The sequence below is a fragment of the Leucopleurus acutus genome (assembly GCF_964270905.1).
Source record: "Leucopleurus acutus genome assembly, chromosome: 6".
Lineage (NCBI taxonomy): Eukaryota > Metazoa > Chordata > Mammalia > Artiodactyla > Delphinidae > Leucopleurus > Leucopleurus acutus.
The window spans coordinates 83,975,424-84,092,825 of record NC_139149.1 but is presented as its reverse complement, the minus strand read 5'-3'; the positions used below and the strand labels follow the sequence as shown (position 1 = coordinate 84,092,825).

General features: G+C 41.0%; 2 protein-coding genes across 2 annotated transcripts; both read right to left on the bottom strand.

The window, feature by feature from the left end:
* Positions 1 to 7,317: 7,317 nt before the first annotated feature.
* Positions 7,318 to 78,010, bottom strand: AOX1 (aldehyde oxidase 1). The gene is made up of 35 exons (XM_082841374.1): positions 77,788 to 78,010; positions 71,602 to 71,659; positions 68,825 to 68,921; positions 67,206 to 67,314; positions 65,563 to 65,689; positions 63,379 to 63,440; positions 62,315 to 62,404; positions 61,586 to 61,666; positions 60,614 to 60,758; positions 59,818 to 59,910; positions 58,816 to 58,967; positions 58,532 to 58,625; positions 57,089 to 57,198; positions 55,880 to 56,064; positions 54,751 to 54,913; positions 52,588 to 52,680; positions 47,737 to 47,906; positions 47,261 to 47,387; positions 44,936 to 45,058; positions 41,527 to 41,623; positions 38,666 to 38,790; positions 36,481 to 36,614; positions 35,349 to 35,436; positions 30,852 to 30,938; positions 29,821 to 30,012; positions 27,314 to 27,541; positions 22,072 to 22,167; positions 19,884 to 20,012; positions 19,120 to 19,194; positions 17,648 to 17,700; positions 16,307 to 16,421; positions 12,453 to 12,518; positions 10,092 to 10,280; positions 9,292 to 9,459; positions 7,318 to 8,331 (listed from the first exon to the last, which is right to left on the bottom strand). Exons 1-35 carry the CDS (start codon positions 77,830 to 77,832, stop codon positions 8,281 to 8,283), a joined length of 4,017 nt encoding a protein of 1,338 aa, XP_082697500.1. The 5' UTR covers positions 77,833 to 78,010; the 3' UTR covers positions 7,318 to 8,280.
* A 10,263-nt stretch (positions 78,011 to 88,273) lies between these two features.
* On the bottom strand, positions 88,274 to 111,251 carry SGO2 (shugoshin 2; the record flags this gene model as incomplete). The annotated part of the gene is made up of 9 exons (XM_082841150.1): positions 111,190 to 111,251; positions 108,436 to 108,570; positions 106,135 to 106,310; positions 105,124 to 105,201; positions 104,339 to 104,424; positions 94,758 to 94,966; positions 91,283 to 93,076; positions 89,888 to 90,991; positions 88,274 to 88,428 (listed from the first exon to the last, which is right to left on the bottom strand). Exons 2-9 carry the CDS (start codon positions 108,566 to 108,568, stop codon positions 88,274 to 88,276), a joined length of 3,735 nt encoding a protein of 1,244 aa, XP_082697276.1. The 5' UTR covers positions 108,569 to 108,570; positions 111,190 to 111,251.
* Between the last annotated feature and the right edge of the window lie 6,151 nt (positions 111,252 to 117,402).

Here is a 117,402-nt window from a genome sequence, read left to right as displayed (position 1 = left end):
TTAAATTGGATTGTTTTTTTTTTTTTTGATATTGAGCTCCATGAGCTGTTTGTATATTTTGGAGATTAATCCTTTGTCTGTTGTTTCATTTGCAAATATTTTCTCCCATTCTGAGGGTTGTCTTTTTGTCTTGTTTATGGTTTCGTTTGCTGTGCAAAAGCTTTTAAGTTTAATTAAGTCCCATTTGTTTATTTTTGTTTTTATTTCTGTTACTCTAGAAGGTGGGTCAAAAAAGATCTTGCTGTGGTTTATGTCAAAGAATGTTCTTCCTTTGTTTTCCTCTAAGAGTTTTATAGTGTCTGGTCTTACATTTAAGTCTTTAATCCATCTGGAGTTTATTTTTGTGTATGGTGTTAGGTAATGTTCTAATTTCATTATAAAGATATATTTTTAAAAAAAAGAAGCTTACATGACATCTCCTAGTCAAGGCCTATCCCTGTGAATGCAGATCAGCCTTACTAAGCTACTGATTAGAAGAGGGAGGAGGTGTTAGAGTCAGCTAAGCTAGGGCTGGTGTAAGTTGGCACAGTTGCCTTATTTAATATTATTTAATTGCTAAATAAACTGATTCAGTGAATCAGCCCCACAGTAAAATGATGTAACAAGCAATAAATCTGGTTTAAAAAAAATGTTTGCAATGAAGCATGATAGGAAGAAACAGTTCTAAACTTTGCAAGAGAGATTGCAAAGTTTCCAGAGTTTCTTATTAGCTTTGATTTCCCAAACAAACAAAACGATACAGTGTTTTCTCAGGTGGAATAATAAATTTACTTCAGGATCTGAATTACTCTCAATGACCCCTGTGGAGGAAATGATTCTATAGATTGAGGCAGTTTACCTGTAGCCCGTTATTTCTGAATAATAACAATCATTCGAACTATGCTTGTTGATCTTGTTTGCCTGAGTTGATCAAACATCACTCTTTGCAATTATAAAATTACGTAACACTGTATTATATTTGGCTTTATTTTGGCCAAATGTTTGCCTTTGTGTCAGAGGATAACCAACAAGGATTTGCATTCTAACACAACACAGGTTTCAGGAAAATAATAAAAGATTATGAAATACTGAATATTATAAACTTTTTAAATTCTTGAGTTCACAGAGTTGAGTAAAATGGTTTTAACTCTCAATACTACCTAAAAAACATACTCCTGTTTTTCACTCATATTTGCAAAGTTAAGAAAACAAGACCTTGGCAGTAGTAATCAAATAGCATTATTTCAGCACCCACGGGAAAACATTTGCACAACTCACTGCCACTTCCCGTTGGTGAAGGGATTCTAGAAGGCTTGCTACCACCTGAGGAGAGGAAACTTGGTCCAGGGGAAGCAGCACAAACTCTGGGAGCAGAAAGATGAGAAGCAATGTCCCTCTGATGCCTATTAGCTGAGTGATCTGGGGCACATTACATAGCTGCCCTGAGCCTCCATTTCTGTACATGTGGAGTGGGCGCACATGGGACCATTATGCTCAGTTTCAACCTCAACTGCCTCTTCCTCTCTGCCAGTGGGACTGAGAACAACGATGCTGGGTTGTCCTTCAGGCCCAGCGTTAAAGACAGTGAAAAGCAAAGTGCACATTCCATTCGTGGATTGTGTCTTAGTTAAATCTCAAGAACTCAAAACAAAAGTGGGACCAGAAAATTATTTTGCCCTTTGTCCTAATTTAAGGACAAAGGTCTGATTTAAGCCCACTTAAAGAAGTAACAGATTAAAATGTAAACTAACTGTAAAATTTATCCCTAGCTTTCCGGGATGACTTCTCTTCTAGTCTTGCTGGTCATAAGTTTTATAATTAGTTGCAAATGATCTGAAGATTTTACACTTCTAATTTGTGTGTGTCGGGGGAGGGTGGTTTGGGGCAGAGGGGAGGAAGGAAGTGGGGAGGAAGAGAGAGATGGGGAAGATGGTCATAAAGAGAAATCGATGTCTAACACTTAGATGAATACGACCTAATTTGGCATGCAATTACCAAATGTAGTCTGAAGACATCAATATAATCAAGTGCTTTTCATCTAGTAGTCCTAATGCATTTTACAAGTAGATTCCACCCCTCCTCCCAGAGACCTACAGATTGATAGAGTGCCATGGTCACTGAGTCAATCACCAGTTCACACGCTGGTCACCTGAACCTAATACCTTCTTGCTACCATGGTTTCTTTCTCTACATAAATTTAGAAACTACAGTGTGATAAACTTACCTTCCTTCCATTCACAAAGAAAACAAGTTCATCTGACTCCTTAGAATGAGACATTACTCCAGAATAATTGGCTGAATGTTGTGGAGTTGCCCCTAAAGCACCTGCTGTTGTGTCCACCTGAGCCAGGGGCCGGGATGCTCCCACGGGAGGGTGACCAGCAGGACAGAGGGCAGCCCCGAGGGGTGATTCTGGTCTGCTCTCTGTCTGCGTTCCTGCCCTCAAATCCTGTTTGCCTGCGCTCTCAGTCGTCTTATTTCCCTACCTCCCTCTGATACCCTCACTTTCCTCCTCCCTTAGGCCAATTTGAAAGGTCAATCTCAATCTAGTTCTTACACAATGTACACTTTTCCCTGCCCTGGGGGCGACCCACCGGAATAAAATTCCTTCTTACAGCCAGCAACAAGAACCTTCTTTAATCTGAAATGGAACTAAATCATGTAGATATAATGCGTTCAGGTGTGTTTTTAGGTGTTAATTTTTTTTTTTTTTTTTTTTTTTTTTTTCGGTACGCGGGCCTCTCACTGTTGTGGCCTCTCCCGTTGCGGAGCACAGGCTCCGGACGCACAGGCTCCGGACGCACAGGCTCAGCGGCCATGGCTCACGGGCCCAGCCGCTCCGCGGCATGTGGGATCTTCCCAGACCGGGGCACGAACCTGTGTCCCCTGCATCGGCAGGCGGACTCTCAACCACTGCGTCACCAGGGTTTTAAATTATGAAGCTAATGCTTATTTTTTAAAAATCAAAACCACAAAATTGTATAAAGTAAAAGCGAAAATTCTCCTTCCCAATTTTCACTTTTCAGAGTTAACTCTTACCAGATTCCTCTGTATCCATACAGAATTTTCCCATGCGTATATGAAATATATGTACATACATGAATCTAGAAAGTGAAATCAAACTATTCATATTACTTCGAAATTTGCTTTTCTCAAGTTACTTAGGTGCTTTGTGCCTCAACTGCCTCACCTGTGAAATGGACAAAATAGTAGTATCTCTCTGGGGATTGCTGTGAGGATTCAATCAGCTAATAGGTGTGCTTAGAACAGCACCTGGCACCTAGTAAGTTCTCAATAAATGTTAACTATTTTTATTATTGTCATAATTTATTAAACTGTCCTAAGTTTACATTGTTTTCCATTTTTCACTATTACAAGAAGGCTTTATCTTTGCACATTTGAGCAAGTATATCTGCTGCACAAATTCTGAGAACTGGAATTCCTGGGTTGGAGGGTGTGCATGCTACTGGGTCCAACTAAACTGGCTTCCAAAATGTGCAGTAATACAATGAAACGTGTATGAGATAGTGTCTGTTTCCCCATATCCTTCGCCAGCACCGAGTACCATCCACACTTGGCATTTTTCAAATATCTGGGGGGAATTTCGGTTCATAATTGGCATTCCTTCTGTTATTGTGAGATATTCCATCTTGCTATAGATTTAGTGAATATTTTAATTTATTTTTCTGTCCTCTATTTTCTCCTATTAGGTTTTTGACTTTCTTACTAATTTGAAGAATTTTCTTACATACAAGGGATATTAACCATAATCTGCTGTAAATGTCCAGGTATTTTATGCCGGTTTGTTAACTGTCCACTGGAGACATCACATATAGCCCTTTAACTGCGAGTATCCTGCATCTGGGAGGGTGGCGTTCCATCCCCACAAGCCTTCCAGATGGCATGTCAGTTGTACCCTCTCTAGGTCATTCCATTGCCCAGGCGCTTCTGAGTGGTACAGATGTGATATGACCATTGGATCCCATATCTCACACTTACCCCACCCTGCTGCAAAGCAGGTGACAGTATTTGCTGTAAATTGTTCTGAGGTGATGTTATGTGGGATCTTACGAGAGCAGATTTAATACTAAGTAAGCCCTTAGGTAGTGGTGATGGCTGAGGTCCTGGAGGCAGGCACAGCAAACCTTCACCCAAGATATGCGTCTCTTCCTGTTAAAATAAATCACAGCTCCTTCCAGGGTGGAAGTGTTCAATGCTGTCAGCTTGCCGCCAAGTGGCGAATTGGCCTCCTGGAAGGATGCTGCCAAACTGGGGACTAGCTTTAGTCTGTACTGGGGGCCGTTGGACATTCAGCAGCAGCTACATGGATGCCCAGGGCCCACCCCTGCCCCCCTGGCCCTTCCCACATCCATTGTGTCAGCAGTGGAGTGACCAGGGACAGAGGTGGCTAATGTCAAATGCCATTTTGTCTACTTTGCCTCTTTCATGGTGGGTGTTTTCTGCTAGAACTGGAATTCCTGGGTCGAAGGGTATGTACACTGCTGGGTCCAACTAAATCACCTTCCAAAATGTGTGCGGTAGCACAACCAGTCAAGTATGAGATTGTCGCTACTACACATGAGTCCACGGGCCACTTGGGCCACTCAGCTTTCCACGCAAAATGGATGACCAGGTGCGCCATCCAAAGCTCTGCCCATCAGGAGAATCTGCCCTCACCACCTCTGAGTGGGGCTGTAGTGAAGACACCACCCATACCTGGCTTGTACACACATACTGAGCCCACCCATTTGTGAACCAAGCTGACTTTTCCTTTTCCATCGGTTTGTCCTAAAGGACCTCTCACTCCACCGTGTAGCCACAGGGATGATTTGCGGGAGACATGCTGATGCAACAGTAGTGGTTAACGGGGTCTGGGTTACCTGCAGCTTGCTTGTTCTTTCAATTCCTTGTGTTTGATTTTGGATGTGCCACTTCTGGCTTACCTTATTGCTTCTGGGCTTGCTTAATTGCATTTTAACAAGATCCTCAAGTTATTTGCGTGCATTTTAAAATGAGAGAAGCACTACGTAGTATCAGACAGACAAAAGGATAGGTCAAAGTGATAGTGTCTTCCAGGCAGAGGACACAGGCAAAGGTTCCAAAGTGAGAAACAGAACGGGAAGTGCTCACGGTAAAAGAGGGTGGGGTGTGAGATAATGCTGGAGAGGTGGGCAGGAGCCAGAGCACTGAGGGCACACACGCCACCTTAGGGACTTGGAACAGTATTCTGGGGGGATGAATAGGAAGCCATGGCAGGATTTGAGGCAAGATCGTAACATGATCATATTGTGTGTGTGTGTGTGTGTGTGTGTGTGTGTGTGTGTGTCCATACTTCTACACGTAACTTTGGCTTTAATCTGGAGAATGGTTTGGAAGGGAAGCAAAATGAACACAGGGCAAAGATGGGGAGACTACTGCAATAGTCAAGTTAGAAATAATGATGGCTTGGGACAACACGGGAACAAAGAGAGTGAGAGGCAGATGTAAGACGTTTCTCTGAGGTGGGGTTAACAGGACTTGCGCACCTGGATGACGGAGCATCTCGGATCACTCCCCCCTTCCCCCCAACCTCAGGCTTCGGCTCAGCGTCTTGTGGATGGCTGCACTGACAAGAAGATCTGTTTGGGACCCATTAAGATGGAGGTGCCTTTGAGACATCCAAGTGGCAGTGACAGGCAAGTTGGGTTTTCAGAGCTGGACTTTGAGTGAGAGAAGCCCAGGCTGCAGGCAGAGAAGCCACAGGAGTGAAGGCACCCGCCAGGGACAGGGAGTGAGATGAGGACCCACGGCTCCCTGGGAAATCCCAGCATTTATAGACGTGGGCTGGAGGAGGGGTTGGCAAAGGGACAAAAAGAGAGGGGGAGAAAGCAGAAGAAACAGAAACCCTGGGGAAGCCGAGCTGTGAGGATCCTAAGAATGTGCCCTCCTCTGATCTGTGTCACCACAGCATCCAGGGTGAGACTTTAAAATGGGTCAGTTCGTGTTACTTCTCTGCTCTGCCTTTCACTCAGATTAAAAGCCCACGTCCTCACAGTGGTCTCAAGGCTCTGCTTGTCTGCCCCTCCCCGGGCCTGTTCCGGGCTCACAAGCGCCATTTCTGTCCACAGAGAGGCAGGCACACTCCCCCGGCGCGGACTTTGCCCCCAGATGCTCTGACGTGCTCTTCCTCCAGGTACCTTCTTGGCTCAGACCCTCACCATCCTCATCCCCAGACCTACCAGCTGCAACCAGCTCCAGGCCTCCCTCACTCTCCGTCGCCTTAACCTGCTCTACTTGCATTGTTCCCTCAGCACTCGGCTCCTTCGATCACACTTTGTAATTCAATTATATTTGTTATTTTCTGTCTGTCTCCCCTGACTAGATTATAATCTTCACAAGGGCAGGCATCTTTGTTGACTTGGTTTACTGTTATGTCCTAAGTGACTAGAACAGCGCCTGGCACATAGTAGGTGCTCTATAATCATTTGTGATATGAATGAGAAAGTCTGCTCTTTAAAGGGTTTTAACGTAACCATGTGTAACCGTAATAAGAATGACCTTAGACTTTAGTCCTAGGTCACTGAAGAAGTTTTGCCGTCTTACCTGGCTCTGGGACAAGAGTCAAGAGTTGCAAGTGTGACAGGGAGAAGATATTATACTCTAGTCTCTAGTCCTTTATACATCAGTGCCGATGTTTGGAGTTTTTCAGTGATTCTGTCTTGCTGCTTGGTCCACTTTGAGGTTTCCTGTCACTAAAGGCCACTGGGATATATTTCTTATGAATCTCACAACTTCTCACTCTTTTCCTTGTTTTCTGTTTCTCACATACCATAAAATTCACTCTTTTAAAGTGTGTGTAATTCAGTGGTTTTTAGTATATACACAGGTTGTTCACCCATCATCACTATCCAATTCCAGAACATTGCCATCAGCCTGAAAAGGAACCCTGTACCCATTGGCCATCACCGTCCCATTCCCTTTTCCCCTCAGGGCCTGGCAACCATTAATCTACTTTGTCTCTATGAATTTGCCTATTCTGGACATTTCATAGATGGAATCATACTATTAACATGTGTTCTTTTGTGCCTGGCTACTTTCACTCGGATAATGTTGTCAAGGTTCATCCACGCTGTAGCATGTACCAGTATTTCACTCATGGTATGGCTCAATAATATTCCCTTATATGGACATAACACATGTATCAGTTTATAGAGTTGGGCTGTTTCTGGTTTGGGCTATTATAAATAATGCTATGAACCTTTGTGTACAAGTTTTTGTGTGAACATACGTTTTCAATTCTCTTGGGTATATATGTAAGAGTGGTCATATGATAACTACGTGTTTAACTTTCTGAGGAACTGCCAAGCTGTTTTCCAGAGGACCTGCACCATTTTCATTCTCCCCAGCAATGGATAAAGGTTCCAGTTGCTCCACATTCTTGCCAGCACTTACTATTGTCCATCATTTTGATTACAGCTGCCCTAGTGGGTGTGAAATGATACCTCATTGTGGTTTTGATTTGCATTTTCTTCATGACTAATGAGTTTGAGCATCTTTTCATGTGCTTATTGGCCACCTGGATGTCTTTGGAGAAATGTCTATTTAATTCCTTTGCCCATTTAAAACTTGGGTTATTTATCTTTTTATTGTTGAGTTGTAAGAGTTTTAAAATATATTCTGCACAGTAGATCTTTATCAGACATACGATTTGCAAATATTTCCAATATTTTCTCCTGTTCTGTGGTTTGTCTTTTCAATTTCTCATAGTGTCTTTTGAAGCACAAAACTTTTTAGTTTTGATTAAGTGCAATTTATCTGGTTTTTTCTTTGGTCCTACAGACTCTTTAGACATAGTGCCTAGATCCATTCTGACAAGAAAAAGAGGGTGATAGCAGATGGGGACAAATGAGAAAATGACAACTTTACAGTTCATACTAATAAAGTTACTTAGAAAACCACCTTTCACTAGACAGTATAATTTCTGTTGGTGAATACAAGCCAACTATGAATTACATATAAACCATCATCTTCCATTCCATTCAGCTGGATGGATTTAAGGGACAGAATAATAAAGAATACCATTCTAGAGGAAACCAGTTAGCATTTATGCCATTTAAAATATGATTTCTAAATTGCTTAAGCATATCTATCAAATTCCAAATGGGACATTTAAAATCAGCATCCTATAAAAGCAATACTCTGTGAAATGATTTCTGAACTGTGAAAATTTGTCTTTCAGACCCATCATCCTAGAGCATTGAGACTGGATAGATTGCTTTGTTGGAAGAGCCACCCCATCTTCGCCAGAGGTTTGTATTTGATTCATATGGGTACACTCCAAGGAACATAGGATCCAGGTTCATCTCTTGGAATCTGGAATAAAAGGACAAGTTTGGATGTTTGCAACTTGGAAAATGTTTGTGATGTGTGACAAATAGCAGACTATAAAATAGGATAAAAACCACCCAGAGGGTGACCAGGACAACGAGAGGTCTGGCCATGACAGTATGAGAAACGTGGAGGAATCCAGGAGGAGACCAAGGGTCAGGCGAGGCAGGACAGCTATGAGAGTCATCTCGTGCTTGAAGAGGGACAAAGGAAAGGTGGAATCAGCCTCTGTGCTTCTCCAGAGTGAAGCGGCGATTCGTGGGGTTTAGGAAGAGCTATACGGGGTACCGTGAAGAGCCCCCATGAGAGGAGGTATAGGACGGGGCTCTCCCCTCAGTATGAGGAATAACTTGTTTACAGTCAGAGGAGTCGCTGTCAATGGCATGACCTGCTCCCACAATGAAAAAGCCCACTGGGAACGCCCAAGGAGAGCTGAGATGTTTGCTCAGCCGGAGGGGGGCGGGGCGGGAGGGGGTTGGCTTGCAGGAGGGATTCCTGCTGCTGGGGGTTGGGAAAGGGCCCGTCCTACTTTGTGGTTCAAATGAGGAATGGCACATACTCCCGGTGGTTTGGAAGGAAGTTTAGTCTGTCCTCTAAACTTCCTTCCGAGGAAGTTAGATTGTGGAGGTGGCCCAGATTCTCGGCCTGGGATTCTTGGGTTCAGGGCACAGTTCCTGAACTTTATCCCTGACTAATGTGTCCTGGGAAGGGAACAAAACTAATAAGGAGGAATATACAATTGATGAGTGAGGAAATGAAGAATGAACCTTTCTTTTTTAGTGGCGTAGAACTGAGCCCCACCGCAGGCAGGCTGCTCTCCTGCTCAGATGTCTTCAGGATTCCTGTCACCTCTTCTTCCGTGGAAAACCACCACGGTGGGTTAATGAAACTTAACCACAAGGACAGGGGAAAAAAACAATTCAGACTTGCATGAGCAGAACATACCATTTTTGTGAACTTGTCTTCACAGGCCATTCTAATCTTCTCTGGGGTCAGCGGACTATTGAGCTTCAACGGTCCAAACAGCCCTCTCTCCAGTCGTGCTGCACTTACCGCGTCCCGGATGGCGAAAAACACCGAACACCCCAGGAATATCCCAGACTCTCCCAGACCCTGGAAGGGAAACAAGTCAACTAGATTATGACTCTCTCTTTCTCTCTCTGTATATATATACCTATGTATGTGTATTATGTATATGTGCATCTATAGGTACATATGTGCATGGACGGGTACACAAAATATTAAATATTACATGTACAACTTTTTCCTTTAAAAAGCTAATTCACTATTTTGACCCAGTATTCCCATTCTTAGGATCCCAGCCTAAGGAAATGATCCCAAATGGAGAAAGCAGATATAGGCATTAAGATGATTATTGGCATGAAGATGAAAAATCAGACAACCTGATGGTAATAGTAGTTTGTGTTAGTCTCCACGATTTGGAGTATTTTTTAAAAATTGTATAATGTTGTTAAATTACTTTAAAATTAAAATGTTTTGGGAATTCCCTGGTGGTCCAGTGTTTAGTACTCCATGTTCCACTGCGGGGGGCACAGGTTCAGTCCCTGGTTGGGGAACTGAGATCCTGTAAGCCGCATGGTGGCCAAACAAAAAAAAATGTTTAATAGGGCTTTTTTCCCCTACAATCCTGGCAAAACCCCCAAACAACCAAGAGATGAATGTAGCCCCTCCCTCCTGGCACAGATATCACGTAAACATGCATTTATTCATAGAGCACAGCTTACCTTAGACGAATACAGGGTATTTGAGTTTTGAGACGGAGGCAACAAAGAAACGTGCAACTCCGTGGGGACGTCACAGATGGCAGGGATCTTATATTGGTTTGGGCCCCGAGTGTACAGGACCCCCTGAGGAGAATAATTCAGTTCCTCTATTGTATAAAGTCCCACGCCTTGAATAAATGCACCTTCAATCTGAGGCAAAAAATAAATAAATAAAAATAAAAATGTCCATATATGAGAAAAGACAGTCAACAGTAACATTTCACCTTCTTGCTGTTAGTCTGAATCTTAAAAATGCAGTTGAAGGGGGTTTTCAGCATGTCTTGGAGTAGGTCTCCAAATGTTTACTTACAAGTTCACCTCGAAGCATGTCTGAACATCTTAGTGAACGCTAAGTTCACTCAAAGAACTTGAGTTCGAATCTCAGCCTGGCATTAAAATTGCAGCTCTGGAAGAACCCTCAGGGAGCCCGTAGCCCAAATGCCCTGACTTTTTCTGCCTACAAGGCAGATGAAACGCTCTCTGACTGGTTGGCCACAGACCCCAGCACCCCAGGAAAGACTCTCGGGGCTCCGGAACCTTAGCAGCTCCTCACTTACGAGCCTGCTGGCCTCACATCTCTGGACTCAGTTTCCTCGCTTGTAACATGAAGGGTTCGAACCGTGTGCTTGCTTAGCTTCCTTTACAGCTTTAAAATGCTCCGGTTCTGGGCTTCCCTGGTGGTGCAGTGGTTGAGAGTCCGCCTGCCGATGCAGGGGACACGGGTTCGTGCCCCGGTCCGGGAAGATCCCACATGCCGCGGAGCGGCTGAGCCAGTGAGCCATGGCCGCTGAGCCTGCGCGTCCGGAGCCTGTGCTCCGCAACGGGAGAGGCCACGACAGTGAGAGGCCCGCGTACGGTAAAAAAAAAAAAAAAAAAAATGCTCCGGTTCTTAGATGTCAGCACGTGGACAAAATTACCTTTCCACATAGACTTTTTTTTTTTTGCGGTATGCGGGCCTCTCACTGTCGTGGCCTCTCCCCTTGCGGAGCACAGGCTCCGGACGCGCAGGCTCAGCGGCCATGGCTCACGGGCCCAGCTGCTCCGCGGCACGTGGGATCTTCTTGGACCGGGGCACGAACCCGTGTCCCCTGTATCGACAGGCGGACTCTCAACCACTGCGCCACCAGGGAAGCCCCACACAGACTTCTGATTTCTGAGTCTCTTCTTCCTTTCTTTCCTTCCTGTGGCCCTTTTTTCTCCACCCATCTCCATCCTCACTTCTATCTATTAGCAGCGATGTTCTTCTCTACCACGACGTTAGAGGAAGCTTCCTAACACTCCAGACTGCTCCCCGGGCCAAGTCCCCTCCCCCTGCTAAGTGAGGTGCCTGTCTTTGGAGGCTTCCACCAGCCCGGCCCTCTTCTGCTCCCTACCTCCAGCCTCACATCCTGCTCCTGGGACATGGGTGAGCGCTGCCACCAGCCTCTCCTCACTGCCAGCCATGAACACAAGGTGTGCAGAATCTTAGCTCTTTCTTTAGGTTGATTTGCTCCACTCTCCTCCCACCCGGAACACCTCTTCCCGATCATTCTTTGACTACCTGGTCCACACCACTTCCTCCCGGAAGCCTGCTTTGACTTCTCCAACCCATACATTCTTCCCATTCTCCAGTCAATGTCCTAATTGGAGAGTCCCTCAGACTATACGCTCCATTGCAAGTAGGGAGCTGAATGGCCCACTGGGGTTGAGGCAGGTAAAGAAAGTGAGTGAAGCTTCCAGAGAGCATGTGGCTCTCTAAAGAAGCAGCCAATCAACTTTTCCTCGTGGAAATGTAGCGCCGGTGTTGGCAAATTTTCTGTGTTTCCAAGAGGTGCTAGCCACTTGAAAATTCATGTAAAATAGCTTGTGATTTTTCAATCTTGTTAATTATTACAAATTTAAATGTTAAAATGTCTGTGGGCAAAATAGGCTACCCATCAACAGCTGCTGCTGTAACTATTTGACGTTTGTTATCTCAACCCAACATTAAACTCCCTGAAGCCAGAGCCCATCATCTCCCCAGGATTCAGCACTAAGCACTGCATTCTACTTCCAGCCCACAGGTATGGGGCTCACTTTTCACCTCTAGGCTTAGTCCTGCTCATTCAAGCTCCCCAGTCACAGACTGTATGTTTCTTCAAAATCTACCTGAAACACCTTTGTCCCCTTCCCTTTTTTAAACACTAAGAGATTTGAGTTCCGTGGCTGTCCTGAACGGAAACATTCTGAATAAAGGGATAGAATAAGAAGACGATGAACAAGCCAACGGGATGTGTTCCTGGCAGATCCCCCAGAAGTTTTGACTTTTACAAATGGGGAGTCAGGAAAGTCAGTTCCACATACCTGGCCTACGTCAAGGGCCGGATTTATACTGCAGCCAACATCCATGACAATGTCTGTTCTGATGTTCTAGTAATTAAAAAAAAAAAGTAAAAACGTTTAGTTTAATGAATACAACTTGGGGAGACAAAGTCGAGAAGCAGTTCCTGTCAGGATGGCATTGGAAAAGAACCTATCTTTGGGCCACATTATATTTCAGGAGAAAGAAGCAACAAAGTTTACTATGTATAACTTTCAAAGTTATATAAATACTCAACCAGCTTAATCAGTGATAATTTTTTTTCTTGGAAAAAATAGGAGAGAAAAATATTTACTTGACTTTGATTCCAGCTGAGTGATGTAACATACTCAGTTTAATCCACTACAACAAATAGAACATATGCCACAGAAAACAGGAAATGTCTATGGCCCTCCTGATCCTTGTTGCAAAACTCTGTGGCTACCACACAACCCCACATTCAGAGTCCAACTGGCTGGGTGATAGTCACTGAATCAAGAGCTCAGGGCACATCAGCAAGAAATCTGTTATATGCTATTTTACATTTTTCATTTTTAGAGCAGAGATTAAATCTAACATTACCACCTTGGTGACCAAAAGTTCTCCGATAACCTACAAATGAGGAGAAGGACAGCAGGCCCAGCCAGGCTGGTGGTGACACCTTTGCTCCCCAGCAGGTCTGTACCTTCTTTTCTGTGACGTATGGTCTTTGTCATGACAGATTCTACTTATAATTATGAATGCAACAAAGGAAACCCAAGAATTTCCTTATTTGATCTGGGACTTTCATCTAGCATTTTTCTTAAGTAAATTAGATAGTGATCTAGAATGTTTTACTATGATAAAACTTCAGGTACCCACCCCTCTTGTTTAACAACAAAGTGAAATGTCAATTTCTCTTCCACGCCAGTTAGCAAGGCTGGTGGCCTCTTCTAGGAGACCAGTGGCCTCAACTGGAGGCGAGCAGGGGCGCTCTCAACTCTGCAGTGTTAGTGAAGGTTTTGCTTTCAAGGCTGTGGGCTGACTGCTGTCTGCACTGTCATCTGATAGGGCTGTTCTAGGCGGTGGCAGCAGACTCCACGCTGGCCCCCACCTCCCCGTATTCACGTCCTCATGCAGCCCGCTCCCGCACTCTACCAGGGGTGGCTTGTGTGGTCAGTAGGATATGGCAGGAGTAATAGTTCATCACTCCGAGACTAGGCTGACTCTGGCTTCTGTCTTGGGTTTTATCTTAATCACCCATACTCTCTCTCTCTCCTTTTCCTTTGGACCAATCCCTCACGGGGAACCAGCTTTCACGTCCCAAGGACACTGAAACATCCTATGGAGAGGTCCATGTGGTGAGGAACGGAGACCTCTGGCCAACAGCCAGTGAGAAACTGAAGCTTCCTGCCAACAACCACGCAATGCAGCTTGGAATCGGATTCTCCAGCTGCCACTGAGCCTTGAGATGACTGCAACCCTTGGAGGTAGTCAACAGCTTGGCGGTAACCACATGAGGAAACCCAAGCCAGAATCACCCCAATAAGCTACTCCCAGGTTCCTGACCCTCAGAAATGGTATCAGCTAATAAATGTCTGTTAAAGCAATTCCATCAATATGAAGAGAATTTCTGAAAAACAGGCCACAGGGAGGTCCCTTAGTGGGATGTCACATTATGGCCTTTTGCCTTGGGGTGATACCTAACCTGAGCCTCAGATCTAGCTTTTATGAAGACATCTGATAAGGCTGTCTCATGCATCTCTTAGGATTGTTCAGTTAGGCTTCCCTGGTGGCACAGTGGTTAAGAATCCGCCTGCCAATGCAGAGGACACGGGTTTGAGCCCTGGTCCAGGAAGATCTCACATGCTGCCAAGCAACTAAGCCCGTGCACCATAACTACTGAGCCTGCGCTCTAGAGCCCGCGAGCCACAACTACTGAGGCCGCATGCCACAACTACTGAAGCCCTTGCACCTAGAGCCCGTGCTCTGCAACGAGAAGTCTCTGCCATGAGAAGGCTGCGCACTGCAATGAAAGAGTAGCCCCCGCTCGCTGCAACTAGAGAAAGCCCGTGCACAGCAACAAAGACCCAACGCAGCCAAAAATAAATAAACAAATTTATATAAAAAAAGATTGTTCAATAAATTATAAGAGCACACCTTAACATTTAACACCAAGGCTAATTATTACCCTGTTCTTAGATCTTAACAAGACCAAGGCATATGCAAGACACAAGGAAACCCAAATGATTACGTTTTCACCAACATTTTCTTCGAGGGAGGGGGGATGTAGAAATCAGTTAGCATGAGAGGACTTTCTACTGAACTCCCTAACACAGGACAGCTACTGTAGCATGAAAAGCATGCTTAGAGAGATCACTGTCTTGCCCCAGTCCAAGTTTCCCCAAAAGTAATCTGGTTTGAATCAGAATCCTGACAAGCTAGATACTTGAATGGGCAGATTCAATAAAGGTGTAGGTTCAATAAGGGTGTATATACTTTCAAAGATTAGGCTGACTACAGTTTAAAAACATACAGGCTGGAGACATATTAAATGAAAGCTTATATTTGATCATAATCCAAGATGCAGTCACAAAGGATGTTTGGAAATATCAAGAACCAGAGCTTGCCTCTGGGTAGCTTTTGGGCAGATTATCACATGACAGTTGTGAGGGTATCACAGTCCCATTTAATCCATCGATGATCATTTACTGTTATTGATAGTGGCAAGGGACTTCATTTACCCTCAAAGGCCCAGCTACAAGAGGAGAAACTCTGAGTCCTTGAAGCAGGAGCGTGTGTGTGTGTGTGTGTGTGTGAGAATCTATCTGAGCATCTCCTCATAGCATTTCTTTTTTTTTTTTTTTTTTCTGCGGTACGCGGGCCTCTCACTGTTGTGGCCTCTCCCGTTGCGGAGCACAGGCTCCGGACGTGCAGGCTCAGCGGCCATGGCTCACGGGCCCAGCCGCTCTGCGGCATGTGGGATCTTCCCGGACCCGGGCACGAACCCGTGTCCTCTGCATCGGCAGGCGGACTCTCAACCACTGCGCCACCAGGGAAGCCCCATAGCATTTCTTAAAAGCATAAGGATGCTCTTAAACTATCTAAAATGCAGGACCTAGCTGGACAAGAGATATCAAAAGCTGGCCACTAGCTCCCCTGGGCTGGCCCTTGGTGCTTGCTGGCAGATTGTGGATGCTTATGAAATCCTTCAAGAACGCCATATGGGGCTTCCCTGGTGGCGCAGGGGTTGAGAATCTGCCTGCTAATGCAGGGGACATGGGTTCGAGCCCTGGTCTGGGAGGATCCCACATGCCGCGGAGCAACTGAGCCCGTGCGCCACAACTACTAAGCCTGCGCGTCTGGAGCCTGTGCTCCGCAACAAGAGAGACCGTGATAGTGAGAGGCCCGTGCACCGCGATGAAGAGTGGCCCCCGCTTGCCACAACTAGAGAAAGCCCTAGCACAGAAACGAAGACGCAACACAGCAAAAATAAATAAATTAATTAATAAACTCCTATCCCCAACATCTTCTTAAAAAGAAAGAAAAGGATGCCATATGATGGCATTTCATGGAAGAGGAAGCCCCCTGTAGGCTGTGTTTCTACATCGAAGCCCCCTGTAGGCTGTGTTTCTTCCTTGAAGTGATTTTTTTTTCCTGATTCCATTTGAAAGAGCAGGGGAAGTAAAGAAGAGAGGCTGCCAGTTGTTTTCCACATAAAACACCGAGGCGATTGCTGAGCTTCTATCTTCCTTGGTAAAACAGACAAATTATCCTTAGGCCGATTACATGGTGCCTCTCTGGTGCTCAGACAGATGGAATATGTGGAAAATAGATGTATCTAGAGTTCAACTTGAAGACCTTCCCAACTGGTACTGACCTTATGAGCACCTGTCAGACAGTCTATCTCAACCTCGGAACAGGCAGCTCCATAAACAAAGTATTCGAAAGGACGGCCTTCGCCTGTCTCCCAGTTCATGTTCGACTCATAACCCCTGGAGGAAATAGAATTCTTGAGGAGCGTTGTTAAGTGATCAAGGCCCCTAACTGCAGACCACAATGATTAAACAGACCCGTTAAGAGCTGTGCTCAATTTGTATGCACAGCAAACCAGAGGAGTGCACCTGTACAATGATGTGTAGCACATAATACATGCAATAAGTCTGCTGAATAAATAAATATTTACTTCTTTCTTATTAAACTTGCTTTGCCTGATAAAAACATGAAGCCACTCCCTACCACTGACTCCTTATGCTTGGAAGTTACCTGCTGACTGTCTGGATATTCATCCTATTGCTTTGGCTAATATTGGGTCATGTAATCCTATCGTCATCAGATTTGGGGGATTCCACCTGGATTTTACACCAAACACTACATCAGAGGTGCACGCTTGCCAGTTCACCCGTCTGCTGGCTCTAGGATTCAGCCTTCCGTGCGAGGGATCAGGCCCCTGGGCTCTCATTCTGTGCCACTACTCTGGTCGCTCCATCAGGCACCATGGCCTGCTCTGTTCCTAACTGTTCTTTAGGAACACCAAACAAATGCCATGATAGAGGAGAAGCATAGGCCAGCAGCTTGCCAGTACTTTCTACCCTTCTCTCCTCTGCTCCGCCCAGTCTGGAGGGGCTTATTCCTGAGAGCCAATTCCTGATAGCCCGGGACTCCCATGACAAGTGACAAAGAGACAAAATCAGGTATGACTCTCTATATCACTCTATTCTCTGATGGCTTCCACTCTCCATTAAAATAACTCGATAAATTGACAGATTCTTTTCCAAAGTGTCTGAGTTCTAGTTGTGCCACATCTTGACAACACACAGTTATTGTCAAGTTCTTATATTTTGCCAATCTAGAAGGTGTGAAATGGTATTTATCTTATTATGGGTTTAATTTGCATCCCTTTTCCTTCATTTCCTAACTTAAGGGACACACTGAGTTTTCAACAAAAGGTCAACCACTGTTGTGGGTTCCAAGCACTAACCCCCAGGTTAGTACTTCCCAGTATGATTTGAATCATCGATTCAGCTGTATTTTATTTCTGTGTCTATTTTTTCCCAGGCTTTCTGGAAATTTGGATTAAGTAGCACCTAAATGTTCTTTATAACAGTGGGTTAACACAAGGTACAAAATCGTTTTTTGCCAAAATGGCAAACAGAAGTGAAACTTCCCCTCAAGATACCGCTGCCATTTTCCATAGCATGCGATTGAAAGGACTATTTACCTGAAGTATCCAGTAGCTGAAAGACTAATGCTTTCATCAAAAGCAGCCTGTGCCTGGAAAAGAAGAATACAACGTGATGCAATAAAGATGTTTAAAGTAAGAATCACTCGAGACTTCAATATTAATTTTACTCTGTGTTAAATAAAGTGATCAGTAGTAATAACTAGGAAGGACCAAGTTTAATTTATTCCTTTCAGCATTTTCCATCTCTATAGGCATTTATGGTTCACTGCTTGTAGGAATAGCATTTGTTCAATGCATATCATCATAATAAACGACTCCCATGGTATGTTACACTTATAGATTGGACTACTGGGGGCAACACATGTTCTGCTTATGAAGAATTTCACTCAGTCACCTGGAAAGACTTAGCCTATTAACACAGAACATTTCAGGAAAAAATGGGTGGTCAGACATTTAATTTTAATATCATGTATCCATAACAGACTTAGGAGAGGGGTACGATCTTACTAAATTGTACCATTTACACCAAAAGGCTTCTCCTGACTCTGCAGTGTACACAGTTGACTAAGACACAAAATGATGCCCCCAAGTCTGAGAAAGAAATATGTGAGAAGTGCAACCATTACAGAGGAAAGTGGGCTGAATGGCAGCGTTTTTTGATGGTGGAGGACTGACTCTCTTGCACTACATCTCTCTCCATCTTTCTCCAACCAGACTCTCCCAGGAAGCACTGGGCAAAGGGCAGAAATAAATATGCCCAGAAAGGATTGAGAGCTCCTATAAATATGAATTATAGAATGAATCCTAACTCTATGGAATAGCAGGAACCATTTCTAAGTAAGACTCTCCAATGTTATTTCGTCCACACCAGTGCTTTAATATGACTTGACATCCTAGAACTGTCAGCCTTCAGTGGGTATCCATTCCACACCACCTGGTACTTTAGAACCTGTTACTCTGAAAAGTTTCCTAGTTGACTTTAGAATGTGTGTCTTCTCATCCAATTAGATTTTAGGTGGATGAAAGGAAGCAGTTGAATATTTCCATTCCATTTAGTACCTACTACTTGCTGAATATATACCCAAATGGCTTGGTTTCCTCTGTCTAAAGAGCGCTTATATGATTTTTACTTTTATAAAAGGATTCTAGCGTTATCTTCCAATTTTAGGAACAGGGGACCCCCCAAAAAAGAACAAATAGATGGACTGCTATTATCTAGAAAATACCTAGATTCCTTAGGAAGAAACATTAATTAATTCTTGATTAAAACAAGAGTTCTGGACACAAGAACCATCTTTTCTCTAATAGAGAACTGTCCCAGATGTAGGAGTTCCTCCATCATGCTGTGATAATATCTCCACATGCCGAGAGCCAAAGGCTTCTATTGATCATGATGTAACTGCAGTACCTTTTAACGTTCCCTTTCTACTGGTATTTGATTCACACGTCTCACTCTCCTCTCTCCTTTTTTTTCCTAACATACAACACAAAGTAACAGTGGTTCTCACCCAGTCCTTCCAAGTGCCTCCAGGATTCTTGCTGATGATGCGTTCAAGGCGTTTTAGAAGAGTTTGACAAGCGTCCTAGGGATTATTTTTTAGTTAAAATTATGACCATAATGTCACGAGAACAACAATTTCAAAAACACACTATTATGTGCTGTTATATAGGCTTATTTAAGAGGAGAAGGAAGACACCAACCCCGTAAGAGGTGGGGTGAAAGGTCTCATGGGGTTGGGGGTGAGGCATGAGCTGGTCTTAAAGACAGACCGCCTGGGATGGGGGCCTTGTAAGCCCTGCTAAGCGGTCAGGACTTAACAGAAAAGCTGTTGATAAACCACCGGTCACTGTTTTTAAGCACAGCACGGTCAGATTTAGTTTGTGGGAAAGCTTTCCCTGGCTGCAGGAAGCCAGAGTGAAAGGCAATGAAACTGGGGTGGACAGACAGAGGCTCGCGATGGCCCTGACAAGAGGCGCGAGTTTGAACCAAAGCAGCCGTGGTACTGCAACCTGGAACTGGAAAGACTTTTCTGAGTAGAACTGATAGGGCTTGGGGACCAGTGAGCTGTCAGGAGTGAGGGAGAAAGGAGGTGGCATCTCCCGCTCAGGAGAGTGGCCAGTCCTGACACTGACTGAGCCCCCGACTGGGGGAAGGCGCAGTTTTCCCCAAGAGGGTGTGGGAAGGAGACAAGAGCTGGGTTGATTTGCAACATCTTCTGAGCTCCAGCCTTGACGGGGTTCATGATTTGGGTGCCACTGCAACGATTTTTACCTTTACTGCCAACCCATTGAGATCGGCCACCACGGAACCTCCAGAGATGTTTGCATTAGGGACGGTTTCTGTGCTTGTTCCCCGAAGGTGGATGTTGGACAATGGCATCCTTAATTCACGACTGGCCACCTGGATTTTGGAAGAGATCTTCTTTCACTTTTCTTTGGTTAGTCATAGACCCGTGCACTTAGCATACGATAGCATGTGTGTGGAACACCCCCATGCCCAACTGGAACAAGCGGCAGTACCACAAATTCTTCCAGCCACAAGAAGTTCCTCTTGTCTAAGACCCTGTAGCTAGTCTGGCCCCCCAGCCCTGAGCACACTTTCTTGTTCTTTGACTTTCTTTTGTGCAATAGCACCAGGAAGAGGAGGTGAGGCCCCAAGCCAAGGCAGGAAGAAATGTTTCATGTTTTCATCATCATGAAATCAGCACCTTCAAGGTCCCTCCTATCTCTGCACTCTGCAAAATTCTAGCAAATCTGACTTCATCAGAGAGGAGATGCCTTATGCACATTTCTGGAGATGCTCCAGGAAGAGAGCATTTCTGAGAAAGGACAATGGCTTTGTTAAAGCAGCTGCACCAACTAGAGATCCCAGAAGTACATGGTGCCAGTGCCACTGGCCAACATAAGGACTTAGCTGGCTGCTAGGTTCTTCCTTTGTGTTTAATGATGGGGCAAAATCATACTACTCATCTCAGCTGGTTCCACATTCTCTTTCCTGCTAGCAATATGGCTTAGTTGAGTTTGTCCACAATTACGACAGGGGCATAAGGCATACAGAGCCCTCCCCATCACTGGCTTTCAGAAGACTGCCTACACAAAGTGCATAGGCTTAGAACAGAAAGGTTTCTGGCGGCCCAATAAGGAAAACACGGAAGTCTCACCCCAGAAAGGGGGACAGGTATGACCACACAATTCTCAAGCGAGTGATAACATGAAATAAAACATAAATTCGGCACCTCTATGATCAGAAAAGTGCAAATTAAAGCAATAATGAGATACTTTCCTCTATTAAATTATCTAAGTTTTTTTTTAAACAATCCGTAATGTACAATGTTGGGTAGTGGTGTAATGTGATGGATACTTTCTGGAAAACAATTTGGTAACGTGGCAAGTGACTTAAGATATATTCTATGACCCAGTAATTACATTCCTGGAATTTATTTTTTAAAAAAATCATTGCTTTGATCACAGGCTTATGGACAAAAATGTTCACTGAAGTGTTCAGCAATTGGGGATGGCTAAATAAATTATACAGACATATACATGCAGCATTAAAAATCATGATTGTAAAGAATTCTTAATGACAGGAGGAAATGGTCACTCTATATACGGATAGGTGAAAATCCAGGATATAAAATTATATAAAAAGAATGCTAGTGATTTTTTGAAGAAGAAAAAAGTCAAAATAGAGAGACCCCAAAACAGTGATTATTGCTAAGTGGTAGAATTGTGCAGGGTTTTCTAAAATAATGTTTGCCTTTCAAATGTTTTATAATCTGTAATATTACAATAATTAGCAAAATAGAAACAGTAGCTAAAAATTATTCTAAAATAATTGAGCGAAAAGAAAACTGGTAGTTTGGTTAGAAATATCAAATGTGTTTTATACTATCAGTTGTTCAGAGTCCTTACTATAAAAAGGGCAAGAGGGAGATGCAAGAGGGAAGAGATATGGGGACATATGTATATGTATAACTGATTCACTTTGTTATAAAGCAGAAACTAACACACCACTGTAAAGCAATTATACTCCAATAAAGATGTAAAATAAATAAATAAAAAATAAAAGGTTGGGGAACCCTAAAAAAAAAAAAGAGGCATAAAAAAAAAGGGCAAGAAATAATGCAATACATGAGAACTTCTAAATCTTTTTATTGCCCAGCAAAGGTTCAAAAAAGACAACACACTTGTTAATATATCCAAAGGAAAGCAGCAAATGACCAAACAACCTTCTTTAGCAGTAAGACAACCAGAGGCTATTCTACCACATTCTTTCAGGAGGGTCAGTTACAACTGGCTTGTTTACCCAGTTTCTGTGAATAGCTTAGCAGCTGAAGTAGTCAAAGCTAAAGTCTCCTATCCTTTTTATTTGGGAACAGAAGATGTACACTCCAGGTTTCTCTCTCCTACACATATCTACAAGCACACATCCGACTTAATCCAATTATCTGCACTCTTACCTGAATCATTTTAGTGTGGACCCCCTGCCCCATTTCAATTCCACCATGAGTCACCAGCACAGACCCATCTAGATAAATGTGAACCAGGGCAGCAGCCTAAGCAAAAAAGATGAAAACAGTTGCCGCGATCTTTTTGATTGACATTATCACATATCTCGTCAATTAGAAAACCTTTTCCCCGTAAAGCATCCCCTCCCTCCTTTCCCGATCTGCCAAAATAAACGCAGACCCTTTCCCCGTTGCCCTGAGAGCACTGAGCAGAGCCAGGGCAAGGCTGGGACAGGTGCTGCCTCATGATCGTCCCACAAGAGGCCAGCTTGTCGCTGGATGGCTGTGAGTCTGGGGCAGGATTAGTTAGGCTGCTTACGCTACTATTTCCTCAGTAGAAAAGCTGAGCGCACTGGTACCTTCAAGGATCCCCCCTACCCAGGGTGGAACAATAATCTGGATTTGGGTGTTTTGGGGGAGAGGGTGTCGTCAGTTTTAAATGCAAAGTTAAGTATAGATAGTTTGGGGAAGAAGGAAGACTTGTTTACATGAACACTTATCCCCATAGTTGTAGGTATGTTATAGAGAAGCAAAAATAAAAATCCAAATAAGATGGGGCAGAGAGACATTACATTTTTGCTGCAAAATGAGCTAAGCCCACCCTCAGTCACCTTGGCCCAGAGTTATAGGGCTTTAGAGTTCGAAGAGAACTTCAAAGTAATCTTATCTAACTGCACAGCTCCCACAGGAATACAGAAGGAACCAAACAGCTAACATAGAATAAAAGGCTGCTGTGGTCAGAAACACCCAGGCTCTAAGCTAAGCATGTTTTACAGTCGATAGGAATGTGCCTTCTTGCCAAGTCTGCTTGTGCTAAACTAGGGGGTATGGAGATGGGCCAGGAGACTGAGATATCCCAGGAGACTGCAGAAAATGTGAATGGCGTCTTCACTTTGAGTCTCCAGTACACGAGCAATATTAACAGCATATGGTCCTAGAGAAAAATGCTTCTACTGGTTCCACTGTGATTCAGGGGGTCTCCAAGGCACACCTTTACTGCTGCTCAACTGGGAAATGTCAGCCTCTTAGATGTAGTCTAGGCCAGCCAGGGGTCACTAAAAGCTATCGGCTAGGTTTCTTAATATCTAAGCTTCTATGCAGAGTGGCATAATAATCTAGGATTTGTAAAGGCAGGTCTTCAGAAAATTCTGGTAACAAGCTAATTTCCATTTAATGAAGCTAAAATTTTTAAGCCTTGCTTTACTCACTTAGATTAGTTATAAACAACCCTGGTCAGAAGTGAAAGTCAAAGGAACTGCGTGTCAATCACCAGATATGCCCAAGGAAAGGAGTGCATTCCTAGATAGATTCTTTGCCCACCAGAAGGACCTTTAGAGCCACCTGTGCGCCATGGGCCACACTTGGAGAGCTGCCTCTTTACTGGCATCCAAAGGTTCACACTACTCTAGCAAATGACACGCAGAACCCTCTAGCATTCCAAATCAGGCACTTTGACCGTGAAAATGGGCTCTATTTACCTGGTCAGCTGGTATAAACTAGGGATGTATTGAGAAAATGGGGACATAGGAGCACTTTCTCTGAGGACAAAGGCACCTACACTCACAGCCCAAGGGAGAATCTTAGAACCTTAGGAAAGGCATCGTTGCCAGAATAATCATATCCAAGTGCCTTGGGGAGATCCAGCAGAGCACGTTCTACTGTCTGCTGACATATCAGTCCTGGAAACACTGTCTTGTGCTCCTGGTCATTTATTCTCTAAACAATAAAGATAAGGAGTGACATCCTCTACAGAGCACCTGGGGCGGGCTGCCCAGGGGTTATGCACCCGACGGCGGGGGATGCCAGCTGCAGTGGCTGCTCCTGGGCTCCATTCTACGGCACCTCTTTGTACTCTACTGGAATGTAAGCCCCCTGAAAGGAAAGTCCATGTCCTAAGGCATCCTTTGCAAAGCCACATAGTAACTCATGAGTAGTAAGTACTCAATAAAAGTTTGATAAATGAATTGGCAACAGCATAGCCATTTAATCTGTTCCTTAAGCTTGTAGACACTCTATTTGGCCTCCTTGGCTCTGCCAGCAATTCAGAAGTTGCTTGTGGGTGAAATGTGTAACTGGCACATGTGATTGAACTACAAGTACAGGGGATTGTGCATTTCATCACGTGTGACCCCGCTGGCAGCAGCGCTCTGCCTGTGTGTCAGGGCAGCATTTCTGTCTGAGACTGCTGAGTAATTGTCCCACGTGCTGCTGCAGTCTTCTTGGGCCACTTACAATGTCGAATTCGGTTCAGTTAAGTGGTACCACCGGGTGGCTCATTGTTAGCGCCAGAAAAGATAATTCTGCAAAGCTGCATCTGCGAAATCAGCACAACTGGCACGTGGGAACAGAGAGTTGTCCAATATAAACTTGGAACTTAGTCTGTGAAATGTAAGTCCTCAAGCAATGACTGCTGGTGTTGGTGAGACATGAGCTTTGACCCAACAGATTCCCAAAATGTCTCAGCCATTCAAACGTTTGAGTTCCTCTTCTGTGCCAGGTGCCGTATGAAGGCACTGGGAATACAGAGGTTCATTAGATACTGTGCGCACTTCAGTGCTCTGTCTAGGAATTAAATATAATGCAGGTGAGGCATGTTTGACACCCTCAGCTGTTGGGAGCACAGTCTTGAAGTCAAGTCCTTGTTCTACCACTCACTAGCTGGATGTCCTTCCGTAGGAGAGCGGACCTCTGTGGGCTTCAGCTCCCCCTTCTATGAAACAGAATCACACCAGCCAACAGAGGGGAGATAGGGCTTAAATCAAGTGGGAAATTGCAAATCACCCAGCCTAGGGCCGTAGACGCAGAAGGTGCTCTAGTTCCCCCCTCTATCTGGTTTGCTTCAGAACAGAGGCTTTCAGCGTATGGCTTCCAGGAAGCAGCCCGAGTGATCTCAAACTCCTCAGTTCAACTCTGCAATTCAGCCCTAAGCAAATGTTTTAAGCACAGAAGCTGGTTTCCAGGCAAGGATGGGAGGGGATGGTGGTGGTGGGGAAGGCGTCTCAGGAGCCTTTGAGAATGAATTTGTGCTGCTGGCTGTTGTCTAGTTTCTTCCCAGCTGAGCTGAATCCCACCTCAGTTCCCCCCAGAAGGTGCTATGGGGAAGCAGCTTGATGTAGCTGACAAAGCACAGCTTCTGGAGCCTCTGAGACCTGAGTTCCAGCACCGGCCCCGCCTCTCAGCAGCTGTGGGACTCTGGACAAGTTATTTAAGCTCTCTGAGCCTCAGTTTCTCATCATTAACATAAGGTCACAAATCTTATAGATTGCCCTGAGGGCTGGATGAGATAAAATCTAAAAGAACTTACAACATCGTAGGTGCTCAGTAATTATCGTTAATTTTTATCTACCTTTTGAGAAATTTCTGATGAGGGAAATGGGACAGACCTAGTCTCCTGTGGAGGCCAGGTATTAAGTAATGGCAACCATTGAATAGAGACAGCCTGCCATGTCCACCCACAGCCTAACGCCCCCAAATTTCCAGAAGATTCATATACAATGGAAATTGTTTTCTGCATGATCCTGGTCGGTGTACTCAAGGACAGACGGCCCAGACTGACCTCTTCGCTGGCCGCTGGCTAATCAGTTTGCCCCAAAACTATATATAAAGCGTCACTGCTCGCTAACCCTTTTCTAGGGATAGTTTTCCCCCTTCCGTTCCTTTTTAATAACCTTGTTTTTGCCTTTATTCCTCAACCACAGCCTCTTGACTCTCTCATCTGAGTAAATTGTAGGCAGATGACTAAACAACATCTGTGCTGTTTTGCCATCGTAAACAGGAGAGGCATAGGAAGGCTGCACTCAGATCGCCACTGTGTTGTTATATGCCCCTCTGCGTTAACCCACCTACAATCAAAGCTGCATGAAAACGTTCTGGTGATTTCATCCAGGCTGAGTCAGGATAGATGGGTGAATGATGGGTGTGGAAACGGGGGAAGGGCCTTCCTGCCTGCTTTTCCTGGCCTCCCCATCACACGGCCTACACACTAGTGCTCTTCACGGCCCCACCCCCACTTATCCCTATTCTGTCAGCGCTCAAAACACACACCTGCCGTACCTTCTTCACGGTTCAGCCGAAGGCGTGAACTCTGCGAAGGGGAGGGACTACCGTTTTGAGGGCTCTGCCACCTCATCCACATGTATGTACAGATACACATACGGACATGGAAGAACATAGGGAACAGGGTTCCCACGTCCCTGCTGTACAATGAGCGACAATAAAGACCACCAGCTGTTCGGGGTAAGTTCCACTCAAGAATGAAGAGGTGGAACCTGCAAGTGAGGTTTAAGCAACCGAGCAGGGAATTCATTTAATCAATTAAAGAAAGTAAACAACAAGAATAGATTTTTCAGGACTTCCCTGGTGGCGCAGTGGTTAAGAATCTGCCTGCCAATGCAGGGGACACGGGTGCGAGCCCTGGGCTGGGAAGATCCCACATGCCGCGGAGCAGCTAAGCCCGTGCACCACAACTACTGAGCCCGTGTGCTGCAACTACTGAAGCCTATGCACCTAGAGCCCGTGCTCCGCAACAAGAGAAGCCACCGCCATGAGAAGCCCGCGCACCGCAACAGAGTAGCCTCCGCTCGCCCCAACTAGAGAAAGCCCACGTGCAGCAACAGGACCCAACACAGCCAAAAATAAATAAATAAATTTATTAAAAAGAAAAAAAAGAATAGATTTTCAGTCCTCCCCGTGATACCTTTAACGGCTATAAAGTGAAAAAAAACTTCTACGATTGTTTGAAAAGATATTTAAATGATCTATTTTTCTGGATGTAATTTTCCCCAGCCCACCAAAAATGGGAGGAGCACCGAATGCCTTGCAGCTTTTGTTACTCTTCCATTTCCTGTTTCTATCTCACAGAATCAGAGTATCTGAAGAGGAGTCTTGGGGGTCATTGGTCCCCCAATACTTAAGTATTTTATACTTAAGTGATATGGGCCCACAGTGAGCTAATGCAGCTGTTCAATTCCAAGGCCAGGAATAGGTGCTGGGTCTCCCAATTTCCTAGCAAGAATGCTTGTCACCAACCCTGGGGAAGTGGGCAAAGTAGTTCTCGTCTCCTCTGGAGAAAAACTAGTTGGACGGAGCACAGCTCTGGGGAAGTTGAACAGTTAGACATTGCAACCATATGGCTAATCCACCTTAATGGAAAGTTTCCTCAACACCTTTTGATTTGTCTGTTTGGAGAACTGACCTGACCAGCAGCAACTGATCCAAGGCCGACAGGAAACTTCAGGGGGACCATTGCCAGCCCCTTCTTCTTCCAGCAGTTCTCCGAGTTGAATTTTTCTACGGCTGCTTTCCTTAGGGCGTAGGAAGACATGGCCATGCATTCTTTCCAACACTGGATCAGGTTCTTGGCATTAATCTCTTGTTTGTAGGGTGTTTGATCAATTTCCTTATACATGTTTATCGTTCGGACCTACAAAAGAGAAGGAGATCAAAAGGGTTGGTGGGGCACTAGGCAGACATAGTCTCTCCCACCCACTGTCCTCCTAGTCAAATTCTGCTCATCATAGAAAACCCAAACTGAGTTCAATCTACTCCTTGCTGAAGCCTTTCCCAACACATAACATCTTCCTCTTCCTCTACTCAGAGCCTCTATCAAATGTGTTAGCACTTATATGCCTTCGATGCCGCTCCTGTGTAAGTTCAGAGGAAGGACTCCTTTCCTCATATTTCTTATATAACTCAACAGTGCAGTCCAGGTACACTGTGGACTCTTAATTCCAGTTGTACTTGTGAGTATCTGTTGAAAGGTAATGCTGAATTTAATTCCAGGCTACATGATCCGTGTGATTTCAATTTTCAGATGCTGAGGCAAGAGAAGACCACTCACTTCCAAACAGGAAACTATGAAAGTTTGTTTAAATATAGCCCATAACTAGGATGAAAAGCCAATTAAGTGATTCTGTCCCAGGATGTCTGAAGCAGAGTAGAATTCTTCCTGAATTCCCAGAAATTGGTGACTAAGGCACCCAGCTGAGAACAAAAGGTCAAGTACTTCACATTCTCAGCTGAGAAAACTCTCAGCAGTTGAGGCCAGCCCTCTCCCCAAGCTGACAGGAGTCATTACAGACATATCTTCTTCCCATCTCCCCCTCCAAAAAGTCCCAGATCATTATAAAAGGATGACTGGAAATTAGTGAGCTGTGCCATTTTGGGGAAGGTGTTTTTTTTTTTGTTTTGGGGGGTTTTAAAAAATATTTATTTATTTATTTGGCTGTGCTGGGTCTTAGTTGTGGCACGCGGGATCTTTAGTTGCGGCACGTGGGATCTTTAGTTGCGGCATGCAGGATCTTTAGTTGCAGCACGCGGGATCTTTAGTTGCAGCACGCAGGATCTTTAGTCGTGGCACGCAGGATGTTTAGTTGCGGCACACGGGATCTTTAGTTGCAGCATGTGGCACCTAGTCCCCTGACCAGGGATCAAACCCAGATGCCCTCCATTGGGAGTGTGGATCTTAACCACTGGACCACCAGGGAAATCCCTGCTGTGGTGTTTTTTTTTTTTTTTTTTCTTTGTGGTACGCAGGCCTCTCACTGTTGTGGCCTCTCCCGTTGCGGAGGCTCCGGACGCGCAGGCTCAGTGGCCTTGGCTCATGGGCCCAGCCGCTCCGCAGTATGTGGCATCTTCCCGGACCGGGGCACGAACCCGTGTCCCCTGCATTGGCAGGCAGACTCTCAACCACTGCGCCATCAGGGAAGCCCCCTGCTGTGGTGTTTTGAAGGATGGCTACTCTCTCCTCCATCTTCTCTGGGGATGAAGGGAGGTCATTAGCTGATCCTCCTCCTAGTGCTACCAATGTGACAGCACATCTGGGAAAGAGGCCATGGTGAGACAGCCAGGAAGGGAGGGGCAGGGCCCCCCCCCCAAGTTCAAGAGACATAAAGATGATGGCTCCTGTCTATGGTCACAAATTCTAGTGCTGCGGGGGGGAGGAGGTAGATGAATCAGGGACTGGGGCTTTCCATGGATGGCTGCAGCATGGGGCCAAGAGGTGTGGGCTTCAGGGGATGCTGCGTGAGGGGCCAGCTGAGGGTCAGTTGGAGATTTAATGCTTGCAGGGGACTGTCAATTTCTGAGAGGGCTGGCAGAAATGGAGCCCGGAGACAACATACTTGAAAAGTGGCTTCATCTAACCAAGAAGAGGACAGAGAGCTTGCTGGGAGAAGTCAGCTGGGGAGATGCTGTCTGTTTTCCCTGGTCCTCACGGGACGGAGAAGGGGGCAGAGGGCACACCTTCTGCCCACCTTAACTCTACTCCAGGATCCTGGGAAGGGAACCGAGCTTGTTAATGAATGAAATTGGGACCAAGACTTAAAGAACAGAAAGGAGGCCATTTTGGTAACTGAAATGACTCAGATGACAGCTCCCTAAGATGTTAAGGAAGCAGAGGAAAGAAGGGTTTGACAGAACTTATTAGTAGCAGTTAAACTTCTAACCCATGGAGACTTCTCACTAACAATGAATCCAGAGCTCACTTCTCAATACCCTCTGCCCCAGGATTTTTGAGGAGCCCGAGTAAGACAAGGACCCCTGAACTCTGGAGTCCTGCTCTGTATTAACTAGTTAGCTGGGTTACCTCCAGCAAATCATGTGGCCCCTATGGACCACAAATTCCTCAACAGGAAGACTCCCCGGGGCCCTCCCGCCTCTAAAATTCACTATCGTTTGTCTGTGAAACGAATTCACTTTTACCTTCTCAGGAGACAACCCGCATTTGGCTGCAACTTCCGTGATACAGGATTCGGTGATCAGCCCTGTCTGAGGGAAGCCAAACCCTCGCAAAGCCGTGTTGGACGGAAGGTTGGTTCTGCACGCCCATGCCCGACAGCGCAGGTTGGGAAACTTGTAGGCATTTTCCATTTTCAGAAGTCCCATCTCTATTATCTGGGGAAATCCAGAGTTGATGTGATGAGACCTCATCCTTGTGCACCTGTTTTACCATCCTGAGACTTCGGACCAAAATCAGGCCAGAAATGACCTACGTCACATCAAACATGCTGACCTTGACCCATGTCTCAAATTAAATGCCTTTTTACTGTAAAATGATTTTTAAAGATTTGAATAATTTTTTTGAAATCATTACTTTTACATTTTCACATTAGGGCTAATGCATTTTCCCCCAGGTTTTAAAAATTTCCAAAAGCCTTTGAAGCATTCATAGGCCCTCTCAGTCTACAGAATGTAGACTCTCTCTCAGTTTACAGAATAAAATATCCTGAAAAACAGGGAAAAAAATGCTGGTATTTGGCCTAATGCATTTGTTCTCAACCAGGGGCAATTTTCCCCTCTTCCTTCCTGGGACATTTGCCAATGTCTGGAGATATTTTGGGTTGTTAGGTCTGGAGGGTAGCTGCGCCACTGACACATACTGGATAGAAGCCAATGATATTGAGGGACCTCTTATAGTGCACAGGGCGGCCCTACAGCAAAGAATTATCCATTTCAAAACATCAGTGGGGTCAAGGTGAAGGTCTAATGCTTGCATCTGGGAAGAGAGCTCTAAGTTTGGGAAACACGGAGATAACACACAGATGCAGACTTAGCCAGTATCTCTGGGCTCACCCCTGGGGGCACCAGTAAGTAACATGAGTCTACTCGCTCCCTGCATTGCGAATCTTTACGCTTTTATAATTAAATATTATTTAACTACTGAACATTTTTCTGAATTAAATAATTTTACGTAACACTTTCCAGAATGGGAATTTGCTCATTAAAACACTTACAAGTAATGACTCATCCAGGGAGGCACCTCCATTGCTATAATGCTCTACATCCAGGGCCAAGATTCTGCCATCGTTCATGAATCCAGCCTGGGGAAAGAGAATGGACTTCTGATACTGGTTCGGGGGACCCAGTCTCTCTAAAGTTTACTCTGTCACTTGCGAACCCTCTACATATAGATGAAAAATTTTATGACCTTAGATTTGACAATTTCTTGGATAAGACACCAAAAGCATAAGCAACAAAAGAAAAAATAGATAAATTGGATGATATCAAAATTTAAAACTTCCCGGTATCAAAGGATACAATCAACAGAGTGAAAAGGCAATCCAGAGAATGGGAGAAAATATTTGCAAACCATATATCTGGTAAGGGGTTAATATCTGGGATGTATAAAGAACTCCTACAACTCAACAACAAAAAGCCCCAAACAACCTGATTAAAAAGTAGACAAAGGACTTGAATAGACACTTCTCCAATGAAAATATACAAAATGGGTAACAAGCACATGAAAAGATGCTCGGCATCACTAATAATTAGGGAAATGCCAATCAAAACCATAAGATACCACCTTACATCCATTAGAATAGCTGCTATAGCAAAAAGAAAAAACCCTGAAAAACAGAAACAAAACAATAAGTGTTGGTGCAGATGTGGAGAAACTGGAACCCTTGTGCACTCTTGGTGGGAAGGTAAAACGGTGCAGCTGGGTATTTATCCAAAGGAATTGAAGGCAGGATCTCAGGGAGATATATGTATACCTATGTTCACAGCAGCATTATTCACAAGGGGTAGAAGCAACTCAAGTGTCCATCAATAAATGAGTGGAGAAACAAAATATGGCGTATACATACGATGGAATATTATTCAGTCAAAAAAAGGAAGGAAAAAATTCTGACACATGCTACAACATGGATGAACTTTGTGGACATTATGCTAAGTGAAATAAGTCAGTCACAAAAGGACCAACACTGTATGGTTCTATTTATGTGAGGCACCCAAAGTAGTCAAATGCACAGAGACAGACAGTAGAATGGTGGTTTCCTGGGGCTGTTGGGAGAGGAAGGAATGGGGAGTTATTGCTTAATGGGTACAGAGTTTCAGTTTTGCAAGGTGAAAAGAATTCCAGAGATGGATGGTGATGACTGCACAACAATGTGACTGTACTTAATAATGCCACTGGACTGTACACTTAAAAATGGTTAAGATAGTAAATTTTATGTTATGTGTATTTTGCCACAAATAAAAATAGTAACAATAAAAAGGAAGGATAGAGAAAGATATAAGAGCAAAACAAACACACACAAAAACCCTCCTGTTTAATCTGTCACTACTGTTCAATCTTTTTTCTCCTCCTAAAGCAAATCAACTGCATATTTCTTGACCTCTTATTCTCGCCATAAGTTCTTGAATTCTGACTCCCATCCTCATATTTCCACCAAAACCTTTTCCCCTAAAGCCAGCGATCTTCGAATCTCCAAATCTGGTGGCCTGCACATAATGGACTGTGCACATTTTTCTCATAGGGCCCAATTTCATCACAATTCTCAGCAGCATTTGGTGTTGCTGGAGGTCTTTTAAATAAATATCTTCCTTGCTTTTAAGATGTATTCAATATTTCTGAACTTATTAAAGTTCATTTTGGGAATTCCCTGGTGCTCCAGTGGTTAGGACTCTGTGCTTTCATTGCCAGGGCCCGGGTTCGATCCCTGATCAGGGAACTAAGATCCCGCAAGCCATGCGACGTAGCCAAAAGAAAATAATAATGATAATAAAAGTAAAGTTTATTTTAATGATTTTTGTTGACTGGAGCCAAATTCAAACTGAAGTCAAGGGCATGAACTATGAATTCAGCAGTTTAAGTCTGAATCCTGGGTCTGCCACTTAACCCACTCTGTGATCTCGGGCAAGTCATATAACCTCTCTGACTATCTGTGACCTGGCAATAAGTAAGGTAATGCAGGCAAAATCATAAGCCAGTGACTGAAACCTAGCAAGTATCCTAAATAATACTACTGTAAATATTATTAATATCATCTCCTGTCCTCATACTACCCTCCATCAGAACACATTATTTTCTCAAGGTTTTAATCATCACTATGCTGATGGTTTCTGTAACTTATAATCCAGTCTTTTCAATAAAGTCCCATATCGATGAAGGACATTTCCACTTTTAAATGTCCCACTGTCACTTCTTCTCCAAACACACAAATAAACTCATCCCTGTCCGTCTAGACTGTTTCCTCCTTCCAACTTGGCTCTTTCTATCAGAAACCTCCAAGGCATGTTTGTGGTTTTTATTCTCCATTATATTTTGCTAAGTTTGTCACCGAATTCTATTTTATTTTATAATAGCTCTTGGACCCATCTCTTTTTCTACATCTTCCTATCGTAGCCAGACCCCAACTGCTTCACGTCTGAAAGCATCAGCTGCCTCCAGGCGGTCTGCGTCCTCCCTCCTCGCTAGGCCGTCCTGCCCAGTGCCATCATATTCTCCCCCTCAAAGCACCCATGTTTGGTTATGACACTTGACTGGTCAAGTATCTACTCAGTCTCACTGTATCTTATGAGATCAAGTTTAACCCCCCATCCTGGGATTCTCAGGCCACTCTGAGCCTGGCATCACCTAACCCAACCCATCTTATTTCCCATTACTTTCCAGTAAGTGCTCTGTGCTCTAATTCCCCTTCTCCTCTTACTCCTGCCCCTATCAAACAGGCCGTGTGTATCCCACCTCTGCATTTATGCTGCTACTATTCCCACCACCTGGTATGCCTTCTTTCTGCCAATCCATTCTTGAAGGTCATTTACGTTTCACCTTCTCTAAGAAGTTTCCTGTACACACCCCAACTCATATTCATCTCTCCCCATAGTTCTACTATGTGCACCTCCTCCTTTAACCTGAGATTATTATGTTTTCATAAGACTTCATATGTGTAAGTCTTATTTCTCCCTCAACGGCTAAAATGTGGTCTCCTTCAGGACAAAGTTTGCTCTAATCAATCTATGTTGCACTAAACCCAATTCAAAATATAGCTTAGGGTGAATGTAAGTTGAAATAGATACACTCGTTATCTTCTAACAATATGTATGCAGGTACACCAGTTGTGGTAGAAACGATGTGATGTGTTCAACAAATCCTGTTGTCTTTCATCCTCGGCATGCAGGAAGACTACATTTCCCATGCCCCCTTGCAGTTAGGTGGCAAAGTTCTGGCCAATAATGTGTCGATTAAAGCAAGGACCACCACTTCCAGGCCTGGTGCTCAGAACATCTCCCACACAACACTCTGCTCCCTCTCTTCCCTTCCCTTCCCTTGTCTGCTGCCCTCTGCAGAAAATCCAGTGGAGGGCAAAGAGTCTTTAGGGCAGTGCTAACCAATGGAACTTCCTGTGATGATGGCAATGTTCTCTATTTGCATGTCCTATATGGCAGCCACTAGTCACAGGTGGTTATTGAGCACTTGAAATATAGTTAATGCAACTGTGGAACTGAATTTTTTTTTTTGCGGTACACGGGCCTCTCACTGTCATGGCCTCTCCCGTTGGGAAGCACAGGCTCCGGACGCGCAGGCTCAGCGGCCATGGCTCACGGGCCCAGCCGCTCCGCAGCACGTGGGATCCTCCCGGACCGGGGAACGAACCCGCGTCCCCTGCATCGGCAGGCGGACTCTCAACCACTGCGCCACCAGGGAAGCCCTGGAGCTGAATTTTAACTTTCATTTAACTTAGTAGATTTAAATTTAAATAGCCGTATGTGCCTAGTGGCTTCCATATTCAACAGTGCGGTCTGAGGGGAGGATGGTGGTGTTACTAGATGGAAAAAGCTTGAGTCCATGAGTGATTCTGTGTAGCAGGGTTCTCTCCTGTTCTCCGCCCACCTCCCACCCTCCTCTGATTACACTGGGCTGTTACTTGAGCAAGAATTAACACAAAAAAGGTCTAAGTCCCAGAGAGTTTTTAGTTGTTAGAGCAGTTAGCCCATTCTGACAAGTAAACTTATTTCTTATAAAGCAAAAGAATACTTATTTTCTGCTACAGAAATTTTTCTAGGAATTAGGAATTTCTGGTACAGAGTTTTACCAAAATACCTTTGACATATTGATAAATGAGGAAGCTGTTGGCAAGCATTTGCAATTTCGCATAACATTATTGTTACAGAAATTATTCTGTTTTTACCTCCCACGTATAAAACTGTGGGAATAGTGTGGTTATCAGATCCACTTTCATGGACGTATGTATATACTCACATGTTTTCCAGCTATGCACTCTGTAGCAGCCAATACCAGCTCGTACTTTTTCCACAAACTGGTATCTTTGAGGAAAGCAGAAAAGCTTCACTGAACCAGCCAGTAATCAGTTAGCACAAGGAAGAGACAGTGTGACGCACAATTTGTTGATTTGCTCACTGTCATTCCCCAGTAGAGAGTAGCCAGATGCTGCCCTCTGCATTTCTGTTATGTTATATTTACAACATAAATCCTCCATCCTTCTACTCACTTTATACTTTCCAAGGTAAGGGTGGCGGCCTCCAGTTATTAACATGTCTTCTCCTCGTTCCAGAATGCAGCGGACTGCACGACCATGCCTAAAACAGGAAAAAAAAAAAAAAAAAAATCGGGAGAGGTAAACTCTTTTACCTAACAGGTATTATCTAGGGTTTATGTAACGCCTAGTGAGAGCCTGGTGGCATCCACACACACTGCAGAACAGCAAAGTGACTCCCTGAGCCCAGGCTGTGCTGCTCTCAGGCACACACCAGTGACTTCTTCCTTTGGGTCAGGGCACAGTGCCTGGCACTCACTACTTATGCAAGGGGGCTCTCAGGCCCAAGGCTCCGGAGTATTGCTTTGGGGTTATTTCCCACTGTGATTATCACCTCCATGATAGGCAAACAGTCCCAAGGCCACATTATAGATGGTTACAAATGGAGGAACTCAAGTGGTGTCTGACTGCCAAGTATTCCCTGATGGGACAGGTCTGGAATGAAGGTCTTTTTGTGTCATGGGGCAGAGGAACTGACGTACATTACTTAGCAAAGAAATTAAGCCTTCTAGGTGTGCCTGTTCCAAAGACAATTTCCTATGGTTATATTCTGATACCCTTAAAGGAAAATGGTACTATAAATAAAGGTAAGCATAACAGAAGCAAATTTTCCATTTAAATTAAGGGGAAAAAATATATACACACACACACACAACTTTTGAGATACACATATTTATATCTATCTATATGTATATAAACCTTTTGAGATATGTATAGGTGTAGATATATAGATAGATATAAATGTCTACCTCAAAAAGTTGAACTGACCTATGTAGATATACAGGTGCTAAGGACAAGTAACCCCAACCTTTCAGGATCTGCTTCTGTCCATCTCCAGGTATTATATATTTTACTGTGGTTTTTACTCTTTTCAGTAATTGATTCTCATTTTTGTTTTTATAGTATGTAGTTTGACAATATAAAATAAAGAAGTTGTAATAAGCTGGCAGCTGGTTTGTATATTTGTATATTATATGTGATTTTAAATAACCTTGACCCAGATTCTTCCTCCTTAACCGCAATATTGAAAATATTCAATGTGACCTCACTTTATTTTTAGTTTACTTAACAGATTTTCTCCACTTACTTGTTTGCAGCAAATGCGGTGATGGCTGCCATGGTGCCAGTTTTCATCACCTTCCCCCCGAAAGCCCCACCAACACGCTTTACATGACACATGACCTTGTTAGCTGGGAGCTTCAAGGTTGAAGCAACTATGTCCTGCGAATGATAACAGTTCTCATTAATCTGACCCGTCTGCAGCAAGGGAGTGGGAATAGTCCTTACACATTTTGATTCCTTAATGTTGTACATGATACACAAATTGTGTGTTTATACTAAATAATGGGATGATTTCCAGTAACCTAAGCATGCATCCATGCTGAGCTCAGCAGTATTTAGCTGTAATGACAGCACCAGAACTATCATTAAGTAGTCCTTCCAATATCAATGAGATATTTTTGTGATAATAAAATTAAAAAAAATTTTTCCCCATGAACTACACCCAAGGTATCCTTTGGGATATGTTTCCTGCAGCAGTGAGATTTCGTGGCCTTCCAAGCCTCTCTCAGACTGGGTCTTTTCCCTGCACACCACTGTCTCCACTGGAGAACGAGCACTCCTCACCCTTCATTCGGATTCAGTTGGCTGGTCGGTCTTCCCTGGATGTAGGCCTTGCTCTTCCTTGCCATCCTAATGTTTGAGGTCATTAAGTCTTTTTTTGTTGTTGTTGTTATAAATTTATTTATTTGTTTGTTCTTTTATTTTTTATTTTTGGCTGCATTGGGTCATTGTTGCTGCGCGGGCTTTCTCTAGTTGTGGCACGCAAGGCGCGGGGCTTACTCTTCGTTGCGGTGCGCGGGCTTCTTGTTGTGGTGGCTTCTCTTGTTGCGGAGCACGGGCTCAGTAGGTGCGCAGGCTCAGTAGTTGTGGCACGCGGGCTCTAGAGCGCAGGCACAGTAGTTGTGGTGCACAGGCTTAGTTGCTCCGTGGCATGTGGGATCTTCCTGGACCAGGGCTTGAAGCCATGTCCACTGCATTGGCAGGTGGATTATTAACCACTGTGCCACCAGGGAAGTCCAGGTCATTAAGTCTTAATAACTCATTTTTATAGGCAGGGAGCCCAAGAGGAATGAAGTGATGGGACCAATGTCACACAGGGAGTGAGAGGCACGACAGGAATGGAATGGAATTCGCCTGATCCTTCTTAGTGTTCCACCTTCTAAGAGGCCTCATTCTCCACATTCCCACATTCCTACTTGCTCTGGTAATGACACTGGCTCCTTGTGACCTACTGAATCAAGACCCCAGTGTTTGTTCCCCTTACTTTCACCCTGATGCTTAAACTAGCCATCCCAGGCACCTCCAGCTTGGGCAGTCTTCATACTATTCCTCCTGCTTTACATGCATGCTGCCTGGCATATAGGACACAGGCAAAAAGTGTTTGCAGAAGGGACAAGTGAATGAATGAATGAATGAATCAGTGGCATTTGATCGTGGTGTGGAACTCCCTGGAAATGGCTTCTCCTCTCACCATCTAGACGAACCTCATTCCCACTGTAAATCCCAGCTTAAGACTTCATCTTCATGAGACTTCCTGGATGATTCTCGGGCTTTACAAACCTCCATTCCCTTAATTCTTCCACCTATGTAAATTCTGACTTTGCTGGTTGCATTCTGCCCAGTACTATTTCCTAACTGCTTCATGTGAGTTAGGTGACTGTAAGTTTTGGAGGGCAGGCCTTCCTTTGTTAAATTTTGGGGTTTTTTTTTCAGTTTTATTGAGCAATAATTGACATACATCACTGTATAAGTTTAAGGTACACAGCATGATGGTTTGATTTACATGTATTGATTACCACAATAGGTCTAGTTAACATCCACCATCTCATATAGATACAATTAAAAGAAAAAAATTTCTCCTTGTGACAAGAACTCTTAGGATCTGTTTCTTAACAACTTTCATATATAATACAGCAGTGTTGACTATAGTCATCATTTCTTTCGTGTTCTTAACAGTGTCAAGAGTATAGAAAAAGAGACCGGCTGATCCCATAACTGATTTTAAAGTTACAGACCCACAAACAGAAGGCCATTACTTTCATAATACTATCTTAAACGTTTTAAAGTTGTATGGTGATTAATACCCAAATGGATATGGCTATTAGTATTCCAAACTCCTTCAGTTTCTAAAATGTTCTAAATTGTTCTTGGTATATCTTGTTGACAGAAACCACTTAGCCATGTCCCCTCCATAATGGTCCCCACATTACCTGTATGTATTTGGGAAACTGTGTGGACACGTAGACATCAATTTCTTGATCCTCTCCTTTGGGAACAACAAGCATGCTTTGGGTTTCCATATAAAAATGTTCTTGACCTCCCATGTGTATTTCACCTGTTAGAGGAAAATATTCCAGAACCAAGGAGGCAGTCAGATAGGACAGGTAGCACCCCTCAGGTGTTATCTCATTACAGAGAAATTACGACAGTGCTTCTGCTGGGGCAGTGGGTTACATTTCCATTTTGTTCTTTTATATCTTCTGTTTCTTTGCTGAGATTTTCTATTTTTTTTCATTTGTTCCAAGTGTTTATGTATTCCAAAGATAACAATATTTAGCTTTTATTATACCTGCATATTTGAAGTAGAGTTCTGCAGGGGAATGTGTCATGTCTGCCAGCAGGGTAGGTCTTAGAGTGATAGGGAAAGATGTGTGACTTTTCAGAGTCAAAATACTACAGCAAGGAGAATTCCAGTTCCAAGACGAGATGGAGTAGATACATTTCTCCCTGTTCCTTCTTCTATGTACAGCTAACAATTCTGGACATTATATGTAATAAAAGAAACATAAGAAGGTTCTGAAAAGTAGAGGAGAAGGCAAACCAGCTAGGGACTTTGGGACCCAAGGAAAGACACAATGTTGAGTTCAGTGGGTTTTGTTATTGTTTGCTTCATATATCCCAGACTTGGTGCCAGGGAAGCAGAAATCCAGAAACACCAACAGGCAAAGAGAAAAAAAATCCCCCAAGAAAAGCCTACTTTCTCTAGCCAAAGGACCAGGAGAGCGGAAGCCTATCAAGACAGAAAACTTTTATGCAATACCTACTCTGCTCTAGCCAAACACTACAGAAAAAACTGAAGACCTATCTCTGTTTGCAAAAGTTGAGTGGGGAGCTTAGACTTCCACCCTTATCAAGCTGTGATGAGGTACCCCAAATCTTCCGCTGGGGTGGTGTTAATGGGGACCCTACAGGGAACCTGGTCTTCCATGCTCCACCTGGCAATAACAAGACATCACCCCTCGTTCCTTCCAACACAGGGTCAGAGGAGTTCTGGTAAAATAGATGATTTAAATAAGATCCAAAGCCTTACAACATAATATCCAGAGTGAACCGGATAAAATCAGAAGTCATTCATCATACCAAGAACTCAACTTGAACGAGAAAAGACAATCAACAGATGCCAACAGCGAGATGACACAGATGTAGGAACTATCTGTCAAGGATTTTAAAGCAGCCATCATAAAAATGCTTTAATTTACATAAACACTTGGGACAAATGAAAAAACCCAGAAAATCTCAGCAAAGAAACAGAAGATATAAAAGAACAAAATGGAAATTTTAGAACTAAGAAATACAACACTCAGAATATAAGGGGCTCAGTGGATGAGCTCAACGACAGAATAGAGAGAACAGTGGGAATCATCAGGGAACAAGAATACAGAACAATAGAAATTGCTCAACCTGAGCAATAGAGAGAATAGACTGAAAAGAAAATGAGTAGAGCCTCAGACACAGTTGTGATTAAAATTAAAGTCTGAACATTTGTGTCATTAAAGTCGAGTATTTGAAGATGTAATATGTGAAAATTTCCCAAACTTGGTAAAAGACACCAACTTACAGAAGCTGAGTAAATCCCAGAGAAGATAAACCAAAGAAACTCATGCCAAGACACATCACAGTCAAACTTCTGAAAACTAAAAACAAAGTATGTTGAAAGAAGAGAGAGAAAAACACTGCCTCTCCTATTGGGGAAAAATACTTCAAAAGACAGCAGATTTCTCATCAGAAACCATGGAGGCCAGAAGAACTGGTATAACATATTTCTTCAAGTGCTAAAAGACCTGTCAACTCAGAATTCTATATTCAGTGAAAATATCTTTCAAGGATAAAAAAAGAAATTAAAAAGACATTCTCAGATGGGGGCTTCCCTGGTGGCGCAGTGGTTGAGGGTCCGCCTGCCGATGCAGGGGACACAGGTTCGTGCCCTGGTCTGGGAAGATCCCACATGCCGCGGAGCGGCTGGGCCTGTGAGCCATGGCCGCTGAGCCTGCGCGTCCGGAGCCTGTGCTCCGCAACGGGAGAGGCCACAACGGTGAGAGGCCCGCGTACCGCAAAAAAAAAAAAACAAAAAAACAACTGTATGTTTATGTAAGATAATATCCTTGTTCTTAGAAAATGGACACTGTGGTATTTAGGAGGACAGAGGCATGAAGTCAGTAACTTACTCTCAAATGGCTCAGAAAAAAATGTGTGTGTGTGCATATGTCTCTCTCTCTATATATATATATATAGAGAGAGAGACAGACAGACAGGCAGAGAGACAGAGACAGAGACAGAGACACACACACACACAGAATGATAAAGCAAGTGTCATGAAACATCTATTGGGGAATCTGGGTAATTAGGAGTTTCTTTAATGTTTCTGCAACTTTTCTGAAATCTAAAACTATTTCAAAATAAAAAGTTACAAAAATTTTATTGGAAAGTTCAAATCAACTGATTTCCAAGAGGGAAATTTAATTTTCATTACATATATACATAACTAAAGGAAGTCTGCAAGGAAGTGGGGGAAGGAGACAGGGAGGGAAAGAAGAAAGGAAGGAGAAAGCAGAGATGGAGCGGGGAGGGAGAAGTCAGAAAGGATGAAACAGAAAGAAACATGGGCTTTGGAAATCCTGAGAAAAGCTATCAATCCACAGTGCTTCGTGGCTTAGTGGCTGTTGTATGACGGTGCTCCTTAACCACTCTGAGCCTCAGTTTCCGGACCTTCAGGAAAACAGACACCATCTGTATAACAACTGGGCAGGCCGGGGTTGCTTCCCCTCTCATCATTCTTTTCAGATAGTTTTACCTTCAAGAATTTGATCCACCATTTTAAATGCTTCATCAATATTTCCATACTCCAGTTTCCTTTCTTGCTGGAAGAAGGACTTGTGTTGTATAGCTTCCTAGAAAGAGAACAGAAAAGTGAGGCCCCCGGGGCAAGAGACCCAGCCCTACAGCAGTAGCCACATGTGATGCTGCATCGTCTGAGTCTGCGCAGCGCTCCTCTTGCTCTGGAATCGCATGAGCTGAGAACCAGGCTGCAGAAAGACTCCCCATGGAGCAAATGCAAATGTCCGCATCAAAAAAAAAAAAAGTATGCTCAGAAAACACCTAGCACCAGGTGGTCCCATTACGGAACTAATATTTCCAGGCAGATTATTCTTTTCATTCCACAGCCCATGTTATGCAGCCAGTGTAACAAGGCACAGGGGTTTAGATCTTGGGCTCTGGACCCAGTCGGAGTTGTGTCCATTTTCTCCATTTACCAGCTGTTTGACTGTGGGTCTATTACTTCACTTCTTTGAGCCTCATCTGTACAATGAAGGTAGAGTTGTGCACATAGCTCCAATAGGGTTGTGGAAAGAATAGAATGAAATGAGGCATGAAAGAGCTTACACGGCATATAATAAGTGCTCTGTCAGTGTTAGCTGAAGACACTCTAGTGATAAGGACATGGTGGCCTTGCCTGCCAGCCCCAAGCTCCTCTGGGGGTATGAGTACAGCATTTGCACCTGGGACCTCCAGCCCTGGAAGAAAGATTCCATTACAAGTCCAGAGTGGGTACCACAAATCCACTTATATTCTGGCTCCTAATGGCTTCTCCCAGATGCCTACTGAAAGGGGTACAGTAGTAGGTACACATAATCAGGGATGTAGCTATAATAATCCAGGTTGGTTTTCTTACCTATCCTTAGGAATTCATCTTGCTGTAATCCCTGGGTCCTTGGCAAACGTGACATGCCAGCTCCTGCCAGAATTTCTACAATGCATTATTGTCCATCTATGAAATTCCAGCCTGCTGGCGGCTAGGGATTCTCCTAACTCTGGTTCCCTCTGGCCACCAGTCGGTGTCTAGACCTATCAGTATACCTTACGGGATGTTCTATTGTGATCCCGCCATTTCCTCCATTCAAAAAGTGGGTTGGTTTTTTTCTACTACCATGGGGCCAAGGGTCTTTGATAGAGTGTCTGTTGATCGCTTCTATTGCTGATCAGCTGCTGGACCTTGGGTAACTGTGTCTTTCAGTTTCTGCATCAGAATGGGGATAACAAGTTTTTACCTCATAGGATTGTTGTGAGCATTTAGTGAGTTAATGAAGGAAACCTGCTTAGAACAAGGTAAACACACAGAGAACTCTAGGTATTAGCTATGGTCACGTGGTTGACCATGACGATTGATGAGAGATTCTGGTCGGGAGCATAGTTTTCTCACCATGGTCATCAGCCTGACCCCGTGAGCCAAGAGTTTTGATAGCATTTCCCCATTCAAACTATTAAAAATTCAAAACAGCATAAGCTAGGTTAAACAGTAGTGATAGTGCTGGAGATCCATTTGTTTTTATCCTATTTTGATTGATAACACACTTCCTAATGGAATCAATTCATATGATTTTCTTATTAATCTAAGACTCAGATATTCTAGGTTCAAAACAGAAATTAAGTTTTATAAATCCAATTTTTTTTTAAGTTTAATCTTTTTTTCCACTTCCCTTGCTGCTTGTTCTCTGAGTAACTTGGAGCTAATTTCCTGAATATTTCTTGGTCAGCAAAGTGATAAAAAGAACTGTAATGTGTAGGGAGCAGGACATACTTCCTTGCTATACAGTTTGATTAAATCTACTTGATCGAGTTGATTAACCCTGGAGAGCTTAACCTCTGATATAAACATATATAAAGATATAAAGAAGTAGCTCTTTTCCACGATGTCAAAGTTTGGTATTTGATGCTGGGATTCTCTGGCAGACAATTAGAGATGTGCCGGTCCAAGTTGGGGCGGAAGGGGTGGGAAGAGAGTGGTGTCTATTTGCTTATTTGGAATTTTATTTGGCTGGAAAGTGGGGTGAGGGGGAAGGGAAGATATTTAGCTACTGGAATTGGGCAAAGAATTACAAACAAGATTTTTGATAAAGTATTACGGACATAATTTCTTACTAAGAAGTAAGCCTAACTCTAAAACAAAATGTTGAGGAAGGAATGTACAAAGTAAGCAAGAAGAGCAGGCAACATATGAATGAAAAGGGTTTAAGAAGGGAACAGAATGTTTGAATTTGAAACTGGCCAGGAAAATTTGGAAAGCATAGTCACTCTTTGACTCCAACTAAACTTTTATGTTTTTGTCTCCTTGACATGATTTTATTTTAATTTCAGAACACTGAGGACATTGCCCAGAAACAAACACTATGTTCCTTGGCATGAAGCAGCATGATAGGAAACATAACCAAGGCCAAGTTCTCCTGGAGACACTAATCTTGGCCAACTTATTTCCTTATTTTCTGCCTCAGAGCATGCTAGTCACCTAGAGCCCAATTTATTTATTATGTTGTGGAGATAATATTGTATTCCGAGATTACACTGAGTCTGTATGTGCTGAATCTTATCTATTCATGATGCTTTCCCAACTTTCATGCTTTTATTATTTAGTAAATTATAAGAACCAGTGGAATATATGCAGAAGAATACTCATATCATTTCAGGGAGATGAGTCTGAAAACCTTTATAAATTTCAAAATCCTTTTTAAAAAACAGGATAGGAAATGCAGTTCCCCAATTTGTTTAAGTTGCCAAAATAGCTGTAGGCATCATAGGATCTATTTCTCATACTTACTTAAGATATGCATTAAAGGATCTAAAACTAGCGTCTCCAATATATGCTTCATAGAGCATCTTGTTAGTTCTCACTGTGTACCTGAAAGAGTCTGGGTGAAGGTGTATATGGAGTCCTAGGGTGTGTCCCCTCTCCTGAACATTGGTGGTTACCCATCCAGCATTCTTTTCACCTGCCCCCTTCCAAATAGTGCTCAGATTTCTGTTTAGGTCTCCATCACTCCCCCATACAGCCCATAAACCGCAAAGAAATCTGACCCCCCCGCCAGCACTAACCACCAGTTCTTGCCAGTCATGAATCCAGAGAGGGATGTGACCTACTCGTGGGATGTTGGGACAATGGCATCCTTTCTTGCTTATTGGACGTGAACTGGAAGCTCCTGGCTGCCAACCTGTCACCACAGGAGATAAAGCCTGTACCATGGGCAGCAAGGAGGAGAGGCAGAAGATCAGCTTTCTTGCTAACACTGATAGAGTTTGAGGCCAACAAAGCCCCTGTTTTTCGGACGCCACTTTGAGTTGGATTTTCTTTCCTGTTTCTGCAGTCAAGAGCATGTTAAGTGATATGCCACTGAAATCTGCTCTTCTGGCGCAACCTTTGAACTCATTACCTCGATGGTCAGGATCAGTGGCTCCAAATCTCGGTAGACAATCTTCACTCGCTGTGCAGCTCGCTTTGCCTGAACCTCGGAATCAGCAATCACGGCACAGACAAGCTCACCCACGCAAAATACCTACAACACAGAAAAGACCTCTGTTCCCAAGGAGGGCAGGCACCAGGGCCTCTCCTTTCGTTCATTCCCCGCCTCCCTGCTATCACAGAGCTAGACACACATTCAATGACCCCTTCACGTGTGACTTAACCGCAGTGCTGTGGTGAACGAAGGCTTCGGTAGGGAAGCACATTTGTCAGAGTTGGCCTGCTGACCTCGGGCACTGGGAGAGTGCAGGTCTTTGCGCTGCATCATTGGCAGCGGTGGCTGAAGAGGGACAGGTCTGAGGCTGCCTCATGTACAGCAGAAGAGTCAGTCCCGTGGTTTGACCTGGGGTTGCCACACCACGAGCTGGGCCATTCTGAGAAGTGGCCTCTCCTTCATGAACCGGGAGCACAGACCATCTCACCCAGAGAGGAAGGAGGGAGAGAGTGATAATGCAGCACTGCTGGTGAGCACATGTCTGCCCTGAACTGTGGTGGAGCACAGGCTATTCACGGAGAGAAGTGACTACAGGAGCCAAGAGCGAGCCCGGAGCACTCTTCGGTTCACCAGCAGGTGGGGTAGGTAGGCGGCCTAAGGAGGTCACCCAGGGACCAGGGTAGAAAGCGGATGGGGATAAACAAGGCTAAGGCTCCAGAGAGGTAAAACAGGACTGGAAGAAGTCATACGACCCTTTGATTCTCTTTCCCACCTTTTACTGAGATCCAAATCAAAACATAATCACTCATTTTTAAGAACGACATTAGATTATTAGGTCTTTTCTACAATGAACATATAGTAGTTTTATCACCAAACAAAAATGGTAGTTAAAGAAAAGTTAAATCCAGCACACACACACAAAAGGGTGTTGGGTACGGGTGGGCGGGGCCAGTGGGGAGACACATGAAACAAAAATGGCAAGTGTTAATAATGGTTGGAGCTGGGTGATGGGCCTAAGGGGATTCATTGTACCAGTCTCTATTTTTGTGTGTGTTTAAAATTTCTGCAATGAAACGATTTTTTAAAGATATAGCGTGCTAAGGACAAATGTTAAAAAAAGGAATGAAACTAACGAAGGCAACCATTCGCAACAGCTCTGTTCTCCGCTCTCCACAGACGTGGGTCTTGCCCTGTGACCTGGTTCACAGACACGCCCCTGAGATGCTCAGAATCAACGTGCACACACCTCAGGGCCCAGGAGGGCTTTGCTTGGTTAATTAACATTTACACAAAGGCCATAGCTCTCATTGTCCTCTGCCTTGGGGGAGGTTCAACCTTGACATCAGACTCTCAGTCACCAAACTTTCATTTTTATCAACTGTGTCTGCTAGTGAGAGCCAGAGGCAGGGACTCTTCCAAATGATAAAGCTCTTTTGGGTAAACACTGAACTGAGAATCTGGAGTTATGCAGGAAAATCTTCTGGACACTGCCCTTGCTGCATCTTCTGATAACCTGAGATACAGTCGTCAATGTTTCAATCATTTGAAACGTTCAAATGGCAACAATGCTATCACTGTTCCTCTGCTCATTTACTCTTCTTTGTAGGAAGCAGTGTATGGAATATGCCGATGAATCAGACGTGGGCCCTCACTCAAGGCATTTTACTAGGTAGGAGAAATAGGTAAGACATAGACATAGATACATAAGCTCAATATAAGATAGAAAGTGCAATAAAGGTCCACTTTGCCTTCTCCTGCAGACTTTAAGTTCTGCAAGGGCAAGAACCACAGGGGTCTTGTTCACCTACGACAGTAGGTGCTCACTTAAAAGATGCCTGTTGAACACATGGCATATGAATGAATGAGAGAGTGAGTTCCGAGAGGGAGAGAGAACTCCTGGATTAAAGGATAAGGAAAGACTTCATGGTGGAGCTACCCCTTGAACTTGGACGTTGGACTGAGACTGGGGCAATGGCAAGGGATTCTCAGGGAAAGTATCAGAAAATAAAAGTCATTATTCTCTTCTCATATATCCTTTCATAAGTATGAAAGCAACACATGATCTTACTACTAGAAAATATAAAACACTCAAGTATCTTTTATATAACTAGTCAACTTCTTTACGTGGAAAATGAATATTTTTGAACTAATTCACTATTAGAATATAGTGATTTATAATAAGCATTCAAAGAATACTGGAATCCTTTATGATGTGCCAAGTTCAATGTTATCTTTTAAGAAAATACGAAGTGTCATAAACTGAGGAAGTTACTTTTAAAACAGAAAGCAAAAATGCAGTACCTCATCTGTCGATAGAAGTTTCTCAGGTACGGTTAAAAGGCGGAAGGAGTTGATGCCATGAAGATGTTCCTCAGTCAGGATGTCCACCACACCTGGCAGGCTGAGAGCTTCTGACAGATCCACAGACCTAAATGAGAACACACAGAACAGGGCTACTCAGGGTGGCCCTGCAGCCGGCAGACCACAGAGAACATGCTTAATCCGAGAATAAGATACGAGAGAGGGAAGATACATCCAAAACCCTCCAATAGTTCTATGCCAGACAATGCGGGAAAAATTCCTGGGACAATGAAGTTATTATACGGAGGGACAAACTGTGGTGAAGCCTACACTTTGATCCCATTTCAGTTCAAATCTAATACATTGGACATTGCCAACAAATAGCTTACCCTCTTCAAACCGTTACTTTTCACTAATGTGACTTGGCCAAAAAAGGCAATCATTTCTGTCTACTGGGTAAAAACCTTATCACTTACACAATCTTAGCGTGAGCTCTTGAGCTTGTTACAAAAGTCAAGAACAGCTCCCGGTCCACTGCAGGCATGTCATCACAGTAGATGGCTTCACCTGTGGCATGCTTAATACCAGACAGATGCATGATGGGATGGCCAACTGGGTCTTCAGGGAGCTGCTTTGGGTCTGCATTCTGTTTAATCAATAATCAACATATCATTTTTATAATCATATTATGCACATCTCTCATAAGAGGGGAGCTATATCATTTACATCCAATCCAGAACACTTTCGAAAATAAAGACGTCACTATTAACACCAGGACAGTAAGCTTATTTCAATAATTCAGTAGGCAAACTGGGACGTAGAGCCATGATGTTGTTCTTATTTTTTTCCCCACTATTTTGATACAGACCACAAACGTCTCTAATGCAAATTCTATTTGTGTAAGTAAATGAATATAAATCTTTCTTCCTGACAATAGAAAATGATGTCCTCTTGCAAATGCTCATGTATTTCTTTAACTTTTATTATCAAAATTATTTTACTGTTGTAGCTAAGCATGGCACATGTACTATTTTGCAGAAAAGCCTGATGACCATGTTTATAGAAAATGAGTGCATGCATTCAACCACAAGAGCTTTTGTTATTTTCTTCTTTGAGCGAGGAAGTCTAAGAAATAATTGGTAAGACTCATAACTCAGACAATCCTGATAAAGAATGAAGACAAAGGAAGCTGCATTTTGAGGAATGATTCACTAATATGACTTTTTCTTAGAGACCCACGGAGTAAAATGTCTTGCCACTGGTATACCTTAAATATGCTTCATTAACCAAAGTCGAAATTAAGAAACATAACATCTCCTCCAGTATTTTAAAATGAGAGAGTTGTTAGCTTTCTTGGTTGGGAGAAGAATTGGAGGTATGAAGAAAGAAGGGTTAAGAGACATGGTATAGACCACGCTCAGAGGCCAGGGGCAAGGCTGAGGCTGCCGAGGGGTCCGGTGATGGGACTGTGGGAGGTGGGAATCCCAGGAAAGTTGCCAGCCAAGCGGCCACTCCCAAAAGGCTCCTCTCAAAGAAGGCAGCTCTGGGGCCTGGAGCTCTGCGGGAGGAGCCGCCTGCGAGGCAGTGCCGAGCTGCCCCGTCCACACCTCGTGGGGTCAGTACTGCATCCGGCACCAGGGCTGAGGCCAGACCCCCTAGGCTTTCTCAGGAAGACCCGGGCAGGAGGAGGGTTGGCCCGGAAAAAGCTGTGGAGGCTCCCTTTCCCACCCCATCTGCTGCTCCACACCGCTTTTCACGGCGTCACCCTGAGCCTGGGTGAGGCACGGGCTCTTTCTTTGAGATGAGGCTCACAGTGCTCCACTACATCACACAGTAGGAGGGAAGACAGAAAAGGCACCAACAGGGCTTCCCTGGTGGCGCAGTGGTTGAGACTCCGCCTGCCGATGCAGGGGACGCGGGTTCGTGCCCCGGTCCGGGAAGATCCCACTTGCCGCGGAGCGGCTGGGCCCGTGGAGCCCTGGCCGCTGAGCCTGCGCGTCCGGAGCCTGTGCTCCGCAACGGGAGGGGCCACAACAGTGAGAGGCCCGCGCACCGCAAAAAAAAAAAAAAAGAAAGAAAAGGCACCCACAGAACACATGCTGGTCAGTACCTCTACTGAGAGGAAAAGAAGCCATGGAAGCTGACCTGTTTCCAGCTCAGCATCATGTAAGGCATCTGAGAAATTTTTAAAAAGTAAATACATTTGTATTTGATTCCCAGAATGTGCAGTTTGAGAAAGCCTACTTGTTACATATTGACAATACATCAGCTGTTTGATTCCATCTAGAGTGGTAGCTCATGTCAATCATAGCTGCAGATTTTCCAGAGTCAGCGCTTCCCTTGGTTCAACGAAAGTGCTCTGAGGCTCTTGCTGCCCAGAATGGAAGGGAAAGACCCTAGCTGTCTGGGATCCCACTGATCAACTGTCATGTTTTCTTCGCAGGTGTTTTGCCTTTCTGAACATTTGGATTCCATTTACCAAATACCATGAATGGAGGAAAGCCAGCATGGTTACGATGGGAACTTTACATAAAGGTATCTGTAAAAAGACACCTCCCCAAGCCCCTCTGCTGCTCACGAAATCCGGGAAGAATGGTTGTCAGTCACTGCCAACCTACTTGAGGGACTCAAAAAATAAACCTTCAGCTTGAGATGGATCAGAGGTTCTCTAGGCAGGAACCTGGAGAAACCTCTGATCTGTCAGAGGGAAAAGGAGAGTGGCACATATAATCCGAAAACGCGTTCAGCATTTTTATTGGTTATTAGAGAAATGAGGAAAAAAACGCTATTGTTTTTATACTATAAATGACAACAAGTAAGATATCAGCCAAATTTTCCCTGACAATTATATGTAGAAAGTAGAGTCATTTCTCAAATGAATTTGGCATAAGACATATGTGTAGGATGCTCTGAACTTATTCCTATTTCATATAAAATATACTGTTTTACAGTAAAATATACACTTACTGATAAACATTTATTGTTTTAAAGCCCATATTTGCTTCACTTAAATGTAAACTTCGATTCTGTAGTTAGTACAAGACAATGCACCAGAAAAGGAATGTTGGCTAAGTCTTTGTGCTTTGTTTTGTGGTGGTTGTGTTCATCCTGACTTTATCAACTAGAAAGCAGAAGAGTATGAAGAAAAATAATTTAGAACTTGGCCTAGGCACCGTTAAATAAAGGTGGACATTAGGCCACAAATGTAGGGGAAGGCAGGAAATGAGAGAAAATTTTCCATGTTGGTGTTCAGGCAATATGAACAGGAATTTGAATCAGCCCCAGTGCACACCAGCCCCATCCTCACGGCCAAGTGCTCTCAGCAGGCTTCTTCTCCCTCTTCTCTGAGAAGCTGAGGTGGTGATCCAAAGAAAAACATGTATCAGGTCCGGTTTGTTTCAGATGGTAGGGACTGATTCCGCTGTGAAATGCCCCCAAAGTGCTGCCCTATAATGCTGTGTTGAGTTCTCCATTTGAACAACATTTGAATGAAGAATCACCCACATCTTTTTTTTTTTTAATCCAAAGAGATTTTTTCTATCCTGAAGAGCAAAATTCCAGGTAATCCATAAGCTTAGACACTAAGAAAACATATTCATAGGTCTCTCCATAGGCTCTGGGAGTTTTCTATGACATAATACTTTTTACTATAAATACTGAAACACATCACTGCTTTGGGAAAAAAGTGTTTTGAAACCTTGCTGTGAGCCCTGCCTGCCAAAAGGTTGAAGATAAATGCCAAAATACATCTTTCATATATATATCTATAAATATAAAATTGATTAATTTAGCTGAAGCTACAAAAATTTTTTTTAAAAAGTCAGTTGTGATGAATCTACTGATGAAAGAGGTTGTATTTGATTACTTGCTTGTGCTTGTTATATGGCTAAAGATACCATAGAGTAAAATGTTGGAGGAAAGAATGTTGTCTCCTCTAAGAATGTTGGAGGAAAGAATGTTGTCTCCTCTAACTGGTGATCTCTGTCAAAAGGCTTTTAAGCAAATTAACTGATTTGGGGGAAAAAAAATATTGGTCATGACTGCTAAGTTCACGGAGGAAAGAATGTTGTCTCCTCTAACTGGTGATCTCTGTCAAAAGGCTTTTAAGCAAATTAACTGATTTGGGGGAAAAAAAATATTGGTCATGACTGCTGAAGTTCCTCTAGCAATGTGGGTATTTTTGTGTGTGTGTGTGTGTGTGTGTGTGTGTGTGCCTGTGCGCGTGTGTGTATGTGTGAAAACCCAGAGGAAAAACAAAAATAAAACATATATGTGAGAGATACACTACTTCCAAAACTTGATCTTGCAATCTATAATAACAAACTATGTGAAGATTATCACTTTTCTTTGGATGACTTGAAAGCCCATTAATTTGTTGTTGTCCCCGTGGTTGTTGAAGTTTATTCCATGGTCAAGGCAGTGTTAGGGTATTTATAAATGAGCCAAATGTTGCAGTGGTCGTATTTTACACCGGGGAAGAGGGAAGCTATTTTTGACTTTCAAAATGATCACTTTCAATGGAGTTTGGCATATTTGAATTTTGAATATATTGAACCTAAAAACTGAAGAGATATCTACCAACAGGGAACTGTTTGTTACGACATACTGTAAGCTTTTATAACTAAATTCAACAATAGATCCAATGAACTGAATCTATTTAAAAAGCATCTTTAAAAAGCCTTTTCATGCTCTTGACTTAATAGAACTCTCAAGGTAAAGTTTCTTGATAACAATTTCAAGGAGAAGCACTGAATCTTATCTAGTTTACCAATAGGAGGACTTCAGGCGATACTCTTATGATGTTGTAGCTGAAAATTCTGTTTGAAAGTCATGAGGACTTGTGTTCTAACAGGCAGCTTTCATTAGGAGACCTTGAAATTAGCTCTTAGAACTTACGTTTGATTCAACTCTAAAACTCTAACTCACAGAGAAAACACTTGGAGAATGGGGACTGGGGGGAGCAGAGTATCTCCACATCCAAACAAAATAAATCAGCAGCTCTGCCTTTGGTTGTGTTCTGACTTCCACAATGCCAAGGGCAAGAGCATATGGCAAACTAGGCAGCTTGTTCATGTCAGTGGTACAAGGCCACAGAACAAAACACACAGTCCTCAAGTTGAAAACAGACATTTAAAAAAATTACCACTGCTAGCTTTATTTTTAATCACAATACTGCATTGATTTTGAAATTTTAATTAACAGTAAAGAAGGCTGTGGGTTCACCAGAAGGCGAGCTCGGGCTAATACATCTTGACAATCACTGAGAGATAAGTGAAGAAGCTTTAGCCCAGGACTTCTGAATTAAAAAGAAGAAAAAAGCCACTAACCTGGTACTTTAATGTTCTCCAGTGATGTCTGGAATGAAGCTCTTCTAAAGCACTCTCATACTTGTCTGTAAGGCTAGGATAGTGAACCGGGTCCTGAAAAGTAGAACCACTGTAGATATTTAAAATATGCCAGAATGGTCTTGGGAGGGAGGCTAACATGGCTCTTAGCAAGCAACTCTACTATGAAGTCTAAATTTGTTAAGTACTTCCCTAATTCAGAATCCTGGAAGTAGAAGCAGGGTTCTCCCTGACCTCCAGGACACACACTCTGGAAGGTCCACACATATGACCACATATTATGAAGAGCCACATGAAAACAGTAGATTACTGACTCCCAATATCTTTATGTTTCTTATGATACTTTCACATGCCTTCCTAAAAGATTTGAGGACTTACAAACCAATAAAACAGGAAAGTAGAAGCTAAGTAAATGACTGGAAAGGAAGAGAGTAGTTAAACGAGGAAAATGTCAGAGCCAAGGTACACCACTGCAAACTAGCATCAGGCTCTGCTTTGCACCACCTGGCCAATCAGGAAGAAGAGAAACCGCGGCGGGCTGCACCTCTGCCAAAACCTCACAGCAGTAAGCATTCTGGGGCCCCAGGAGGAACACCTCCTAGAGCTGAGGAAAAGTGGGTCAATTTGGTCCTTAGGCAAGACTTCAAACAGTGCACCTAATGGTTATTTTTTACAATTTAAAAGTTTTAACAGAAAATTAAAGCCAACAAGGGCTATTATTTTTAATAGCAGAGGAATATTAATAGAGGATATTGAATAGAAGGTAAAAGACTATAAGATGGAAGCTGTAATTTATATCCTTTGATTCATCCAATAAATTGTATTAGTTTGCTATTAATTGGAGGAGTGTATAGCTGGGTTTATTACTTTTTCTCTTTTGATTACCTAGTGACAATATGTCACTTATATATGATTTCAAGCTTCTATTCTAAAAACTTTGATACAAGTGTTCTGGTTCTTAGTTCTCATATATAATGAGAAGATACCGTCAGAAACAATGATAAGAGAGAACTCTGCCTCTAATTTAAAGTGATCATACTAGGGCTTCCCCGGTGGTGCAGTGGTTAAGAATCTGCCTGCCAATGCAGGGGGACACGGGTTCGAGCCCTGGTCTGGGCAGATCCCATATGCCGCGGAGCAACTAAGCCCGTGTGCCACAACTACTGAGCCTGTGCTCTAAAGCCCACAAGCCACAACTACTGAGCCTGCATGCCACAACTACTGAAGCCCGCGTGCCGAGAGCCTGTGCTCCGCAACAAGAGAAGCCTCCACAGTGAGAAGCCCACGCACCGCAGCGAAGAGTAGCTCCCACTCACCACAACTAGAGAAAGCCCGCATGCAGCAACGAAGACCCAACACAGCCAAAAATAAATAATTTTATTTTAAAAAAAAGTGATCATACTAATTTCTATACCACATGAGGAATGTTCTTGGCTTCTAGTCTAATTTGGTCCGCTGATTGTAGCTTGGGATTAATGAACCAATATGGCTGAAGTTCCCTTTGGGTCTAGCAAATTTATTCCAAGCTTTTTTCAGTTGTATCCTCCCTTGCCAACAGTCTTGTAACTCTAATTGTTTGTCATAAGGGAGGCCAGGTGAAAGAACGCCCAGATGCTTACTACTGTGATTATGACTACCAGTAGACAGTCTTCACCATGGTTCTCTGAAGCATTAGGGACCATATGAAGCTTTTTCCTTTGATGACCCATTTCTCAGTAACCTTGTGGAGTGGCTGCCATTGCCATCTTACAAGTGAGAGAAAACAAAGCTGAACCCAGAGAAGAAAGCCAAACGTACAAAGGTAAACCTCGACAGGTGGAAGAAACGCTTTCCTAAGGGAAAATATATTCAAATCATTAACAAGTTTCTGAACACAATGGAGACATACAACAGGTCAGAAGCAAAATAACTGAGTGGTATTAAACCAAATCCCGCACAACTCTGTGTTCTACTTGCCATTCTTCCCCAAACACTCACTCCATCAACAGACGGCCTGCCATACGCCCAGCAAGCCCGTGAGTCTCCGATTTGGGTTGTTTTTCTATTCTATTCCACAGCTATTTGGCAGGGAGCTGTTGCCGCCACTTTGTGTATCCCCAGAGCCCCCAAGACTGGGAAAGGTAATGCATGGTCAGTTCCACTTACCGTCCTCTTCAAAATCTGTGACACTTCCAGGTAGAACTTGAAGAGGAAGCTGATGATGAGAGTCCTCCTAAACTCCACCCTCCCACCTGGGGCTGAGCCTGGGAGGGAGACTTCATCCAGAATCAGCCTGCAAGCTGTGTCCAGCATATCTTCATCCCAGCGCCTGTGGGCGTCAAAAGAGAAGACTCCTAGCCCAACAGGACTCACTACCTCACAGGCTCAGTGAGCTTGTAAGACAAATAGCAACAGTTTAATGCAGCAGAAAAAGAGTACAAACTCCAGAGCCAGGCAACCCAAGTTCAAATCACAGACCACCACTCTCAAGGTGTCTGGCCTGGGCCCATCAGTTCATCATCTCTAAAAGGGCAGTAATGGTAGAACACAGCTCCTGGAATGGTCGTGAGAAAGAAATGACAACTCATGTTAAGTCCTCAGCCCAGGAATAACTGCTCCCTAGATCACTAGAACATTTATTGCATGCCAGGTTCTGTTTTACATACCTTATCTGTATCCATTCATTTAATCCTCTCAACTGTCCTATGAGGTGTGATTATCTCCCTGACTGATAAGGAAACTGAGGTACTGTAAGATTAAGCAAGCTGAAAGAGATCACACAATTTATAAGAGTTGAACTGAGATTTGGACGCAGGCAGTGTGGTTCAATCAAGATCGTGGTTTTAACCGTTAGTCTATTACTTCTGAAATGTTAACTGGTACCTAGTAAATGCTCAAGAAATACTGGCGACTAGTATTACGTATAGAAATAAAAAAGTTAGGTATGCATGTGCATTTAACAAGTTATTATAAAACAAACTCCCATAATCTATCTTTCATAAAGGTAAATTATTCTCTTATGATAAAGAATGCAGATTTACTCATTTTGCTTACTGTGTCTATATACTATTGGGAGATGGGTTCACACACACACACACACACACACACACACACACACATATACTATACGGTGTCCACTTCAGAATTCACTAAGACACATGGGAATAATCATGAGATCTTATTGGAATTCCATGTCATTAAACAGAAAAGTAGTAAGCATTTTTCTTCTTGTAATTACATGACAGCACAGGAAGAGCTGCTCTATTACTTGGAGACTAAGGACATGAATCCATACCTTCCGATGAGTTTCTGGCAGGAATTCTTTGCACAGATGGTGGTTGGACCAACGCCTCCATATGCAATGGATAACTCTCTAATGATGCCATCTCCTCCTCCAAAAAAAACTCTCATTCCCGAATTGACTATCGCTAGCGCGTTCTGTTGCCGCTGGGCTTGTCGGAAGGCTGACACAAACTCCCACTGAAAGCAAAAGTGAAGTGGCACCTATAAAAGCACACTGAGGGACAACTGTGCACAAGGCGGTTTGTTTATATTGCCTCATTTGACCCTTGCCACACTCTCTGTTATGGGCCAAATTGTGTCCCCCTCAAAATTGATAAGTTGAAGTCCTAACTCCCAGTACCTCAGGATGTGACTGTATCAGGAGATAGGGTCTTTAAAGAGATGATTAAGTTAAAATGAGATAATCAGGGTGGGCGATGATGCAGCATGGTGGTGTCCTCACAAGAAGAGGAAATTTGGACACGGACACAAACAGAGGGAGAGCACACGGAGACACAGGGAGAAGATAGTTATCTAAAAGCCAAGGAGAAAAGCCAAGGGAAAACCAACCCTGCAGCACCTGGATATCACACTTCCAGCCTCCACAAGTAAGAGTGTAGTTAACCACCCAGGCTGTGGTTCTTTATTACGGCAGCCCTAGCAAATTCATACACCCTCCAAGGCAAGCTTGATTATTCGCATTTACAGATGAGGCATCTGTAATTAGGAGTGATTCAGTAATGAGCTCAGGGTCAAAGTAGGTCTAAAACTAGGATTCACTCTTGAGTCTGACTCCAAAGCCCTTCTTCTTACCATTAAGTTCTATTGCAAATTTATAGCCTCTTCAAAACCTCAAGATATAAGTAGAAGTATAGTTTTAAGTCTTATTTAGGAAAAAGCCTCATGGGACAAAGTATTTTTAAAAATCTGTAAGAAAGTAACTTTAGAGGCTGGTTTGGGTGGGGGGAAGGTGGGGAGGGAGAAAGAGACACAGAGAGTGAGAGAGAGGTGGCGGGCAGGGTTGGGGAGGAAGGTAGAGTCAAAGGTCTCCAGATTCTAGCAATGATGGGGGGTATATAACACAAGTGAAACCTAACTATTCACAAATCCTCATATTCTCCACTGCAAACACTCAACACCTTTTCTTAACCCACCCTATGTTGGAATTAACGAGCTGTGCACTCACAAGTAAAACCAAGAAATTGAAAGGACATATTCTCACCTTCCTCAGATAAGGGATGTTCACTGAGATCAAGATTTCTTCAGGCTTAAGGCCAGCCCTGGGGCACTTTCTGAGAAACTGCTCATTTAAAGGAATCTGTCGTTTTCCTTCTGTGGGAAGAAATGACACTTTCCCTGGAATCTGTTCTATTAAACAATCAAACTCCCAAAACTTGGGAAATAATTCTACCAAATATCACAGGAAATTTATTGTTTGAGGAAAAAAGTGCTCTTCCTATGTTTAAAAATCTTTCACCATGAAATGGCATCTTGCAATGTTTCTTCCCAACTAGGGCCCACCTTTTTTTTTTTTTTTTGGCTTCCTTGATTGATTATAAATAAAAATATCTAGCAGAGTAGACCAGAGGTCAGGTAGAGTCGGACCTTAGCACTCTTTCTGAACAGCATGATTCATTTTGAGCTTTGTAAGAAGGGAGAGGACATTAATATCCCTTTTGATATTCTAATAAAGTCATTCAACAAACATTTATTTATAACCAAGAACCCTACTTGATACAGTAGTGATAAATAAATTGCCTTTAATGAATTTTTATACTAGTGGAATGCAGTCTTATTTGTTTATATCTTTTCTCAGCACCAAAAGAATTTCTGTTCTTTAATCAGTATACTGGGGGGAGGAACTGTTTAAAGCTATAATGAAATAGGACTTTGGGATAAAGCTAAGAAGCTTTTGATGTTCATATTTACATCACAAAACCTATTTCTCAATAAATGATTTTTTAAAGGATGTTACTTAAATTGATAACTGAATGTACACCTTCTTCCTTAAGATAATTTTGTGGTTTAGATGACATGAAGAGTAGGCATTTAACAATGCAGGTAACAGAAAGTTGGTACATATTTCTAAATGAAAAAAAAAACAACGGATGTATAGAGGACCAATGAAAACTTCCTCATAATTGTCGACAAAGTTAAAGTAAAAGAAATAACTGAAAAGTCCTGGACTTAGTTTCAAAAAACAAAACTCAAGTAAATAAATATAGAATGAAGTCCAACCACTGTTCAATAGAAAAAGGTCCGCAGGCTTCCATCAATGACAGCATGAGCACATAGCATGACGTGGGTCTCACACACTCCTGTACCACCTGGAGAAAGTCTTTGACAAAGGGGTCCAATCGTTGTCAATAGCCTAGAGTTCTCTCCACTACTCAGATCACACCGGGACACTAGCCAACACTGGTCGATGTCAGGTGACCAGTATGGGACAACATCTCGCACAAGTCCTCAGAAAGAAAGAGATGAAGACATTGGGTGTGTGTGCATTTAGGACCAGACTGACCAACTTTCCAAGCATCCAGAAAGGCAGAGGAATTATTATTATAAAGGATAGTAATTTTCAAAACTGGACTTCCTGCATCCCTAGAGAGGCAAAAGGGTAGGAGGAACAGGGTTTAATAGTCCCTAAGAAGGAGCTGTCACTTACCTTTTGATAGCAAGTTGAGGGTACAGTTGCCCACGGCGAGGAGGGGGTTCAGATCCGAATCTGGATGCCTGCTCACTATGTGGCCCCCTAAAGACTTTTTAAAATAATGGGTTATTTTCACTCCACTTATGTAATTATAAAGACACAAGTGGTAAAATAAGAATCAAGCAAGACTTTGGAAAACTATTCTTTTTGTCTGTTCCAAAAGAATGAAAATGTCATGATTTATCAGGGACAGTCATTCATGGGACACATACTAGGTGTTACAGTCGTCAGATACATACAGCCATGTTCCTGATCTGGGATCCAGCCAGAGTTCCCAGATGCTTCAAGAGAGCATGGTACGTCTGTGTCTTCTCCTCCGGGAGCTTCAGGATCACATTAGCCAGGACGTCCTTCACCTGAGCCAGGCTGAGGGCAGCACCTAAGGTCAGTCCTGAAATGAAATCATTTGTAGATAACGCAATGTGATCATTGCTGACCTGGAAATGTCCATTAGATTTTAGACTACAGATATGGGATCTTTATGCTAGATACACGCTACCCTGCGTACTAGTGGTCATGGTGGTGACGGTGGGAATAGTGGTTGGTAATGGAGGTGTTAATGATGATGGTGAAGGAGGTGATGGTGCTGGTGACAGAGGCGGGGTTGAGAGTGATGGAGGTCATGGAGGCTAAATTTTCTGAATACTCACTGGGTCAAGCACTATGCTGAATGCTTCACAGAATCTTCTTGAATTCTAACAAAGCTTTGAAGTATTAATAGCCCCCCACACACTGAGATTCAGTTAAGTAACTTGACTAAGTTTTTCAGCTAATATATGACATGGTCAGGAATTGGACTCCAGAGCCAGCCTCCAAACCCACATTTCATTGCTTCTCATCATTGTCATTAAATCAATTTCCTTTATTGAAATGGAAAAGCCAGTTTGTCAGCTGCTTCATACGTAAACTTGTTTGGTTACTACTGTGCTTCTGGAGAGCAAAGACTCTCATCTTTATCTTCTACCCAGCACTTAGCACAGTACCCTTCACTGAAGAGCTGTTACATTTCCCTCATACAGCAGACATAAAAGTTCTTCAGTGAAAACCCAACTCTTCAGACAATTAGTATCTCGTATAATCATAGAGAATTCTTCCCTGAGCCTCCTCCAGTTATCACCTTACAAGGGAGTCTCTCTGTATATTCTAATTATGAATAAGACTTTTTTTGCCTGTCTGCTGATCAAAGCAAATAAGCTGATTAATGCATTTCAACTAAGAAAATAGGGACCTTAAGAACTCACCATTATCTGTATAGTTTACAACACTCAGTTCTTCAATTCTATCAGGAGAAATTATAACTGGGTGAAAGATGCCTTTAAATTTCATGTCAGGCCCTGAAGGATTAGGAAAAAAAAATAAGCAGACTGAGATGAAGGGGGGCTAACTGTCTTTTAAATTTTGAAATTGTGATTAAAACTGATGTCTTTAAATACATAAAAATTACATATCTATTGGTCTGTTCATTGCCAAAGCGCACACACAGAGAACGGACGGGTGGATTTTCACTAAACTTGGGGAACTCTTTGGACTCGTCAGCCTTAAAACTTGGCAGACACGTCCAAGACCACGTGTGGCATACTCAAAATTCTCCTTGGGAAGACTCTAGAGACTCCTCAAAGAAGTAGGCAAACTGAGTTTACAGTGGACACCATAAACTGTCACTGCAGTTTAAGAAAACCTATTATGGCCATTGAGATACCACTGAGAGAGGAAACAGCAATTTCAAATACAAGCCCCAGATCAATCTCTACATGGAAAGACAGGACAGCTGTCACTGGAGCTGCTGCTGCTAATTTGTCATGGAGCAGGCCTCTTGGGTACAGCTCTGTGCACTGCTCCGGTTAGGGCAACAGGAATTCACTTATGTGATGGAAATTGTAAAAGCCTCTTGAGCAGTGCTCAAGAGAAGTCAAGTATAAATGATTTAAAATGTTATTTCAGACTGCTTTTTCTGAGAACATGCATATATGAGGTTTTCTCCTCCCCAAAGCCCTTTTCCTCAGTTTCCTCATAAGAAGTCCCTGGGGATCTACATACCCACAGAGGTGTTCCCCATGACAACCGGGGCCTGGGGGTACTTGACTTTGGCTTCTAGAAGTTCCTTCAGGGTCACTGGAGAAATCCATGTCATTCTATCACCACCAAAAATCCTGGTCCTTTGTGGTTGTTTCTCAGCCATTGTCTATTGAAAAAGCAGTAAAGATTCAAGATCATCTCGTGATAATATTTCCACCTGTTTCTTCTCTGTCTTTACAGGAACAGAGACAGGAGATAGAGATCTTTTTAAAAAATAAAATAAAAGTGGGACTTCCCTGGTGGCGCAGTGGATAAGACTTGGCGCTCCCAATGCAGGGGGTCCAGGTTCGATCCCTGGTCAGGGAACTAGATCCCACATGCCACAAGTAAGAGTTCGTATGCCACAACTAAGGAGACCATGCACTGCAAGTAAGACCCAGCTCAGCCAAATAAATAAATATTTAAAAAAAAATCATCATTGGAAAAAACAAAACAAAATAAAATAAAAGTCACCTAAAAGTAGAGCTTTACTAGGAATCAGAGTACAAGATAAAATGTGACAATATTTTACTCCTTCTGGAGACTATTCCAATACATCTCCCTTTGGTGCTTTTATATCTCAAAAGAATCCATTTCAATGCTTAAAAATATTTTACATGCTTAATTTCGTCAAAACATTTAATGGAAGAATAAAACTCAGCAAAACCGGAAATAGAAAACATGTCTAAATCTACAGATGCTGTGATGTCTTTTCAGGACATTTTTTAATACATACCATCTGCTGCTTCTTACGTTCAACTGTCCCCTGGTGGTGACTCCACCCTCATTCCCCCATCTCTGCCCTGGTCCCATACTCTTTAGACCTTGGACTGAGAATGGCAGGTGGATATGACCTATTTGCCAATCAGCTTTCGAGAGGATCCATAAGCAAATATCCTTCCTGGCATTTCACCGTGAATTCCTCTAGGATGAGCTCAACTTTGTCTTACTTACCATTAGCTCAGGAGGAAATATCAATTCCTGAGTTGGATCCAATGGCAGAAACTCCTCTTCTGAGAAGAGTTTTAGATTTGCCTTAAAAAGAGAAAGTACCAGAAGTTATTGTCATCAGGCAATTCTCCCTACTTTAAATCCTTTTGTTGAATAAGGTCAGATGAAGATAGGCATAGAAGAGACAGACAGACAAAAAACCCCACTGGTCAGCCATGGTACCTGGGCTCTAAGCCAAGGGCTCTAACACAGACCAGGTCACCAGCATCTCAGTGCAGATGCTGGTGGGCCTCCAAAGCCCTCAGCCCCTGCACATGCTCCTTGGAGTCTGGGGGGAGCACAGGAGGCAGCAGCGTGAGACACAACTGAGAGCCAGAACACTCCCCTGAATTGCCACCTCTCTTATCACTCCCTGCCCTTCCATTTCCCTAACATCTCCACTAGAAAAAAGACTTGAAGAAGGCTTTTTTAAAACTAAGAGACAATAAGAGATCAATGTGTTCTCCCTCTTATAGGTAGTTGTATGTGACCGAGAGTAACATCAGAAGTGAGGGATGAAGTTGTTAGGTTAGAATTTTTTTTTTTTTGATAGACATGGGGTGAGAATGGGGGAGGGGACATGCTGCACACCTCAAATTAGCTACCTTACACAGCCATTTAATCTTCCTAAAGGTAAGTTGTTCTCTACTCATGTCCTGAGAAAATCTTATAAAAAATTTACATTTCACTGACCCCATTTCCTTCCTCAAACTCTGGTAATCCATTTATTCCTTGATCCAAACAGCAAACCGCATTTTCTTTACTTTGATAGCAGCCAGAAATCTAGTGGGTGAAAAAAACAAATAACCAAGAATTTATTGTTGATTCTACTAAATATTTTTTCGGCTTTATTGAGATATAATTAACAAATAAAATTGGGTATATTTAAAGTGTACAACGTGACTATTTGACATGCGTATACTTTGTGAAATGATAACCACAACCAAGTTAATTAACACATCCATCACCTCACAGTTACCATTTGTGTGTGTGTGTGGTGAGAACACTTAAGGTCTACTCTCTTCACAAATTTCAAGTACACAACACAGTATTATTACTATAGTCACCAGGCTGTAAAGATCTTATAACAAAGTCTGGCACATGGCAATAAATATTAACAATGGCTGATTTAATATTTCATTAACAAGAAATAATTTATTAATTTATTATTAATAATTTACTAATAAAGATATATTAACAATAACAAGTATTATTATTATCACTCTGTGCTTATGATACACTGCTTTCATCATTTAAATTCCAAAGGGCCGTCTTATGTCCCTCATTTCAACACTGTTTGTTCATCTATTCATTCAACAAGCATCGATTGAGTGCCTAATTCCGTTGGTGCACAGTGACTCAGCCTCTGCGTCAAGCAGACCACATTCTGGTGAAGAGACGGAAGAGCGAATGGGCAATTACACCACCGTGTGCCCAGCGCTGTGATAGGGGTGCGGGAGCAGCGGGGCAGGGTACCCAACCCAGACAAGCAGGTCAGTTAAGACCCCTTGGAACAATGACCCACAGCCAATGTTGAAGTGCTCAGGTGCTGCCTGTGTGGCTACAGGGCAAGCCCAATGAACCAGGGAAGGCGCCCTGCTCAAGATCAAGTAACAAACAGCAATTACGGACCTTGAGATAAGAAGTAGCCCTGCATGAGTGACAATGGGCTATTCTCCTAATCACACCTGCCAACCCGCACCATTTTGTTTCATTGAGGAAAAACTATACTCAAAAACGTGTTCCTTTCTACTCACTTTACAGAAAGTCTTGCATGCATCGATTATAGGCCTGTATCCAGTGCAACGGCACAAGTTACCTGAAGGGGAAAAATCCAACTCTGTTAATCAAGGAACCTAGAGAGAGGCACCGTCTGCCAGATGCATGCTGGAAATAAGGACCCCATCCAAGAAGGAAGCCCTGTTTGACATTTTGGTCCCCAAATCCACAAAGTCGGATTTTTTTTTTGTCAGCTACTTGGGATACTTGGTTGATAGTCTTGAGGTAATCTAACAACTCAGCTATTTGTACTTTCTCTCTGTAAACAGTTTCTATATCCTCTGCTTGTGATAGGTGCTCAAAGAACACAATGATTTCAAGCCAAGAACTCTTGGTCTATAGGCACATCCAAGAGCTAAGCTTCACAACCCAAATGCCCATCAACAGATGATTGGGTTAAGAAGATGTGGTATATATACATATAATGGAATGTTTCTGAGCCATAAAAAGAGAATAAAATACTGCCATTTGCAGCAATGTGGATGGACCCAGAGAATATTAGGCTAAGTGAAATAAGTCAAAGACAAATACTGTATGATATCATTTATATGTGGAATTAAAAAAATAATACAAATATACAAAACAGAGAGAGACTCACAGACATAGAAAACAAACTTGTGGTTACCATAGGGGAGAAGGAAGAGGAAAGGTAAATTAGAAGTATGGGATTAACAGATACAAACTATTATATATAAAATAAACAACAAGGATTTACTGTATAACACAGGGAATTTTACCCATTATCTTGTAATAACCTATAATGGAATATAATCTGCAAAAATACTGAATTATTATGCTGTACACCTGAACTAACACAATATTGTAAATCAACTATACTTCAATAAAAAAAATTATTTTCCATATGCAGTAAAAGACAATGTAAATAAAGCTACATTGTACGTCATTTTTTTTTGATATTTAAAAAAAAGAGCTAAGCTGCAGTTGATAGAAAGATCAAAGGCATTATATAGCAGCAAAGATAATTTTTAAACTCTGGAAGCAATTGGGCACACAGTTTATTTACAGTAAATCATTAGGCCAGTGCTCCTCCACAGTGGTCCATATCCCATGTTCTCCTCCAACCCCCAAACCTGGCATCTATTTAAAACACAAAGCCACTGAAGCCAGCTGTCTGGGGTTGGGTCCCAGGAATCTTCATTCTTTACAAACTCCTATGTAAGTCTTAAGCACCCGAAAATTTGAGAACCCCTTGTCACTTGTTCACATCACAAACGGCCATGAGATCAAATGCATAATAAGACTTAAGGGAAATAAGGCAGAAGACAGTTTGTGTCTTATGCACCTCCCCTTTCTACTTCTGTTTAGTCCTGTCTTCCCTGGAACACTTTCACAGAGGAGCTGAACACATGAGCTTTAGGCCCATGTAACACGGCAGAGAAATAAGGTCCCTGGGAGACAGCAGACAAGTAGAGCCATGGAGAATTTCACCAGAAATAGGATTTGGGAGGCTCTTATTCTTTAGAATTGTTCAGAGTCTTGTTAATGAAGGCCTCCTCCAATGCTCCCCCCTATCCCCCGCTACACACACACACACACACACACACACACACACACACACACACACACTGAGCTCCTGAACTTGATAAACTAGCTCCAGATAAAGGCAGTTCTTTGAAATAAGTATCACCAGAAGATGTCAGTCTCTTTGATTTCATGTTGTATTCATCATGAGCCCTCTGATAACTTCATATTGCCCTGAGAGCACCCACCCAATAGGAGAGAGCAGCATGTGGAGATAACTGGACCGTTTCCAAGGGTAAATGAATAAACTGGCTTTGTAATTATTATTAAAATAAGCAAACAATAAAAAAGGGAGACAACTCTTATAGATTAAGAGAGACTTGAGAAATATATCAGCCAAGTGCAATGTGTGGAGCATGTTTGAATCCTGATTTGAACAAACTAACTCCTCCACTTATTGGTGGCATAATTTTTAGTAAATTACTCTCTTTAAACCTCAGTTTCTCCATCTATGAAATGGGGGATAATAATAATGCCTACCTTATAAAGTTATCATAAAGAGTAAATGAGGTAATGTTTATATAGCACTTAATGCAGTGTGTGGCACCTGATAAATGGCTAACATTAGCTATCATTATCAACATCATTTAAAAATTAAAGCACACACACATATAACCTACCACCAAGAGCATCAGTTAACTGACTCAGGGTGGGCTCTGGATGGTTCCTCAGCAGCGTGTAGATGGACATCACCATCCCAGGGGTGCAGAAGCCACACTGCGTGCCATGACACTTGGCAATCCTCTCCTGGAAGCACAGAAAGGTTGAAAGGCAGAATCTTGGGCCTGACCCGAGACCTAATGAATCAGAACCTGCATTCTAACTAGATCCCTGGGCGGTTCACATGCACATTAAAGTTGGAGAAGAAGCCCTGGAAAATCCTTCTCAGCCTTGGTGTCTCCCTTTCTTGGGCTGGGGTGGCCGTGATGACTGGTCCTCAACAGCTTTTGAGCTTCATTGAAGGTTCTCAGCTTTTGAACTTCATTGAAGGTTCTCAGCTTTCAGAATCACCAGGGGAGCTTTAAAATTTCCAAGGTCCAAGCAGTACCCCAGACAATTTGACTGAGAATCTCTGGGGGTGGGGCACAGACATGTATTTTTTAAAGATTCCCAGGTGTTTCAATCTGTAGTCCAGAATGGGAATCACCGAGATAAAGGAAGTCCTTCAAAGAAATGAACTGAATTATATTCAAGTTGAGGGGAAAAAACCCTTTTATTTCCCAAGTGCCTTTATCTGCCCCTATTGCCCTAACACTTCAGCACACAGGGACTCTCTTACAAAATGCCATCATTAATCCAAAAAACAATCAAGAAGGAAACATTGCCTTGATTTCTCTTCCAAATCTCCCCCCAGCCCCCAGCCTGTTCTCTTTGGAGTCTAACTTCAAAGGTGCAACCCCATTTCAGAAGCCGTCATCTGTCTACACTGCAGCCAGGAGATGGGCGGCAGGTACTAAATGAAAGGGTGTCTTCATGCCTCCGAACAGCCGTGTCTCACAAGCATACCCAGGCAGAATCTGCTCCTTCTAGGTAAAGAGGTTTCATAGAAAATAAACAGAACCCAAGATTCCTTCAAGCACAGAGAATTTGAACTTTGGCCATTTTCTATGTTGCCCCTATCTTTTTCCTCTTCCACCCTCTCCTCTTAAGTGGTACTCATTAACTTAAGATAAAAACAAGTAGCAACAGCATTTTTCTGGGCAATGTATACATAATTGAAAGAGTCAGGAGTCTGAGGTGCCCTTTCATTGAGGCAAAGTTCTAACAAGGTGCCTCCTTAGGAGAAAAGCTTCAAAATTCATTAACAACTCCTATTATATATCTTCCGAACAAGCCCTAAATTTAACAACTCTTTTTGGTAGCTGAGATTTTCACTCAGCTTTAAAATCATGTTATTTTCCTCTTTATAGAACAAAAAATATTAAGATTATATCCCCCAATGCACTTGGCTCTCATTTCTTTATAAGTTTGGAAAATGTAAAATGGACAGGTCCCATCTAATTAGAATACAGAAAACAACGCTAGTGATGTCAAGATTTTTTTTTTTTTTTTAAAGAGAAAGCTCTCTAGTCTTTCAAAAGTATTTTTCTAAGAAGTCAGTCACATGTCCCAGGTTTCACTCCTGGCCCCCAGCTTGGTGTCATCTGTTGGCTGTCACCAAGCAGCAGGGCTCATTGATCTACTGTATTCATTTCAAGAGCTCATCATGTCATTAATGGTTTTTGAAGCACAGAAACCCTGTGAAGAAGAGGTGCATCCTCACCTGAACAGGATGAATCCTGGTCTTGGTGCTTCCTATGCCTTCCACCGTGGTGACGGCAGCACCATACAGAGAACAGATGGGAATCAGACAGGCGTTGGCTGAATAATGTCTTCAGAATGAAAAAGAGAAGCACAAACTGCATTGTATCCAGTGGGAAAGGAGCACCTCCAACATGGCAGGTTTTGTATAATGTCCCAGGCTTTGCATATACATTTTGTCCTTAGCTCATGGCCATTTTACAGAATAAGACTCTGAGGGTCAGAGTGAGTTGCTCAGGATCACAGCTGGAGTGTCAGATAGGAGTCAAATTAGGCCTCCTAATTCTAACTCAAGAACAGTTTCCACTAACGTTGTTTTTTTCTCTTGATTGAGGGGCTGACATTCTCCTCTCCAGTCACATGTGACAATCACCTAGAGCATATTTCATCCTCCAAGCAGATGCTGGACAAGGGGTTAGTTGGGCAATAAAGTTAAATTGATATTGTGCCTCAGAAGAAGAAATAGGGTGTGCATACAGAACTCCTCAATCCCACAAACCTACTGCTAGAAAATGTCTAACTCAAAACGACTCCTAAAATGTTCTCATTTACCAAACAAAATTACAGATGGCCAATAAATACATGAAATGAAAGTTCAACCTCAAAAGGAATCAAGAGAGATTCAAATTAAGCAATGAAAAATCATTTTTATCAAAGAAAATGACAAAGGTTAAAAAAATTGTAATATGCATTATTAGCAAAGGTTTGGGAAAATGAAATTCACATACTGCTGAAAAGAATGTAAACTGATAGAGCTCTTCTGAGAGACATTTTGCTGGAAGGCAGTAAAACTTAAAGACGCACTCACTCTTTTATCCTCTAATTCCATCTCCATGGATCTATCATAAGGAAATCATCAGAAACATAAATATAAACATATGTATACACATGAATGCTCACTCTCCTTATAATAGTGAAAACCAAAAAATAATCTAAGTGATCACTATTTGGGGGTTGGTTTTGATACACCCAAACAACAGAACACATACAGCCTTTAAAATTATATTTATTATTTTGAAAAGATACTCATGAGAAGTTCAGCAAAAAATAGAGGTTTCTAAGCTGTATAGGCAGTATGCTTCCTTAAGTATACACACAAAAGAAAGACTGGAAGAATATTTTTCATTTATTAAATAAATGTAAATATTTATTGAGTGCCTACTGTGTGCCAGGTGGAGTACCAGGCACTAGGATTCATTGGTGAACAAGACAGATAAAATCCCTGCCTTTGTAGAGTATATATTCTAGTTGAGGAAGATAGACAATACATAGGTACATAGACAATACATACATACACAAACATATGGTGAGAAGTGCTATGAATACCTTAATATAGGCGAAGGGAGTAGGGAGTTGCCGAGGTGAGATGGGGCACTGCTATGGAGAAGGTGATCAGGGAGGGCTGAGAATGTAACATTTTTGCTGGAACCGGAATGACTTGATGCCCATCAATGTATCCCCAATGCCTATCACAGTTCCTGTCACATAGTAGGTGCTCAATGCATATTTACCAAAGGAAGAAGAAAAACAAAGTTCAAAGCTACACAATTTCAACCATATCTGGACTTTGCAGCAAGGTACCTTATCCTCTTGGTAATGGGGTTACATCGTGATATCATCACCGTGCAGGCACCACAGCCTCCCGCTCCACAGCCATATTTAGTTCCTGTGAGTCGGACTGGAAAAAGCACAGTTAAAGATAATGTGTTTTCCATAATTCTCTTTGTGAAATAGCTCTGACCTTAGGAGACAACACCATCAAAGACTCTTAAATGTACAGTTAAGCTTGATACTTATTTATCAAATAATGTATGTATGTCTTAGCTGCTATTATTTATAATCTTGTAAATTCTTGATTTACATTTGCATGCTATATCTAGTCTCTTCCTTTTTAAAACAACTGGACCCCAGGTTGCCAAAAATAAGGCCAAACTTAAGAAAAGGAAGAGTCTACACATATAAGGCCTTGAGGATTTGAAGGTCTGAGTACACTGCAAATCTGTTCTTATCCTTATCTGTGTCTTTGATGACATACAAAGTAGAATGTCAAATTGTAAATAATTCTTAGAATATTAGTGTCATGTTATACAAATGTGCCATATTTCTCTGCTTCTCAGTGGCAGAAACTGCTAGTTGTTTCCCAATATCTTTTCCCTCATTCTTTCTTGGTAATAGAAATCCTCATTTTTGAGCTACACACACGGTTGCCCAGAATTAAAAAAATACATTTTCACAGCCTCCTCTGATGCTTGGTGGGGTCATTAACAATGTTGGCCAATGGGATGTAAGCATAAAGGCTGTTTTTGACGTCCAGGAGGGAAATGTCTTCAGAGGGAGAGGGGTGCCCCTCCTTCATCCCTTACTTCTTCCTATTTGCTGGAATTCAGATATGATGGCTGGACCTCAGTGAGTTATCTCCGACCATGAGGAGAAAGCTTCCTGCTGAGGAGGGTGAAGCAGCAAGACAGAAAGAGCTTGGTTCCTGATAATGTTGTGACAATGCTTTGCTAGCTTGGATCTACCTACCTTTGGGATTCCTTTATGTGAGTATGACAACCATGAGAATGTGCCTCAGAGACTTCCTTCAACACAGAGGGTAACTGACCAAGAGAGCCAACTGCTGCACTTTGATATCCATCACCCCACTTTGCATCAAGGCCATGCCTCGCATGGGGTGCTTCCCACCAATGGCTCAGTGCTATGCAGAGGTATGGGAGTCCTTGTCAACCATTCTCAGTGGCTTTGATGAACGTGCCTTAGACTGCACAGCAGTCTGAGACCCTTCAACTTAGCCTTCTCTCCCTCTCTTCCTTACAGGTCTCCGTCTTCCATGGCTGCCCCCCTATTTCACTCAGACATTTTTCCTAATAAAACCCTTGAATATTTAATCTCAGTTTTTAGTGTGTGCTTCCCAGAGAACCTGAAATAACACAATGAGAAAGAAATAAACTATCTTGTTTACTGCTATTGGGATTTTCTGTCACTCACAAGTGAACCAAATCTTAAATATTACATTGGTACCATGGATAACCAGGAAATTAGTATTAATTACTTTTATGTCCAAAAACCTTGAGGACTTCCCTGGTGGCACAGTGGTTAAGAATCCACCTGCCAATGCAGGGGACATGGGTTGGATCCCTGGTCTGGGAAGATCCCACATGCTGCGGAGCAACTAAGCCCGTGTGCCACAACTACTGAGCCCGTGTGCTGCAGCTACTGAAGCCCGTGCGCCTAGAGCCCGTGCTCCGCAACAAGAGAAGCCACTGCAGCATGAGAAGACTGTGCACCTCAACAAAGAGTAGCCCCTGCTCGCCACAACTAGAGAAAGCCCGTGCACAACAATGAAGACCCAATGCAGCCAAAAATAAATAAAATTAATAGAATAATAACAATAAAAAATCCTTGAATGACTTTCAGAAGATAGCTATTGATATTTTCTGAGTTGTGTGCTCTTTTGGGAATTTCACTCTCTCTGGGGGAAAGATGTACAAACCCATTGTCACACAAGTTTGCATATAATGTAGTGGGGTCCACAGACGTCTGGAAGCCCACTGGAGTTCATGCGTAGCAGGATAAGAATCCATTCCTTAGATGACTTTTATTGGGAAAGTTTTTCCAAGGTAACATTTTCAGGTTTAATGTCTCTATTGTTCTTTCACTTTCATTTCAGGAGATTTCTGTGCTCTCTTTTTCTTTTTTTAAATAACTTTTATTACTTGTTTGTTTATTTATTTATTTATTTATTTATTATTTTTGGCTGCGTCAGGTCTTAGTTGCAGCATGCGGGATCTTTCATTGCGGTGCGCAGGCTCTTCACTGCAGTGCGTGGTCTTCTCTCTCTAGTTGTGGCTTGCATGCTCGGTAGCTGCGGCTTGCGGGCTTAGTTGCCCCGCCGCATGTGGGATCTTAGTTCCCCGACCAGGGATCAAACCGTGACCCCTGCATTGGAAGGTGCATTCTTAACCACTGGACCACCAGGGAAGTTCCTGTGCTCCCTTTTTCTAATGGGCATGATGATTAGTCCTTGAAGGTAGAATATCAATATTGTGACTCAGTTCTAAAGGATGTTTAATTAAGCCATTTTAGCACCCATTGTTTTAATTCCCATTGTTAGCTTCTCCATTTTATTCAATATATTTAATGCCGAAACAGAGATTAGAAAGAACTTGGTTCTCTGATAAGCACAATTGTTCACTGCCTACAAAACTCCAATCTAGGACTTTCTTAAAGATGAACATAAAACCCCAGTAGGGAATATGACTCATTGTGGCTCTAAAAAGATATTTGAAATAACACTTGATGAGGATATCAGGGATATACACACATACACACATATGCACACTCAAAGCAAAGGATACGCTTTTTCCTCAGATATGGTAACAGCATTGTTTCAGGATCGACATTTTTTTCTATCACCTGTACCAAAAGAAAGAGTTTAACTCACAAAGCTGAGAGAACTAGAATATTTATATCGGTGGTTTCATGAACATGCACTCTTCTACTCATATCCTAAACTTGATTTAATGTTTACAGAACACCTGTGATATACAAATCACCTCTCTGAAGTGTGAAGTCTACATCTTGAGCCACGGCCACTACTCTGCCACTGTCCTTGGTCCTGAATTATCACTGTTCTCTAAGGCGGTGGTTGTTTCTACTAACAAAACATTACTGACTCCTGTCCAACTTCTCCTAGAAAGTCTGAAGCAAGTGAGGGTAAAGATAACAGTAGAACTGAATATAGGAGCGGGAGGAAGAGAAAGAGAGAGGTGGGGGAGGTCTCCTGGACTAGAATAGTCTCTGAGAAATTGACATAGTTTTTTTTTTAAAGACTTATTTGTTCACCATGTTCAAAGAATTACAGTTTCCAGAAAGAGATCACAACCAACCATGGCTCCCAAATCTAAGAGACAAAGGATGATACAAAGATGTGCAAGCAAAGACACACTTAAGAAGTAAGTTTGTGTGGGCAGCCTAGCAGCATGGCAGTTAGGACAGCAGCACCCAATGGATGGCATGACTGAAATGTCACGATTGGTTATGTTTTCCAAAGTGATCGTGTTTTCTCTTTTTTGATGACAAATTTGGATTTCTTTTACATTCACAAATAGAAGCATGATTTGCTTCACAATTTCAGAACTAGAAATCATCCTTCACCATGTTATACTAATTTTCCCTTCTGGAAAGTAGGTGACAAGGGGACACATGCTTCCTCACCCTCAATTCTAAGTAGCCATAGGCCGGGCAAAGTGAGGCACGTGCCAATTACCAAGGTCAGATCTGTGCCCTAGAGGAATGTGCAATATGGTAACAGACAAGTGATTATGTGTGTGTGTGTGTGTGTGTGTGTGTGTGTGTGTGTGTGTGTGTACATACTAGAATACAAGGAAAACTGTGGGACGTCCCCAGGCATCCCTAACTAAATTGGTCCTCAAATGGAACTCTTTATTTCCCAAACTTACTTCTTCCTTTCTTTTCCCTAACTTGTTTAATAGCCTTACCCTCTGCTAGGTCACCTAAGCTTAAAAAACTGCGCTATCTGCGACATTTTCTTTCCTTCAATCCACCACAGTCAGCATCACCAAGTCCTGCCATTTAAACTTCCAAAACGATTCTCTAAACACCCTTCACTTCTACTGTCACTCCCTGAAATCCACCCTTATTACCTCCAGCCAGAACAATGACAACAGCTGCCTAACAGGTCTCCTGCCTCCATTCCGGCACCTGCAATGCCCGCCTCTATACCACCACTGGAGCAACCTCTCTAAAATCCAAGTCTGATCATGTCGTGCATCTGCCTAAATCCAACACTGGCTCCTGGATGCCAAACTGCTCTGCTGGGAATTCCTGAATCACTCGGCGTGCTTGTTAAAACGAAATCCCTATCGAATCAGGATTTCTGGGAGAGGGAACCAGAAAATGTGCATCTTTAATGAATACACTGAGCGGGTCTTAGGTGAATTTCTACTCAAGAGCTCCTGGAACACAAGAAGAAATTCAAACTCCTTAGCATAGCCTACAAGGCCTCTTTGAGAAACTTCCCATCATTTGTCATTCAACCCATGCATCTTGAACTCTGGTCACATGGGAGAACTGGCTGGTCCCAGCAGTGCAGGGACTTTTACCCTTAACTACAATTGCTTATAGGATTCCCTCTGTCCTGAAAGTCCTTCCTCTTTTCTCTACTTAGCAGAAGTTTGTATGCCACTCAAAGCCCTGCTCAAGTGTTCTCTCCTGTGGGATTTGCTGCCATTTAATATATGCTTCCCACTCTCTGCTCCAAGAAACAGTCCTCCTCTGTGCTCCCATGGTCAACATCTACCCATCTTTCACAGAACGTGTTACTCTGCAGCATAATTAGTTGTTTATGTATAAGCCTCTCTTGATCCTGAGAGAAACCACCTTCCATTATTCTTTATGTCAAACACTGAACTAGGTGCTGGGGATATATGATAAGGACATAATAAATGTTAATTAATCTAAATGAATAACTTGATATGTACAATTTGCTATGAGAACACTAAGAAAGGAGGGATGATTTCTCACAGGCTTATGAACAGAAGAAAAGAAAGAAAAACAGAAGAACCAGTAATGGTGGCAGAAACTACTGATTGTCTATCTCAGCATGCTTTCTCCATTTCTTCCTTCCTGCTGCCTGTAATAAAGATGACGTGGCTAGAATGCCAGCAACCATTTTAGACCATAAGGCAACACATTAACGGCATCAGGGGAAAAAAAAGAAAAGAAACTTGGGTCTCAGATGACACCAAGAAGCTTCTAGACCAGCTCTGCAATGTCTATCCCCAGATACAGTATCCTTTATGTAAAAGTAAACATGAATTATATCTTCTTTGAACTACTTAGTTTTGAATTTGTGCCATTTGCAGGTGAAACTAATTCTAATTCATACATATGATGATGAATCCTCAGAAGCCCAATTTTAATGGAGAGACAGGATCTGGGTAATAAAGAGCACTTTAGGCTTGAGAGATATTTGTATTTCATAAGGAATTAATGGAAGAGCAGGCCTTGCTTGCTTGGGTATTTGTTCCCGGAGATGTCTCAAGAGATCGGACTTTGGCTCAAAGTGCCCCTGGCTTGAAATGTGTTTACTTTTCTTGATTTGGTGGATGGCACATTGGGAGGAGGGAAGTGGGGCAGGGATCTGGCACGTACCCTGTCCCGGCAGGTCTTGGAGTGAAACAGGGAGGTCAGGACTCAGATGGTAGCTGGCAGGGGGTGGGGAGGGAGGGAGGGAATGAGGAACAGAGTTATTCTCACTGACTCTGGTTGGGAGAAATGATGCCAGCTCTCAGCTCAGGGTCATTGCATGTTTTTGTCTCAGTAAAGCCTTGCATGTTGCAAGGGTGGCATGTGTCCCTCTGTGTTTCCACTGGCCCTTTGGGAGATAAGTTCACATGGCACAAGGTTGACAAATCACTTTCCTCTGTGCAGGGCTTGTGACTAGTGCATGAAGGGGGCCTTGCCGGATGCAAGACAGAGGCAGAAAGAAGAAAGAGAAAGAGATCAGGAGGAGAGAGAAAGGGGTAAAAGAACAGAAAACAAGGAAAGCTGAGAGGAAGAAGACAGAAGAAAGAGGTGTGTATTGTGGGACATGGTGAGGAGAGAAAGACGGAAAGAGGCCTGAGGGGACAACCAATGAGGACACTTGCTCAAGGCCCCAGAGCTGCTGAGCGTTAGAGCAGACAGCACAGGACTCAAATCCATGCCTAACCATTTCCAAAGCCCACACCTTTGATCTCTACACCTCACGGCTTCATAAAATGAGTTGCTACGGTTCCTGAGATGTGTTGAGAGTGGCATCTAGGATGTAATTTATTCCTGGGCTCTGCCTCCCGCAAACTCCATGTTAACTGAGTCACCTGCTTTGGAGGCTGCTGGTGAAGCGAGTAAGATTTCAGAAATCTCTCTGCAGCTCGATCTCTGACCAACCTGCATGGCCTTAGCCCCTACCCAACGACACCTTTTGGTGACTTGGGGGGATTCTGCAAAAAACCCAGACTGGAGGCCAATCACATCACCCAGAGTCTCCTAACTGGCTTCAAAGCTTCCTTTCAAGGGCAGGATTTTAATCCCAGAGGTTATGTTTGACTTCAAGACCCCCTCTCCTGGTGGCTTTCTTCTCTCACTTTTCTCGACATCCACTTGCCCTCTGAACCAGAGACTTTATTCTAATTCTATCCATGTGGCAATCAGGCTTGCTTGCTGGGATTGAAGCACACACCTAACAGAATTTGGAAGGGAGGGGCAGGAAAGGGAAGGGGTGACATAATTTCTTTTAACAGGGTAATTGCAAAAACTAAATCAATATTTCTAGCCTGCACTTTCCAAATGATCACAGGACTTTTGGCTCATAGATAAAACAACCCCATAGATAAGAACCAGCTTATCTATTTTAAAAAGTCAACAGAGCTTCCTGGTGGCGCAGTGGTTGAGAGTCCGCCTGCTGATGCAGGGGACGCGGGTTCGTGCCCCGGTCTGGGAAGATCCCACATGCCGCAAAGCGGCTGGGCCCGTGAGCCATGGCTGCTGAGCCTGCGCGTCCGGAGCCTGTGCTCCGCAACGGGAGAGGCAACAACAGTGAGAGGCCCGTGTACCGCAAAAAAAAAAAAAAAATCAACAGAGCACAAACTATTATTAGCCATTCTGTTAAAAGTTCCACTACAGTTTGTTTGGGAGCAGGGGAGGGAGGAGGGGGAGAAGAAGGTAGACTCAAACACCTGTTTCCTCCTTTAACCAAAACCCTACCATCTCCTCCAAAGCCCCTGGCCACATCTCCAGCCCCACCAGCCTCCTTGCTAACCCCCCAAGCACGAAGAAATCCTCGTGTCTGAGGATCTCTGCACCTCCGCTCCCTCGGTCTGGAATGCTTTTCCCTCAGATGTCTGTTCCTCACTTCATACTGGCCACCACTCAAATGTCAGCCTCTCAGAAAGTCTTAAACATCCATCCCGCCTGAAGAACCAGCTCTCGCCACTCTCCGGCCCCTCACTCTGCTTTATTTTTTATCCTGGCATTTATCACTGCCTGGCTTGATACATTTCTATTTATTTATATGCTTGTCGTCTGTCTCCCCAGCACAACATAAACTCCGTGCAGACAGGGACTTGGTCATTTCTGTTGTGTCCCCTGAGGGCACTGGAACACTGGAATATAGCAGGCCCTTAAATAAACGGATTAAAAACTCACCATCACTCTTTGTGAAGTAGGCAGTATTATCTCTCTTTAACAGAGGAACTGAGGCTAGGTTAGGTTGTCTCCATAAGAATTGGAGCTGGAAATGAATACTTGTTTGTCCAAATATAAAGGCCAGAGCTGTGTCTACTATACCATTCAGTTATGCAAAAGAAAAAAAAAATGACATCACGTGATCACTTCAAACCCAACTCCCATCTGCCATCCTCGCCCTTATCATGGTTCACGCTCATAGCAGTCCTGCGAGGGGGTCCTAACGGCCCCCAACACAGCTCAGGAAAAACAAGCTCATCTTACCCAGGGTGAAATCCAGGCAGCAGGAACAGAGGAAGGTTTTATAGGGCCTAGAGCTTGCACAGTTTGGGGGAGGGAATCCTCTTTAAGAAAAATAATACAAAATCCAAATTCGAAATTAGGCTCAGGGCTTTAGAAGAGGCCTCACGAGTGAGAGGCCCTGACGCTTGACCTTTCTTAGCTTTCTGGTGAGTCCCTGTGCCAGTCAGGGAAAGTCGGCCTATCCCGGCCCAGAAGCAGGGATCACAGGGCGGCTCTGAAGGCGCCGGCGTGTGGAAAGGCCGCTATCACGGCCCTTGCTCCTTTGTCTGCTCTTAAGGAAGCCCTTTAACACTCCTGCCTCAGTTTCCCCCTTGCAAAGTGGCGGCAATATGCTGGGACAACATGAAGAGTGAGCAATCTATGGTCACGTCCGTGGGAGTGTTTTAAAGGATTCCCTGGGCGCTTTGCTGCCTCCAAACATCGGACAATCGCTGGAACTGCCCCAGAGGATCTGCAGAGCCAGCACGGCTTCTGAGAGGGCAGCTGCCGTGCCAGCAGTGGACCCACTAAGGACCTTCGAGTCCCCAGAGGAGGGTGTCGGTTCAGCGCTGCCAGGAACTAGCTGTGACTTTGGAAACGATGGGAGTGAGAGGTCTCAATGAATTCATCTCTGTGGTCCTGTCCTGACTCCAAACCGCTCTCTGCTCATCCAAACACACCCAAGAGCTGAGGCCTAATGAAAGACATTCCCGTTTGGGGGTGGGTTTAACGGAGGGAAGATTTGGGAGTGCTGACTCTGCTGAATAAGGACAGTCATTTCTCTTCCTGTTTATGGGGTGGGGTGCGGTTGATACTGTGCGTCTTGTAAGGAGAGGAGAAAGGAACATGAGGAAGGCGGAACCCAAAGATCCAGGCAGTCCCTTAAGACGCATCCTTTCCCTGCCCCGACGCGCAGGCAAACCCGCGTGCAGTCCAGGGCCCGGCGCGTGAGCAGCGCTCCAGCACCGGGGAGGCCCGGCGGGACCGGCCGGGCAGCCCCGGGGCGCGCTCACCTTGCGGCCGTTCACGTAGAAGAGCAGCTCGGTCGTCCCGTCCATGGTGGCGTCCCGCGGTCCCACCGCGCAGGCCCGCGGTCCGAGGATCCCGAAGAAGAGTCGCCGGCACCTGGGACCCGACACGACGACGCAGACCGGGCTGCAGAAGCCTAAAGTCCAGCCACCGCCGAGGGATAAAGTCCCAATTAAGATCCAAAGTGCTGTGAGCTCCCGGCCAGGGAAGCTCTCCCCCCGGATATCAGGACGTCACCGCCGCGCTCCCTCCGCCCTGAGACCATTGGCTGAGACCCTCGTTCCCTCGCCTGCGGCGGTGGGCGTCTGCGCCCCACTCCCCCGCCTCTTAGCAGGTAGGGCGGGTCCTGTGACTCTCTACGGTCTCTTATATTAGTACATATTTTAATGACTTTCCAGCTAGATTTGAAGTCCGGGAACAGTAGGGGTTTTTTTTGTACCTTTCCTGCCACCACGCCTGCCTCATCCTGTACTTTTAACAGTTGATAAACAATCACATTCATTCCAGCTTTGCAGGAAAGAAACTTAAGGACAATGGATGGTTTTACAACTTTACCTCACAGTTTTACAAACAATTATTCCAGTTTTTTATATCAAGAGCTACCTTGATATAAACTATCTTTTTTAAGTTTTATCGTTACTCAGTTTATCCAGTAAATCACTATAAAGTTTATCTGATGAGTGTCAATAGTGATGTAAAACATCTTGAAAAACTTTTTAAAAATAAAACTTGGAAAATACTGAAAAGCATAAAAAGAAAAGTCACCTGTGTCCACAACTTAGAACTTACCACTGTTAACTTTCTGGGTCTATTTTTACATTTTTGAAATCTGCACTATAACACCTTTTAAAAGCTCAAATGGACTCACACTCTTTTCCAGACTTCCCTTAACATACCTAGAACATTTGCCATCTCATTTATGTAAACGTATACGTTATTGTGAAAATTTCTAAAATTTGTACATAAAAGAGTACAACTAGCATCCCCATACACCTGACTCACTGAGCTTTAAAAATTCGCAAGATTTTGCCACACTCCCATGTCTCTTCTGGAGTATTTTAAAGCCAATGTCAAGCACATTATTTTACCCCTAAATACTTCAGTATACATTAAAATTTTTGTTCTTACAAAGGAAAATGCCATTATCAAATATAACAAAATGAGTATTTTAATATCTTCAAATTTCCCAGTGTCTTAAAAAAATGTCTTTTTACATTTGGTTTCTACTTGATGTACGTCCTTGTTGTCTCTTCAGTCTTTTTAAATCTAGAATAGTCTCCTCATCCACTCCTCCTTTCTAAAGCTATCAACGCTTTGAAGAAGAAACCTAGGTCAGTTGTCCTACAGAATGAACCACATTTTGAATATGACTGGTTGCTTCTCCCTGGTGTTCTTTGTTCCTCCATGCTACTGACTTCTTGTACCCTGCTTACGGATCTAAAGCCTTGATTTAATTCAGGTTCAATTTTTTTTAACCATCTTGGGTTTTACGATTGTATCTCTTTTCGCTTATGCCAAAAATCTTGGTTCTAAAACTTCAACATAATTGCTTTATCTTGTCCTTAGATCGATTTCAAAACAACCACATCAATACTATGGCCACAATAAGGTTAGTGAATAAAAGTTTAAGATTTCTTTACAGTTCTTTTATTCTTAGAGTATACCCTAATAAAGATATATTTAAAATTCTTTTTCTAAGGTCAGTTATCTCTGTTTGTCACCATCTTGATAGTTTTCATTTTCACTTGTTTTTCAAGTTAGCTGCTCCCTATTGCTACTTATGTTGTTCCTTTTTTGTTGTTGTTATTACAAACCATACCATAGTGAAATTTTTGTATTCTTTTCAAGAGAATTTTTGGTATAGTTTCCTAAAAGTGGGATTGCTGCGTCAAATGATTTTATACGCATATGTATTGAATAATTTTGCTAGATATTGTCAAAACCTTTTCTATAAATGTTGTATCATTTTGCATTCCCTCCAGCAATGAACAGGAACCTCCCCGGGGAAAAAAGGAAGAGGCTGGGATTATTAGAACTTGGAAACTTAAGAGGAGACCTCTGAGGGGAGGGCACTGCTCAGCTGCTGTTAATACCTCAGGATGTAGGAAAAGGGCTTCCGGGGGTCAGTGGGCACTCAGATTTCACATGACTTTCCATCTCCTTCTATCCTCCCCTATTGACAGAAGCTTCAAAGTCAGCTAGCAAAGAAGAAACGTGATTTGCAGAGTTCTGGCATCACACGGCAAAGTATAGAGAGATGGGCTTAGAGTTGAGACAAGAGCTGGCACACATTAAAAAGTGGGGTTTATTCCACAAGAGCAAGAATTTGTTTCAGGATCAACAAATTAATGAATATAGTTCACTATGTGAATATATCAAAGGAGGATAATCATATATCTCTTTTGTGCTGATTCATATTAAGCTATTATGTTTTGACTTCAAATCCACACTTCTCTACTCCACTTTAAGGCTAAGCCTTGACAAACCACATTTCTCCTTTGCCAGGTTCCCTTACAGTCTCTGGCGATAGGTGATAGAGGGGAACTGGAAGGATGGAGGAGAGGGACATTTGCTGTTCCTGTTTGCTTCCTGTTCCTGTCAGGGTCACCACAGAGTGGTTCACGCGGCGGGAACAACTGACTTCAGCAGCCACAGCTGGCTCCAATTCGCGGCTTTTCCACATTATCAGACCAGTCTTGTGTAGCCCTTCAGGGAAACAGCACCAACCAGTTGCACACCCTCCCCCTAGAGTCCTCTAAGCCTTTAAAGTCTTCCTGAAAGTCTTCCTCTAAGTCTTTAAGTTTCAATACTTCCATCCTTTTCTCTGTGTTCCCTCAGCCTCAGAGATGGTGGGTGCTTCCCATAGTTACTTCCTCTATGATACTCCCCTAGTCCCTTTTGCCTTTTCAGTTCTTGTTCAATTCTCTAGAGTATGGTTAACAATTTATATCTGTGGGGGTTTTTTTGTGGTACGCGGGCCCCCCACTGCTGTGGCCTCTCCCGTTGCGGAGCGCAGGCTCCGGACACGCAGGCTCAGCGGCCATGGCTCACGGGCCCAGCCACTCCGCGGCATGTGGGATCTTCCCGGACCGGGGCACGAACCCGCGTCCCCTGCATCGGCAGGCGGACTCTCAACCACTGCGCCACCAGCGAAGCCCAGTATATCTGTGGTTTTTATCTCTTGGCTGGACCCTAACTAATAGTCTCCATCAGCGCCAAAAGTCACTTGACAAAACAACATTCATTCATAATTTTTTTAAAAAGCACTCAATAAAATAATAATCAATAGATAATAGTTTAATGTGATTATAAACATACAGAACCAGCTCAAACCACAGCATCTTACTTAATGGGATAAAACCAGAGGCATTCCCATGAAAATCATGAACAAGACAAGGATACCCACTATTGTCACTGCTATTTAACATTTATTATAAGGTAGCAGCCATGCAATTAGACAAGAGAAAGCAACAAGAGGCATTAAGAATTGGGGAGAAAAAGGGAGTAAAGATAGCTTGGTTTTCAGGAGATAGATCTAGAAAATACTGCAACAATAACAGAGTTTATTTCCCATTTATATTACCAGGAAAAAAGAGAGAATGCCTAGGCATCAAGAAATGTGGAAAACATCCATGAGGGAAACTTTGAAACTCCCACAAAGTCTCTATAATTTAAAGAGGATGGTAGTGGGGCATCAAAAGAAACACAGACAAGTAAAGGGAACAGAAAATTGAGAAATAAATGTAAGTGTACATGGAAATACAACGTTGAAAAAGGCGGCACTTCAAATCAGTAGTGGAAAACACAGACTTTTTAATTAATGGGGAATCATTTGGAAAAAGGTCAAAACTGCATTCCTATCTCACACCATGAAACAAAATCCATATGAATCAGAAATTTAAATGTAAAAACAAAATGGAACCATGGGTAAATGTCTTTATAATATGGGAATAGGAAATTTGTTTCTTGCTGTGACCAAATTCCGCCAACAATAAAAGAAAAGGTTTATAAGTGTGATACATACAATGAAAAATAATTTGCATGGGAACAGAAAAAAAGAAAAGACAAACCTCATGGAAAAGAGAAAAAAATAGAACTAAACAATAGGAAACATAATACCAGAGAATGACTCTAGGAGGTCTGAAGCCTTAAAGTAATAGGAGTACAGGAAAGGAACAGACTGTCAGGATGCCAAGCTCTTAACCACTGTGTAAACTGTTCCTTTAATAAAGCCTCGAGCCTCCATTCAGCCAACACTGTTGATAATGAGTAAGTTCTGTGGGACTCTGTAGTCCTACAGCAGTTTCTCAAAGTTTGGTCCTAGGACAATCTGCCCCAGAATTATCTGCAGTGTTTGTTAAAAATGCAGATTTCTGGGCCCACCCTTTTCGTTGTCGGATATTGTCTGAGAAAACTTTTCCATATAGGCAGAATAGAATTTGACTAGTCATCTGAATACAGTAAGCTATGTTCATTAATCTCAGATAGGAATAGGATTTACTACTTAAAGTTATAAAAACCAAATTCAAAAGAGCCTGAGAGGTTAACCCCTCAGCCAACCCCTCATCAGATTACATATAATGGAAGTAATACAGAAGCTGCAATTGAAGAAGTAATCTTGAAAGTTGAAGAACGAAGGGTGAAAGACAACTGGCCAGGGCAGATGGTGACTTTTAAAATCTTACAGGTGTTCACATTTACTGAATGGTTTTAAAAACAAAACAAAACAAGATAGCTTGGTGTACAACAAGGTAACCAATACAAAAGTATTTCTAATACATTTTATTTGGTTAAAAGGCTAATAGCTATTGTTTACTTAAAGGTTGTTTGGTTGAAAGGAGCTTAAATGGCAGGAAGATGTTATAGGATGACCATAATAATTTTAAAAGGTTAGTATTACAAAATAGCTATTTTATGCATATTATCTATACATAAGAATAAACACTCCATGAAAAGGCAGAAAATGAAAAAGAAAAAAAACCCCAAAACTTTTTGTCATACGTTTCATCTTCTTGATCTTAGTTATACCCTTGTTTTGACTTGTTATGGTTTGAGAATTCAGAAAAACCAGAATGTATAAATTCACTCATCTTCTCATCTTCCTGCAAAGTAGGAAAAAAAGGAAGATTAACAATAATAACAACCTAAAGCTAATGCTTTTGCTGCAAAGTATGGAGAGGAAAATTGCTGCATCATACCAGTAGAAAGCAGTTTCCTCAAACCACAAAGCTTCGTCATATATTTAAAATACTCTATGATAATGGGAATTATAAATAAGGTTTAAGAGAAATTAATCAACATAGATTTTACACATTTCATGATTTACTATATATTTCCTTTTTATTAATGAACTTTAGCATACATATAAGAATATATAAAAATGTACACTTTTTTTTTTTTTTTTTTGGTATGCGGGCCTCTCACCGTTGTGGCCTCTCTGGTTGCAGAGCACAGGCTCCGGATGCGCAGGCTCAGCGGCCATGGCTCACGGGCCCAGCCGCTCCGCGGCATGTGGCATCTTCCTGGATCGGGGCACGAACCCATGTCCCCTGCATCGGCAGGCGGACCCTCAACCACTGCGCCACCAGGGAAGCCCAAAATGTACAATTTAAAAACTCAAATAAATGCTGATACACCTACACCCAGGTTAAAAAATAAACTCTTACCACACCTCACAAGCCTCCAGTGTGCCCCTTTCCAGTGTGCTCCTTTTTGTGAGACGAGATCACAGTTCTCTCATCTCCTGAGAAGAAACCACCATTTTGAATTGAGTTCATCAATCCCTTGTTGAATAGTAGCAGAAACAGTGGGCATTCTTGCCTTGTTCCTAATTTAAATGGAAATACCTCCATTGTCTCCTCATTAAACAAGATACTGCCTTTAGGATTAAGGTATGTATATACAATTTATCATTATAAGAAAGTATCCCTCAATGTCTATCGAGTGTTTTAATCATGAGTGACTGTTGAATTTCGTCAAAGGCTTTTTTCAGCATCTATGAAAGAATCATATGCTTTAGTTTCTTAGGTTTATTAATATGGTATATGAGGATAGGTTTTCTAATACTGAACCAACCTTGCATTCCTGGAATAAACCTTACTCAGTCATGGTATATGTTTTTCATAGCATGGTGTGGATATGCTTTTGTAATTGTGCCATGAACACTTGAGAGGAATATGTATTCTCTCTTATCAGAGTGTGGAGTTTGATATGTATACATAAGATTTACCCTATTCATTATGTTGTTTAGACCTTCCATCTCCTTACTTATTTTTTGCCCACTTTATTTGTTTTATACTGAGTATATTAAAACTTATTAGTGTGTTCCTATCTGTTTCCATGTATCTCCTGTAGTTTTTGCTTCATAAAAGTAGTTGTTCTGCTATTTGGTACATAAATATCATAACTATTACATACTCTTTGTGGATTAGGGCTTTTACTATTTAAAATGTCCCCTTTTGTTATATTCAGTACTTTGGGACTTAAGAGATAAAGACTTTAAAAAATATATTTGTATTACCTTCCTGGTAACTCCTGCTGCTCCTACTCTCAACGCCTATGATGACCACTCCATAATATACTGTAAGCAGTTTCCATCAGGATTTATCCTCAGTGGGGACCTATCAAAAGCTGTGATGTACCTGCTGCATGCCATTCCCAATCCAAAAGGAAAAAAACAGCAGCTGGATTGTTATTACTCTTAGTATTTATACTAATGTACATTGTGATATTTGCTTTTAAAAATTTTGCCAGCTGGGCTTCCCTGGTGGCGCAGTGGTTGAGAGTCCGCCTGCCGATGCAGGGGACATGGGTTTGTGCCCCGGTCAGGGAAGATCCCACATGCTGCGGAGCGGCTGGGCCCGTGAGCCATGGCCACTGAGCCTGCGCGTCCAGAGCCTGTGCTCCGCAACGGGAGAGGCCACAACGGTGAGAGGCCTGCGAATCGCAAAAAAAAAAATTTTGCCAACTAAACTGATTACCAGATAATCTGCATGCCCAGAAGAGCTAAACTAAAATAGAATACTATTTCATTACAGCATTTTGCTATATTTAGTTTAGAATACGTAGCTCTTTTAAAAGAATTAATTATTATTCAGCAGTAAAAAGGAATGAGAAAAGTCTCTACAAATTGATATGGAGTGATTTCCAGAACATACTGTTAAATGATAAGCAGCAAAGCCCAAAAAAGTAGTTAAGTATGCTACCTTTATGTAAGAAAAAGGGTGATATACATATATCTGCTCATTTGTGCAAAAGAAACACAGGGGCAATAAACCAGAAACTAAAGGAACTGATTATCCACAGGAGGTGGTGAAAATAGGATAGAAAGGAGGGGTAATGGGAATGGGGTAGCAGGAATGAAAGTAGTTGAAACTTCTCTGCATATACCACTTTGTATAGCTCTGACTTGTACAACCCAAGAAATGACTCACATACTCCAAAAGTAAATGACTAAACCTACCAAGATGTGGGAGAAGAAAATGGAATACAAACAATAACAAATGAATAACATAATTATGTTGAAGGTGGGTGGTAAGAAAAGAACTAACCTAAGACAAAAAGAACTGTACCTAAATGTTATGATCTAGTTAGTATGTTTCTCATAGGGATATGGGTCAGCAATTCTGAAACTACTTTATGTGTATGCTAGAATTGAACAAACAAATAAATAAATATGTCATAGATAATGAGAGCCAGGCTACTTACCAATAGAGAAAGAAATTACAAATAAGCAAAGCTAGAATGAACCCTGTGATGTTGAACAGGAATCAGAGGTATCAGTCTAAACTCAAGGTTTTCACTATACACACAGATAGATAAATATAAAAGTATGCATATTCATGGATTAGTATAATACATACATTTCCTAGCTCTGTCTGCTGATGGGGCCTAATATCAATTGTCCCTGTAGTAGAGATACTCTGTGGAGGACCCCACCACGATCCCTGCCTACTGGTGTTCATGCCCTTGTATAATACCCTTTCCTTGAGTATGGACAGGAGTTGTGACTTGCATCTGACCAACAGAAATGGCAACAGTGATGGGGTGTCTCCCTTTTGAGTATATGTTTCATTTTATAGCACTCCATCTTGCCAGAGGATTTGCTCTAGAGACTCTCTCTGGTTTTGAAGTAAGTGGCCATGTTGGGAGGCCCATGGGGCAAGGAGCTAATGGTGGTCTCTAGGAGCTGAGGATAGCCTCCAGCCAACAGCAAAAAAGCTGGGGCCCTCCGTCCTATAACCACAAGGAAATGAATTCTGCCAACAATCTGTGTGACCTTGGAGGCAGATTTTCCCCCAGGAGAGCCTCCGGACGAGAATCAGCCTGGATGACACTGTGATTACAGGTTTGTGAGACACTAAGCAGAGTACCCAACTTAGCTAACTAAGTGCAGATTCCTGGTCCACAGAAACCAAAAGAAAATAAATGTGTGTTGTTTTAAGCCACCAGGTTTATGATAATATTGTTATGCAACAACAGATAATACAACACAACATAAGCAGTGAGAATACCTAGTGCCCAGATCTTGTATTGTACCACTGCTAATTTTCTAGCTTTGATAATTGTAGTATAGGTATGTAAGATGTTAGAATTGGGAAAAGCTGGGTAAGGAACATATGAGAAACCTCTTACTATTTTTATAACTTTTTGGTAAGTATAAAATTAGTTCAAAATAAAAAGTTTAACTTACAACTCAATAGGAAAAAGATAACCCAACTGAAAAAAGGGCAAAGGATCTGAATAGACATTTCTCCAAAGAAGATATAAAAATGGCCAATAAGCGCATGAAAAGATGCTCAACATCATTAGTCATTAGGGAACTGAAAACCAAAACCATAATAAGATACCACTTCACACTCACTAGTATGGCTAGAAGCATCAAAAAGTCAAATAATAACAAGTGTGCTGGTGAGGATATAGAGAAATCAGAACCCAACAGAGTCCCACTGTTGGTGGGACTATAAGATGGTACTGCAGCTTTGGAAAACTGTCTAGCAGTTCCTCAAACGATTAAACATAGCTAACATATGACTCAGCAGTTCCACGACTAGGCAAATACCCAAGAGAAATGAAAACATATGTACACAAAAAAACTCACAAATGTTTATAGGAGCATTATTTATAATAGCCAAAAGGTGGAAACAACTAAATGATCATCAAAAGACAAACGGATAAATAAAATGTGGTGTATATATACAATAGAATATTTTATTTAGTCATAAAAAGGAATGAAATACTACTCATTCATGCTACAACAGGGATGAACCTTGAAAACATTATGCTAAGTGAAAGAAGCCAGTGACAAAGACCACATATTATATGATTTCATTCATATGAAATGTCTGAAGAGGATGTCTATAGAGACAGAAAGTAGGTGATCGGTTGGTTGTCTAGGGCTGGGAGATACAGGAGTGACAGCTAAAGGGCATGGGGTTTCTTTTTGAAATGAAGAAACGTTTTTAAATTGACTGTGGTGATGGTGTGCGTATCTGTGAATCTACTAAAACCCACTGAATTGTACCATTTAAATGGGTGAAACATACGATATGTGAACTATAGCTCAATAAAGCTGTTTTTTAAAAAAGCCCTTGGTTAACTGGCTTCTCTTGCACCCTCTCTTGCATTGTTGCCACCTGCTGGTTATTGTTTTAAAATACCTGTCAAAAACGATCAATGTTTTTAATTTTATAGAAGCAAACACTGAAACAAATGCAAAGAGAAAATTTGAGGATATTTCTCTCTATCCTTTTGGAAATACCATCTCAAATATGATCAGGTTCTCTGAAATAGCAACTTCATTTATCCTTGGAAAAATAAGATTCTGAATAAAACATATGTAAAAGGCATTTGGACTTTTTTTTAGATAATCAAGGAAATGTGAATTGGGATTTGCTATTAGATGACAGTGAGGAATTATTGATAATTTTGTTAGTTGTGATCATTGTTGTCCAGTTTTAAGTTTTTATATTCTAGAGATATATACAGAAGTGTTTTAGGAATTAAATGACTCAATATTAGGGATTTGCTTTAAAGATACAACAAAAAAAACAGATAGTGGAAGTAAATATGGCAAAATATTGATAACTCTCAAAGCTGAGGGATGGATAAATGGTGGGGGGAGTACTATTCCCTCTTTGGGGGTATATGTTTGAGGTTTAAAAGAAAAAGAAAAAGGACTATTATTCTTTGAGACCAAAGGACATATAAACACTCTGAATCAATAAGTGGGGGTAACAAATAATGAGGTTTGCAAATTATAGGCAACAAAAAAAACCTTTTAAGCCTGTTCAAAGAATAAAAGAAGACATTTCTTCAAATCTTACCCAGACCATACTGCGGTTGTTACATGTCAACAATACATGCTTCACTGATACTCAGAAGTGTTCAAATACTAATTCAGGCAGGAATCTTTTTGAAAGCACGTATTTTACAGTACTGCACTGAAATCGCTTTTATGTCATTGAATACTCACCCTTTGAGACTTGGCTCTTTTAAAGAGAGAGGAGTACACCTTCTTCTTCGGCTTGACAGCTCCGAAGATAGATCTTCTAACTTGTTTTCAGATTTAGCAGTGTTATTTGAAACAAAACTGGTATTTGTCAAGTCCTGTAGCATTCTAATACCTGAAAAGAGTATTGTTTTCAAAAATATTTTTAACAGTATATATAGAGATATGGAACTACACATAGGATATTTACTGGTTTGTAAATTATTGGTAGCAATTTTTAAACTTAATAATCAAGTTATAACTTTAAATTTTACGAAAGTAGCACTGAAATTATCTGTAAATCAGTTTTCTTCTAGCAATAATGAGAGGAAAAGAGACCTACCATTTAAGACAAACTAGCAAAGTAGTAGCCTGCAATATTTTTATTCTGAAATCACATTTAGGCTGACAGAAATTCTTCATGAATTCAACTCTAGTCACCGAATCACGCAAATTACTGCACATTCATTCAACATTTGTCATCGACTGCTCACGCTATGAAAGGCACCATGAGGAACAGAGATGAAAGACGGCTCACCAGTCTCTAAAATGTCCTGCAACTCTAGACCTTGGCACTTCTTTTGCGTCAGTATTCCCTTTACATGAAGTCTTATCCATAAAACTCCTAGTGTTCTACATACGTACATTGAAATGTTAGGCTCCCAGTAGAAAACTTTAATTGATATGGGAATGTCTAATGTTGCAAAATTGCTAATAACAAAAGAATGTCAATGTTAAGGGGAAAAAGTGAGGTAAGTAATGTTATATATAGAATGATTTCAAGTATATATTTTAAAATGCATAGATTCAAGCCTGCATGCATATGCCAAAATGTTGACTGCAGTTCTTCTGGGTGATTGTTTTTTCTACTATTTTCTGATTCTCTACTTTCAATTTTCTGCATTGAGTGAGTATTATTTTAATAACTGGGGAAAATAAGAAATAAACACTAAAGGTAAAAATCCTACCTATGCTTTAGGGCTTAAAATGCTATCTATTTGATGATGCCTCTGCAGATTCCTCTAGCCAAAATTATTCCCCGTCATTACATCCCTTAACATGTGTGGTTTTATTAAAGCATTTGCCATATTTAAACACTGTACCTGTTACTTTTCCATACATGTACTCTGAGGAAAGGGAGTTGGGATTATTTTTTAATCTTCTAAAATACCTAGAATAAGTTTTGATCATATTAAATATATGCTATTGGAGAGAGTCCCAACCTTAAGAAATTTGCAATTGTCTTTGGTAAAATCAAACCAGGGCAATTCATTATTATATACATTTAAAACAGCCAATTTCCTTCAAAACTATGAAAAATGAAATTATCTGCCTAATGTCATTATCAGACAACTTTGTGCTAAAGGCCAAATACATTTTTTAGTGTATAAATGTCCAAGCCACTCTCACTGTTATCTTCTCAAAGTATTAAACTTTCTTTAAATTCCTCCATATTGCTTCTACAGATCGGGCTATAAAATTAATCATACATTGTTTTAAAATTCCATAAAAATGTTGTAACAGGCAAGGCTTTACTGGTTAAATGAAAAAATATATAGACTTTTGAAACTTGATCACTTCAGGTATGGACATACCTATTTCTGATCTTTGTGGTCTTTGGTTGACTTTAAAATTCATCTTTTTCATCTTCTCATGCACATCATCACTTATTTGAAAGACGGGTGAGCTCTCCAGAACAAAATTTTCTTTCAGATTTTTACTAGAAGAAATACTCAAAGGTTTTGAACCCTCAGGAACACTGTTAAAGGAAGAATCTTGTCTGTTAGGTGAACATATCTGAGATAAAGATTTCAACATTTTTGTGTGAAAGTCTGGCTTAATTTTGACAATTTCCTCATTTTCCAATTTTTTTTCCTTAACAGCATATTCAGATTCAACTGATATTCCCTGAATGGTGTCAGATATTATCTCCATTAGTTCATGACTATCTGGAGAAGGATCTACGAAGGTCTTCCTTTTCTTTGATTTGGATGTCATTTTATTTATTTTTTTGACCTGGCACTCTCCTTCCTTTGTCACTTCCATGAAGGGGATATCTCTCTTTTCATTCAGCGTTGTAGTGCTTTGCTTTGGATTCTTATGTAGCTCCATTTGGTTTCCAGGGTCAGAATCTGTCTCATCAGTAGTGTGTTTTAAACCTAGTTCTAAGGAGACAGACGTCTGTGAAGAACCTGTTAAGTGCAAAATAGGTTTGTTGTTACCTTTTGCCAAAATGTTCTTTGCCTTGCCTGATGATTCTTCCCCATGCTTTTTAACTGGTTTGTAAGGATTTGAAATTTGACCACAATTTTCTTTTTCATTACTGTTGATTTCCATACAGTATCCACCAATACCTTGGCCTTCAAGTCTTTGTTTAGATTTATTTATTTTAAAATTAAGATCTTTTGTATAGCTTTCTTGGCCATGCACATCTTTATCATTATCCTCATATATTTGGTACATTTCAGAAATTCTTTCTGTCTTCCGATTTACTTTCTGCCTAAGCTTATTTATTTTTGATTCATTCTGCTGAGCGGGTTGCTTATCAGTGATATGCTTTTTCAAATCCAACATATTCTGGGTCTTATATAAATTTCTATTATTTTTGGTGGGAAGATAAATCGTTTGAAATTCATTCGTGACTTCTAGGTTTTCAGAAATGGTTTCTTTATCCTTTGGGGTTAGGGAAAAGAAGGCACCTTTTACTGTGTCATGTATACCTTTGTCGTTAAATTCATTTTTTTGGTTCATTTCCAAAATTATTTCTGTCTTCCGACTTACTTTCTGCCTGAGACTCTCATTTATTTTTGATTCATTTTGCTTCCCAGTATCAGTAGCATGCTTTTTCACACCTAAAAGGTTTTGAGTCTCATAATCACATGGATTCCTATTACCTCTGAGGGAAGGATCAGCTATCTGAAACTCATTTGCATCTTCTAGGTTTTCAGGGATGATTTCTTTATCTTTCTGGGTTAGAGAAAATAAGTTACCTTTTTCTGGGTCATGCATTCCTTTGTCATGATTCTTATATATTTGGTTGATATCAGAAATGATTTCTGTCTTCCGACATACCTTTTGCCTAAGCTTCTTATCTATTTTTGATTCATTTTGACAAGCAGGTTGTATATCATAAACATGCTTTTTCACCCCCAAAACATTTTGAGTGTCATTATCATATAGGTTTCTACTATCTTTGGAAGCAAGAGCAGGTGTTTGAAACGCACTTGTGCCTTCTAGGTTTTCAGAGATAACTTCTTTATCCTGGGTTAGGAAGAAAGAGTTACCCTTTTCTGGGCAATACCCACTTCTCTTATTATCTAAAAGATTCACTTCGGAAATTATTTCTGTCTTCCGATTTACTTTCTGCCTAAGATTCTTATTAATTTTTGATTCATTCTGCTGAACAGGGTACACGTCGGTGATCTGCTTTTGCAGACCCAATACATTCTGGGTCTCACAATCACACAGGTTTCCATTATTGCTAGTGGAAACACCAGATTTTTGAAAGTTATTTGAAACTTCTAGGTTTCCAGAGATGATTTCTTTATCCTCTCGGGTTTGAAAGGAAAAGTTACCTTTTTCTGGGCCTTGCACATCTTTGGCATTATCCCCAAGTATTAGGTTCATTTCAGAAATTATTTCTGTCTTCCGATTTATTTTCTGCCTAAGCTTCGTATTTATTTTTGGTTCATTTTGCTGAGTGGGTTGCCTATCAGTGACATGCTTTTTCAAATCTAACATATTTTGGGTCTCATAATCACATAACTTTCCATTATCTTTGCTGGAAAGATAAACTGTTTGAAATTCACTTGTGACTCCTAGGTTTTCAGAGGTGGTTTCTTTAACCTTTTGGTTTGGGAATAAGTTATCTTTTTCTAACGTATGAATCACAAATGTCTGTCTAGAAGTTTTACTTTTCTTATAAGCTAGAGAACTAGGACCCATATCAAATTTACTGTCCTGCTCGACTTTATCTGAACTTTGGGAGAAAGAGTATATTTCCTCTTGATCATCTGTTACATGAATTATTTTCCTCTTTTTGTTATACTGTGTACTTGGTCTGTCATCCTGATCAAAGCCATTGTGAAGGGTTATTTTCTTCGGCATGTTCAACTGAGTCAGCTGTTCAGTACTGAAAATAAAATTTGGTTCTTCTGAATCCTCTCTGCCATCCAGGACAACAGATCTTCTTTCCGGTCCATTTTTGATCTTGTCCTCAATATTCACATCTGAACTATTTTTAAATTGTCTCTTTGATCTTTCTCTCTTTTTTTCAGAGCTTGGATCTTTCACTTTTCTGAAAGTTTTTATTCCACAATCATTTGGTTTTTTATTATCTCTTTTATTTTTAGTGCCTGTTGAAACTGTAACAATTTTGCTTACTTCACTAGCAGTTAAATCCATGTCACCGTCATACACAGTTTTTTGCAATTGAAAGTCATCATTACCCTGAACTGGATTCAGGCCCTCTGCAGTAGGTTCATTTGCAGACTCAGATGAGGCAGGAAGGCACATTATGTTTCTTTGCATTTTAATATTTGCTTCGTTAGTACAATCTTTTATTTCATTATTCCAATTTAATATTGGACTTGAAATCTGTTGTTGATCCAAATCTGTTACACAGGGAGTGTCTGCAGGATTATTTGATTCCCAAGATGATACACGTTTTTTCCTTTTAGTCACATTACTAGGAGATGACTTCTTTCTGTGGCTCATTGACTGGGCATTTTTCATCTCACTCATTAGAGAACTCCTGGAACTTTGGTCTGAGTGGGAATGGCTTTCTATAAGATAAAGGGAAACAAAATTCAGAAATAAGTAGTAACAAGGAATTTATTATTTTAAACAAATGAGATTAGGAATCAAACTGTTTCAGAGAAAGGATTTCTGACAATGTGTTCTGTTCAGATACTAATATTATGAAGAATCTATGCTGATAAAAAATAAAGTAGGGGACTTCCCTGGTGGTCCAGTGGTTAAGAATCTGCCTTTCAGTGCAGGGGATGAGAGTTCAATCCCTGGTCAGAGAACTAAGATCCCACATGCCATGGAGCAACTAACCCCGCGCGCTGCAACTACTGAGCAAGTGGGCCACAACTAGAGAGCCCACGTGCTGCCAACTACAGAGCCCACATGCCACAACTACACAGCCCGCGTGCTCTGGAGCCTGTGTGCCACAACAGAGGATCCCACATGTTGCAATGAAGATCCCGTGTGCCACAACTAAGGCCCGACACAGCCAAAAATAAAAAAATATTTAACAAATAAATAAAGTAGAAATGAATGGAGTAGTCATAAGTCACATTTTACATTTCTATCTACAGAAAATATATACTGGGAATTCACTCTGCCTTGGCCTCAGCAGTAGAGTGGAGAATAGCCAACAACAGAGCCATTAACATTAACATATGTTTCTAAGTGAGAGGAATCTGGGAAATGAACCCAAGTAACAGTGATAACTCTGATAAGGATTACTATCAAAATGTTATCAGCAGGTAGCTAAAGTTTATAAAAATTATATACACACAGTCATATACCTTTTAGAAAGGAAAAATAATTCAAACTCCAAATTCAATATAGTTATGGTTCCATATCCCAATCTGAAATTCTATGTCAAATATATAAACCAGACTACACCACAGGATTATTATTTTAAAATACCATATAATTAAAATTTAAGTGTCATCATTTTTTCTTGCTCAACCATCACCTAGGCTCAAGTTCTTGCTTTATCACCAATTGGTTATGATCTTGAAAAAGTCACTACACGTATCTAGAACCTCAATTTTTATATCTCTGAAAAAGAGAAGATATAACTAAATAATATATCATGTCTTTCAATTCATAAGCTAAGATACCAAGAAAAGCTCTTTAGGCCAGCTCACTTCTAAATACTGTTTCCAGAGTAGTAGTATTAGGCCACTGTAGACCTGACATTTGTTGGCATATTTACTTTTTTTTGGCTGCACTGGGTCTTCGCTGCTGTGCGTGGGCTTTCTCTAGTTGTGGCGAGCGGGGGCTACCCTTCATTGCGGTGCATGGGTTTCTCATTGCAGTGGCTTCTCTTATTGTGGAGCACAGGCTCTAGGCACACAGGCTTCAGTAGCTGTGGCACATGGGCTCAGTAGTTGTGGCTCACGGGCTCTAGAGCGCAGGCTCAGCAGTTGTGGCACATGGGCTTAGTTGCTCCATGGCATGTGGGATCTTCCTGGACCAGGGACTGAACCCATGTCCCCTGCATTGGCAGGCAGATTCTTAACCACTGTACCACCAGAGAAGTCCTGGCATATTTACCTTTAAACTAATTTTTTCACCAGAAATTTTAAATAGTAGAAGTTAGGAAATCTGTAACATAAGAAGTCTAACTTATTAACTGTTTATACATGATGGCCCCCAAGAAGAAAATCCAATGAATGTTAACTATTTAATACTGACACTCAAAATGAATTAAAAAAAAAATCTCACCTTTGGGAAGTATATCAACAATAGAAGAAATGTGTTTGGAATCATTTACACCACAAACATTCTGATCATTTTCTTTAAGAAATAACAATTCCAAGTTATGCTGAGTTGATACCAAAGAGGGGCTATCAGGTGATATCTTTGACATGATATTGTCACACTGCTTTTTTTCTTTATCTTCATCATCATCATCATTTGAAGTTAATGGAACCCTAAGAGCAAGTAAGAATGAATGAGGAATTTTGTATTTTACAAAAATTATTTAGAAAATTACATGGATAGTTCTTTCTATATTCCATTTATTTAAGATCCAACCACAAACCCACCCTGATACCATTTTGTGTTCAATGAAGGCAATGATACCATTTTGTGTTCAATGAAGGTAGGAAATAGGTAGTTTCTAATAGTACGGATGAGTAAAACAGGAATGCTTCTTATCCCCTTATCTCCAGTGACTCCAAAAGGAGATAAATGATATAATCACTGGTTGAGCTATTAGGACAATAAAATTAATGAAATGAATAAAGTTCAAACATACTTATAAATATTCATGTATAATAGTTATAATTTTCCTGTAATTAACTCTATGGAAAACCCAAAACTCTTCCTCTGGTTTCAAACAAGTACAACTTGTATGTAAAGTTTTGTGTGTAATAAAGTCTGCTATGTTTCCAAAAGGTATCCATGTAAACTAAAGCCATATTCCTAGAGTAGTTAAATCTATGGAGGGAAAAAGAAATCTATGGAAATAGACAAAATGACCTTTTTGAATTCAAAGAAGAAAGAGTAATATGCTCCAATGATAAGGATTTTGCTTTGTATGCCAAACAAATCATAGATATTTAAAAATTATTGATAATGATAAAAATAAATACTAGAAAATATTTGTTAAAAATTTAAAGGCACCTATCAGTAGAATAGCCATTGGGAAGAAATGTCTATACCACTTGAAGAAACAGGTTAGCAAAAATTGTTTATTTTACAGAGGAGAGGTTCTGCTTCAGGTAATGGCCAAATAGCTACTATTGAATCAAACTTATCAAACATAATGAATATAAATTCTGGACAAAATATAAAAAACACAACTACCCAAAGTCACTGGAGAGTGAATAAAAAGCAACTAGATACAGAAGAGGGGTTGGCACTTAGAAAAAGGGTGAGCTTCTCACTGTTTACAAACCTCAGTCAGTGTGACCTTTTCTAGAAGTTAGAAATCCAGTCTTATTATTATTAGTTCAAGGTCAGAATTCAGGGCAACTACAACTGCTGTAAAGTGTGTGTGATGGGAGAAAAAACAGGAAAAGTAGACGGGGAGGCCCCAAATTTTGTGCATAAACTCTCTCCAAATCTCTAGCTCATTCCTGAATCACATATATGAGAAAGATTCCAAGTGGCCCAGCTAAGGATTATAGAACTGAAATGAGATTTCATATGTTGTTCATCACAGGGAAGTATTAACAAGTCTGAGTTCAGATAAGGTAACTTATCTACTAAAATAAAACATCAAACTTGTTGGAGGAATATACCTGAATCCAGATTTTCTACAACATAGGAGTCACAATGTCGGGGGTACAATCCAATATTATTCAATATATGAAGCAACAGAAAAACATGATTCAAACTCAAGAGAAAAGATAATCAACAGAGAATGATCCAAATAAATAAATGGCCAATAAGCACATGAAAACATGCTCAGTATCATTAGTCACCCAAAAAATCCAAATCAAAACCACAGTGAGATACCACTTCATATCCACTAGGATGGCTATAATCAAAAGGATAGGTAATAACAAGTGTTAGTGAGGATATGGAGAAATTGGAACCCTAATACTTTGCTGGTGGGAATGTAAAACAGTACAGCACCTTTGGAAAACAGTTTGCCAATTCTTCCAAAAGTTAAACATAGAGTTATATGATCCAGCAATTCCACTGGTAAGGGCGCACCCAAGAAAGTGAAAAATATGTCCACACAACAACTTTTATATGGATATTCATAGTACCATTACTCATTCACAGTATAAAAGTGGAAAGAGCACAAATGCTCATTAACAGATAAATGGATAAACAAAACGTAGTTTATCCGTACCATAGAATATTAACCGGTCATTAAAAGGAATGAAATACTAATACGTGCTATAATATGGATGAAACTTGAAAATGTTATGCCAAGTGAAAGAAGCCAGACACAAAAGGCGACATACTGTGTGATTCCATTCATATGAAATGTCCAAAATAGGCAATCCATAGAGACAGAAAGTGGATTAGTGGTTGCTGTGGGCTGGGGAAGAAGAGACGAGAAATGACTACTAATGGATATAGGTTTTCTTTTTGGAGTGATGAAAATATTCTGGAATTGGAAAGTGGTGAATGTTGCACAACTTTGTAAATATATTAAAAACCACTGCATTGTATACTTTAAAAAATAAACTTCATATTAATGAGAAATTTTATGTTATGTGAACTATATCTCATTTTTTAAAAAATAAGTAGAAAAAAGGAAATAATAAGGTGCAGACACCAAAGAAATATGAAACCGAAAAAAAATTGAGAAAAAAAAAATCAATGAAACCAAAAGCTGAGTTTTTTTAAGAGATCCGTAAAATTGACAATACTCTAACTAGTTTGATCAAACTATACTGTCTAGATGAAATGGATAATTTTCTAAAAAGACAAATATTTTCTAAGTTGACCTGAAAAGAACAGAAAATCTGAAAAGCCCTCCATATCTATCTAAAAAATGAAATTAATAATTAAAAACTCCAGACCCACTTCTCTTATGAATTCTCTCAAATACTTAAGGAAGAAATACCAATTGTACAATTTTTTTCAGAAAATGGAGGAAGAGGGAATGCTTCTTATCTCATTTTACAAAGCCAGCATAACCATTATCAAAACCTATCAAATATATAATAAGAAAATTATAGACCAATATATTCCTTATGAAAATAAGTACAAAATTCTTTAAGTAATTATTAGCAAATCAAATCCATCAACACATAGAAATAATAATACACCATTATTATATACCATGACCAAGTGGAATTTATTCTAGGAATGTAAAGTTGGTTTAACACTAAACAAATCAAAGTCACATTAATAGAACAAAGGAGAAAAGTTATGATTCTCTCCACAGATACAGAGAAAACAAATTTGACAAAATTCAATACAAATTCATTATTAAAACTCTCAGCAAACCAGAATAAAAAGGAACTTCCTCAACTTGCAGAAACGGTGCCAATTTTTCAACAGTAAAGACAGAAGACAATGAAATGATACCTTTAAATTGCTAAAATTTAATAACCTAAAGTTTTATCATTGCAAACATAATCTTTAAAAATGAAGGTGATATAAATATGTTTCCAGAAAAATAAAAGCTGAGCGGATGCATTGCTAGTACCTGAACTAAATAATAAAGGATTTCTTCAGGCAGAAGGAAAATTATTTCAGAAGGAAATAAAATGCAAGCTTATTTGTGAATTTTACCTCAATAAAGCTGGAAAAACAAAAAATAAAATACAATTAAAAAGGAGCATACAATTAAAAAATGCAGGAAGCAATATGAAGAAATTGGAAATGAATATTGACTACACAAAACAGTGAAAGTAGTTAATTTGTGGGATTAAAATATATGCAGAATGAAAATACATAATAATAACATAAAGGCAGGACACAGGAATGTCGAGTCAGTGTTCGAAGATGCTAGCATTACTGAGGAATGTTAATATAATAATCAGTATTAGAGTATAATAAATCAAGGATGAGTGTTGCTATCATTAGGGTCATCATAAAGGAATAGAAGTTAATAGACAAGGAAAATTAAATTATGAAAAATGTTTTATTTCAAATTAATTATGAAAAATGTTTTATTTCAAATTAAATTATGAAAAATGTTTTATTTATTTAGTTATTTATGATATAATAAATCAAGGATGAGTGTTGCTATCATTAGGGTCATCATAAAGGAATAGAAGTTAATAGACAAGGAAAATTAAATTATGAAAAATGTTTTATTTCAAAGTAAATTATGAAAAATGTTTTATTTATTTAGTTATTTATGATATAATAAATCAAGGATGAGTGTTGCTATCATTAGGGTCATCATAAAGGAATAGAAGTTAATAGACAAGGAAAATTAAATTATGAAAAATGTTTCATTTCAAATGAAATAAAGAAAGGAGAGAAAAAAGGAACATAAAACAGGTGGCTCAAACAGAAAATAACTAGATGGCAGATATAAACTCAACTCTCAGGAATTACATTAAATGTAAACATAACAGCTATTCTAATTAAAAGAGATGATATTACATTAAATTCATTTTTTAAAAAAGGTAAACCTACATGCATTTTAAATATAAGAGAGTTTGAAAGCACAGAAAAGGACATACCATGGCAATGTTATATCAGACAAGTAGACTTTAAAGCAGTATCATTTCCAGAAATATTTCATATTGATAAAACAATTTATCAGGAAAACAAATCAATCCTAAATTTATATGCATCTAGTAACAACTTTAACATATATAAAGCAAAAACTGACAGAACTAAAAGGAGAAATAGATAAATCCATAATCACAGTGGTAGACTTTAATGCACTTCTCTCAACAGGTGATAGACAAGAGAAGCAGGAAAGATATGGAAAGTCTGAACAATATAATCAGCAAACCTGACATAATTGACATATATAAAATACTGCATCCAACAGCCACAAAATACACATTCTTTCCATGTGTACCAAAAATATTTACCAAATTAGACCAAGCTGTGTTCTAATGCAAGTCTCAATAAATTTAAAACGACTAAAATCACTTGAACTATATTCTGTAATCACAGAGGAATTAAATTAGAAACCAACAAAAAGTAATTAGAAGAAAACACCCAGCTGCTTGGAGATTAAATAATCTTGTAAATGATCCATGAGTCAAACAATGTATCTGAACTGAAGGTAATAACTACTTTGAAATAAATGATAATAAGGATACAGCTTATCAAAAAATGTGGGATGCAGCTAAAGGAGAAAAATAGCCTTAAATGTAGGCAGCTATACCCCAACAACTTCATATTTTTGAAAAGGCTTAAAAACAATAATCTAAACCATTTTAAGAAACAAATAATTACAGTAATAATAAAACTTTTAAATTGAAAAGATAAACACAACACTGTAAATCAACTATACTTCAATAAAATTTAAAAAAGAAAAGAGATAATAAGAAGCAGAATAAATGCAATAGAAAATAAATATACTAAAAGAACGATCAACATAACCCCAAAGATGATTCATCTTTGTAAAGATGACAACATTGATAAATCTCTAGGGCAAAACTAATCAAGAAAAAAGTGAGAAAAAACAAATAGCCAATACTGAAAGAGAACATCATTATGTACCCTACAGTAGACATTAAACGTGTAACTAAAGCTATTCTGAACGATTATATGCCAATAATTTGATATTTTAAATGAAATGGACAAATCTTTTTAAAAATTAACAAACCTGACAAAAGAAGAAATAGAAAAGCTGAATGTTCTTACATCTATTAAAATGGGATGTTATCAAAAATGTTTCCACAAAAAAACTTCAGGTCCAGATAACTTCTCCCAAATATTTAAAGAAAAAAAATTTTTTACACAAATACTTCCAGAAAATAGAAAGAGGGGTATTTATCAATTCATTTACTTTGACCAGCATAATATAAATATCAAAACTTGACAAAATACATTATAATAAAGGAAAATTATACATCATCTTCATTATTAAAATACATGCAAAAATCCTTTAAAGGATTAGCAAAATAAACTTAGTGATATATATCAAAGGGATATATCATCAGGAGCAATTCATTTCAGGATTGTAAGTGATTTAACATTAAAAATATCAATTATAATTCATTACCTTAGTAGAAAAAATATTAAAAATTCATTACATTAATAGAAAAAAAGAGAAAAATATTATCTTCTCAATAGTGACAGAAAAAGCATTTGATAAAATCCAACAGCCATTGATGAAAAAACTCTTAGCAAACTAGGAGTACAATGGAACTACTTTAATCTGATAAGGAGAATCTATAAAAACCTAAGAGCAAACATATTAAATAATGGGAATACAATAAGAATACCCACTGTTAGTACTTTTATTCATTACTGAACAAGAAATAATCAGTCCAATAAGGTAAGAAACAAAAGATAAAAGGCCTATAAACTGGAGAGGCAGGTGAAGGGAAAACAGTTCTTATTTACAAATAATAAAATTCTATTAATATAAAATTTTTTAAAAACTATGGATAAATTATTAAAATTAATAGCAATGTCAATGTAAACAAGGTTAATATTCAAAAATTAGTTGTATTTCTATATACTATCATCAAAAAGAAAAAGAAAATTTGAAAACTATCAAGAATAGCACTAAAAACATCAAATAAGTAGGAATAAATGTAAGATGTGCAATAACTGTATTCTAAAAGCTCTGAAACTACATATATAATATCTAAAAAACAGAGTGATATACCATGGTCATGGAAGAAATACTCAATTTTATAAAGTGTCAATTTTCCCCAAACTGAACTATATTCTACATAATCCCAATCAAAATTCCAGGTGTGTGTGTATGTAAACTGACAAGCTGATTCTAAAATTCAAATGGAAATGCAAAAGGCCAAGAATGGCCAATTAATACGTATTCTTAAAGTATAAATAACTAAAATAGAGATTCAAACTATCAAATATCGAGACTTATTATAAAGTTAGTAATTAAGATAGTGTGGTTTTGACAAAAAGACTCATGTAATAGAATAGTGAGTTCAGAAATAGACCCATACATATCCAGTCACTTGATTTTTTATACAGATGACACTGCAATGAGGTGGGGAAAGGATGGTCTTTTCAATAAATGGTTCAAGGTCAACAGGATTTCCACACTAAAAATTAAATGACTCTTCTCTCACATCATACCCAAAATTCTAGGTAGACTGAAGATCTAAACATGAAAGGGAAAATAATAAAGCTTTTAAAAGAAAACATACATAGGAGAACACGTCATGACCTTGCAATTGGTAAAGCCTTTCTTAAAAGACACAGAAAGCATAACCATAAGAGGGAGGGGGACAAACAGATATATAAATTGGGTTCATCCAAAGATACCATTAAGAGAGCAAAGAGGCAAGCCACAGAGTAACAGACAATTGTATGCACAAAGAATTTATACACAATGTATAGAAAGAACTCCTACAAATCTGCAAAAAAAAAAAAAGATAACCTGATAGAAAGAAAATAAACATATAAACAGATGCCTTACTTCAGTAAGTATCGGGAAATTAAAACTTCAGTGTAATACCTCTACACCCCATATGGCTAAAATGAAAAAGACAGACAATAACAAGTGTTGTTGGAGATACATAACAACAGGAATTCTCATATATTGCTGTTAGAAATGTAAACTGGCATAATCCCTTTAGAAAACTGTTTAGCAGTTCCTTCCAAAGCCAAATACATGTAAACCCAGCAATTCTACTCCTAAGTATATACCCAACAGAAATGTATACATATATTAATCAAAAGGCAGATACAAGGTAGAATTATTTATAATAGACCAAACCTAGCAAAAAAACTAAAAACAGAAGAATGGATAAATTATGGAATACATACAATGGAATACTATACAACAATGAGAATGACTGATCTACAACTACATAAGACAATATGGACGAAATCTCACGAACACAATGTTGAGCTACAGAAGCCAGAGACCAGAATCATACATCCTGTATGATTTCATTAAAGGAAATTCAAAACTAGGCAAAATTAATTAATCTACAATGTTAGTAGTCAGGACAATATTTATCCTCGGGTGGGTGATGAGTAGTGACTGGCAAGGGGCACAAGGCTATCTGAGGTACTGGTAATAATCTGTTTCTTGGTCTGGGTATTGGCTATACCATATAGTGTTCACTGTGAAAATTCACCATTCTCTAAAGATTTTTGCACTTTTCTAAAATGTACATTATACTTCAAACAAAAGTTTACTTAAGGGCTTCCCTGGTGGCGCAGTGGTTGAAAGCCTGCCTGCCGATGCAGGGGACACGGGGTCATGCCCCTGTCCGGGAGGATCCCACATGCCGTGGAGCGGCTGGGCCCATGAGCCATGGCTGCTGAGCCTGCGCGTCCAGAGCCTGTGCTCCGCAACGAGAGAGGCCACAACAGTGAGAGCCCCGCGTACCGCAAAAAAAAAAAAAAAAAAAAAAAATTTACTTAAAAAAACACAGGAAAATTTTCTGGAGGGCAAGTTAACACTTGATTCATACATTTACATGAAATAATGCATGCATAATGACGGCCAAGATTTTCTTGAAAAAAACCTGAGCACCTACAAGACAACAAAATGTACTATTTTAAAACTATATTAATTAAAATGTACAGGTGCAATGTGGCGCCAGTACAGAACAGACAAAACAATGGAACAAACTGGAATGAATAGAAAATGACACAGTGGATATAAGAATTCTTTTTTTTACTACAGTACAGATACCACTTCAATACATAAGTGCACTTTGTACACTTAAAAAAATGCATTACACCTATAATTTATGTAACAGAAAGAACACTGTCTAAAAGAGACAAGACAATTCTGATCAATGCTATTAATTCATTGAGTCATTTTACCTCTCTGGACCTCAGTAACTGTCTTTAAAATTGATAGGTTTGGGCTTCCCTAGTGGCGCAGTGGTTGAGAGTCCGCCTGCTGATGCAGGGGACGCGGGTTCGTGCCTCCGTGTGGGAGGATCCCACATGCCGCGGAGCGGCTGGGCCCGTGAGCCATGGCCGCTGAGCCTGCGCATCTGGAGCCTGTGCTCCGCAACGGGAGAGGCCACAACCGTGAGAGGCCCGCGTACCGCAAAAAACAAACAAAAAAAAACGGTAAAAGTGATAGGTTTGAAATAGAGTATTTACTAAGATTATAATCAAATTAATCAAGAAATGGGAATTTTGGTCAGGAGAATAGTAATGATGAAAGTTTATTTTAAAGTCTGAGTAGTATGCAAGATAATAAAGGTAGAAATAGTTATGAGATTTACCCAGCAGAAAACATGAGGCCAGTGGTGACCTGGAGGAAAAGAAAGAACTGAAGAGTAGCAGGATTCTATAGATGACGTTAGTTATTGAATTGATGGGTAAGTTTCCTTGGAGCCCTGGAAATACAATCTGTAGCAAGATACCACAAACCATCTCATTTCTACCTTAACAGGCAACTACAGGTTGATGAAACCAGAACATTGCATAACACACACAGATTATGTTGTATGAAAATCTAAGTATTCTGAACCAGTGTAATTCAAACCTATGTAACTCAAGGTCTACCTGTGCCTCTTTCTTCTCTAGAAACTACGGGAAAGCTGAATATTATTTCAAAGTTTAAAACTGAATTCTATTAGATTATATCTTCAATTTCTTTCACTGGTACAATATTGACAAGTATTTCATTATTTATTTTTAAATGTTTTTCTGTTTCAAGGAAGCAAACCAAATAAAAACTTTTCGAAGTCCAATTCAGGTAAAAGTGCACCAGTCAGTATTTAACCAAGTTTTGGAGCAATTACCTTGCAAATGGAAGACGCATCAATTTGCACTGTTTACTAACCCGTTTCTTCTTGCTACTTGGCAGAAGAAAGGGACTCTCATGGAACTATTTTTGAAAAGAACAAAGAAAATGAATGAAATTTCTAATCTCATTAGATCATGTTTGTCATTAAAGTACCAAATTATACAAGATACTAACAGTAATAGAACAATTCTTACATGTAGCCTTCAATAGTTTAATGAGAATAATGTGATGATAAGGTCAAACACAGTTCTTCCTTAATCATGCCATACAAAGATAATCACTACTAATATTTTGGTGTATAACCTCCCAAACTTTATTCTATGCCTATGAATATATACACATGTCTATACTCACGCATATACAATAATTCTACATATACATTTGACCCTTGAAGAACATGGGGATCTAGGATCTACCTCTATTTTTTTCCCCAATAGTTTTTCGATTGTGTCCATCTTTTTAAAAATAATACAAATTCTTCCCTAATTTGAAATGACTTTTCTACTAATATCTTTTATGTTTTTGAGTCTGTTTTGTCTTGTGTTCCATGAGCTGTCTAATCCTGTTACTTTTAATCGAAAGCTAATTTTTATATAAAAATTTCAATAACCAATTATATCAAATAATAATGTGCTGTTAGCCAATTAAAATTAATATTATCTCCATTCCTTGGTACAAAGTTTAAGATATGCATCTCTAACCTTGATGCTACTTAACTAATCTGAATTATCCTCAGTAATGCTAAAAATATTACACTATTTAGACACAAATTCTACTTACCTCAGAAAGAGTGCTCATTTCAATTGCAGTTATCAAGCTATTGTTCATGAGTGCTTCTATTTCTATAAGCTTCTTATTCTGAAATAAAGAAAGAACCTTCTAATCAACTAAGATTTGGAGTTTATTATACCATATACATTTACAAATACCATCAGTTGAGAAGACTTAAAAAATAACAGATCACATTAGGCTAAAAAGGTGCTACACTGCATAGTTCAAAAAGACACAGACACATACGCACACGTTTTGAATGCTTTTGAGCTATCAGTCATAAATTTTCCTACTTTTTTTTTTTGGCAGCACCACGCGGCATGTGGGATCTTAGTTCCCTGACCAGGGATCGAACTCGAGCTCCCTGCATTGGAAGCACAATGTCTTAGCCACTGAACCGCCAGGGAAGTCCCTTCCTACAGTTTTTAATCTTCTCATAATAATAATACATCATGTGGCAACTGAACACAGTTTGTCAGCCACAGGAATTTAACCTCCAAGAAGTATAGTAAGTCATTTTTCCATTTTAAATTAATTTCTACTCATTTTGGAGTTAGAGCTATAGCTGTAGCTGTAACCTAGCTAAGCACTGGCTGTTACTGCCCTGCTGTGGACAAAGTTGGAAGTTGGAAGGAAAAGCAAGGACTACAATCTTCATTCTACTTGGCTTGTAGCCAGTGGAATGTTGCCATTAAGAGAGAATACAAACACTCAGGGAACTTCCCTCCTTTCAATTCACTGGAGGAATTATGCCCATCTTCTTGTAATATATTAATGTATCAAGTTTTGCTTATGATAAGCAATCAAATGTTGATCAAGGTATTATATTAGTTTGCAGAGCCACAAGTACACATTTAGAATGTAGATTCAAGACACCTAATTTATTACCCATTAACAGTTTGTCCATTAACATGGCACACTCTTTCAAAAAATTTTTTACATTAATTACAGGTCTGAAAAACATTTAGAGCTTCTAAAATAATACAGTTTTAGAATTCAAACACAATATAGTTTCCATACCAAATTATTTAGCTTTAGACGAAGAAATGTGTTCTCAAAATTCAGTTTCTCCACTTCTTTTTGCAATAGTATCTTTTCAGTTGTAATTCTTCGAGAATTCTCTTTCTCTCTGCTAAGAGCCTGAGCTAATGCCCTGTTGTTGTGCTTTAAAGAAATTTTGAAAATAGAAGAATTATCTGTAAAAAAATTTTAAGAGTTAATATTAAACATCTTAATACATTTTCATATTCCTTAATAAAACTACTTTGGACAAAACATATTTCACTTTGTTTTAGCTGAAGTTAGAAAAGAAGAGCATGACAACACAGATGGAATTTTGAAAAAAATGTACCCAGAGTTTGGAGCTGAAGAAATAAAAGCTAGATAGAAGATGAATAAGAGTTGTGAGAAATGCAGAATGTTTGTGAATACAGAGTTAGGAATAAGAGGACTCTAATATAGACACAGTATTCTAGATAATTAGATCAGTCACAAAAACTAAATCTTGATACTTGTTGCTCTGCCTTCCTTCCTACCTTTGACTAGGAGGTAGAATGGAGAAGCTGATCCCACAGCTATAACTAAAGATGTCCTAGAGAAATTAGGGTAGCCAATCCGTGAAAATTTTAGAGCCAGTTTCTGTGGCTCCAGAACTGAATTAATGCTCCCAAAGTCCATTTTTCAAAACCTCAAGTCGAAAGGCAGCATACTTAGTGTAATGTTGGACAGATCATCTAAACCCTGTGGGATCTTCTACCTCCACCTTAGATATCCTACCTCTTATTTCTAGGCATCTATTGCAATCTAAACTTGACCCCTTCTCTTTACAAGTACTATGTAAATATAATTTAAATCAGAATGCTTCCCCGTTGTTAGCAAAAGAAATTTAATTGTGAATTCCTTGGTAACGCTCACCTTACATATAGTGTTCCCTTAGTACACCTAAAGCATAACTGTATTTTCATAATTTTGATTTACATGCCACTATTCAATAACACATCCCATGGATTTAAAGTTATAGTATATGTAATATGTTTTATTTTTTTTATTTTTTATTTTTTTTGCGGTACGCGGGCCTCTCACTGTTGTGGCCTCTCCCATTGCGGAGCACAGGCTCCAGACGCCCAGGCTCAGCGGCCATGGCTCACGGGCCCAGCCGTTCTGCGGTATGTGGGATCTTCCCAGACCGGGGCACGAACCCGTGTTCCCTGCATTGGCAGGCGGACTCTCAACCACTGCACCACCAGGGAAGCCCTGTAATATGTTTTATAATAGTAATATATATTTTTATGTAATAGTATTAATAGCTATAGTAATAGTAATGGTAATAATAGTTTATAATACTAATAATATATTTTAAAATACTCAGGGAAAGCTTGGGTATCTAAAAAAAACAGAGTCCAAAAAGTACTTTATTTTTGGCACAAAGAAAGTAGATTCAGACAGCCACCTTTGACATATCAAGTGGAAATAGACTAGAACCAGTTTAGGACTTGCAGAAGCTAAAGGTTAATAACATTTTCCTGTTGCACTCCTCAGACTCAGTGTATTCCTTCATAGCAGTGGGCGTGCAATGGTCCTGCCAAAGAGAATAGGAAACTGCCACTATAGAAAGTGGTCTAATACAAAAGATGGTCCTAGAGACCTGGGTAGGAGCAACATTACGATTTAAAGACACTCAGGAGGCTGGGCTATTTCACAAGGCACAATTACTTTTCACACATGTTGATCAACAGGAAACCTCCCCCAATCCTGCTAAGATGGAAATGAATCACTGAGATAATTTTCAGAAGTAATGAAAATTTATCTTGGGGTGTTTCCCTTTCTTTTTTTTTTTTTTTTTTTTGCCTTCTGACATCTTAGCTCCAGAATCCATGAAACACCATCTCCAAAGAGCTCAGTGCCCTCATGATGAGCTTTGGTTACATAAAATCACCCACTACAGCACACTATCTGGGCCAACCACCTCTAGATTACCCATCATCCAAATGCTGCAACATGTCAGAAGGACAATCCGTCACTTTTTTTTCAGCTCTTTTCCAGAAATGTCATGTTGGTATTTTCTTTGCAGTGTAGGAGGTAGCTGCCTTGGGCCACCCCAGCCTCACTGCTGAAAATTCAGCTGTCACCACTGACAGTAAATCATCATAACCACCCAACTAACAGGAGTTGAAGGAGATAGGAAGAATTGAATAGAGAAAGTCTCATTTAACAAAATAGTCATTTTAGTCATTTTCTATACTTGAAAAAGTATCAAATACTATATCGATTCTCCAGAAAAAAGTAAAAATGTGAGTATACTTTAAGACTAATAACACTTACTTAGTATTTTTGTTTTGATTTTTGAAGCAAGAGAAACATTCAACTTAGCAGCCTTTGAAATTCTTTTCTCTTTCACATGTCTTTTAATTCCTGAGGTAAAAAGTGAACCAGTTTCCATCACTGGGTACTCCATCACTGAAGTAAAAAAAGAAAGCAGGAAATCACAGTATTGATTAATAAAGGGAAAAAGGATAACTGATAAATACATTCTAAGAAGTAAATCATGACTTAAATAATATACTTTGTACATAAGTATTTGCAGAACCCTTCATATAAAATCTAAAAGTATGAATATAATCAAAAGTGGTTTAAAAGTAGAATCCTAAAAAGGTAAATGACTTTGTTTTTTCATTTAAACCTATATCATTATATCTGCTTGCCAGGAGCTAGGCTAGGCACTGGGGACAAAAACCAGGATAAAGCTGCATAGGAATGCACAGTCATGGAATGCACAGTCCAGTGTGGGCACAGACTCTATTGTGATACAAAGTAAGAAGTGTAACCTTAGAGACATGCACAGAAGAGATGTACCTAATCCTATGGGGACTGTTCCCACTTCATCCTCGGACATACACTCCATTTCTCTGCAGCCTTTACAGCACAACTCCTTAAAAAATTGCCTATACTCAGTTTCCAATCTTCTTGTAACCTATTTCACTCAATTCCAACAAAACTGCTTTTGCCAAGGTTTCTAATGACCTCCACACTGCTAATCTAACGGTCAGTTCTCAGTCCACATCTAACTTGATCTAAGAGCAGCATTTAATGTGGTTAATTTCTCTTTCCTCCTCAAAAACAATATTTCCTCAGCTACCAGAACACCAAACTCCTGGGTTTTGTTTTTTTTTTTTCCCTAGCTAACTAGCTGCTTCTTTCCAGTCTCTTTTACAGATTCTTCCAACCTATAATAAGTTCTCTCCTTGGATTTCTTCTCTTTATCTACCCTCAATCTTTTGGTGTATTTTATGTATTTAAGTCATGGCTTAAAATACTACCTAGATATCAAGAACCCCAAAATTTATGTCCTCTGTCTGGATCTCTTTCCTGAACTTTCCTGGATTCATATAGTTGTCTACTCCACAATTCCACTTGGATAACTGAAAGAGCATATCAAACTTAACCTGCCCAAAACTGCTTCACTCAGAGCCTTTCCCACTTCAGTTAATGGCAACTCCATCCTTCCAGTTGCTCTAGTCAAAAATCTCTCACATCCCAATTTACCTTCACAATGCATTTAGAATCTGACAACTTCTCAGTATCTCCACTGCTACCAACCTAGACTAAGGCACTAACATGTCTCACCTGAATTATTTCAATAGCCTCTTACCTCCCTACTTCCACTCCTGCCCTCACTACAGTGTATTAATCTATACTATCTAAAACTCTTCACCATCTGCTCTTCTTCCCATTTCTGTAACTTTAAACTCCTCCTTCTCTCCCCCCTAGTCCATGACTCTCAAGCCACAGTGGCCACCAAGATCTAACTGCTCCTGACGTATGCCAGGCATTTTTCAGCTTCAGGTCCCTTGTATTGGAGTACCCATTCCAGGGTGACTTACCACACAGAGATTGAGGTACAGTCATTCCTTGGTATCTGCAGGGTACTAGTTGCAGGACTCCCACAGATACCCAAATCCACTATGCTCAGGTCCGTTATATAAAATGGCATAGTACTTACATATAACCTGGGCACATCCTTCTGCATAGTTTAGATTACTTATAGTACCTAATACAATGTAAATGCAATATAAATGTTATGTAAATAGTTGCTCGGCAATTAGCAAGTCAAACTTTGCTTTTTGGAACTTTCTGGAATTTTCCCCAATTTTTTCCTTCAGTGATTCGGTTGGTTGAAGGAGATGATTCGGAACCCGAGAGTCGGACAGGAGAGCTGACTGTATTATAAATAGTGGTTAGACTGTGTTGGTGCCCCAGTTCTAATATTTCACAGCTACGTGATCCTAGCATCTCCAAGTCTCAATTTCCAGACTTAGAAAATTATAAAAAGTCAGAGCATCTCATTGTAGGGACTTAATGAGCCAACGCATATACAGTGCCTAGTACTGGACGTAGCACAGAGCGCTCAGTAACATTACCTATGTATTATTACTCCGTAGCTCTTGTCTGGCTAGCATCTCGGCTAAAGCAGAACTACTCAATTCCACATTCAATTCTCCTGAATTGGATTCCTCATCTAGAAAACTCATAGTCCCTATTTGCCTACCGAAATCCTACCTGTGCGTCAACACCTAGTTCTGGTTCTAAGTTCTTCCCAGTCGTCTATCACCGCTTCGCCTTCAGTCAGTCTCCCTTTTAATCGAGCACTCCAAAGTAAAGGGCTCCTCCAAGAACTTGAAAAAAGCAGTCTCTAACATTCATTCAGCCTATTTACTGAGCGCTCACAGTGAACCAGATACTGTTCTAAAAGCAGCAGAGCAGTCATATAGACAGAAATTCCTTCCTACAGGCGCTGGGTTTCTGCCTGGCGGCTGGCCCCCCTCACGGAGCCGAGAGCTCAAATCCCAGGGGCAAGAAGCAGTGACTTAGATCCAAACCAGGGCCTTCCTGAAGAAGCCCCTCCGAGCCAGCACTGGGCCCGGGGGCCGGGAGACCCGAGGCGGAGTGGGCGGGGCCGCGCGCGGCTCGGCGGACCAGAGACCCGGGAGGGCAGCGCCGGGAGGTTCAGCTCGGGAAGGGCATGGGTCCCGCCAGACAGGGCAAGACCACGCCAAATGTCACAGATCACTGACTTACCGCTTTTTCAGCGTGGTGGGACCACCACTCAGCTCCCGGAGCCCGGCGCTCGGGGTCAGGGCTTGGGTTTAAACTCCGTAGCCGTTAGCGGTTGCCTCGTCAGCCAATCAGATCCCGAGAAGGCGGCGCAAAGCAGCTTGGTTACCAGGAAGTGGGAGGTGGAAGGGGCGGGACCTCGCCGCGGGCGTTCGAAGGGGACGTGGCCAGGCAAGCCTGGGGCGACTTAGCCTGGGTGTAAGGCTTTGAGCAGGTTCTGTTGCGCTGTCGCCTAATGTTTTTGAAAAAGAAAACGCTCCTTTGACAAAGCTACCTTTGTCAGTCAGATGTTTAAAAGGCTTGACAACCACCTGAAGCCTGTTGGAAAGTTTTTGTTGTTTCTGACGTTACTGTGAGACTGCCCACCCACATTTTACCAGTTCTTCTGCATCTTTGCACTATGATGCCAGCAGCGTCATTTAGTTTCCACTTAAAAGCCCTCCCCATTTTTCTTTTAACTTTTCGAGGGGAAAGCGGCAATGAAATTTCGTTGAAAATCCTGGATCTCATTAATACTTAGGTCTTATACTAATAGTTTGTTTTAGCTAAATATACAAGAATGGCATTTTCTGTGATTCAGAGCTACACAAAAATATATATTACTCACTTTATGTTACAGGTCAATTAGCTTAGTTTCCTTTCACAAGTGACTTTCATATTCCATACAAAGAATTTAGAAAAACTATACAGAGAATAAAATTTCCTCTTTGTATGCCATTAGACTGAAAACGAAAATAGCTTGTTAAATCTAGGTTTTAATAATTAATTATACAGTGATGCAGTCAACTTCATATTCTTGTCAATATTTTGTTCATTTGGGGACATTTGAGAATCACAACTTTCCATTTTACTTTACAGAATCTAGACAAATGATGCAAAACATGGTTTTGAGTTAGATCTTAAATATATTTCAAGATTGGTCTCCATAGAGATCTAGCTACTTGAGTCTTGTGTAAGTAGAACAGTTTTTATTGATTGGCCGCCTGCTAAAATAAGTCCATACTACAGTAAAAACTTCAATAATAGTGGTTTAAAATGAAATATATCAATCATAGAAATTTCTGGTTATCAAGGGGTTAACTAGCTCTCTATCTTGTGTACCCAGCCTGACACATTAAATGCTCAATATATATTATATGTACTTTATTTCAGAGCAGTTCAGGGAATTTCATGAACCAAATGCCTGTAAATTATAAAAAGCTCTTGAAAATGTAAGTTCTTATCATACAAAATCATAAACCTAAAAAGTGTAATTGACTGGGCTGAATTTAACCTGACCTCAGCTTGCTTTTAGGTCATTTGCCTCTTGGGTGGAGGCAAATGGATAGAGCCAGAAGCCCTGGGCTAGGAGTGTGAAGATACAGTTAGCTGTATCTTGAACACACATTACCTTTGGGTTCTTTGTTCCAAGCTCCTTATCTATAAATTAAATGAGCTCACAGTTGTGTTGGGATACTCTCCTGCACAGGGCACTGATTTTGCTCCTCTCCATCTCCTTAATTTTCGTACTCATTAGTTACCTAATTTTCTCTACCTAGGAGTAGATTCCAGTCAATTAAAATTTGAATGTCCTGACCCACACCCCAAACACACACCAAAAAAGAGGAAGGAGGGCAAGGGAGAAGAGGAAATCTTCCTGCCAAACAACAATAAGAATGAACAATCCTCTTTACCATCTCAGCACTACTAAAACAAAAATCATCCAAGAAAAACAGTCCCTGAACAGGAGCCATGTAGAAGCACACTGCAAATCAATAAGCCAATAAAACAAAGTAGAAATAGTGTACGTATATTTTATTAAACCATCTGATCTAATAATCCATATCAGTCTGGCAGGCTGAAAATTAGCCCAAGAAAAATTAACCTAATCTGATAGAAGCAGAAAAGGACACTGGGTTATTTAAAGAATTTCTGGAGAGTATAGAGATACAGGCTTGGAAAACAGGCAGGAACAGGGGCTCTGGCAGCGGACAAGGACCCAGCCACAGTCACAGCCTGTGAAGATGCTGCTGATCCTGCACAGCCAGCAGTGGCTTTGAATGCTGCTGCTGGGACCATCACTGCTGCTACCTCTGGGAAAAGTGGGCATACTGTATGTCAGTGCCCTACACCCCTGCCACTTGGCATCACTAGCTCCTGTTGCTAGGCCTGGGTTGGGTGTGCCTGACTGGTCAAGCCTGGATCACAGGCTACAAACCCTAGCTGCAAGGGAGTCTTGAACATTCAGCCTGTACCTGGCTTTATCAGATTCTTAGTGAGAGGCCATCTCTGCCTCCCACCTAGACTCAGAAAGCGCATTTTGAGCCGGGCAACCAAAAGAATGACAAAGGTTTGTTTCAGTATTTGATGCTACCTTACTACAACCATTATTTCTATTCTCATTAATGAGAAGACTTCCTGCTATGCCCGGTGAGGGATAGGTAATAATTATAATTGCAACAGATAACATTTATCAAGTGCTTACCATTTCCTAAGCCCTGTGTCAGGCCCTTTATATAGCTTTTAAGTTGTCACAACGATCCTATGTGGTAGGTACTATTATTTCCTCTTTATGGTTGAGGAAACTGAGGCACAGAATATTTGAGTAACTTCTGCAAAGTTTAGTAAGCAGCATAGCTGGGATTTAAAACCAGGCACTCTGGCCTGGGCCTCTTTGAAAGAGGATAAGTGACTTGTCATCTGCCACTTCGGTTTCGAGGCTTGCCAGCCTCCTCTTTTTCTTCAGTATACTTTTTTGGGGAGTCCCTTTTGGCATTATGCTAGAGGTAAAGATCAATGAGGCTGACAGGCAAACTATCCATTCCCATGCATTTCTATTAAGTAGAGACTGGAGGTGATTTGACACTGTTTCTTTGATTTATGCAAGGACAGGGAAGATGTAATAGGGACACCAAGCATTCTTCTCTCTGCTCTAGGTATATGTATGTGTGGAAGGAGGCTTCTCTGGGGAAGGATAAAATAATCAGGGGTCTTGGTCTATCATTTGCCTGGCCGCATAACCTCTAGCAGTAGTTCTCATTGCAGCTGTTTCACCTACACGACACTAGTCCACGTGCTGGACTATATTGAGAGAGAGGGAGGGGATGGGGGCAGTGTCTATTTCCCAACCTCTACTCTGTGCCTCCACAGGGAATTCCAAAAAGACTTAAGCATTTCTTTCCTCAAGATTTCCAGTGATAAGATTCAAACCATACAAGCTGGGAGCTTGGGGAGGGATTGCAAAGTCAGCTGCTGTGCTCACTAGCTTTACTAACGGGCTTACATTTACATGCACCATCCAACAACGCAAGGCCCTGAAGCCCACATCTCCAGAGTTCTCTCCCAGAGGACATTCCCCTGGCTGTTGGAGAGGGTCCCAAGAGGTCTCCGTCCACACCCTTCCTTATCACATATCCCATCTCCCTTCTACCCCTCACTGCAAATGCGAAGGAATAGCAGCTGTGGATAATAATGAATTCTGCTGTTTTGAAGTCCCTTTGGGATGTGTGGGAGGTAACGTCCAGCAGACACACAGGTATAAAACATGGAGCTCAAAAGAGATGTCTGGACTTGGGAGTCGGCAGTGAACAGTAACAGAAATCAGTGGAATCAATTAAGTTAAGGAGGGAGAGTGTTTAGAAGCACAGGGACTGTAGAAGGTAGAACCCTGGTAAGCATCAGTGCAGGGAGGAAAGATGAAAGGGCAGCAAGAAAGGCAGTGAGAGGGAGGAGGAGACATAGGCTTCACAGAGGCCAAGAGAGGAGCTCATTTCAATGAGGAGACAGCCAACTTTGTCTTAAGCAGCTGGAGATGTGAGCACAAACAGCTCTGGGGTCAACAGTTAGGATGCAGCAGAGAGGATGCAAAGATGAGAGAGCAGACAATTCATTGAAGATGAAAAGAGAAGTGACAATAGCTCCAGGGCATCCAGGTGGAAGGAGGGTTTGTATTCTTTGCATAGGCTGGAGGAAGGGTTGGTAGAAAAGGAGAATGGATGATACAGGATGGTGGAGCAGAGTTCCATGGATGCAGAGGTTGGAACAAGGGCTAAGCCATGGGCTGAAGGGTTGCCTCTTCCTCTGAGGCAGGAAGAAAAGATAAAAGACCAGATGTAGACATAGATGAGTTTAAAAACAAAAGTGCTTTGTAAGCTTTCAAAGTCATATGAATATAAGACTATTACCTATCATTTTATTTAGAACAGTTGCTTCCTTAAAAAGCCATCTCTACATTTAAAACATTTTGATGCTTTAATTTAGTAAAAACTAAGGTCAGGGACATTATTTAGACAAGAACCAAAACTTCCCCATCTCTGTAAACTGTTTCTCTAACAGAATGAAAGGAAATAATTAGTTTGTGCCTAAAACTCTCAGCTGCTATCATATCAATCACTATACAAGGTTAGGACTAACTGGAGATACAGTTAGTCACGGAAAGAAATATAAAAAGCACTGGGTTCAAACTCAGTTGCGTGCTGACTAAAACACTGTGGAATTTGAGAGGGAAAAGATAAATATGCTAGATTGCAGATTTCTCCCAAAGTAAAAATTTAGACGATGAGTATAACTAAACTCAAACAAATAGGGTCATCAAATCAAACTTTTCTCAGCCAAGGCAGGAGCCTATAAGTAGCTAAATATTTATCGTAACAGTTGGCTGTAGAAAACTTTGCTACATTCACCGTTAAAGCAAATGTGAAGTACTTTTCTCAATTAAAGGACAACTCATAATTTTTTAAACTCACAAAACATCATGTATCTTCTCTATCATCCTAATTTTATTAGGGTTGATGACATAGGTGGTTTTCTTAAGATCATATTTGCCATTTTAATGTGTAAGTAATGCACTATACAGAGAGCGGTAGAAGTTAGAAAAAAGGATAAACAGCTAATAGGTGCTAGGTCCTATGAGGTTATAATGATGGAAAGTTTGAGCTGTCAAAGAATTTTAGAGACAAGCAGATCTGACACATACGATGATAACAACACAAGGTGGTCCAGGTTCATTGCCACGACAGTAGCAAAGGAAAGAATGATTCCTATTTGGTTGTAGATCCAGGAAGCCACACAGGGGACAGTTCATGTGACCTGGGGGTTGTGGTAGGTTGAAAAAATCCCCCCCCCAAAGATATATTAACTTCCTAATCCCTGGAACTTGTGAATGTTACCTTATAAGGCAAAATCATGGATGTTACCTTATTTTGCGAAAGAGTCCTTGAAGATTTAAGGATTTTGAGATGAGGAGATTATCCTGGATTATCAGATGAGCCCTAAATCTCACCACAAGCTTCCTTATGAGAGACAGGCAGAGAGAAATTTGACACACAAACTCACATGCAGAGAAGGATGGAACAGAAAGAGCTGCAGTCACAATCAGCAATGCCAACAGTCACCAGAAGCTGGAAGAGGCAAGAAACAGATTCCCCTAGAGCCTTCAGAGGGAGTGCAGATATGCTGACCCCCTGATTTTGGACTCTTGTCTGCCAGAATTGTGCGAGAATAAATTTCTGTTGCTCTAAGCCACCCCGTTTGTGGGAATCTGTTATAGTAGCCACAGGAAACTAATACGGGGGTCTTGAAGGATGAGGAGGGTTTCACCAGATGAGAACTACAGCGTGTGGAAAGGGGCACTTTATTTTGAGAGAAGGGTAGGATAAAGGCAATAATATGGATAAAAATGAGTAAATTTTCTAACGAATAGTTCAGCTCAGGTATGATGTAAATATAGAGGGCTAGGTAGGAAAAGAAAGATGGGGCAGTTATTTTGCAATAAGGACACAGGTACATTTTTGAGCAGAAAAAGGACATAATCAGCGCTATGCAGAAGATATACTTCTATCAGCTTGCAGAAAGGTTTCTGGACTTGTTAGAATAATTTACAGACAGTCTATATAACATGGAATTATATTTACATTTTTTAACCTTTTATTTTGAAATAAACTTGTATTTTTATTATGATACTTTTTATTCTGACAATTTCACTCTATAGACTCCTTTTTTTCTTATTTTTTAAAAATTTATTTTATTGAAGAATAGTTGATTTACAATGTTATGTTTATTTTCTCCCGTTGCGGAGCACAGGCTCCGGACGCGCAGGCTCAGCGTCCATGGCTCACGGGCACAGCAGCTCCACAGCACGTGGGATCCTCCCGGACCGGGGCACGAACCCGTGCCCCCTGCATCGGCAGGCGGACTCTC

Bases quoted from the DNA above. Each gene is read 5' to 3' on its own strand.
- AOX1 (XM_082841374.1), bottom strand. From the start codon at position 77,832: ATGGACGGGACGACCGAGCTGCTCTTCTACGTGAACGGCCGCAAG. The intron at 68,922-71,601 runs GTATCCTTTGCT...TGCTTTTTCCAG, and splicing joins ACCATATCTGAGGAAAAAGC to TCCGACTCACAGGAACTAAA. The intron at 57,199-58,531 runs GTAAGTGACAGC...TTCTTCCCACAG, and splicing joins CCTCAACTTGCTATCAAAAG to AAGGAAAACGACAGATTCCT.